We start from the raw sequence: 144,179 nt of genomic DNA, 5'->3' as shown, positions 1-144,179 counted from the left end.
ATTCCTTAACTTCTTTATACTGTTCTAAATGAAAATACAGCTCATGTAGACAAAGCACCAGAAAACACAGGTAAGCACAAAAAAGAAAATAAACAAAAAGGGCTCTGTTCATTCCTGCTATCATTCTATTGCCTTCAAAGGCATAATTTCACCCACAATGTATATAATTACCATAACTATATTGATATCTACATCAGGTATTTCTGGACATAAAGGACCAAATGTTGTGCTGGTTTAAATGGATGATGCTCCACTGAATTAAATGGGACTGTACCAATTTACACCAACAGAGAATTTGGTCCCAAGTGCTAAGCAAGAAAAGATGGTCTTTTCCAAAGCATTCAGCATTGACCTAACTCTCTTCCAACTGAAGTCAATGGGAAAACTCCTGTTGACTTCAGCACATGCAGAATTAGGCTAACAATGAGCCCTTTTCAAAAATCCCATCTTCAGGAAACAATTTTGGTGGGTTTTAATTAAGCATAAACTAATTATCAATATCATAAAGATTGATCAAATATCTCAGACCACTCCTCACTACATTGATATTTTATTGTTTGTGGTGGAGTCAGGCAAAGCAGGAAGTGGAACCTGGGTTCCCCATATTCCAGGTGAGTGCCAGTACCACTGGACCATAGTGTCATTCCTTCTCCATCTCTTGTGTTGAAATTGTTCCACTTTGTGTAAATAGTCCTTCAGCCACAGCAAGGGAGACTAACTTTAGAGCTTGGTGCTCTGCCTCAGAACCTGGATCTCCCCCCGTCCTAACTGAATGGCCTAATCACGGGGTTATTAGCTATTGTGGGTTGAGTCTCTCAGTGTGTCACTTTTTGAAAGGTCTCAATTTCATTCCAATGAGAAATGAAAATAAATGCCAAAACCCTGACACTTTTTATGAAATGGAATTCTTATTTTCTGGCTAGCCGTACTTGTGAGATCACTTACTTCATTCAGCCTCTTATCACTGCCAATTTTTCAGTGATCAGCTTAGAGAGGTCCTGCTGCTTCCTCAAATTAACTAGGAAGCTTTCTTCTCTCTCCTAAATCACTTCCTTCTCCCCTACCTCACTTTCTCCATCTCTGAGAACTCCACTTTTCTCCCAGGCAGTCAAGCCCAGAATCTCTAGTTTATTTTTAACTCTTCCCTGTCCTCATCTAGGTTCTTTCCAGATCATTTTGCTTCTCCGTTTGCAACACCTCCAAAATCCATCCCTTCCTTTCCATGTCTATTGCAAAAACTCTTTCCACACCCTTGTTATCTTCCACCTTGATTCCTGCAAACTCTGCTACTCTCTGACTCAATAGTTCATTCTTTGCTCATCATGATAATACACAAAAACTGCATAGTAGAACACCCCCAAATATCTGCTAAAATATCTTTATTCCAGTCCACATTACATTTTGTGGGACAAAGGTATGTTTGATGTACGTAGCCCTGTTCTTATTAGAATAATTGAGAAGCATGTTTAAATGGACAAGGATCTGTTTTTTCCCAATGTGTGCTATTGCCTCCTTTGTTAAGCTACTCTATATTACATAGAAGCCTTGGTATAAAGGCTTTATATGCTGTATAAAGAAATATTTACAGTGATTTAGCTGGTAAAAGTCTGTATGTGATTCAAACCTGGTATTAAGCACTGGATTTAAATTTGCTTAGAGCAATTTGATCTTTTCTGTCTCTCTGGCAAATTTAATTTAATGTAGGACTAGCTTAATGTCATTCATAGTTTCCCCAAGAGATGCCATGAGACATTCCAAACCCTGTTTAAAAACTTTGGACCAGATCCTGAGTTAATGTAAATCAGAGCTTCAGTGTAGCTATGCCACTTTACACCAGTCCATAACCTGGCCCATTATTTTTGTTTTGTAAGACAGTAGCAAAAATGGCACTTACCTTAGATATCCTGGTAAAAAATCTTTTATCTTTTCCTAGTCAATGGATCAATTAAAAACTGATACACAATGAAATACATTTTTCTATTCATCTTTTTGTGTGGGTGTGTGCAATAATGAAACTATTATAAGTGTTTCATTTTCAGTAGATGAGACCCATATGCAACTCCTACTTGTTGGGTTTTTGTCTGACACTGATTCAAGACTTGTGAATAAGATTGTGGCTAAACCAGCTGATGCGCGAGTGATGGTCCTTTATGCATTGAGACCATGTGTAGCTCAATATTGAGGAAGGGATTACAGTCTGTGCCCACTGAATCTGCCACTATTGATGACTCAGTCTCTAAGCCTTAAGATCCATATGGCAATTAATCTCAAACTTACTAACACTGTTGGTGACTGCAGCTCACCAGCATGATCTATCTGTTATTGACAACTCCCAGCCATCAATGTCAATGTTGCACTGCTTCAGTACATCCTGGAAGCATTTCTTCGGGCTGCCTTGTATGCAATTACCCACTTTCAGTTCGCCATACAGCAACTGCTGTATGCATTCTCGTGTCCTTGATCCTCAACACATGACCTGCTCAGTGTAATTGTGATGTGATGAACATGGCTTCAATCCCTGTAGAGTGGCTGCATTCCAAAACCTCATTATAGATAGTATCAGGAGGTAGCCATGTTAGTCTGTATCCACAAAAACTACAAGGAGTCTGGTGGCACCTTAAAGACTAACAGATTTATTTGGACATAAGCTTTCGTGGGTAAAAAACCACTTCCTCAGATGCATGGAGTGAAACTTACAGATGCAGGCATTATTATACTGACACATGAAGAGAAGGGAGTTACCTCACAAGTCAAGGGAGGTACTGACACATGAAGAGAAGGGAGTTACCTCCCTTGACTTGTGAGGTAGCTCCCTTCTCTTCATGTGTCAGTATAATAATGCCTGCATCTGTAATTTTCACTCCATGCATCTGAAGAAGTGGTTTTTTACCCACGAAAGCTTATGCCCAAATAAATCTGAAAGCTTATGCCCAAATAAATCTGTTAGCCTTTAAGGTGCCACCAGACTCCTTATTATTATTATAGATAGCTTTATCCTGCTATGTGGTGTGGAGTATGGCACACAGATGTCATAAATGGAACTTATCACATCAAGCTTCTAGATGCCTGTAACAGGTCCTGATGTCAAATCCATACCACAAATTGGACAGCACAACCCGTTTTAGCCTGTTTGAAGCCCAATATCATGTTGCTCCTCAACTCTACCTGATAGGCCGGCAAATAATGAACTGGCTTTGTTCATGGGACTTGTCAGCTGCTTGTCTATAGTAGCATGTATATTCTACCATATAAACTATTTAAAAACATGTGGCTATATTTCAAGGGAAAACAGACCCTACTGGGCTAGATTTTGTTAACTTTACTCATCCTGTTCAGCACTTACCCATCTAGTCCCTCTGGCTTCCATGGTATTACTTGTTGAAGTGCTATTCATTGTGAATAAGGATTGCAAAATAGGGCTCAGAATTGTTTGAGCTAAGCAGGTTCTTGAGGAGGGTCCTTCATTTTCAATTTTTCGGTCCCTTCAGCCTGAGCACCCAAGAACCCTCCCAAAACGATGTTTCCTTCTATTATTCCAAAGCTACACACTTGTTTTATTCCTGTTCTCTTATATTCCAGATTTCTTTGTGAACCACATTCCAGAGCCTTTTGTGCTCCATCAGGTAAAGCCCCAAAATATTGTATTGTACATACATTAATATTTAAAAGCAGGTACATACCTTCAAGGGGGAGGGATAGCTCAGTGGTTTGAGCATTGGCCTGCTAAACCAAGGGTTGTGAGTTCAATCCTTGAGGGTGCCATTTATGGATCTGGGCCAAAAACTGGGGATTGGTCCTGCTTTGAGCAGGGGGTGGACTAGATGACCTCCTGAGGTCCTTCCAACCCTAGTATTCTATGATTAATATATCTGATACTGGGTCAGACCAGTGGTTCCTCTAGACAAATACCGCTATCTGACAGTGGCCAGTATGAGAGCTTCAAGGGGAGCGTACAGAGCAGGGCTTCCCACAATGGCACAGCAACTTTAATTTCTTCTGGGAGGCTGCACCAGGAACGGCTGCCAACGGGGATGTACTGTACCAAGGTCCATGTAACCTAGATGACTTATACTGTATTATGGATTTAAAGAGGAGCTTGTGTAGCAGTACATGTCCAAAGTTAAGCTGGCTCTGGAATGCCCTCTGAACTTTGAGCGGCTAATTACAATCTTTTTGCACAAATGAATAGCAAATGTATATTTTTGAACTTGCATGTTTAACTACCTGGCTTGCCCCGCAATAATGAAGGTAGACAATTGACTGCTAAGTTGTGTGTCGACACTGTGGGCTGCACAGTAGCACAGCTGCAGCAGCACCACAGTGTATATGCTTTCTACATGGATGGAAAGGATTTTTCCCTCACTGTAGAAGAATTCTTCCATCCACCTAGTCATATCTACACTGGGGGATTAGGTTGGGTTAACTATAGCATTCAGGGGTGTGGATTTTTCACATTCCTGAATGATGTAGCTAGGGCAATCTAAACGTTAAGTGTAGACCAGGGCTAAGATTGGTGACAATCTGTGGGTGCATTTTTGACAGATAGAAATTATGCCTGCACAGGAACACATTGAACTTCTCAAGTATTTCACTGGTAGGCACTTTTTCTAGCCCTCAGATTATTTCTGTGGCTGTTCTGTGCATCATTTCCAATTTTTCAGCATCCTTTATAGTAAATGTGGTCACCAGACTTGGTCACAGAATTCCAGTAGTGGCCTCACAAATGCTGTACACAGAGGTAAAGTCACCTCCAATAATATTAGCAGGGTAAGACGTATTTATATATTACATAAAAATACTTGATAGAGTTCTTTTAACAAGTGTAAAGTTTTCTTTATATAAAAATCATACAAATGCTTTATGTGGATTTCACATTCTATAATACTATGGAAGTTTAATGATGTAATGCACCAAAAGTAAAGTTTAGGCCTAGTAAAATTTTAATCGTGTATTTTCTACTTATTAAAGAAATATGACTTTTACATTTGATTTAAAAGTGTGCTCTGAGAGGTCAATGATAAAAGCATAGACTAGCCTCCGACTTTCTTATTTGAATCAAAACTAGGTCCTCGTGCTTTGAAAAATAATTACCTCCTAAGGAAATATTATTTGCTGACTTCTTCTCATTATTTAAGATATAGAATCAAGTGAAAATTTTGCAAAGTCCTGTCTAAATTATCTGACCCTTGAAAGTAATAGAGGGTTTTGAATAATTTCCAAAGGAAGTAAAATGAACATCTTGTTTCATTCACATGAAGAGGATATGGTGTCTGCTTTACGTGTGGTCCAAATAATAAAATGCAGCTTGTGTTAAATGAATGTGCTAATGAAATATAAGCGACTGCACTGTGGGGAGATTAGAAGGAAGAAAGAGAAGTTAATGACATTAAATACTTTTTATCAATTCTTTTCTTGTTTTAGGCTAGGAGAAAAGAACCATAGAAAAGGGATAAAGTCCCTTGCCCAGGAGGCTCCTACTCCAGAGGCAGAGCTAGATCCACAATGGCTCAGATCAGTGTGTGTTCTGGAGTGGGCTTGAGATGGGCTAAAAAAGGAAAGGGTCATACCATGGCCAGGAGGGGGAATAGCCAAAGAAGACCTGTTCCCCGTCAGTTATGTGCTTGTAGGTTGGCTCATAGGAGCCATTGCAACAGGTACACAAGTTAGAACATCGCTGATGGGTTCCCTAGCCTGTGCTAGAGGACAAATCTGCCCCCGGCAGTCAATGAATAGGGAAGATACTAGCTACATCTTTTCTGTGCCTAAACCAGTCTCTGCTTTTGCATGGGGGTGAATCTTTCTCAGTCACTTAACAGCAGGTTTCACAAAACTTTATTGGTAACTAACTTGTCCATAGTAAGAACTTTATGAAGTGCCCTTTCTATCCATTAATAATATTAGCTAATGGAAACAATACCATACCATAACAGGAAAATGTTGATAACATTTGCAAGATATTTCTGAATAAATCCAGTGCGTGAAGTACCGACAATCACAGTGGCCTTTAAAATAAAGTGTTATCCCTCATTCACAGCTGCACTCTGTATTAAATCAGAAGGGAAAGTGCAGGATTTTGCTTATTAACTTGTTGCACATGTAAGGGGACTGTTGCCCCCTTACTAACATTCAGTGGGGGTGTTTTAGTTGCTAGCTCCCAGTACTAAAAAGGGGGAAGAGTAGATGGGGAATCAGGACCCTGAGACTGACAGCCCCCAGGAACAATGGGGAGAGGCCAATGATCCAGGTTAGCCTGAATGACAGGGCGGGCAGGCTAATCAGAGAGTCAGGAGGCCAGGGAGGTCCCGTCCTCCGTGTGAGCTGGACTTGCCTGGGTCAGACAGAGAGGGGCTGAGCTAAGGAGAAAGCCAGGGTCCAAGCTGAGCTGGGGAGCAGAGCTGGGCCAGATCCAGAGAGAGCAAACCCTGTCCTGGGAGCTGCAGCCTCAAAGCCAGAGGCACAGCCCAGAGAGAGCAGACCTGTCCTGGGAGCAGAGCTGCAGCAACCAGAGCCAGAGGGGCCAGAGAAGCAGCCCAGGGAGCTGGAGGCAGAGCAGCAGCAGCAGTGCTGAGACCGAGTGGTGGAGCTGGGGCTGGAGCGGGCTGGAGCAGTCTGGAGCTGGGTGCGGTGAGCAGCTGGGGAGATCGAGAGGGACCCTGGGCAGCAGGCCCAGCACAGGGAGACGCCTCAGCCAAGGGGCTCTGCAGGCCAGGCTTGGATCATAACCCCGACAGGGCGGGGCGACACTGGGAAGAAGGGTCCTACCACTTAGAGCCTGAGAGCATGTGGCCACCACCAGAGCAACTATCCGACCCACAGCATCCCTGCAGCACAGCCAGGGCCTGAGCAGGAGGCCTGGGACTTACAAGGAACAGACTGTGAACTGCCCTGACATTCCAGAGATACTGTTTGTGATGTTCCCTGCCACAGAGCGCGTTGATGTGTTTCCTTTAACCTTTCCCATTTTTCCTTACTCTTTTTAAAATTAATAGTTGATTAAATAACTTACATTTGCTTTAACTTGTATGTAATGGTCAGTGGGTCAGAGGAGTGCCCAGTGCAGAGAGAGTACCCTGGAGTGGGGACACCCTAGCCCCTGTCCTAGGTGACCACAGCAGGGTTGGAGGTTGAGGCCCCCAGGAATCCTGGGCCCAGCCTTGCTGGGGTTACGAGGACTCTGCCAGACAGGAGAGTGGAAGGGAGGCCACTGGGTAAAGGAAGTGGGAGCGAGGACTCAGATCCTTTCGCTAGCCCACTTCCCCAGGGTAGTGCAGAAGCCAGGAAAGTTCCCCACAATAGCGGGACTATTCCCCTGCTTACACACTGAAAATCTGTTTATGCTCATGCTTTATCTTCCCGGAACTGAGAGTAAGTCTGACGCACTTGGCAGAATTTTCATTTCTGTAACTGAATGCATGCGCTGCAGTGTTTTCCTCTTGAGCATGCACAACACACATTTGCTTGATTAATCCTGCTGCCTGACTATAGTGTTCCTGCTGCCTCTCTGTGATTGCTTTTGATAAACCACATAGACAAATACTTGAAAACGTGGGACGACTACTCTTTTGCTTCCGTGTGTATGTGTTTGTACAGTTTGAATTGAATCAGATCAGATGGATCAGAATGATTAGGTTTTATAAGAAGTTACTGAGACAAAAAGCCAGAATGAAATGAATACATCTCTGAGATAAGTTTGAATTGCTTGTGCTAATTTACCTTACAATAATTAGAATAAGAAACTAAGCAGAACTATTAGTCAAATCCTGCTCTGAAAGCTCTCATCAGGGTGCTGGAACAATTTTTATAGTGAGGGTGCTGAAAGTGGAAACCATGTATTTGGTTGTTACTACTTAAGCCAGGGGGTTCTGCTGCACCCCCAGCACTCCTAGTTCCAGCACCTCTGACTCCCATCGATATCACTGGCGTGTCCTTAGGCACAATCTTATGGCTGAGTAATTTGACCTTATATAATTACCCTTTTAAAGAAAAACATCGAGCCAAGTATCTCTAAAGGTGGTGTGATTAATAAATTTAATAATCTTGGACACTATGATCATAGTTAGAATATTGCCCTTTCCCCCCAGAGACAACTACATTTGCTTCCAGCAACTTTAGTCACTCTGAACTTTAATAAAGCAACCACAACCTCAAAAAGAAGCAACGGATAAATTTCAAGGAAGAAAAGAATATGATCCAGGAATAAGTGCAATACTGATCAGATTTCTACGGGGTAAGAACTAATTGCACCAAATAATTTATCTATTGAATTTATCCTATTTTCCATTCACAAATTGTCCAGGAACAAACTAGGATGTTGTGTTTTATTGTTCAGTTATGTGACAAATGTTTTATGGAAACACATACCAGCATATGGATTGCAAACTGAACACAGCTGTGAGTATTCTATGTACTTGGTCACGTATGCTAAGTCACAAGATATGGGTTCCGTTCCAAGACTGGATGACAGTGAGTGATAAACAGAGGGCTTGAAAAAGTCACTGTACAGGAGGACAGGAGTACTCTAGGGAGAATCAAGAGGAGACAAGTGGACCTCTAAGGGGATTTTAGAAAACCTTTTCCTTTTCCTCAAGACAGAACATTACATTCTGACTGTGCATGCAGACTCCAGACTTAGAAAATATTCAAGTTCCTTCATCACTAAAGGACAAAGACAAAAATGATTGGAGATGATCCCTGCAAAAGAACAAAGGCTATAAAACTGTCTTTCAATGTATTATGGCATGGGGAGATGACAAAAGAAACAGTTAAGGTGACTTTAAAAGCACTTCAGTGCTACAAAAGTTACAGGTCTCTTGAGGTACCTAGATGAGTAGGATGCAAAAGGTGTGGTTGGATGGAGGTAACCATTAGTTCATATTTCAGCCACTTTGGTACAGGGAAAGTAGAAAAGCAATAACTCCTGAGGATGGAGTTAGCTCCTGGGAACAGAAATGCATTCCCTCCATACAGCTGTAGTTAAGATTGCACTTGAAGGAGCAGTGGGGTGGGTGAAGCGAGGCCCAATATGTGACTCATTGTTTTTCAGCCTCCCACCCTCATCCCTTGACTGGTGTGAGGGATACCTTTCCTATTCCAGCAGGGTTTCTTTTCACAGCTACATGGTCTAAGCAAGGAAGAGCAGGAGCTTGCAGGGACAGTTACGCCTCCTGGGTATAAAGAATTCTCCCTATCTGAAATGACTTCCAGGATCCCCTGGTCAACAATGATATTGTGATGGATCTGCTAAGAGGGGACTATAGCTACCTTTTCGCTGCACATCCCCTTCCTCCTGACCAGGTAAAGGGAAAAGTCCTGAACCAGAAAGTGGCCAGCCTCTATTTGGAAAGTGGTGACTGCAAGGCTAGCCAGGAGCTGGAGAGAATCTAGATGCAGGGGCCATATTGCTAGCTAGCTAGCTTCAGAGAAGTATCCACAGCAACTGTGGACAGAGGTATGAAATAGACGGTGACAGCCAGACAGTACAGCTGAGTGCAGATCTATGTGGGACATCCAGGGGAGCAGCAGTGGCTGGGCGGAGAGGCAGTGCAGAAGGGCTCCAATGAGCAACACTAACTGAACCTGGCCTGAAAACCTTCAAGCCCCTATTTGTTGAATAGAGACTGGACTGGAGAGAGCACCCCAGGCATTAAGTGTAAAGAGCCCTCTCCACTGAACTGCCTTAGGGGCCCAGAATAAGAATGGTTACTGCTCACCTTGAACTGCTGTGGTTTAAGCATCGGTACCTAGGGTATTTACAACCTTTTCTGCCAACCCTAGTGAAATACCCTTTCCCTTAGTCACATGTCTGAGTGGTTACTGGATCCCACCAGGACTAGCGCCTACAAAGTGTAGCTGCTGAAGCACCTATAGGTCGTGATACACCTGGCATTCTACTGGCACCGTAGCAGTTTGGTGTACTACATGTGATGGGGTGTACCAGGCCCTTTGAGGCCCCCTGCTGGAGGCCTTGTGGTCCCACCACACCCTTCCCCTGTAAAGAAGCCATAAAGGTGGGTCCTCCAGGACTGCCTAGAAAAGCTGCAGGGAAGCAGCCAATCAGAGTATAGCAGGCTAAATTTAATGGAGCTGCAGGGGTTGAGCTACTCAGTTCCTGCCTGGGACCAGAAGAGTAAGGAAGGGTGCTTCTTGCTAGAGCTCAAGGGAGAACCAGAGGATGGGTGTGGTGTTATTGGCACTCAGTGAGGAAGAAGAGGAATTGAGAAATTCAGCTTTGAGGTAAGGGTGAAGAGGAAGAGGCTATGTGAGATGCATCCCAGTGAAGGCAGCAGCTGCAACTATTAAAGCAGCATGTGGCACTATATATAGGGTTCCTGGGCTAGAACCCAAAGTAGTGGGCAGGCCTGGGTTCCTCCCCACCCCCACTAGCTGCTGGGGAAGTGGCCTACGCCCCAAGAAGGGGATATGACTCAGTACCAAAAACCCAAGAAAGGGACAAATTCTCCAGGGAGAAAGCCATGGGGGTGGGGCAAAACTCCATACCAGGGCAGGTATACACTTAAAGCTAGCTCAGAAGGGGCTGAGGAGTAAGCCCAGAGACAGGGTGAAAGACATTAACAAGGGCATAGGGACAGGCCCTGTTGGGCCTTTTACCCTGAAAGTGGTTCATCCATCTTTTCCCCTATTAACTGAGTGACTTAGTTGGAGGGCTGAGCCCCTGAAGACCCACCTGACGAGGGCAACAGGGGGACACCACAAGCAGAAAGAGCAAATGCAGGTTTGCAGCCAGGAGGCACTCATGAGAGGTGAGTGTACCCTGTCACACTCCATTCTTGTGCAGCCCTGATATTTACAATTTCATCAGGCTATTTGCAGCTGTTTGGACGCTGTACTGTCTTTCCTGCCTGGATACATCTACGCAGCCTGCAGCAGTGAGCCTCTGAGCCTGGGCTGACAGACTTGGGCTCACAGGGCTTGTGCTACCGCATTAAAAATAGCTGTGCAGACATTGCAACTCAGGCTCTAAAGCCTAGGAAGGGGATAAACTTCTGAGCCCAAGGTCCAGCCTGAGCTGCAACATCTACACATTTCATTTTAGCCCAGTAGCATAAACCGGAGTCTTTTGACCCGGGATGGGAGACTTACGGCCCTGGGCTCCTGCTTGCTGTGTAGCTGCATCCTGTGTGAATTGATCACCTCTTATCCCCTTTCCCTGGACGTCCTTCCACTTACCTCTTCCCTCTCCCTGCCCCCCATGCTCCACCTTTTCCTCTCACTATCTCTCCTTTCCTTCCTTCGTTCCTGATGTCCAGACAGTTGCTGCAATGAATCTTAACTTTACAGATGAGCTTAATCTTGAGAATATTTACATTGTCCATGCAGATAATAAAGATAATAAGGGACTTAGAGCAGATGCTAAGAGGCATGCATGCTGACATCAGCCAGAATATACTTCCGCTCAAGATTATTTCAAGGTGTGTTCCCTGAGCTGTCTTCAGATAAGGGGGGAAAATTGTATCTCCTTCTGCAGCCGTGAAAGATCCACCTATTTCTAATGATGGAAGCACCCATGAGGATAATGCTATATAAAGGCTGTTCACTCAAATATATAGGCCACAGCTATTAGGAAATGCAATAGCAGACCTTGTACAGACCAGAGTGAGGGCTACTTTCTGAGGGCTAGATGGCACTCTTCCAGCACAAGCCTGCAGTCAGGCGCTGCAGAGCTGCACTGCATCTGCAAAGCACAATGCTTCCCCAGGCCGTCCCAGGAAGAAAGAAGTAACCACTCTTTAGGAGGCTAGAGTGCTCTCTTCCACCTACTCAGCACTGTTGGCTGGTGCTAAAGAGTAGCAGGGCAATGGGCTCATGCTCTCCACCAGGTGGCTAGTACTCCCAGGGACACTAACTGGGTGCAGTCCCTACGCTCGGTTCTTTATCTCAATAAATTAGAGAGAGGAGACGTGTTCGTTCCAGATAGCTAATAAAACATGAACTTCTTCAGGAAAATAAGACAGATGACTAGTATCGGTGATTCTTAGATGGTAGGACCCAAAAGGACCCCTGTGATCGTCTAGTCTGACTTGCTGCATAACACAGGCTGTAGAATTTCACCCAGTTAGCCCTGCATTGACTTCAATACATTGTAGCTGAGCTCCAGTGTACCTTTTAGGAAGACAGCAAGTCTTCCTTTAAAGGCCAAGTGATGGAATATTTAAGTAAGATCAGGATTGTTTTCATGCAGGAGCAGTGTATAATAAACTCTGCAAGAAATGCATTCTCTGTGCAAAAGACTTGGCCTCAAATCAGAGCTGTAAATGTACATGCTTCATGGAGTTTACCCAGAGGTGCATTCCCACAATGAAAGCTCCCAAAGACGCTGTGTCTGATACAGGTACACACACGGTGCTTAATGGGCTGCTATACTTACTGTGCCTGGCCAGCTCTACTGGCTGGTGCAGAGGAAGGAGAAGCATGGGCATATGTCTATACCATCCTTCCCTCCCTGTTTCTCAGTATCGGCTATGATTCTCCTTCCTTGCACCTTTTTATCATGTTTGCAATCCTCTCCAAAACACTTTGATAACACATTTTACCAGGTGACTTCAATATTCTAATATAGGCATTTAAATGATAACTCACTTTATATTAAGAGTGAGGGAGGAAGTAGGAAGCTATATAAGTATTACATAATTGCATTTAATTTAATTTCCTAGTTTAAAGTTTTTTTTAAAAAAAGTGTAGAAATATTGGTAGGAAAATGCTCACTGCAAAGGAGTAACAACCACATGAAATTAAAGGTAGGGAAGAATCAGGATCTTCACAACAAGGCAGAAACTAATAGCTTGATTTTGATCTCACTTGTTCTGGTGTAAACCAGAAAGAACTGAAGAGAAATCTGTGAGCTTACATGGGTATAAGTGATTCCAGACCCAAAAGAGAACTGTTTTTGTAAAGCTTTGAGTGGAAAATGATAATTATAACTGAAACTGTTTGGAAATGTTAACTCTAGTTCTTCTTAATAAGAAAACACTATAATACAGCTCCCTCACATGCTTTTAAGTATGCCAGAACCTATATCAATCTGACCTCAGACTTTCAATCTATTTGACATGAAATCATACCCCTGCTGCTGAGTCATTCTACTATAAGCTGAATTTGAGTTAAGATTGTTAGGGGTAAAGCCTGGAACTACTATTTAAAATGTGTTTCATTGCCATGGTAACAAAATATTACCAAACAGTCTCCCATATATCCCTTCTCTACACCTATCATGCCAAGTGTCTGTTGCCTTGATGGACAAAGTTCCATTTTCTATTTTACTGTCTATGACTCAGTGGTTCAGCGTTTCCAATGTAAACTAATGATCAACCAATTCAACTCTCTAGAACTGGGACATTTTCCCCCACCACTTCTAAAGCCTTAATTTCCCCCTATAATGCTGTAGCAAACACTTCCATATATTTGCACACTGTAGGGAACTTTGAACTGTAGGGACAGTCTTCATTTTGTATCTTGTACCACAGTGAGCACATTGTTGGTATCTATCAAATTAAAAACTTGTGAATTTTCTAGTAATTGCTGTAAACCTAACTTTCTGTTTTTACTGACAGTAGTAGATAATAACAAATCCATTATAGGATCATGCGCCACATAAACTCTTCCTTTACTCTTTATTTACTGTATTCTGGTAGCAGTCATGGACCATGACCTCATTGTGCTAGGTGCTGTACAAGACAGAACAGAAACACAGTCCCTACCCCAAAGAGCTTACAATCTAAATATTAGGCAAGAGACAAGTAGTGGATATAGGTGGCTGAGGGAATAAACTTCCCCTCCATCATCCTGCCCTATTGCAGAAAGGCATTCAAGCTCTAGTTTCTAAAGTCTCCAAGCCTCAGGTTGAACAGAACGCTTCAAGTTCTGTTAAGGAGTCAGAGCTATTTGTTGCTGAAGTTAATTCTTTTTACTCCAACAGAGAAGAGAAAATGGAACTGCCATTTAGAAGTAAATAAAGCAGCTAAATGTTTGTGGGGTTTTTTTCCTGACAGAAATATAGCATGTATTTAAAATACGATTTTAGCCAGCAGGCATCATAACACAATAATTGATCATAATGGATGCAGGGCATGCTGGTTGTTTGCTGACACTTTCAACAACTGTCAGGTTATTAGAATGGAATATTACCCTTTCTTTCAACACTGAGTTATTAACTCAGCTAGCAATGGCTAGGAGCAATACTGTATACATTCAATCTTTACTTATTCCCATCTGAATTCATGTGGCTGGTCATTATTTAGCACACTCTGAACCTTAAACATAAAAATTAAAATCATGTTGCTGAAGTGGCATCAGAATAAAATTGCAGAACAAACATGGACCCTTCTCTGACCTTGGATTTATAAATTTAGACTTATTTTCTGGGAGACAACCAGCACCCTTCCCTTCTCTAGCAGCCTCTTCTTCAGTGACCTTAATTATCCTCATTCTGTATCTTTTCTATCCTTAGACTGTGGGATTGCAGTCTCTTCACTGGGGCTTCCTGGACCACCACTAGTAGCACAATAGCCACAGCTGAAGGGGAGCAATTAAGCCAATAGCCAGTAGTGGCATTGGCCACATAGACCAAATTAATATCCGACTTTAACGGTATCCCTTAGAGCCCTAAGATGAGATGGGAGTTAAAGCTACATTATTTGTATGGTGAAAGGTATAGGCTCATACATGTAGGATTCATGGATGTTGAAGCACCCAGGATGGAGCTCCCCATAGAAAGAGTTAAAGATGCCGTGCGGTAACTGCATCCAGAAAGTCATGAAGAGCAGCGTGTGGGTTAAAGCACTCTCCTTTAGCTGGGGACTTTAGACCTCTCTGAGTTTCTTACTATTGCAGAGCAGTTGCACAAAAGGAGGGGTAATGGGCACCATTTTTGCAGACCATGTATTCCAAGGAAAAGCTCAGATTAGGAGTTTCTCAGGTGTAAAGGGCAGGGGCTGAAAAGTGAAAATGGGCACTCTGACCCTAAGAACTCCTCAATGCCAACTGGCAAAGGGTTCGTTGTTCTGTAACAGCACTTCCTGATAGGCCTGACAAACTCACTACACGTAACACACAGCTTTCATAGTCACCGTTGTCCGGCTTGTCCTCATCTGGCCCTCCACGAACACAAGTCGACGCCACACCAATCTGTTTTGTTGCAAACACATTCTTTCCATTTCTAGCCTGCAGACTACATGACCCACCCATCTTCACTTTGCGTCATACATTGCCTGCACTACATCGGTCACCTCTGTATGCCTTCTGATCTCATTCAGTATGTGATCACGGAGTGATATCTTACATATTTGCCTTTCCATCACTCTCTGCGTGACAGCGAATTTTTCTTCCTCCGCTTTTGTTGTTGACTAGCTTTCCATTCCATCTATCATTGCTGGCAGAACAGTGGAGTTCAACAGTTCTTTCCTTTTCCTCAGGGCAGTTCATCATCCATTGGAGACATTTTATTTTGTGGAAACTTGCCCACCCTGCCTTTCACGTCCTACAGCATTTCCCTTCAAATGAGTTGTCTCTGCTCAGCTGCTGACCCAGGTAAATATATTTGTCCATCTCCTCGACCTCCTTTCATAGTATTTATTGAAAAAGTGTCCTGTAAGGTATCAAATGAAAGCTAGTGACACTGGTCATTAATGTCATTGTGAAATGTATGTATTAACACTTTCTGAGAAATTATGTATACTGCTGATACTGTACTTTAAAGTCTGTAACCAAACAAAGCGAGAAACAGGTATCTGCAAGACCAGAGGGAAGATAGTTATCTTTCTGTGCTACATAAATTAACCATTGTGAGCTAAAACCAATGGGAGTTACAGTTGCACAGCATATAATCTGGAAAAGTAAGTTAACATAGGGATAGAAGGCAACCTAGCAGTAGTACACTAAAGAACAAACAACACCCTGCATTTTAAACGTCTTCTGGATTATAACAGGCTGTGCAAGGACAATACCTCATTATCCATTTCACTGAGGAACAACCTTGGTGGAGGCAGGTGATTTATGATCATTTGGATCCTGACTGAAAACCAGCAAGCTCTGCAGAAAGGCTTACAGGGTGAGAAGCTGCTCTGAGAGAAGGACGGTCATCTGTTAAAGTTAAGTTTTTAGTCTCTAAAATGGCCATAGGATCTTATGAGGTTTCTACAAAACCGCCTGTGTGCAGTTTGTTCCCAGTGTTCTCCAAGGAAACAGGACATGGGTACACTTAGTACATAAACTACCCTAAGAAAATCCTGGACTCCACATCCCAAATGGGAAACTAATTCACCAAGCCCCAAAATATGATTTTTGCTCAGTGCAGGGCACTATTATTTAAGTATTTGCTTTAAAGTGTTTTTCCTTAGCTTCCCAGGCTTTTCATAACATTTTAAAATACATCAGATCAAAGAAATACAAATCCAAAATAGAGAAAGATGCTGCAACTTAATCAACCCCTTTATATTGAATCAGCCTTCAAAGTGACTCCCTCCCCATCTATTGCACCCTGGCAGAGGGCCCTGAATAGTTTTGGGTGCTGAAAAAACAAAAACAACAACAACTGCAGAAACCCAACCATTCCCCAACCTCTGAAAAACTAAATGGGCCTTTCTTATTATTTATATTTCAGCAGCACCTTGTTCAAGACCCTGTACATACATTAGTAAGAGATGTTCCTTGCCATGGAGAGCTTACAACTAAGTAGACAAAACAAAAGGTCAGGAGGATAAAGAAGAGCACAGACAGGTGGAGTGACTTGCTTACAGACATACCGCAGGCCAGTGACCCAGCCAGGTCTCCTGAGACTCATGCACCCAGTGCCTAAGCCATTGAACCAAGCTGCCTTGCAGTGTGTCCAGGAAATCACCATATTTCTGGTTTGGACAGGATGTTGAGCTGGGGGTAGGGGGGAAGGTTTGAGTTACAGACCTATGTGGCAGATGCTCTGCTACCATCATTCTTTTAAACCGCTGTTAGGTCAGGAGCCTCTGATTACAACAATGAAGGTATTACACAGGAAGAGCTATGGTCTCTCATGTACCAGGTTCCATGTATATATTTTTTAACATAGTTGAAGCTTGCAACTATGTTACTTAATATTGAGGGTGGATTTGTTTTTCGTTTCCACTTTGCATGTTACAGGAAATGTGTTTAGTATCCCCATTCGGTGAGCACAGGTCACAGACTAGCATGTGTGGGTTAGGTCAAGAAATGCTGTAATGGTACAGCAATGTGACAACAAAGGTCCACTTTGTGCCACTTGTAGGTAGAAATGGATCCTGGAGAATTCCCCCCTGGTCAGGGGACCTCTTTGCTGGTGGAAGCAGGTAATCCACCTCCTCACAAACCACCCGCCTCCTATCACTGATCTATATGGCAGGAGAGGTGGGGTTGAAAAAATGACTTGCTCACACACAGCTGAGGCTGGTATTAGGCTTCTTTGGAAACTTGGCCCCAAAATAACAAATCTATTCAAAGAAAATAATTGAAAATCACCTCTGACTTTCAGTAATTTCCCTACAGGCTGCCAGGTTTCCCATGCAACCATTCTCTGTTCTGATTAAGGTGTTAGTAATGCCATCAACACCTTGAAGAGGAACACAAAACCCTGAACTTTGTTCTTTGTACTTCAGGATAAAAAGTTGAACAAAAACACCACTTACCAGCTCACCTTTAGCAGAAAGAGTTGGTATCATAACTCCCAGTGCATCATGCTTAAAACTTAAAAACCAAGAGTGAAATCAGTGTGTCAGCTAAGGGCCTATAAAATATAAACTATGTGCTGCTAAGATCATTCATGAAACTGCTATAGCACATCCTTACATTGGTGAGATAGAAAGCCAGTTATGATGTTTTTTAAAAAAAACAATCATTGTTTTCTGGCAAATAATAATAAATATCCAATATATGAGCCACAAGACAAAATAAATGGATAATAGCTGATTTCAGACCTCAAATCAGATAGTGTCTACAATTAGTAAGTGCAACAGTGCCCTCTACATCTCATGAATTCAAGCACATCTAACAACGTATTTTTAAAACTTTGATGAACTTGGAATAAAAATATTTATACAGGGTGGCAAAGTTTTTGATGCATTATCTACACCAAAAGAGAAATTTGGCTTATAAAATAGTTGTGCACTTCAATTACTGTATATTATATCATCTGAATCTTCATATTTAAATAAATCATCACATTTAGAATGAGTTATTTGAGAGTCACATCCTTAAATCTCTATTTTTTTTTTAATTAAGGTGATTCTCTCTTGATCTCATTGGGAGATTGCTCATGTAAAGAATGCGTAAAAGGAGTGTGGGGCTCTGGATTTAACCCTATAGCTTATGTGAGAAAACTAACACCACCATTAATCTCAGATCATAAGATTTAAATTTCTTACTCATTTAGGTACAATAGTCCAATACTTTTTGTATGTGTAGATTGGAGGACAGAACAGACTGCTGAGCCCAGGAGCCAAGCACCAGGGAGAGCAGGAAAAATCATGGAACTTTCAGTCTGCATCTCTGTCCTCACCAGAGGTGAAAGTAAGCTGGTACGGTACAGTGTACTGGTAAGAGCCGGTTCACAGCCGACCGTACCAGCAGCGGCCGGGGGCTCCGGTGGTGATTTAAAGGAACCGGGGCTCCCAGTTGCCCTTACCACGCCAGCAGCTGGAGCCCTGGCCCTTTAAATCACTGCCGGAGCCCCAGGGTAGCGCTAGCAGTGGCGGGGAGCCCTGGGCTCTTTAAATTGCCACCGGGCTGCACTGAAGGGCTGGCTGTGGGAGTCTGCCCCCAGCCCGCCCCTTCCTGTTGAGGCTCCGCCCCCACCTTCCTCAGGATCCTGGCTGCTCTGCATACCGGTAAGTCCTTTAAGTTACTTTCACCCCTGGTCCTCACCATCAGGTAACAGAAGGGGCTTTTGAGCAGAACAGCTGCACTGGTAACTGACATTCCCCAGGGAATAATCTGGACTGTTGAACAGCTGTGTCCTCTTAATTCTCCAACCTTTTACACCACTTTGCTGTGTGTGAGCAACCACTCCCAGTCTGCTCTCACACAGTCTCCAACATGTAAATCACTCCCAACTACACATTGAGTGCTATAGCCAGCCATTCTTGAATTACACTGCACATCAACACCAGCAAATTCCCAGTCCCAGAAATATGCCTCTTGTACTGCCCCAGCTCTCTCCTGGACACCACAAGCTCATATAAAATCTGTCATTTTATTAATAGAAAATGATTGTACAAATCCTTTTCTCTCAAATGGAGCTTCTCAAACACTTCAAACCAGGCACACTGGTTTAGATAAAACAAGTTTATTAACTACAGAAAGATGTAATCACTTACAATCTCAGTAAAAAGGCATAAAACTCAGAATTGGTTACAAAGAAATAAAAGGTAAAAAGCAACTAACACCTAACATAAGTAAGGTAGCTAACCTTAGCATAACTAAGCAAGCTAAGTGAATTCAAAGCAAAAGTGTCTCTCACCACCTGTTTCAGCAGTTTTACTGTCTGAATTCCTTTCAGACAGGATCCCTCTCTCAGTTCAAAGCTGTTTCTTTGTTCCTCAGGTACTGCTGTGGGTAGAGAAAAAGGGAGGAGTATCTTGCTGCATCTGTTTCCCATTCTTATTCCTTTTCCTCTTCTTTGAGGATCATCTCCAGCTGGGGTTCAGGAGACAGAAAGCCTGTAAGGACAGGAACCTCCAGCTATTTCCTTGCCATGATATAAATTTCTCGCTCACAACCTTTTTCCTGACAAAGAATGGCCACTTAACCATGGGATGGCCCATTTGATTTCATTGACACCTGGCAGAGGCGACAATTTGTCTTTTGTCTCCAAGGAACTGGTTTGTGGCGGCTTCTCCAGATTTGGAGTATTTCTTAGTAACATCATACAGTAGAATTTTGTAACTTTACAGTGTTGCCACATGTATTTTACCAAGGCAATAATGATCAGCAAATCATGAGTTTTCAGATGATACCTTACAAGATATAGTTTGTACAACACTTATCACAGTCTTGAAAAAGGAGTGGACATAGTCTGTATCCCTATCACAGTAACCACTCCCTCAACTCCTTTTTCTTCCTTTGGGAAAAGTTTTGCATTCAAGTACTAATATTATTGTCCCTTGTTTTGTGATACAATACATTCCGCTCCCGTTTAGCCAAATGGTGTGGGGACATCTGAACATTTTGGATAACTTGGTGTTTGGATAACTGGAAGTGTTATTAACTAACATAGGGCTACATTGGGGAGGACACTGGATTTGCATAATTAGGATGTTCAGATAAAGGGAATTTGGATAACTGGAATTACATTGTATTCTGATACTAAAATGGATAACAAAGGCAAAGAACATGTATATTATAAAGAGGTAATCCAACTATACAAGATTAACTGCTAGTTTGGCTTAAGTCTTTGATCTTAATGCCAGGGAGCATGATGGAGGCTCCCTCACAGTGAACATGAGGTGGTGGTAGGTAACTAAGTGTAGGCAGCCATGGCAGTGGAGTTGCATGTAAAATCCCAGTAACAATGCTCAGAGCTTTAAGTTCTACATCGACCTACCTCGTGTCAGTAGAGTGACACCAGGCAGGAGCACAATACTCTGCTGTTGAATAGCAGAGGGCAAGGGATGATGTTCTAAGCGTACAGCTGCTCGCACCCCAGGTTGAGCAGGACAGTTTTCCGAGGAAGTTGTTTTGAGTGATAACTTTGGCTGATCTGTTCTTCAAGTGGTTGTGGTATGTCAGTGATCTTTCCAATGTCATGCCGAGGTAAACTGTGTTTGGGTCATGCTGCAGGCATTGTCCATTTAAGAAAAAATTAACTTATGGCTTGCACTTGCATTATGACGATGCAATATACTAGAAACTGTCTTGGAGAAGCTCACCTGCAGGTGCCATCGACTACAGTAGTCTGCCATGAGCTTCATATCATTCAGGATCTTGTCAATTTGTTAGAAGGACTAAGCTTGGTAGCTGCAGCAGATGTTATTGGCATAGATAAACTTGTGCAAGAGTGTTGCTGGCAAGTCGTTGATGTACACATTGAACAGTATTGATGAAAGAACTGAACCTTGAGGAAGACTGTTAATCTGCCACTTCCAGGAACCACAGCGGTTGCCCATTTTGGAGGCAGAGCTCTACTACTTCGACCACCCAATATGGGGCAACTTGAGAGTTTGCACAGAAGGCCTTTGTGCCAAACCATGTCATAAGTGGTGGTCAAATCCAGGAAGACAGCTCCTGTCTTTAGATTTTGTTGAAAAAGGTGGTCAAGGCCAAGACTTGCTTACAGGTGCTACGTCCTTTCGTGGACCCTGTCTGCATTGAATAATCAACTAAAATGAAAACAAAGACCTTACATTCATGTGGTTTTAAGATTGCAAATTTGTAAAGTGGGGAAAAAAGAAAGAAATGCAAAAGCTAGAGGTAGTTTTGAAGATAAAGGGCCAGAAGGGAAATGAACTGTGGTGGGCCCAGTATAGAGGGAGAAGAGGAAGCAAAGGATTATGAGGAGCCTGGAGCACTTGCATACCTATCAGATTTCAAAATGAAAATGAGGGCAGTTGATCTAGTACAATACAATAAATTCATATGTTGCTGCATCCTTTCTTTACTCTTTCTCGCTGTCTGGTTTCCACACACCCTTCCCCCCCTCCCCTTCCCCCAGCTGAATTGCTATAATTTTGCATCTTTTCTCCCACAATACCCTTGATCTGCCTGGTCTTTGCTCCAACTATTTTCCCTTAGTGTTTTCTGAGTCCCACTCCCAAACCAGTGTCTGACCCACAAGAACACCCTTCCTCCTCTCTCATAACAATAGACTATTTTTAATCAAAGAGAAGTTGATCAATATTGGTAGATAGCGGACCCTGGTTCTCACTTTTTTTAATAAGTGAAGAAAAGGGTGGAAAGACAGACCAGTCATGCTTTAAAAGCTGGAGGAATCTTTTATTTGTATTTTGCTGAACTATCATAAGCTAGGAATTCACCCAGGTGGTGTAAATAAATAAATAGTATTGCTAATAATAATAAAACCCCTCACAAATTTGAATGTAAGTGTAGCTTATGTTATCTAAACACAGCAAGAGGAAAATTGTGCTTGGAATATTTTTAGAATGGCTCCTGGGTTCATTAATTTTGTTGGCAGATAAAAAATGAGAGAGCAGTTTTGAAGTAATGTATTAAAGAGCCCTGCAGTTACTGAAGAAACTAATGATGATGAACAAACCACCTTTTGGGACAGAAGCTTCTGTACATTCCCTGAGAGACATCCAGGTTGTACTTCATTAAAGTATTATCAGTGACTCTTTTTTTTTTTTTCTATTGATGAAGGGTAAATCCCTGGTTTTAAATTGAATCTCTTCTCAGAATATTTCCGGTCTGCCATATGTCTGTGCACTAAGAACACAAACTAAAAAAAAGAAGGACTGGGTTCCATTTTAATTTATTCATAATTTTTAAAAAATGCAGCTAATTATCCATCCTTTCCTAGAGTGATGTCAAGTAAACTTAACCTTTGCCGCCATTGAAGAAAGCACTTAAGGTTATTCCTATTCAGGAGCGATTGGCTTTGGTGGACTTAAGCACAAATGCTCTCCTGATTAGGTATGCTTTTCAGAACCAGGGCTCTATTGCAGAAAGCCCATAAAAGATTTCCTACACCAATGATTCCCCACAGTACCTCGGCATAGGGGAGTAGACAGTTAGATTAGTTGCATAGGAAGAACATATACACATCTGTGCACTGGGGAGACAATTTATGAGCTGGTTCTGAATATTGGTGTGGAAGGGAATGTTATGGGAAAATGAGGGAGAGATCAGTGGACGTCAAATAACCATAAACTCCCACACAGCTTGTATGGAAGGGTCAGGGCTGGTATTTCAGCTCAGGGGCTAAAAATGTGGGCATGGAGCCGTTGCAAAGCTTCCCCTTATCATGATTTTGAGTTACAGTTTTGCCCACCAAGTCCCACTCCGTTGCACCACCTCAGTGTCTACGTAGTTCCTCACTCAACCCTCTCCTCCCCCTGTGTCCTGTCATGGCCATTCAAGGGCCTGTCACAACTACAGTGCCTGTACTTGGGAACTGCTCCTGGGAACATAGGATTATCTTGAGGGGGACAAACAGGGAAGAGATGGGGCCATAGTAAAGTTCAATTGTGCTCTGCCTCTTACTTGGGCCAGTAGCCAAATACAACAATTTGGCTTTGAATGACTAGATGGAGTAATTAAGAAAACTAAAGAAGTGATCTTTACTTTAGGCTATGATAACTCACTCTTGATCTAATTTTGGTCATTGAAGGACGATGAAAGGTCTTAAAGGAACATTCTGTTCTCACCATGTTGTTATGCTTTTAGAAAAGCAAATATCTGATAACACTGGAGATTTGCAGAATAAAATATATGGATGCTTTTTGATCTGATACTGCTTAGAAAGATATCGTGCCAGCACAAAATACTGAATAAGAGTAACACATGAAGTCTTTGTAACAATTTGATAGGACTATGAGACATGATTTTTAAAGCCATGGAAAGTATACTGTATAAAGGTAGGTTTCAGAGTAACAGCCGTGTTAGTCTGTATTCGCAAAAAGAAAAGGAGTACTTGTGGCACCTTAGAGACTAACCAATTTATTTGAGCATGAGCTAAAGGTATACTTTCAAACACAAATTCAAGTATTAAAATAAAGGAAACTTTCACTGTGTGAACTGGAAGATAAACTGCTTATAATGAGACAAAGAAAACTGGCCTTACCAAAATAAGGTTGATGTTTAAGGTTCAGGACCCAGTTTTCAGTAGTGAATGCTTCTTGAAGGAATAACCATAGGATCCATGACTTAACCTGTCATTCAGGACAACACTTTATCTTCAGAAAAATCTCATTTAGAGTTGAGATATCTCATGAAATTCACCTCTTCAGACAGCTAAACAAATAGCCTTGTAATGTTCATTATTTCTTATGAACTGTGCACCACTGAAGACATATTGCCACCCCCCCCAGCCCACTTCTACAAAGGTTCTGGCACCCTTGGTTAGGACTTGCAGATGCAAGCTGGACTGAATAACTTGGAGGGGAGACTGCTGGGTGATGAAAGTGGTCAGTGGAAGCATGTGACTTGGAGAATCAGGCAAAGGAAAAGACTGGTTAATGAAGGAAAAACAAAGCTCTGGAACAGATTTGCTGAGTTGGAAAATGAAGAAGGGGCACAGCAGGCAGTAACAGAAGGTGGGAGGGCAAGAAAGAGAAGAGCGGCTAGTCCTGTATGAAGGGAAGAGCCAGTGGAGATGCCCAGAGTTCAGAACCCCAGGAGGATACAGGATGACTTGCAGATGATTGCAAGAGAGAATAAAAGACAAGAGGACGTGCAGCCAGAAAGAACAGGCAGGAGGCCAGAGAATCACACCATCACCTTGAAAAGCAGGTTTATGTGACTGGGGACTCCCTACTAAGAAGAACAGACAGGGCTGTCACCAGAGCTGATCTGGAGAACAGAAGAGTGTGCTGTCTTCTGGGAGCTAAGATACAGGATGTGGACCTAAGGCTGAAGAGGATCCTAATGGGAGCAGGAAAGACTCCACTGATTGTCCTTTATGTGGGAACAAATGACACAGCTAGATTCTCACTGGAGCATATCAAGGGAGACTACGTGAGGCTGGGGAAGATGCCAAATGAAATGGAGGCTCAGGTGTCTCCAGTGGGATTCTGCTGGAGGAGGAGGAGGAGAAGGAAGGCAAGACAAGATTTTGATGATTAACAGATGGTTCAAGCAGTGGTGCTATAAGGAGGACTTTGGGATGTTCGACCACTGGGAGGCATTCATGGGCAGAGGACTGTTCTCATGGGATGGACTCCTCCTGAGTCGGGAGGGAAATAGACTTCTGGGATGGAGGTTGGCACAACTCATTCAGAGCTGTAAACTAGGAACTCGGGGGAGACAGTAGGTAGGTGCTCATGTAATCTCCACACCTAATTTTAACATTCAGAGGGAAGAAAATCAAGTAAGAAAGGATACAGCAATGGAGAAAGGAACAGCAGTGGGTAGGAGAACGGACATTAAGGGGAAGGATATTGCTGATATAGGTCAGATATAGTCATATAGGTGGAACTGGCAGTAGAATAACTGTACCCAATCGGGTGGGGAATGTGCGAAAAGCCAAGCAGCAGCAATTAAGATGTGTGTACATGAATGCGAGGAGCCTGGGCAACAAAATGGAGGAACTAGAACTATCGGTGCAGGAAGTGAAACTAGATATTATAGGGATAACAGAAACATGGTGGAATAGTAGTCATGACTGTAATACAGGTATTCAAGGGTATGTGCTGTTCAGGAAAGATAGAAGTAAAGGCAAGGGTGGTGGAGTAGCATTGTATACTAATGAGGAGGTGGACTGTAAATAAATTAGGTGTGATGGAATGGATAAGACAGAGTCTGTTTGGGGTCAAAATCACTTTGGGGAAGAAAGCTAATAGAGTTTCCCCTGGGCTAGTGCTTGGGGTGTGCTACAGACCCCCCCCCAGAATCCAATTTGGCTATGGATAGAGACCTCTTTAACGTTTTAAATAAATACTACTGGGGAATTGTGATTATGGAAGACTTTTACTTCCCAGATATAGATTGGAGGATAAGTGCTACTACTAATATAGGGCCCAGATTTTCCTGGGTATGATAGCTGACAGATTTCTTCACCAAACAGTTGCTGAACCAAACCAACAAGAGGGGATGCTATTTTAAATTTGGTATTGGTGAGTAGTGAGGACCTCATAAGAGAACTGGTTGTAGGGGAACAACCGTGGTTTGAGTGATCATGAGCTCATTCAGTTTAGACTAAGTGGAAGGACCAAAAAAAAATCTGTAACAAAGGTCCTTGATTTCAAAAGAACTAACTTTAAAAAATTAAGGGAATTAGGGACATGGATAGAACTGAAGGATCTGAATGTGGAGGAGGCTTGGAATTACTTTGAAAGTTGCAAAAGCTATCTTTGAAACCTACATCCCAAGCAAGGGGGAAAAATTTGTAGGGAAGTGTTGCAGACCAAGCTGGATGAGCAAGCATCCCAAACGGGTGATTAAGAGAAAGCAGACAACCTACAAGAAATGGAAGATAGGAGGGATCAGCAAGGAAAACTACTTCTTTGAGGTCAAAGTGTAGGGATAAAGTGAGAACTTCCCAAAAGCCCAGCAGCATTGGACCTTGCAAAGGGAATGAAAACCAGTAGTAAAAGGTTTTATAGCCATATAAATAAGATGGAAAGATGAAGTGGGACTGCTAAACACTGAGGATGGGGTGGAGATTAAAGATAATCTAAGCATGGCCCAACACCTAAACAAATACTTTGCCTCCGTTTTTAATGGGGCTAACGGAATCACAGAAATATAGGACTGGAAGGGACCTCAAGAGGTCATCTAGTCCAGTCCCCTGCACTCATGGTAGGACTAAGTATTATCTAGACCATCCCTGACAGGTGTTTGTCTAATGAAGAGCTTAGGGGTAATGGCAGGGTGGGTAATGGGAATGAGGATATGGAGGTAGAAATAACCACATCCAAGATGGCAGTCAAACTCAAATAGCTTAATGTGCCTAAATCGGGGGGGCTTGGATAATCTCCATCCAGGGATTATTAAAGGAACTGGCACATGAAATTACTAGTCCAATAGCAAGGATTTTTAATGAATCTGTAAACTCAGGGGAATTGCTAATATAGTTCCTATTTTTAAGGAAGAGGGGGAAAAAGGTGATCCGTGAAACTACAGGCCTGTTACTTTGACCTCAGTTGTATGCAAGGTCTTGGAACCAGTTTTGAAAGAGAAAGTAATTAAGGACATAGAGGCAGGGGCGGCAGGTTTGTAGAAATTTTGGTGATGCCCAGAACACCCAGAACCTGCCCTCACCGCCCACCTGCAAGTTCCCCTCCCCCACCTGCCTAAGGCTCTGGGAGGGAGTTTGGGTGGGGGGAGGGGTTCTGGGGTACAGGCTCTGGGATGGAGTTTGGGTAGAGGCTCTGGGCTGGGGCAGGGGATTGGGATGCAGGGTGCAGGCTCTGGTAGGGAGTTTGGGAGCAGGGGGTGTGAGGGGTCGGGCTCTGGGAGGGAGTTCAGTGTGGGAGGGGGTCTGGGTTCAGGCTCTGGGATGGAGTTTGGGTACAGGTTCTGGGCTGGGGCAGGGGATTGGGGTGCAGGCTCTGGGAGGGAGTTTGGGTTGGGGAGGTAGTCTGGGATGTAGGCTCTGGGAGGGAGTTTGTGTGCTGGCTGCAGGCTCTGGGCTGGGGGTGGGGTGAGGGGTGCAGGCTCTTGGAGGGAGTTTGGGGTGACGGGGTGCAGGAGGAAATTTGGGGGCTGGAGGGTGTGTGTGGGGAGAGGGTGGGGGTGCAGGCTCTGGAAGTGGATGGGGGGCTCAGTGCTTACGTGGAGCACCCCCTCTGGCAGAGGCTCCTAGGCGAGGCAGGCCAGGGGGTCTTTGTGCGCTGCTGTTCCCAAGTACTGCCCCTGCAGCTTCCCATTGGTTGCAGGGGCATTCAGGGTGGGGGCCACGCGCAGTGGCACAGGCTCTCCCCCTCCCCCATGGGCTGAAAGGACATGCCGGCAGCCACATGGAACGAGTGCGCAGGAAGCCGCTCAGCCCCACTGCACTGCCAGGTGGCAGCAGGAGCCCCTGGGCTGTTTTAAATCGCCTGGGGGCAGCAGGCGGGGTCAGGGGACATGCCGTGGGGGAGGGGCGGAGGGTGTGCAGGCGGGAAACTTTGCTGGAGCCGGACCTCTGGGCCAGAAATATTCCTGATGCCCAGGCACCACGGGCCCATAGAACTCGCCACCCATGCATAGAGGTAACGGTAATTGGGATAAAATACAACATGGTTTTAAAAAATGTAGATTGTGCCATCCAGCCTGATCATCTTTGAGGAGATGTCTAAAAAATCAGCTAAAGGAAATGCCGGTAGATCTAACCTACCTGGATTTCCATAAGGCGTTTAATACAGTTACACAGGGGAAATTATTACTTAAATTGGAGAAGATGGGGATTAATATGAGAATTGAAAGGTGGATAAAGAACAGGTTAAAGGGGAGACTACACATGGGTCATACTGATTACTAGTAGCGTTCCTCAGGGGTCAGTCTTGGGACCAATCTTATTTAACATTTCTGTTAAAAAATGGGAATGTGCGCTCATTAAAATTTGCGGATGACACAAAGCTGGGAGGTATTGCCAATACAGAGGAGGACCAGAATATCACATGAAAAGATCTGGATATCTTTGTAAACTGGAGTAATAGAAATGGGATGAAATTTAATAGTGCAAAGTTCAAGGTCATGCATTTAGGGACTAACAAGAAGGATTTTTGCTATAAACTGGGAAGTGACAGAGGAGGAGAAAGACCTGGGTGTATTGGTTGATCACAGGATGACTACTGGTTGATTGATCACAGGATGACTGCCTGCGTGTGTTCTCTATGCATGCTGCACTGGCTCTGGCCAGATAGACCATACAGCAGGCTCCGATCGAACTGCCCAGTAAGACCACTGGACTTGGTTTAGTAGTGAAGGCATCCAGACAGATTTACTGCCGACAAAGCACAGCGCTAATGCCCCGGCTCAATGGTTGCAGGTACACTAAGACATGTACGCCCATGACAATGGACGCAGCTCAATCAGTGGCGGGACTTTCCACTGCCCCCTAGGCTGGACGAAGGGTTAAAGAGAGGTGTCATAAATATAAGGGGAAGGGTAAACACCTTTGAAATTCCTCCTGGCCAGGGGAAAGCTCCTCTCACCTGTAAAGGGTTAAGAAGCTAAAGGTAACCTCGCTGGCACCTGACCAAAATGACCAATGAGGAGACAAGATACTTTCAAAAGCTGGGAGGAGGGAGAGAAACAAAGGGTCTGTGTCTGTCTGTATGCTGCTTTTGCCAGGGACAGAACAGGAATGGAGTCTTAGAACTTTTAGTAAGTAATCTAGCTAGGTATGTGTTAGATTATGATTTCTTTAAATGGCTGAGAAAAGAATTGTGCTGAATAGAATAACTATTTCTGTCTGTGTATCTTTTTTGTAACTTAAGGTTTTGCCTAGAGGGGTTCTCTATGTTTTCTAATCTAATTACCCTGTAAGATATCTACCATCCTGATTTTACAGGGGGGATTTCTTTATTTCTATTTACTTCTATTTTCTATTAAAAGTTTTCTTGTAAAAAACTGAATGCTTTTTCATTGTTCTCAGATCCAAGGGTTTGGGTCTGTGGTCACCTATGCAAATTGGTGAGGCTTTTTATCCAACATTTCCCAGGAAAGGGGGGGTGCAAGTGTTGGGAGGATTGTTCATTGTTCTTAAGATCCAAGGGTCTGGGTCTGTAGTCACCTAGGTAAATTGGTGAGGCTTTTTACCAAACCTTGTCCAGGAAGTGGGGTGCAGGGTTTTGGGAAGTATTTTGGGGGGAAAGACGCGTCCAAACAGCTCTTCCCCAGTAACCAGTATTAGTTTGGTGGTGGTAGCGGCCATTCCAAGGACCACGGGGGGAATACTTTGTACCTTGGGGAAGTTTTGACCTAAGCTGGTAAAGATAAGCTTAGGAGGTTTTTCATGCAGGTCCCCACATCTGTACCCTAGAGTTCAGAGTGGGGGAGGAACCTTGACAAGAGGAATCCCAACATTTATAGACTGAGACAAACAATCTGGGTTAAACAACTTACTTATCATCTTACGCATTTCATGCCATGTTTGTTACTTCCTCTTGTACTTTCTTCCTGATGTTTCAGACAAAACATTCCTATTCACCACTTTTACTCCTGATGTGTCAGACAAAATATCACTATTCATCACTTTTGTCAAACCATTTTATCATGTGCTAGGTTGGGGGGTTCTTGTGCTGGCCTGCTGGAATGTGTTTACATATTCAGTGTGTTTTAGCCATACTGGTGCCAAGTCCATATTCCGGACATGGTTTGCAGGCAAGCATCTGCTTTTGACAGGGCCTGACTGTTGCTAGGAGCATAACTTCTGCTCATTTTGGTTCAGGCCTTGCAGCAGGACCATGCTTCAGACTCTTTCTACTACAACTATGAGCTGCCAATGTGATGTGGCCGTGAAAAAGGCTAGTGCAGTCCTAGGATACATCAGTCAAGATATTTCCAGTAGAGACAAGGAAGTGTTAATACTGTTATACAAGGCACTGATGCGACGTCATCTGCAATATTGTGTGCAGTTTTGGTCTCCCATGTTTAAGAAAGATGAATTCAAATTGGAACAGGTGCAGAGAAGGGCCACTAGGATTATCCAAGGAATGGAAAACTTACCTTATGAGAGGAGATTCAAAGAGCTTGGCTTTTCTTACCGAAAAGAAGGCTGAGGGGAGATACGACTGCTCTTTATAAATACATCAGAGGGATAAATACCAGGGAGAGGGAGGAGTTATTTATCTTAAACGCCAGTGTGGACACAAGAACAACAGGATATACTGGCCATCAACAAGTTTTGGCTTTAAATTAGGTGAAGGTTTCTAACCCTCAGAGGAGCGAAGTTCTGGAACAGCCTTCCAAGAGGAGCAGTGAGGGCAAAAAACCTAACTGGCTTCAAGGCTGAGCTTGATAAGTTTATGGAGGGGATGATATGATGAGACTGCCTACAACAACATGTGACCCATCACAACTGCCAGTAGCAAAAATCCCCAATGGCCAGTAATGGGACACTAGATTGGGAGAGCTCGGAGTTACTACAGACAATTTTTTCCCAGCTGTCTGCCTGGTGGGTCTTGCCCACATGCTCAGAGTCTAACTGATCACCGTATTTGGGGTCAGGAGGGAATTTTCTCCTGGGTCAGATTGGCAAAGATCTTGGGCGGGGGAGAGGTTCACCTTCCTCTGCAGCATGGGGCATGGGTCACTTGCAGGTTTAAACAAGTGTAAATGGTGAATTCTCTGTAATTTGAAGTTTTTAAACCATGATTTGAGGACTTCAGTAACTCAGCCAGAGGTTATGGCTCTATTACAGAAGTGGGTGGGTGAGGTTCCATGGCCTGCAATGTGCAGGAGGTCAGACTAGATGATTATGATGATCCCTTCTGACTGTAAAGTCTGTGAGTGTGCTCTAGCAAAGTCATAGTGTGTTAAATTGTATGACCGGGGAGGGGGGGGAACAACCTTTGTGCTACATCTGATACAGAACTTTCTATGGAAAAACAACTTCCAGATTGTTTGTTTTATGGTAAAACAAATTTCAAAAATGTTCCACAGCACTACTTTGGGCTTTTAAAAGAAGATTTGCTATCACATATATTGTGTCTGTATTTCAGTGATTGCAAAACAGAATGGATTATTACAACAAATAAGCATCCATGGACAGAAAGTAATTTATTCCTTCTAAAAAAACTAGTCAGGTTTTATTACGATATCTGAGAACTATAACTATAAGCAAAATCTAAAATGTGCAGAGTTGCCCCAGAAGACATGCTGTATTCACTTGTTCTGCTTCTTATTGCTGGCTGAGGTCATAGCTAATTTGTAATGGGTGTAAAATGAGCCAGCTTATTAATTTAAAATGCATATTTAGTTTTTTTGTTTTTTTTTTCCGCTAGCTGCTTGTAGGTATGTGCTGATGGAAGCATTTAATTATATCATAAACTGTGGCCTAGTCCACTTTCCACTTCTGAACATTGCCAGACTTCAGACTTTCTGTATTTAGCTGCAATACCCTCTGATGGGCTCCTGAAAGTGGGTTGCTTCTGTCACACTTAACTGAATGATATGAAAATGATTGGCTCATGTGATTTAAAATGTATACCTTTTGACAGTTCTGTGCATCAGAGAGAGAATGAGTACTCTTGTGTTTTTACTTCTCTTGAGGATTCATAGTGTACCGCATGCCATCAACTTCTCAGGCCAGATTCAGACATGGTGTAAGTGGGCTTCAGTGGGAGCTGCTTAAGGTTAGCTACCAAATTCAGGCTTGGCAAAATCTTTATAATGCATAAATATTTATCTTGGATATTCTCCTTTTCATATAATAGTCTCACCATTATTTACCTACTGGTACTTTGAAATACTTGTCATCTATTGAGCCTTTACAGATATTAGAATCATAGAATATCAGGGTTAGAAGGGACCTCAGGAGGTCATCTAGTCCAACCCCCTGCTCAAAAGCAGGACCCATACCCAATTAAATCATCCCAGCCAGGGCTTTGTCAAGCCTGACCTTAAAAACTTCTAAGGAAGGAGATTCCACTACCTCCCTAGGCAACGCATTCCAGTGTTTCACCACCCTCCTAGTGAAAAAGTTTTTCCTAATATCCAACCTAAACCTCCCCCACTGCAACTTGAGACCATTACTCCTTGTTCTGTCCTCTTCCACCACTGAGAATAGTCTAGAACCATCTTCTCTGGAACTACCTCTCAGGTAGTTGAAAGCAGCTATCAAATCCCCCCTCATTCTTCTCTTCTGCAGACTAAACAATCCCAGTTCCCTCAGCCTCTCCTCATAACTTATGTGTTCCAGACCCCTAATCATTTTTGTTGCCCTTCGCTGGACTCTCTCCAATTTATCCACATCCTTCTTGTAGTGTGGGGCCCAAAACTGGACACAGAACTCCAGATGAGGCCTCACCAATGTCGAATAGAGGGGGACGATCACTCGATCTGCTCGCTATGCCCCTACTTATACATCCCAAAATGCCATTGGCCTTCTTGGCAACAAGGGCACACTGCTGGCTCATATCCAGCTTCTCGTCCACTGTGACCCCTAGGTCCTTTTCCGCAGAACTGTTGCCTAGCCATTCGGTCCCTAGTCTGTAGCTGTGCATTGGGTTCTTCCGTCCTAAGTGCAGGACCCTGCACTTATCCTTACTGAACCTCATCAGATTTCTTTTGGCCCAATCCTCCAATTTGTCTAGGTCCCTCTGTATCCTATCCCTGCCCTCCAGCATATCTACCACTCCTCCCAGTTTAGTATTATCAGCAATTTTGCTGAGAGTGCAATCCACACCATCCTCCAGATCATTTATGAAGATATTGAACAAAACCGGCCCCAGGACCGACCCCTGGGGCACTCCACTTGACACCGGCTGCCAACTAGACATGGAGCCATTGATCACTACCCGTTGAGCCCGACAATCTATCCAACTTTCTACCCACCTTATAGTGCATTCATCCAGCCCATACTTCCTTAACTTGCTGACAAGAATACTGTGGGAGACCGTGTCAAAAGCTTTGCTAAAGTCAAGATACAATACATCCACTGCTTTCCCTTCATCCACAGAACCAGTAATCTCATCATAGAAGGCGATTAGATTAGTCAGGCATGACCTTCCCTTGGTGAATCCATGCTGACTGTTCCTGATCACTTTCCTCTCATGTAAGTGCTTCAGGATTGATTCTTTGAGGACCTGCTCCATGATTTTTCCGGGGACTGAAGTGAGGCTTACTGGCCTGTAGTTCCCAGGATCCTCCTTCTTCCCTTTTTTAAAGATTGGCACTACATTAGCCTTTTTCCAGTCATCCGGGACTTCCCGGATTAGTCCTCCTGTTTCTATAAAGACTATACTTTTACTTATTGTTTACTGTACTCTTGTTCCCTTATTATTCATTTCTATCTCCTATTACTCTACATTGTGTCCGGCTTTTTATCGCGCACTTTCTTATCCACTTTGATTGCTGTTGCTCATTTGTTGCTGTTGCTCCTGGGATGTGGAGCTTTGTCTAAAATTCTTTCTGAGTATAATGTTTCCATTAAAAATTGTATTTGTGTCTGAAGCATTATCTAATGATTATAACAAAAGCCATTTTAATGTTGGACTGAGATAAGTGGCTATCTTTTATAGGTTTGATCTGTCATGTAGAAAAGACAGGCAGTTGCCTAGGGCAGCAAAATATTAGGGCCTGCTAAATGTTCACTAGCTATTTCTGTTTGAGTGGCTACCAGATGATAAAAGGGAGTTGTCAAGGCATGAATAATTATAGCTGGCCCTGAACTTTCATTTCTTGCTTTTGATTACCTCATTTCAACCTTTGAACATTTGGTTTTTATTTGAAAAATAGGTTATCAGAATAAACAAGTAGGCGTTCACTTCTGGGATTGTTGTAATGGCATAGCCAGTATCAGCGCAAAATGCTGATTAAAAATTAGACTCATGCGGACTCACACGGAGAGGTTCTGGTGACTTCACAAAAGCTTGAGGGCCAGACTTTTTTAAAGGGGACGCCGTCTATTATCTACTTTTTTCATTGGCCATCAATTGTACAATATTCTAAGCACTAGTAAATGCAAGCTTAAATAGACCATAGTGAAGTGTCTCCTATTTGCAGATACAAATGGTGTTTGTGCCCACAATTCAGGTAGTTGTCTAAATTTTATTTCACTCCTAAATTATTGTGTCCACAAAATTGCATCTGTTCTGTGTTGGGAGAGCAAATATCACAAATTAGAGGGTTTGTTGTTGTGGTTTTTTATTTTTTTTTCCAAAAAAATTTGGCCCTGAATATTTCTTATCTATTAGTTGTTAAGTGATGACAGACTAGCCTTGGAAAAGAGACATAAAGGGTATCTGCCCCACAGAGCTAAAAACCTAAAAAGACAGAGGAGAGAATATTATGATATATTCTGTATTTATTTATAAACCGTCTTCTTGTGGGTCTTGAAGTAGATGTGAGTTTTTCAGAGCCATTTGAATGAGGATGGAATGCTGGCTTTGCCAATGTCATCACAATTTCAAAAGGTAATATTTTACCAAATGGAATTTTGATCAGACAATTAGTTTTCTGGAAAGTTGACCAGAATTCCCCAGTTAAAAATAAAGGCCCCGATCCTTGGCTAAGGAAGATGGATGGAGTCTCAGGATGATGTGCAGGTACGAGACTTCAGAAAACACTATTAATGAACACATATATGGGAGAAGAGACCAATGCAAGAACTACAACCACAACTGCCTGAGGGACAGACAGGCTATCCATGACCGTTGCAGACTGTTGTATCTTTGCTTTGTGCAGTTCATGTTTTTTGCATAAGGTGTTTGATGTGTGCCTTGCTTCAAAGCTGTTAATAGCAACAGGACAAATCTGCTGCCACCTTGCTCTGTCGTGGGCTGTTGCTTCCCAGATACTTGGATTGACCTGAAATGCTTTCAAGCTTGACTTCATTGTGTCTTTATATAAGTCTTACTGACCACCATGAGATTCGGTGCCTTGCTTTAACTGACGGTAAAATATGGTGCTGGATGGTCTCGAGTCCGCATATGAATGAGGTGACCAGACCAATGCAGCTGAAATTTTATGAGCATGCTTTGGATGCAGACATCCAACAAGTAAGGATTTTGACATTAGGAATCTTGTCCCCCATTTGACTGTACAAACTGCCAGGAAACCTCACATATGGAACTGATGATGTTTCCTGATATGGGGGCGATGTGGTGTTCATGTCTCACAACCACATAGAAGTGTTGTTACCATAGCTGCCCAATAGACGTTTAGCAGAGTGTTTTATTTTGAAACCCCTATCATTCCAGAGGCAGTGTGACAACATGCCAAATGCGGAGCTCGCCTGGGCATTCCGTGAGAGCATGGCTCCCTAGATAACAAAACTTCTCCACGGACTTGAGTGGAGCATTGTTGATCTTAATAATTAGGTGGATGTGTGCATCTTCTGGCAGAGGATGGTACAATTTTTCAATTTTCTTTAGGGTAATTGTGAAACCAAAGCTGTTAACTGCACAAGCAAAGTGATTAGTTATAAATTGGTTGAGTGAGCAACACCATGCACAGTTATCAGCAAATAGAAGCTCCTCAATAAGTAAATCAGCTGCTTTTGCGCAAGCACGGAACCATTGCAGAAAAAACAACTTCCTATGGATGTTGAACTGAATAAATACTACTCTGTCAGTGTTATGAAATGCATCCATAAGCTAAGGGTGAGTAGTGTATCATGCAAATCAGAATGGGTATGGAAGGATTTGCAAAGTCTGGTTTTAACTTTTAAGTGTTCTTTGCACTGTCCTGATCCTAGGAGAATTGTGTGTAAGCCAGTCCCCTCAGACAAGTATAAGGTACAACTTCCCCAAGAGGGTTAGGCTCTGATCCAAAGTCCGAAATGAATGGGAGTCTTTCTGTTGACTTCAATTGGCTTTGGATAAGGCCTTTATAGAGCATCTGGGAATCATCAAGGCACCTGGCAGAGCTGGTCACATAAATCTCTCTCACTCACACTCACACTCTGAAAGTGATAACTCAAATGCCAAGTTAGAAGGTCTAGTCTATAGGCCACAGCACACATTGTCAACATTCAGTTACTCTGACTTCCTCATGTCAGATCCAATTTTTTTCCCTTCTATTATTTTTGCTCTGTAAATCATAACTGCACTGTGTGTGTGCACACATCTATGTATGAACACACATATATCTTTTTATATGGCACTCTTTTTTTAACAGTCCCAGCCATGCTCCATTCTCTGTCTCCTCCCCCACTCTCCCACATGACCCCTACTTTCAGATCCAGGAAGGGGCTGTCATAAGTGCTCCAATGGCTGCCACACAACCAGAGGATTTTTCTGTGGGGGGTCCTCCTGCCATCAGCTATGTTAATTTTATGTCATCAATTCAGCTTATGGTACAGCACTAGATTGCTGCACTACAGTGGAGAAATTGAGACAGAGTGTCAACACATCATAAAATAACTTACCAATGACTGTTAAAGTAGATAAATACTTATCTCAGTTAGCCTCTCTGAGACAATCTGCTTTAAGAAATTGGGTACTATAATAAGGACAGAAGAGCACTTTTATTCATTTGCTACCTTCTGACTGGTTGCAGTTCAAGAGAGGCTGGATTCACCAGGTCACTGTCCTTAATCTATAAATACAGGTGACCAATTTAAAAGATGTGTAAGATTAATTTTGTCTTCAAATTTAAGAGACAAAACGCACAATGCTCAAAGAGCTGTTTGAAAGGCAAATGAAGCTTTTACATCTTCCAGAATTGTTGTGGCAGGCTTTATTATGGTCCTCATCTTGAATTCCCTCCATGAAAGGAGAGAATGCAAGCAGCTGCTTTAAGAACCTTTCTGACTTTTTCTATATCATAGTGCTATCATTAACAGTGTGTCAGTTTGTGCTTCAGGAATGATCTGTAATCACATCAAAAATGAACACTTTGGATACATTTCACCTCTTCAACCCCACTGACTTCAATGGGGTTGTATGGGTTTAAGTGAGGGCAAAATGTTACCTCTTGGCTTCACAGTTGCTTCATTTTTCTGCCAGAAGTATAACATGTTGTCTGAGCAAAATCTGACATACTACTAATGATTTTCCTCAAGAGTACTAAGCTTAACTGAGCCTTGAAGACACAGCCCTGTGATATAAAGTCATAAACCCACTGGAAACTTTGAGTAGTGCATAGTAGTAACACAACACCTTCTGGGGCCTACAGAAATGTGGCTGCTGCATCACCATTGCAGAGTGTGTAAGGAAGCGGGTGTGCAATGACATACACACTGATGCAGGGCTGGGCATCTTTTGTTCAGACTATATTGGCTATAGACTAGTAGAGGTACCTGGTTGAGGAAAAAGTTGATTAAAAATGCAAATCTAGGGAAAACTAACTTTACAAAGAGAGATGGCACAACTTTCAGCTCCTGGTGGTTTGGGATGTTCAAGCCTAATCTTTTGAAGTTGTTTATCAAATCTTAAAAGTGACAGATGAAGTGAGCTGTAGCTCACAAAAGCTTATGCTCAAATAAATTTGTTAGTCTCTAAGGTGCCACAAGTACTCCTTTTCTTTTTGCAGATAAAATCTTAGATTTATTGCAAATTTAGGGGAAAATTATTTGCCCTTCTGATGAGATAAGGCATAACCTTCAACTGCTAATAACCTATAAAGTAATTTAACTAATACATTCATAATTAACAAATTATAAGATATATGTATTTTGTCATTTAGCTGGCTAAAATCTGATACTATTTCAAAATGTGTCCAGGACCTCTTCTTGCTGATATTTGCCACTCAGCATCCATCCATTTTAAAACCAAAATTGGCAGCTGGCATCCAAATGCTAGTTTTTTTACTCAAGGAGAGCTGGCTTTTCACTTTGCCTTTTCACACAACAAATGTAAATGTGGGGTCCAGACTGACCTACCTGTACTTTCCTAATATAAAGCTAGCATTAGAAGGCGGAGTAGCTGTGAGTCAAGTTAGTGAAATAAGTGACTGACTGTTTAATTCTAGAAGTTAGTAAATGTTCATGTTTTTAGTTTCACGCATTTCATACAGACAATAAGGGCAAAATTCCATATTCAGATAAATAAGCATAACTCCTATGAGTGGTAATGGAAGTTGAAAAAACAATAAGTCTGTAAAAATCAGCATGTCTACAATATATAGGCTTGCAATTGCATGCACACTTCCTGCAAATGCACATACATTTACCACAGTACGTGCACAAGCAAGTATGTGGACATCTGAAAACTAATATCTATGTGCAACTGCGGTGTGTTGTCGTAATTGCAGTCACGTTTTGTACATGATGAAAACCTAGCCCTTTGAGTCAAATTATGGACAAATGGTGAAAAATATACACACACTTACATATCTTCATTTGAGGGTGAAATTGATGGAAATGCCTGTGAAAATGTATAATTAGAAGATGAAATAATTTATGTAACCATAGAAGTTTAATTCATGTGCATTTTTGTAGTGGTCCTCTCACTCAAATGTGCCACTAAATATATTAATCTAGTTAGCAGAGGGAGATCTAATACACCCATGGCTGTGTAATCGGTTCGTACAAAACCCAAACTCACCAAAAATTAAGATGGGTTCACTTTATATGGGAACCTTATTTCAGGTTTGGAACCTTTTTCCAAACTGGAGTTGATACATTTCACCAAATCTTAGCCCAAGAAACATATACAAACACCTTTCCAAAAGGTTCAGTGCCAACTTCTGTGAGCAGACCCTTACAGGTACAAACAACGCTGTATTCAGCAAATGCCATAGTCGCATAATCTATATCATCCTCAGTAGGGTTGGTCAAATATTTTTAATTTTTAAACTCTTTTTTTCATGCACTATTGGGTTTTCAACAAAATGGAAATTTGTGGGTGCTGTAGTTTGATTGCCTCATGTCCTCTTTTTCCTCTATGGGCCCCAGATGGATTAAGTGCATCATAGAAGACAATCTTCCATCTCCAAAATAAGCTATCTGTGAGCCCAATAGCCAGAATTTATTAACTTGGGTATCTAAACATTAGGCTCTGAAAGCCACATTTAGATATCTAAATAAAAGTGGCCCACTCTTCAGAAGTGGTGAGCGCCCACAAATCCCACTGAAATCAATGGGAGCTGTTCACAAACAAGCTTTAATTGCTAAGTGTATGTTCTACCTCTCATCTTTTGAGTAACAGTGCACTATTATTAGGAAGTTTACTGTACTGTTTGTCTGTTGCAAACCAGAAACAACTTGTGAAAAAGCTTATGGATTATTGGCAAGTATTCTTGTATTTCCTACACTTAAATATTAAATTGGAGACTTACAGTTCCTGCACACACCCCAAAATATCCCTCCCAGAGCCTTTCACAAGTAAATGATATGTTTCTCTTACAACAATGTATTACTTAGGGATCTTTGTTCTTTGTGTTTTTAATACTCTGGGTCAAAAGGGGGCAATGTTGTTATAACAGATTTAATGTGTCAGTAACAAATCTAAATTTTAAAAAGCCTTTTTAAAAAAAGTCTGTTCTTAAGCTGGTTGATATTAGAGCTCTGGAAAATGTTTTCACCAGGCGATGAGGGCCTGCAAAATTCACCCAGTTTCAGATTTCATTACAAATTTGGAATTCAGGTCACTTTAGTTGAAAAGTTAAAGAATATTTCTGGCAAACTTGGACTAACTGATAGCTTCGCTCCCAAGCCAAACAAGCTCTGCAGTTTTGCAGTTAGTGGACCAGTTTTGGCTAGATTTTGTTTTCAGTTTTCTGTTTAGTTTTCAATCATAACTTGAAGTGAAATTTGTTGTTGTTTAGAAAATGGGAAAGTAAAACCACATGGAACACACCCAAAAAGTTTTGATGGTGCTTGGTGATGATATCTATCTTAGGTACTTATGCAGCTCAGATTACCTGAGGGCCTAACAACCTCACAACACCCCATGAAGTATGGAATTATTATCCTTCACCTTTTACAGAGAGACTTAGGGAATGTGTACACTGGCAAAGTTGCTGTGCCGGGCAGTTACAGCACCACTCAGAGAGCACAGAAGGGAAATGGCTGTTGTGTGTTCACACTGACAGCTGCCTGCGCAATAGTGTGTTCACACTTGTGGCACTTGCAACAGTATTTGGAGCGGTGCACTCTGGGCAGCTATCCCACAGAGCACCTCTTTCTCTTTTGCCACTAAGACTTGTGGGAAGGCATGGGGGGGTGGGTTGCAGGGCATCCTGGGTCCTGTCCCAATGCCCCATGATGCATTGCTTCACATCCCAGCAATCCCTGTGTTGCCGTCCGTATTTGGCGCCATCTTTCAGCAGTTTGTCTACTGCACACCCTGCCTCTTTCGGGCAGCAGGAATGGATCCCGAACTGCTGACCAGTATGCTGCTTGCTCTGACCAACACGTCATGAGTGGCAGTGGAGTTATTCCGTAAACTACAAAGGCAAGAGGAGTGCGACATTGATTTTGCCATGTGTAGTAGCTATGACACAAGATTGCTTGTGGCATTCACGGAGGTGCTGACCACAGTGGAACGCCGCTTTTGGGCTTGGGAAACGAGCTCTGAGTGGTGGGATCACATTGTGGTGCACGTCTGGGATGACGAGCAGTGGCTTTCAGAACTTTTGCATGAGGAAAGCCATATTCATGGGACTGTGTGATGAGCTAACCCCAGCCCTGCAGCGCAAGGACATGAGAATGAGAGCTGCCCTGTTGCAGGAAAAGTGTGTGGTGATTGCACTGTGGAAGCTGGCTACTCCAGACTGCTACTCATCGGTAGCTAACCAGTTTGGAGTGGGAAAGTTGACTGTTGGAGTCGTGTTGATGGAAGTGTGCAGGGCCATTAATCTCATCCTGCTCCAGAAGACCATGACTCTGGGCAAAGTGCTTGACATTGTGGATGGCTTTGCACAAATGGGCTTCCCTAATCGCGGAGGGGCGATAGATGGCACACACATTGCAATTCTGGCACCAGACTACCTAACCACCAACTACATTTCTCAATGGCTCTCCAGGTGCTTGTGGATCACCATGGGCATTTCACAGATATTAATGCAGGCTGGTCTGGAAAGGTGCACGATGCACGCATCTTTCGGAACATTGGCCTGTTCAAGAAGTTGCAAGCAGGGACTTTCTTCCTGGACCAGAAGATCACCACGGAAAGTCGAAATGCCCATTGTGATCCTGGGAGACCCCACCTACCCCTTAATGCCGTGGCTCATTAAGCCATTAACCGGGCAACTTGACAGCAGCAAGGAGCAGTTCAACAACAGGCTGAGCAAGTGCAGAATGACTGTTGAGTGTGCATATGGCTGCTTAAAAGCCCAGTGGCAATGCCTGTATGGGAAGCTGGACCTTGCCGATGACAATTTTCCTATGCTTATAGCAGCGTGCTGTACGCTCCATAATATTTGTGATGGGAAGGGTGAAAGCTTCACTCAGGGCTGGACTGCAGAGCCTCAGTGCCTTGAGGCTGAGTTTGAACAGCCAGAGAGCAGGGCTATTAGAGGGGCACAGTGCAGCGCCATAAGGATCAGGGATGCCTTGAGGCAGCAATTTGAAGCTGAAAGTGACTAATATTTGTTGCTATGCTTGATATTGCAGTGCTTGTAATGCTAGGAGGTGATTGGTGCACATGATGCAAGAAGGGGCCTTAACATAATTGTATGTTGCTTTGCAGTGCTCCTTTTGCTTTCACTTAATAGAATAAAGATTGCTTTCAAACCACCACAATTCTTTTTATTAAAAGACGACAACTGGAGGAGAGAGTCAAATAAACAAACTCATCAGTAGGGAGGGGAAGAGGGAAGCGAAGGTCTCAAGAGGAGGAGGGGTCCAGGGACAGCTACAGATTTGTTTATGTCCAGGGATCATACCCAACCTTCTCCTTTGGCATACAGTGCAGCAGGTGCTGTACTTCAGCAGGGTCAAACTGCAGAGGGATGGGTCTTTGACTGCAGTGGGTAGTGGGAGTCTGCAGTGCTGGACTGTGAGGGGGGCAGAGTGGAATGATGCGGGTAGAGTCTGGAGCCAAGAGGTTGATACGAGTGTGTTGGCAGTGTGTGTATGTGCGGGGGGCACATGGGAAAGAGTTTTTTGCTTGGTTTGAAGAGCTAGTATCTCCTGGAGCGTGTCCACTTGGCACTCCATAATGTTTAAGAGCCGCTCTGTGACTTCTTTCTGGTGTGCCACACTCTCCTTTTGGTCCCTCTTCTCACTGTCCCGCCACTCCTTCAGTTGCTGTTTCTCGGCAGCGGAGTGCATCATAACCTCACAGAGAAAGTCCTCCTTAGTTCTCCTTGGCCGCTTTCTAATTCTCCGCAGCCGTTCCGCCACCGCTAGCAAAGAGGGAGGCTGGGCTCCCAAGGTCATCTCTGTGAAGTTTAAATGCAACATTTTATAGGAGCAGTATTGTTTGCAACACAGACAACACTGATTCAGTGCTTTAAAACACAGCCAGTACTCACACACCTGTCACTAATTGGCTAACCCCAGGCAAGCACACATGAGCCACAAGACCCCCAAAATGGTGAGTAGCTGCAGGGTCAGGGTAAATCACTCTTCCCGGACCCTGCTGTGCACTGGGCACACGGCTCTTGGGGAGAGCCATCACTGTAGGGGGGGCCTGATAATCATTCCTGTCCCCACACTTTCTACAGGATGTGATCATTATGGAAGATCTCACTGCAGAGGGTGAACAGGGAATCAAGGGAGGGTCTTCTCCAAGCCAGCGGCCTCCTCCCCAGCCCCTATGCAGCTCGCCTGTGTGCAGCAATGGTCTCCCCCTCCATGATAGCAAAGTGGCGTGGGAAAGTTACCATTAATGGGACAAGTAACAAAGCAGCTCTGCTGAGGAACCTGCAGGAGCAGATTGCCCAGTGTCTCCGCGAGAGTTTCCTGGAGATCTCTGAGGGAGATTCACGTGAAGTAAGGGAGTCTATCAACAGCCTCTTCTGTCGCTTAGACTAGGCATGTGGTGGGAGACAAGCCTGCTTTCTGCAACCCTCCTGCCCCCAACAACTTGCTTCAGGAATTCCACCCGCAGCTCCCATTGGCCGGGAATGGAGAATCGCAGCCACTGGGAGCTGCGGGCGGCCGTGCCTGCGGACAGTCAATGTAAACAAACTGTCTCGAGGCTTGCCAGCAGATTACCCTGACAGGCTGCTGGTTGCCCACCACTGTTCTAGATGCTGCCAAGGAAAAGAGTCTTTCCAATTTGTTTCTGAAGTGTCAATTGCAGTCTTGTTGTTTGGAGCATTAACTGCAGCTTGTGAGATTTCCTTTTCTTGTTTGGAAATAATTTTGCCTCACTAAAGGATGAGCATGAGCAATCAATTCAATGAAAGTAAGAGAAAACTAATTCTCCTGTCATACAAAAGTGACTTCACAACTGGACCTAGAAATCTTTGAAGAAGAATTCAGATATTGTTATCCAAGAAGACTTCAAGTTTCTATGAACAATCTTTACATAACAGCAATTTCATGTTAAGAGCTATACTTTTATATTTCTGAATGTTTGAATGTTTTGAATGCTTGTATAGGTTTATATTGAATGATCACAAATGTGTAACTTATTTTTCCTGATTTCACAACTATAAAGTTTTTAAAGAGGCTTCTGGCTGAGACTGTTTTTCACTAACTATATGAACTTCTGAAGGCAAGCACAACTGCCCCTCTTGTCATGCAGTCTAACCCATCCGTCCTGCCCCCATGTTGATGTCCTAGGTACAGGGCTTTCAGCAATATCTTTTAAAGGTTGCAATCCAAGAATATGCATTAGGGCAGAAAATATGAATTAGTAATCATCATTCATTTTATTCAGATCTACTGAGAAAGTGTGATTATTTTGACACATTCACAATTTGAGCTACACTGGCCTGTTAACCCTTTTAGACACTTTGTTAAGGTGCAGAAACAGAAGCAGAAAACTAATTATATTCATATACTGCAAAGTAGTTTTTTTCAGTATTTTTGTTTCCCACCAGATTTATTATTCATGTAGCCATAAGCACACAGGGTAGTCATTAATACTTATTCTGCAATACCTACATATCCTGCTTACTCAGAGATGTTCAGAATCAACCTGTCTCACTATGAAGAAATATCTAAAAAGCAGAATGTCATTTTCAGCTTCCCTTTGTCATCAACACTTGCATTTACAGACCTGAAAGTCCTGGATTCTGGACTCCAATTTTCATGTTACAGAAAGACTGTTTGCCTACCTCCCCATTCTTATGGTAGATTTCATGACAGTACTTGCGTAGCTTCTTTAGGTGGTCTCATATGTGATCTCAGAAACAAATCTTCCATCCAGTCATTCTTGCTCTCTTTCACTACTTTCAGAGACTGCCTCAACCTCATTAAACATATTCCTAAAAGCCAGTGAGATCAAACCATACTGGTCTGTCTACCTCTTTTTGCCACACTTTATCACATTTTTTTTCATTGGATCTTGCACAACCTGCCTCAATTAAGTTCAAAAGCATTCAAAATGACCTTGAGAAGCCTGTCTGGTAACCCACCCAGCAGGTCTATATAGTTGTGCAGAAAATCTAGCTAGTCATCTTCTCCTTTCCCAGAGCAATAAAAGGTGGAAAAGAACACACTGTGTGGCCCAGCAGCAATCAATTGAGCTAATTAAGAAATAGGCTTCCTCTTTCCCTGGCTCCTCTCTTGCTTTTATATGAAGTAACAAAAGGAAGTTGACAGGAAGGTGGCCAGGAAGTAAGAGACAAGGATTGCCACTTTTTATAAGTTACCTGTTCTATGTTGATCCTCTCCAGATTGCTGAACTTCACTCAAAAACAACTGACAAGAGGCCCACTCCCAAAGAATCCATCCACAATTTACACTAGCCACATTGTATGTTGAAACAGGATCTTGTAAACTTAGTTTGCACTATAGATTCCAGTGCAGTGTAGACATGTTCAATGAAGCTGATATTTAAATATGAAGACATGACTGAATGCAGCAACTAAAATTCTCGATAATCTGTACCCTTTATTGGAAACAAAAACAAAAACAGAACCTGTATCTTACCTAATTAAAATTAGGGTAAAGTGAGCAATAACAAAAAATCAACCAGAAACCCTTTTTTCCCCCAAGTGTAACAGGAACAGGTTGTAAAACAAAACCAGCACTAGGACAGAACACAGACAACAAGAGCAAAGCTTATGCCAGGTACTATACATTGATTTGACCTTACTTCCTCTCCTTCTACAGCATAGGAGTTAGAGTAGCTTTTTCTTCCAAGTGCAAGGAACATGAAAATTGAGGGTGCCACATACAAACCACTCAAATGTGGGTGCTCTTCATTCAAACAGTGTGAGAAGTGTGGCTGGACACCATGATTCTTCAAACACCATTTTGTAAAGTGGAAACTGCAGGGAACTTTTTCACATCACTTCTAAAAAAGATCTCTTCAGCATAGCAACAAACAAACAAACAAAAAACCCTGAAGACACTCTACTTTGAGCAGTCACCAAACCACAACCTCGCAAATGTTTTCTGCACGATTCCAACTCTATCCTTGGGCCAGCATTAGCTAGTATGATTAGTTAAACTTATCTGTAATGATGAAATAAAATGAACCCTGCCACAAGGGCATGCTATCCTTGTATCTTTTGTATACTACTGCATACAGTGGTGGATTAATGATTTTGCCACTCCTAAGCCCTGAAATAATTGCCGCCCCCCCCAGCAGCTCCCTGCCTCAGCTCACCTCCACTTCGCCTCCGCCTCCTCCCCTGAGCGCGCCTCCGGATCCTGCTTCTCCTCGCTCCCTGCCAGTGCTTGTGCATGAAACAGCTTCGCAAAGGAGAGGGGAAGTGGGGGAACGCAGTGTGCTCAGGAGAGGAGGAGGGGCCAGGGCAGGGATTTGGGGAAGGGGACCAATAGGGGCAGGGAGGAGGCAGAGAATGGGGGAGGGGGCAGAGGGCACAAACCTGCACCAGGGGAAGCAGCCTAAATTTGCTGCCCCTGCACATTTGTTGGCCTAGGCATTAATACACCACTGACTACATACAGTAGAACCTCAGAGCTGTGAACACCTTGGGAACGGAGGTTGTTCATAACTCTGAAATGTTGATAACTCAGAACACAACGTTATGGTTGTTCTTTCTAAAGTTTAGAGCTGAACATTGACTTAATACAGCTTTGAAACTTTACTATGCAGAAGAAAAATGCTGCTTTTAACCATTTTAATTTTAATTAAACAAAACACAGAAACAATTTCCTTACCTTGTCAATTTTTTTAAAAAAACTTTCCCTTTATTTTTTCAATAGTTTTTGTTTAACACAATACTGTACTGTATTTGCCTTTTTGTTTGTTTCTACTGCTGCCTGATTGCATAATTCCGGTTCCAAATAAGGTGTGTGGTTGACCAGTCAGTTCATAAATCTGGTTCATAAATTGTAACTCTGAGGTTCTACTGTGTTCAAGACATTGCCCAATACAGGAAACAGAAACTATGACAGAACAAAAGCACCTCTCAAAGACATCAAACCTAATAAATATGAACTTTGACCATGATATTGTCTGTGGAAGATATTTCAGCAAGAATGAAAAAATGTGGTATACCATTATACTGAACTAGAATGTCTAGCAGCTTCCTGTGAATTTGTGGATGTCCATTTGAGGCAATAGAAATTGCTGCCTGCCAGCCACCTTAGAAAATGGAATATATGAAACTCCCTTAATCCCACTTGTTATATTCTTACATATAACTGATATAAGCAAGTATAGCAGGTATACAGGCTCAACAGAATAGAGTTAAATAAAGCCAGTAATGAGACTGCCCTGGTCATTCATGCACAGCCCTTTAGCCTCGCTCACCAGTATCAAAACAAGCATTCGTAAGGTAATAACTGAAGAGGTCTATCATCATACATTAGTAGAGCCCTATCAAATTCATAGTATATTTTGGTCAATATCACAGTCATAGGATTTTAAAAATCATAAATTTCATGATTTCAGATATTAAAATCTGAAATTTCACAGTGTTGTAATTGTAGGGGTCCTGACCCAAAAAGGGGTTGGGGGAGGTTGCAAGGTTATTGTAGGGGGGGGTTGTGGTACGGCTACTCTTATTTCTATCCTGTTGCTGGCGGCAGCTCTGCCTTCAGAGCTGGGCAGCTGGAAAGCAGCGGCTGCTGGCCGGGAGCCCAGCTCTGAAGACAGAGCTGCCACCAGCAGCAGCGCAGAAGTAGGGATGACATGGCATGGTATGGCCACTTTCACTTCTGTGCTGCTGCCTTCTGAGCTGGGCCCTCGGTGGCATGGTATGGTATTGCCATGCTTACTTTGGCACTGCTGCTGGCGGGGTGCTGCCTTCAGATCTGGGTGCTTGGCAGAGAGTGGCGGCTGTTGGCTGGCTACCCAGCTCTGAAGGCAGCACAGAAGTAAGGGTGGCAATACTGTGACACCCCCCCCAAAATAACCTTGCAACCCCCCTGCAGATCCCTTTTGGGTCAGGACCCCCAATTTGAAAAACTCTGATTGCCCCTGTAGAATCTGTATAGTATAGGGTAAAAGCACAGAAAAGACCATATTTCATGGGAGGAGACCAGATTTCACTGTCCGTGACGTATTTTTTATGGCCGTGAATTTGGTAGGGCTCTGTATATTACTAATATCCACAATTGCCTGGACAATCCACCATGACAATAACAAGAGAGACACATGTAGAATCATGAGAGATAGTAGATGGGATCTGCTCTGGGATGGACAACGCCAGGATTTTTCATTTTTAAAAAAGTGTTTTTTTTAATTACTTAAACAGCCTGCCTGCAAGCTTTCAGTTAGGTGGAGCCTAGGTTGAGACCACTACCAGGAGCTGAGTCTCAATTTCCAATAAAGCAGAAAGTCAGGGGAGGAGACTTTGGCTCTGCAGCCCGAGCATGCATCAACTCTTCTCCCTCTGCATCAAATCTGTTGTCATTTTTGGAGCCTCCACACTTGGAGACCCGCTTACCTCCATCACCTGATGATAGAGTCCCTCTGCTGCAGGACTCGTTGTGGTACAAATCTCCACCAGCATTAAACGAGTTATACCCTACGAAAACCATCCCCCAGTCCCAATTAAGCACACAGCTTGTCCTCAGAGAAGTCCTAGCTTGGCAAGAAGAGAAAGCAGCTAGCCAGAGAGAAGACTGAGAGACACCCACCACAGTTTCATAAGCCTACAGGTAAGTAAAATGGGGTGGGGCTTGACTAGATTAATGCAAGATTTCAGCCCTCAATTATGTTAGATTAAAGACTTTTCAAAGCACCAAGAGCACTTTCAAATAAGATGAATAGTAACTCCTGTCTTTCTCTGCTTCGTTTTAAAAGAGAAACTCATGCTCTACGCTTTTGAGTTGAAGAAAGAGGAAACCACAAGGAAGAAGTGCAAACAGCTGGTGAGAATGGTCACATCTGAGTAACAGGTTAGCATTTTCAGGTGAAAATTAAAAAAACAAATTCCATCTTCAATGGCAGCTCTAATACTGGACTGCACACACATTGCTTCAGTTTCTCTTCCCCCCACACAGCAAAATCAACGAGAGAGTCCCATAAGTCCCGCAGAGCAAGGAATTGATCCTGCAAGTTCCTGAGTACCCTTGATTCCTATTGAAGTCAATGGAAGCTAAGGGTACTTAGCACCTTTCAAGATTGGGCCACAGATACACAAAGTAGTTGAAAATATTAAAGGGAAATTTTGGCAGGCATGCAAACTACTTTAATTATATTAGAGGTTTCTAAGGAAGTCTTGAAAAAGATGGTTATTGCTTTAAAAACAAACTGGTGCTAGCTACTTTAAAAAAAGAGAGAGAGGGGGAGAAAAATCATACCGCCCCTCCCATTTAGTTTAACTAGTAGGAACGCCCAGAAACTCTGAGCAATACATAGAATATAAACACCAGATAAATCTGTATCTGTGACAAATCAGTTCAGCTGCACATAGTTTGACGAATACACATATTTTGCTTTTGTTTTGTTGGGTTTTTTTTTTTTGCGAAATTGTACTTTTTATTGCTCCGTGTATTTTCTTGTGCTGTGCTGTTCTTCAGAGAAGCATAGACATGGATTTCAGGACAGGTGCTAACAAGACAAGTAAGTTCAAAGATGACTTTAAATAATCTCTTCGCTGAATGGCTGAGTATGAAATTATATATACATATAAATTTTAAAAATCAGAATAAAGTTTGTTTAGGTAACCAATTTAAAAAGTGAGACAGTCTTTGATATGACTTTAGCTATACACAGGGAAATGGAACTATCACTGCATAGCCTTCTCTGGGAAAGAATACAAATATGGATCTGTTTCATACCCCTTAGAGGTCAATGGAAAGACTCCAGCTGACTTCAGTGAGTTTAGAATCATGCCTTTAATTGTCTGATTTATAGCTGTCTGATGTGATACAATGAAATGATGAGGAAGAAGAGAATGTAGAAGAGGGATGACTACATTTCCGTGATAGAGTTTGATATATTATTTGTTCATGCCAAAAAGGGGGTGGGAGGGGGAAGCTGGTAACTAGCAGTGTTTTTGTGTCTCAAGAAAGGATAGTAAAAATTAGAGGTGTTTTTTGTAAAGTTATTACATGCTTGATATGTTGAGGCAAAACCAAACAATTTCTACCCCTCTTTCCCAAAGTAGTGTTCAGTTCATTAGGATGTTAAACTTTACTGCTTATAGAAGAGAACAAATAAGCATTAAGTCTCTACTTATACTCTGCATCTTTGCTTTCTCTCCTGACATTCATTCTCTTTAGTTGTCTAGTGGTTAATCATATTTAAAAGAAAAAATCAGGAGTGTTTCAGAAGATAATGCCGTACAGCAGCCCATTCCACACTAACGATCACATTCAAAATATGTACTGAGAAAATATCCCGTAAACTCGGAGGCATAATTTCTGCGGCTGATTCTGGTGGCATTTGCACCAGTGCAAATTGGGAGTAGCTTCTGTGAACTCAATGTAGTTGCACTGGTATAAAATGGGTATAAGAAGAAAGCTATCTTCTCAAAATACATCTAGAGTATATAGAGCTTAATCCTCTATTACCAAAACAAAAAGATAGTCCTTGCCCCAATATTGGTGTAAACGATGGAGAGATAACACAGAAAAGCAAATGGGTCAGACTTTTGAACTGCTTTGCTTTGACTTGTATCAAAAGGACAGTCATAGTTTAAGTGAATGGAATCCCATTAATATTTTCTTATTCATTAGAGAGAACAGTTAAGTTCTGTGGAGGATTCAGTAGCAGAACACAGTGATCTTTTATCATTTTACATTAGCATAAAGAAAAACAAGAGGGTGTTTTATTATTTAATTAAGTTACAATGAAGATTTGATTTTACCTGTGTTGAAACAGTTATTCCGACTGAAAGTACGCATGCTATTTTCTCATTATGTCTAATATTTGCTTTTTAAACACTGCAAATTCTGCAATTATTGGAGTCCTGGTATCACCTAAAATACTGTATGTATAGGAATTATCAAGGGAATACTACAGATATTGAAGTTATATAAATTGCTAATACTTATTTTAGTTAACTAGAACAATTGGTGCATTTCCATCATAAGTAAAATTGGCACGTTGTTAGACACCCACTGGAAAATATGTTATCTTTGTAGTTATTGGTAAGAAAAGGTGGGTGAAGTAATATCTGTCATTGGACCAGATTTTGTTGGTGAGAGAGAGAGCTTACACAGAGCTCTTCTTCAGGTCTTGGAAACTGAGGCTATGTCTACATTAGCACTTTTGTTGGTAAAATATTTATCAGTCAGGGATGTGAAAAAACCACACCCCTGACTGACATAAGCTTCACCAACAGAAGTGCTGGCGTGGAAAGCGCTATGTTGGTGGAAGACGCTCTCTCGCTGATATAGCTACCACTGCTTGTTGGGGGTGGTTAGTTATGCCAACTTCACCTTGAAATGTGCTAATTACTTACGCTAAACTATCTTTTCCAGCTTGTATTGAGCTGTGGCACTCTGAGTAAGTTTTCCAGACCTGAAGAGCTCTGTGTAAGCTGGAAAGCTGTGTTCTCTCACCAACAGAACTTGGTCCAATAAAAGATATTACCTCACCCACCTTGTCTCTCTAATATCCTGGGATCGACGGTGGCTAGAACACTGCATAGTTACTGAGCAGTCAATTGTACAAGTAAAATTATGTCTGCTACTTTTAGTCTTTAGGCTGTGGTTTAAGTGAAAAAATATTCGACAAAATACAGATAGGTTTATATTTTATGAGTCTTCACTCAGGTGAGCCTTATGAGCCTTTCACATCATAAGACATTGGTAGTAACGGAGTAAGGAGTACAGTACTGGGCACAACCTTAATAGAGGCCTCATCCCAGCCTTCAGTTTTGCAGGTGCATTTTGAACACTTAAATTGTTAGCTGTTTACCTGGTAATGTCTAATTTTAGGCACAATAGTGCAGTTAGACATGTGACTGTTGTTTGTGCATGCAAAACAGCACTGCAAAATTAGAAGTTGTTGTTCAAATATCAAGTCTTATAACTGTATTTGATGTAAGTACATTTTTTTGTTTAAATACGAAACATGGAATTAAAATAGTAACGAGAGTCTGCTTCTGAACTGAAAAGGAAAAACAAGAATTAAAAATTCCCTCCAGCATGACTGTAAATTACTGTCTGATGATTGTCCAGTCAGTGACTATGTGCAGTCCAGCTCATATTAATTTGTTCCCTGTATGACTAGTATGTATTGCCTTTGTGAGTGGAAGAAATTCCCATATCCATTTTAGGGACACTGTGTGTATGGGTCTCCAAGGACTTCACCTGTTGACCTCTTTTTGCATGTAAACAACAGCATTTCATAGTTGTATTTCTTGCCTTGGTTTTGCTGTTCTGGTTAAGCAAATGTCTGATTATTATTATTAATGTTGTCATTTGAAACACATAACCAGAGAACACTGAGAGCAAAGGCGATCCAACATGTGTGAGCAAGAGCTGTGGTGCCCATTATGCCTATTACCATACTGCACTAGGGCAATGAGAGAAAAGTGGTGTATTTGCTTCAATTATTTCTATCTTTAAAAAAACAAACAAACATGGATCCTTGTATTTTATGCTGCCCTCAATTATTAACCCCAAATCACATCAAAGAAAATTAATTTAATAAAAGCCTAGGTAAATCAGTCATTTCATTCCAACAACCAAAATAAGAAAGCACCTCTGTCATAAATATAAAGGGAAGGGTAAACACCTTTAAATCCTTTCTGGGCAGAGAAAAAACCCTTTCACCTGTAAAGGGTTAAGAAGCTAAGATAACCTCGCTGGTACCTGACCAAAATAACCAATGAGGAGACAAGGTACTTTCAAAGCTGGAGTGGGGGCGGGGGGAACAAAGGGTTCTCTCTGTCTGTGTGATGCTTTTGCCGGGACCAGAGCAGGAATGCAAGTCAGAACTCCTGTAAAGAGTTAGTTAGCAATCTAGTTAGATATGCGTTAGATTCTGTTTTGTTTAAATGGCTGATAAAATAAGTTGTGCTGAATGGAATGTATATTCCTGTTTTGGTGTCTTTTTGTAACTTAAGGTTTAGCTTAGAGGGATTCTCTATGTTTTGAATCTGATTACCCTGGAAGGTATTTACCATCCTGATTTTACAGAGGTGATTCTTTTATTTTTTCTTTAATTAAAATTCTTCTTTTAAGAACCTAATTGCTTTTTCATTGTTCTTAAGATCTAAGAGTTTGGGTCTGTGTTCACCTATGCAAATTGGTGAGGATTTTTATCAAGCCTTCCCCAGGAAAGGGGCTGTAGGGCTTGGGAGGATTTTGAGGGGAAAGATGTTTCCAAGTGGGTTCTTTCCCTGTTATTTTTCTTAGATGCTTGGTGGTGGCAGCAATAAGGTCCAGGGACAAAAGGTAAAATAGTTTGTACCTTGGGGAAGTTTTTAACCTAAGCTGGTAAATATAAGCTTAGGGGGTTTTTCATGCAGGTCCCCCCATCTGTACCCTAGAGTTCAGAGTGGGGAAGGAACCTTGACAACCTCCTTTTATTAAACTAAACAGATGGCTATTTGATTAATATAAGGTTTGTTCTAATTTAATTGCCTCTCTGGATCGCTGTTTTAAGCATTAGCTCAGTCTGATAATTAAACACAGTCTAGGACTTAGCTTTTGTACTTTAAAAAGAATTAAATAAGTGCCTTAGCGCAGTGACAATTGTTAATTATGCTACAGACAAAGTTGCAAAGCTATGGTGGCAGTTTACCTAAGTAAGATGTTAAATGTCAAATTAACTCCTGTGACACACCACATTGGCAATCAGAGATTTTTAAAATCCATCTCCAAGTCCAGATTCTTTCCAGAGTGTGTGCAGACAGAAGTCAAAAGAAAAGTTAGCTTTATAGTCAGATAGGTTAAATCATGTGGGCCTCCCTCCTTTTTTTCCCCCGGGCAAATTCCTTCATAAGTCAACTATTTTGTTTGGCTTGCACTGGCAAACTTTTGACATGAATCTTACCTTATGCACCATAAGGATTTTAGATACTTTGGAAATGCTTTTTAGAGGTTCTGTTAGGAAAACCTCAGGAATAGGGGAAATGTGCTAGGTAAGCATCTGTCAGAATTTGAAATTAGGGTGACCAGAAGTAATAGCTTGAAGGGCTGTATGAAGCATTTGTCAAAGGAAGTTAAATGTTTGTTAAATGTTTAAAAAAATAGTAGGTGAATAGCTAGAGGCCACATTTTGATCGTTTCTCACGTTGATTAGCACATTATCCCACAAGTCATCCCCTTGTATCAAAGTCGGCCCCAAAAGATAACCTGCCAGGATGATTTGGAAGGGTGTCCACCTCTATTCTATGTGTATTAGAAAGAGTAAATCTCTATGTTAATGTGCCATCCTTGACAGTAGTTAGGCAGAACAATATATTCATAGGGGGACAGATAAATCACACAGAAAGAGGGATTTAAAGAGACTTGTAAAGGGATCCATGGAACTCTTTGTCACCAGATATTATTGAACCCAACCCAAGTGGGGTTCAGAAAAGGATTAGATGTTTATAAGGATAATGAGAAAATCCAGTTTTATTAGATAGCATAAAATATAATGGATAAATGTTTCAGAGAATAATCCAGCCACTATATCATGGAGATTATTGTAGGAGGAAATTTCCTCTCTGGGCTTCTTGTACTTTCCTCTGATGCACCTGCTTATGACTGTGCCAGATACTGCAAGCCAATACAAGTTTATGAATGGTTTATATATCATTGTGGGCCAGGCATTTTATGTAACTCAGGTGGGGAAGGGTTATCACAACTCCTGCAGGAACCAAAAATAGTGTGTGGCGGTGAGGGAATTAAGGTGAATCACTCAATTTGCTAATACTTCAAAGTACCACCCCCCTGGGGAGGCTTGTGTATACTTGTTCAAACTGGGTTTTCCAGAGATCAACAGAGAAGGGTTTATGATACAAAAAGGCTGCATTTAAATTTACTTAGGGTCTTCTTTCTGATCCAGTAAATAGACAGGATATTCTGTCAAATGGAGGCCCTACGCCTTGCAGAAGAGTTGGGCCTACTAGGGCCCCTACTGGGCTATGATGACTGACTGGACACTCCTTGGGTGGACCTTGGAGTGGGGATACAGGTGCAGTTACTCTGAAACCCTGACTCTGGCAACTGTCACAGACTGAATACTAGACTAGTGGATGGACTATGGTCTGATCTGGTCTGGCAATTCCTATATTGCAAATAATCCTTTAAAGCCATTTTCTTTTTTAAATCTGATGTCATTTTCCCAGATGAACAGGTCCATCTTGAACCTTCTCAGCTGAGAGAGAAACATATCTCTAGCTTTCAGGAAGAAGGCAAAGAGAAGGAAAAGGACACTAAATCTGAGAGACTTGTGGATAATTTTTCAAATATTTATGCATCAGGTAAGTATAATATGAAAAACCAAAACAACAGAACAACCAACCCTTTCAATAATTGTTCCTTTTGCTGGCAACAAATCCTGTCTGGTGTTTCTCTTGGGGCAATTCCCTGTTTCTAAACAGCCTGTTGTGGAGATGTGTCACGTTTCAGCTTGATGACCACATTTTATATGACAAGTGGGGAAAGGTGGAGGACAATGAAGATGAAGTGTCTTCTCTTTTCTGTTCCCAATCTCTCCCTCTCTACTCCTCATTCTCTCTAATCTTCATAAATCTGGTAACATATCTCCTAAATAAAGCCAGCAGGCAAAACTGATAGTAGAAGTTCCCCCCCTTTTTTTCCTCCCTCCACCACATTGATAGGCCAAGAACCAGCAATTCCCCCTCACCCCACGGGTTGCCAACTTCCTAATTGCACAAAACTGAACACCCTAGCCCCACCCCTTCCCTGAGGCCCCCCACCTTTCCCCTAGGGCCCGCCCCCCACTCCCTCCCCCTCCCTGATGGCTTGCTCTCCCCCACCCTCACTCACTTTCACTGTGCTGGGGCAGGGGGTTGGAGTGTGGGAGGGGGTGAGGGCTCTAACTAGGGGTGCAGGCTCTGGGGTGGGGCCAGAAATGAGGGGTTCAGGGTGTGGGAGGGGGCTCCAGGCTGGGGCAGGGGGTTGGGGTTCAGGAGGGGCTATGTGCTCTGGGCTGCAGGTGCAGGCTCTGAGGTGGAGCCAGGGATGAGGGGTTGGGGGTGCAGGAGGGGGCTTTGAGTTTGGGGGGTGCTCAGGGCTGTGGCGGGGGGTGGGTGGACTTGGGGTTAGGGCACGGGTTTACTTCGGAAAGCTCCCAGTCAGCAGCACAGCAGGGCTAAGGCAGGTTCCCTGCCTATCCTGACCCCACGCTGGGCCCTGGAAGTGGCCAGCAGGTCTGGCTTCTAGGCGGTGGAGCCAGGACGCTCTGCACGCTGCTCTCACCCACAGGCACTGCCCCCTCGGCCGGTGCTCGGGCTGGGGGCAGCGTGTGGTGCTAGAAGACTTAGGAACTAGCCTGCCTTAGACCTGCAGCACCAGCAACTGGAGTTTTAACAGCCTGATCGGTGGTGCTGACCGGAGCTGCCAGGGTCCCTTTGTGACCAGGTGTTCCTGTTGAAAACTAGATGCCTGGCAACCCTACCACACACACATGCACCCTGAGGAGGAACCAAGGGTTCCTGTAGCCCCCACCCATAGATCAAAGGAGGGGTAGCTAAGCCACTAGGATTTTTGCCCATGCTCAATGAATCATAGAATATCAGGGTTGGAAGGGACCTCAGGAGGTCAGCTAGTCCAACCCCCTGCTCAAAGCAGGACCAATCCCCAATTTTTGCCCCATATCCCTAAATGGCCCCCTCAAGGATTGAACTCACAACCCTGGGTTTAGCAGGCTCCAAAGCTCAAACCACTGGGCTATCCCTCCCATGAAGACCTGGGAGTTTCTCTCTTCCTACTTCACAGGCCACTGAGTACAAGGGAATGGGTTCAAGGGGTATTTTCATCATGGTGGTGAGGCAGAGACCCAAGGATTTATGGATGATCTTGCCCCTGCTTTCCAGGGGGAAGAGAATGAGGGAAATGTTGATCCTATCAGTTGCATTGTCACTAGCAGACTGTGAGGGAGTTGTGGTCTTCTGGATCTGAGAATCAAACTGAAAACAGTAACATAGTAAATCTCCTTTCTGTACCAGTAGGAAGTCATCCCTGCCCTTCTAGCCTCTTCCAATCCAAATTGGCCCTTCAAGGTCTTGTTAGAGAGCTGGGTCACTGAGCAAAATGTCTGTTTTCCCACTATCTGCATCTATGTGCTGAGCTCCACACACGAAAGGTGCTATAGAAGTGCAACATACCGTGAATGCTACAAAAGGGTTAATGTGCTAAGCTCTTATATGATAATAGTAGGAATATGTAATGTGGTAATGGGGACTGTGCTGAGCTTCCTAGAAAAAGAGTCTGGGTGGGGCGCTCCCTAGAAGTTCATGTTGTTGTTGTTATGCACAGTCAGTTGGAAATGGTCACCGAATAAAGCAGAACTTTCCCAAGCACCTTATGCACTTAAGCTCACATCCTCAAAGGTATTTAAGAGCTTAACTTCTACTGATTTTCCAGTGCGGTGAGGATTCACTTCCTCAAAATAAACAATTAAGACTTCCGTAATTTCAGTGGCAATTAATCTCTTAAATACCTTGGAGGATCTGGGTCTGAATGCTCACTGAACACCACAATGTGTTACAACGATGGAAGCAACTAGATCTGAGCATGTTCAGTGGGAACTGGATATTCCCAGAAGCCTATGCAGGGTGAGGCTTAACAGAGCATTTGTGAAGTCAATAAAAGCAGTGTCTCCAACCAACCTGACTCCTGAGTACTTGTTAACATTACACTGATGTTCCCTTGATTTCTTCCTAGACTTGTTGCCTGCTAGGAATGGTGAGGAATTGACAGATCAGTTCCTGCTTGAAGTGGTAGAAATTCTCCTGAATTATATTAAAAAAACCTATGATGGGAACAGTAAAATTCTGGACTTTCATCACCCCCATCAGCTTCTGGAAGGCTTGGAAGGGTTCAGCTTGGAGCTGCGTGATCAGCCAGAGCCTTTGGAACAGATACTTGTTGACTGTAGGGATGCCTTAAAATACGGAGTTAAAACAGGTAACATAGTGTCCCCCACAGCAAAAATGTATCTGTCTCATATCTTTACAGGCATATAAAGCATTGTTTAGGGATCTGATATTTCTCCATACTGGAATCTATTTGTCCAGGACTCTTAGTTTTGCCGGATTCGTATAACTCCTTAAATATTTTTTTCCTTACCCTGCATTTCCAGTGGGGAGTGGGAGGGTGCGTATTGTTCTGTTCTCAACTTGTTTTGATACAGTAAGAAACAAGGGGGTGAGAATTCACTTCCTCAAGAGAACCAGTTAACACTTTCATGAATTATTCACTAATGTAATTCTTTATTTAAATAATTTAATGTAATTATTCATTAAAGAGGGTTATGTACAGGAACTGACAACATTTTAGACAGGGCTGAATATTTTTGTTTGTTTTTCTGTTCTCTTTCCCCTTTGCAGTGCATGACACTAGGGAGGTTTCTAAAATATTTAGACAATTTTTCCAACCATGTACATTTATTTTTAACACCTTTTTAGATGTGAATTGACTTGGCATGTACAGAGGTTTAAGGGATAGCACATTGAGTTCAAAAATATCCTCAGATTTAGAGACAGTTGGTTCAGAATAGTAAAAGGGTTTTGATCACAAATGGAAAAATGCTCTAAAGCACATAAATCTTATTGACCTACATGCTTTTGAAAATGTTACCCACATTCCAATATAAGGGACCAGTTGTCTTGAATTATTTGAATTCTGGTGTTAGTAGAAAGTAAGCTACTTAACTGGGAAATGTAGTTTATTTAATTTGCTCAATAAAGACTTGAATGTCCTATGTTTAACTTCAGACCCATTTTTAAGGAAGGCTTCTTTCCCCAACATTAACATAAAGAGACACTTATTCTCCATACTGATTTCACTGTTCTTGTCAGCACAAGTTAACTGGGGACTGAGCTGAAGAACAATGTATTTCTGTCTCTTACACAAATTCTGGTTTATTTTTATTTCATTTTAGGACATCCTCGCTACTTCAACCAGCTCTCCAGTGGCCTTGACATTGTTGGACTAGCTGGTGAATGGCTGTCAGCTACTGCAAATACAAACATGTATGTACTGTAAATCCCAGTCTTTGGTTACAAGTTAAATACTAACAAAAGCCAGCCACTTTTTTACTACTTTTCTGGAATGCAAAGTGCCTATTTGAAAACAAACAAGCACAAACTGCCCATTTTTGAAACAAGTGAGTGAACACCTGAATAAATAGTGTTGGCTATGTATCAGGGATCTATGCACTACAGACAACTGAGGTAGATATACCATGTTGCACAGCAAAGTGACAATGCCTGCACTGGATGTAAACTCACTGGTTGTTTTCAAGCAGAGCATACTGCAGACACCAGTCTTAAAACTATCAGCCAATTAATTTAACTTAAGAGCCCCTAATTATCCAGGCTTATTTTGGGATAAAACATCCACAGATGTACTGAGTAGAGGGAATAATATAGTTCACTTGCAAATGCAACTCCCCGGTTGCAAAACACATTAGCATTGAACAATGGGAACTCAAAATCACTAAATCCCTGTTAATGTTACAGAACTAGATTCAGTCCCAGGTTACAGCCACGTGACCAACAGTGCAAGGCCTCTGGTGTTGGAAAATTTCCGGAGCAGGACTTTAGGACACAGTCTGGACACATCCCCTGCTCCACTAGGGAGCTCATAGCTGACCAATATAGCCCCAAAATGACTGTTGAGGAGAGAACACGGCTAGGTCAACCAAAGGATGCACTGATTTTCTGCCACAGCCTCTACCAGAGGGGTTCCCAGGAAATCCCAACCGCAACTTAAAGCTGATTGATTCTATTAGAATTAAACAAAATATAACAAAATTTCAGAGCTGTCAGATTCTCACTAGAAGAATTTCTGAAATAAAACACAATGAAATTAAGTATATGCAGAATGTTCAGCATAACCATAACACAGCAAAATCTTCCTTTTTTTTGTGAAACTTGTTCATTTTGGCCATTCAGTCCTTCATTTTGGCACATGCTGCCATATTTTCAAAGGGACCTCAAACCAGACTTCTGGATTGGCATGTACAATTCTGTTCCCTCAAATATTTTTGGCACACCCAAGACATCTTAGTGAACACAAAACCTTAAATTGGCACTTGCATAATGGGTAATTAGATGCTCAACTCCCTGGTTTATAAATGTAAATACATGGATTGAGCATGCTAAATGTTGGGAGTGGAAAGCATGGACAAAGCTTTTAGTGCATCAAGTTGCAGCTGCACACTAAGAAGTGGTTTTTGGAAAATTTGATTCATATACTTCCAAGATTTTCAACCTGGACATTTGGCCACGTTTTCCAATAAAATAAGACTTTGTAACAATTATAGTGAACTTTTAAAACTCTAATTTGTTTTATTTTTGTTGTATCATTTAATAATCCTAGTAAGAATTTTGTATATTACTCTGCAAGGAGTGTAAATGATTAAGGGTGAGTGTTTGAGATAAAGGAAGGTAGAGAGAGAGAGAGAGAGAGAAACTTGGCTAAGAAAATGAATTTGAGAACTGGATACTTCCTGGAAGAGATAAAAGATCTAGTGGAGTTGACTGAAATATATATCTATTTGTCACAGTGAATTCTGAAAAATTCTACCCCCTACCCCCACCATCACAAATTTTCTGTGGGTGGAGAAAGGGGGGGAAGTTTAGGGTTTTTTTCAACAAAAATCAATACCCCCAAATAAAAATCTGTTAAAAAATGGTTTTGGTTTTAAAAAGCAACACCAGTTTTCAGCATATATATATAAAAAATCAGTTTCTATTTTTTTTACAATAATTTGGACCAAAATGAAAATTAATTTAGTCTGAAAAATCATTTTTGTGTAAAAAAAAAAAAAGTTTTGACAAAAAGGTTTTGTTCAGCTTTGGGACCTAGGGGACAGTTTTTGAGAATGAGAGGTGGAAGCAGAGGCCTTCAGGGGATTATTGAAGATGATTTATCTGTGGAGAATATGTGGAGTAGATTGTGTGGTCTTGATAGACAGGAGAGGTTGAAAAGCACTAGGTTTAAGCCATAAAGTGCATGTACTTACTGAAAAGACATCACAAAGCCAAAGGGGGAGCACCTCCTGGAGACTGACTGTAGGGAGGTTAGAAAGGAAGAATGGAGGTGGTAGAGTTAGCCAATGTACCTTTCATGTGCCTAAAACCAAGTGTCCTACACTCATAATTTCCTGACATACATTCTAAGGGATGCAGCTCAGTGCAGTTCATAATGTAATGAGGGAAAATAATCAAACTTTTCTTTTCTGAAAGGACAACATTATTAAAGACACTGGAACAGAGACTAGTGTCCACAGAGATGAACAATGCACCTAAACAGCTTTCAGTCACACTGTATTTCTGTCTCTATTTCCCAAATAAAATGTCCTAGCAGATTTTTACTATCCACAAGAACATTGGAACACATCTCTGTGGAGAAATTTCAGAAGAACATGCATTGTATAACTCCTTAGGAAAGATTAGCTGGAGACAGTGTGCAGAATGACAGTTTTCAGAGTAACAGCCGTGTTAGTCTGTATTCGCAAAAAGAAAAGGAGTATTTGTGGCACCTTAGAGACTAACCAATTTATTTGAGCGTGAGCTTTCGTGAGCTACAGCTCACTTCATTGGATGCATACCGTGGAAACTGCAGAAGACATTATATACACACAGAGATCATGAAACAATACCTCCTCCCACCCCACTGTCCTGCTGGTAATAGCTTATCTAAAGTGATCATCAAGTTGGGCCATTTCCAGCACGCTGAGTGTACAACATCCGATGAAGTGAGCTGTAGCTCACGAAAGCTCACGCTCAAATAAATTGGTTAGTCTCTAAGGTGCCACAAGTACTCCTTTTCTTTTTCAGAATGACAGTGTACAGTAACATCTTAACCCTTTGCAGCTTACAAATATATTTAATCACATATACTGGATCAGGTTCATTTTTTGTAGAATATCAGGGTTGGAAGGGACCTTAGGAGGTTATCTAGTCCAATCCCCAATTTCAAACCACTGAGCTATCCCAATTGGGGGTAATACAGTAGAAAGTATGTATCTGATAGTCTAAAAAATGGGGATGATAATGCTTACCCATCTTTGGAAAGTACTTTCAGATCTGCCTAGGAAAAACACTATGGATGCAATCCAGTAAAACACTTACATCTGCTTAACATTACCTATGTGAGTAGCCCCACTGGAATGGTACTACCTATGTGGTTAAATATGTGCTTACGTGTTTTGCTGGATCACGGTCTAGACAAGCACTAATTTATTATTAACTGGCTTGTCACTTTGATAGTCTGCTATGCAAATGTAGTTTACATTCATTAGCCTAAATTTGTGTACTTCAGTCAAACTTGTTCGTGCATGGAGCATTGCACATGTTAAAAGTAGGCATGTAGAACTCTGACTGCAGTTTTAGTTTTGTTTGTTTTTTTGGAAAGTGTAAGCCCAGTTTTCTTTCACCCAAAGTAAATTCCTGCTGTTGTTTTCTATTACAACAAAGCTGGGGTGTTTATGGAGATGCTTGAGTGGAAACTGCATAGACAGCTGTGAGTAGTTTGGTAAAATTATCCTGGCTGGTTACTGCAGATGATAGTCTTTCACTTGGACATTTTGAACTAAATTTAAGAGCTGTCAAAATTGGTTCAGTCAAAATTGTTTCTGTTTTAGCTGGAGGTCTAATAGGTCTATAGTGAATAGTGGAGCTACACCACCAGATTTTTTTTTGTTTTTTTTTGTTTAAGCTTGTTAGGTAATTCAGTTTTTCCAGATAAAAATTGTGCCACTCCAAAATTAAGTCAGTTATAGCTCTTCCTCCCTTCCTTTGTATTTTTAAGAGTCATATAAATGCTCACATGAGTGACTAGGAAGTTTTGGGAATGCACTTCTTTTAAATTGGTTTGAAGTCATATATAAATTGTGCATTCGGGTGAGAGTGCGTGAGTAATAAGCGGCCTTTGTGTCTCTCTCTCTAGTCCTTTGTCTGCTCTTGTAGCACTGGCTTCCTGACTGTCTGCACACGATCTGGTCGCTTTGGTTTGAGAGCCTTCTCCGACTCCATCTACAAATATTTTCCTTTAGCTCTCCACCACAGCAGCTTCCCAGTATCTAACAGGGCCGTGATTTGGCTCTACATCTATACATGGTTCTGGGGAATCTTCTAAATGCTTTGTCTCACTCTGTGCTCAGGACATGACATTAGAAAGCACCCCTGAGATGTGCTGTAATAATAAACAGACAGTGTAACATAGTCTCATGTTATAGTTTCAAGCAAAATTCACTTGAGGAATGACCCTGAAATGTTAGAATATTTTAATCAGCTGAGCTGTGATTTTTTGGGCCATCCCAGTGCAAACAACAGATAAATCCCATGAAGTCAACAGTTACAGAAATGTAAGTGAGACAGAATCTAGAACACTGTTTCTAGATTCAGTGGGCACAATTAAAGACTCTACTTTCATCACCTCAGGTATCTACAGTAATCACAGTATCCTTCTGTGTTTGGCTTAGCAGGAAAACACAATTGCTGCGGAATGGCACATGCTGAGTGTTTAGTAACAGACACTACATATTGCTTTCTAGAATTTGGGAACAAATTTAAATATGGCATTCCCCACTGATTTAAGGCAAATGTAGAAAAGATGGGTGTGTAAAATGATAGGTATTTCAGTTTCACACCACAGTAACATGCAAAATAACTTTATGAGAGACTTGAGGAGAACTGGCTCATGTATTTACTTTTTAAATATAATCTCAGGGTAGATAAAATATATCCTCTCTGAACATTTTCACATCCTAAATGTATAGTCAGATAATGGGTATTATGTGGAATGAGAAAGAAGAAGGTAATGGGGAAGAAAAAAGGAAAGGAGGCCGCTAGTCTAATCTCACCCTTTAGATCATTCCTAAATCAAGTTGTTGTCTCATTTCCTTTTGTGCCTCTTTTGTGTAATAGAAATACATTTCTGAAAACAGCCTGTTGCTATTATTTTTAAAACATATTTTAGGTTTACATATGAAATAGCTCCAGTGTTCGTTGTCATGGAGGAGATCCTTCTCAAGAAAATGCATGAAATGGTTGGATGGGGAGAAATGGAAACAGATGGTATATTTTCTCCTGGTAAGTAGACAGGAAAATACCCTTGCCATGGGCCTGATCTGAAGCCCAAGCAAATCAATGAGAGTCTTTCCATTAAGTTCACTCACTTTTGGATCAGGCTCCATATGAAAACTGCATTAGGTTTGTTTTAGGGATGAGCAAAGTAGCTCAGATAAAATAGGCAGCAACTTGAACCTTCCCTTTAATCTAAAAGCAATCTTGAACTGAACTTTTTTGCAGTTTGTAATAATATGGTTAAATTATTTAAAACACTATTTATAATTTCAAAATATTGTTAATAGCAATCATGTAAATAAAAAATGACAGGATAAAGAAGAAGAAGAAGGTTACTGCAATGTTATAGGACAGTGAAAACTTTCTCAGAATAAAAATCCACAAAGCTTCTCCGAATTCAATTTTACATCAAGCTAATTCTCAGAAAGCACCCTCTGGTACAGTGATGCAATAAGAATAGAGAAAGAAATGAACCTCTCAGAAATGAGAATTTGGACAATTCTGAATCAAGCTCCTTAATTCGATGAAGTGAGCTGTAGCTCACGAAAGCTTATGCTCAAATAAATTGGTTAGTCTCTAAGGTGCCACAAGTATTCCTTTTCTTTTTAATTCCCTCTGTTTCTGTTTGGGACTAGGACATGGTGGGTTGGGGGAAAGAAGAGGAGACTTGCAATCAAATTTGCCTGACAAGCATGAATCTTAAGAGGTCCATCAAACTGGGATGCCTAATGGTGAATCTCATCAAATCTGTGGAAGCCTGGAGAAGTGCACAAGGGATTAAATGGTGGGGAGAAAATTCTATGGCCAAGATTTGACTGGTATTCTATACACATATCCTGCAGTCAAAATGGGCAGTCAGCTGGTGAATTGCAAATTGCTGGGTCATTAAGGAATCAAAATTAAGCCAATGGAGGTATGCTAATTCATACTAGTTGAGTATCTGACCCTATGATGCAATGATGTAAAATTTAAATTCCCAGGAGGAATAAGCTATTCAATCCAAAGCAGAAATATTTGTTTCCTTTTCATGCTGTTAGGTGGGACCATATCAAACCTCTACAGTGTTCTTGTGGCTCGTTATAAGCGGTTTCCTGAGATTAAAACCAAAGGCATGGCAGCACTTCCACACATTGCACTGTTTGTTTCTGAACATGTAAGTACAGAATTATAGTATGTCTATGTAAAATAGCTTGGCTGTGCTAGATTCAGTACTGAATCTTGAAAATCAGTATTTAAATATTCAGACTACTGAAATATATGAGCTGGAAATGAAATGAAATACTTCTGGAGGAAGTTTGAGTGAGATTTCCAAAAGTGCCTATGTGATTTAGGAGCACCTGTCCCATTGCAAGTCATTAGTGCTTGTTTTTACAGTCTAAGTCACACAGGCTCTTTTGAAAATCCCCTCTTGTGACTTTAGGCACAGCTCTGAGGAAGTGGTGTGGTGTAAGCTGCACCAGGACTAGCCCTGGAAATCACTGGGTTTGTCTACACAGCAATTAAAAAGCTCATATGTGGTGGAAGGGTCCCAGAGTTCGAGCTGCAGCTCAAGCCCAAATTTAAAAATGTTGTTAAGATGATGTTTTAAAAAAAGTGAATGGTACAGAGTTTAAGCGTAGAAGTTTCTGGTTGTCAGGGAATAATGTACACATTATCAAGGGGTACTGTCAAGGTTCCTTCCCCACTCTGAAATCTAGGGTACAGATGTGGGGACCTGCATGAAAAACCCCCTAAGCTTATTTTTACCAGCTTAGGTTAAAACTTGCGCAAGGTACAAACTGTTTTACCTTTGTCCCTGGACCTTATTGCTGCCACCACCAAGCGTCTAACAAAAATAACAGGGAAAGAACTCACTTGGAAATGTCTTTCCCCCCAAAATCCCCCCAAGCCCTACACCCCCTTTCCTGGGGAAGGTTTGACAAAAATCCTCACCAATTGGCATAGGTGAACACAGACCCAAACCCTTGGATCTTAAGAACAATATAAAAACAATCAGGTTCTTAAAAGAAGAATTTTAATTAAAGAAAAAGTAAAAGAATCACCTCTGTAAAATCAGGATGGTAAATACCTTACAGGGTAATCAGATTCAAAACATAGAGAATCCCTCTAGGCAAAACCTTAAGTTACAAAAAGACACCAAAACAGGAATATACCTTCCATTCAGCACAACTTACTTTATCAGCCGTTTAAACAAAACAGAATCTAACACATATCTAACTAGATTGCTTACTAACTCTTTACAGGAGTTCTGACCTGCATTCCTGCTCTGGTTCCGGCAAAAGCAACACACAGACAGAGAGAACCCTTTGTTCCCCCCCTTCCAGCTTTGAAAGTATCTTCTCTCCTCATTGGTCATTTTGGTCAGGTGCCAGCGAGGTTATCTTAGCTTCTGAACCCTTTACAGGTGAAAAGGTTTTTCCTCTGGCCAGGAGGAATTTAAAGGTGTTTACCCTTCCATTTATATTTATGACAGGTGCGAAGTTCGGTTTAAGATCAGATGGCATAAGGAATACATGATCTGCAGTATCCCAGATTGGGGGTAAAAGGTTAACAGGTCAAAGTATAGACATTGAGATATGAGGGTATGTTGTTCATATAATGGCTATGTTCAGGTGTGGAGTATAATGAGTGGATATGATGATGAGGATGGATTGACCATCGTTTGGTGAGATTTAACGTTTAGCGAGTTTCTGGTTCCAGTTCATATAGTCCAACCGAAAAAGTCTCTTGGTCCCTTTCTCGTAGTCGATGCACAATGTCGCTCTGGCTCACGCCTCCTGGTACTGTCTGTGGCCGATGATGTGTTCGACGTAAATGTCCCTGGACCATCAGATGATGTCTGAGACCATGAGGTGCTGCATGAGCCGTGCGTAGCGTCAACTGATCCCACAGGTCCGCAGCACACGCTCATTGCAGGGGTCCCAGGCGCCCAGGGCTCTGACGATCAGGGCACCCATCTGCACCTCGTAGCCCTTCGCTCTCAGGGTATCAGTCAGGGGAGCATACTTTTCCAACTTACGAGCTCGGGCTTCACAAAAGGCCAGGGTCCTGTTCTCAAAGGAGACCGTGATGTCGATGAGGATGATCTTTTTCTGGGCCTCGTCAGTGACGATGACATCAGATCGCAGCTGGCTGTCAGTACCAGGGATGGTGCAGTTCATGGCGACCTCCCCCAGGCGTGGTTCGATGGCTTTCACCAGGCAGTTCTGGATGGCGTTGTGGCGCACTACAATTAAACAGCCCTTCAAGCCCTAGTCATTTGGTATGGGCCAGCTGGGGGTGTCTAAGTGTAGTGTGGACATAGACATTGTGACTCAGAAATGTATCTCTCAGTCACAGTTCCTCCCCTGTTATCCTCTAGCTTTAGAAGAAGGGATAGTAATTTCCTGCTGACCTGCACCAGCAGTAATTTATCACACTCCCTGCACTGGTACTTTGGGGTGATGGAGCCCGGCCTTACCTATTCCAACCCACTGCTTTTGGTGTGAGGATGGGCAAGTAACAGGACGAACACCACCCATTCACTGCTATGTGCATACACAAAGTTCAGATTTCATACCCAGGTGGTATCTGGAAGAAGTTCACTCCTTCCTACTCCCTTATGCAGGTGCATTGTACAAGTCACAATCTGGTCCTTGGAATTTTTTTCCCCATGTGTATAACTCAAAAACAGTGGCACTTTTCCAAGTGAAACTTTCTAGGGGTCTGATGATTGATATCAATGGAAGTGTTTCCATGGACCTCAGTGGGCTTTGGATCAGGCCTCGGGTGCCTACTCTTCCCTGATTAGTCTGCAGACAAATGTGCATATATACAATTTAAAAATAAGAGTTTGAATATTGTCATTGTACATGCACAGTATGAAACTTCAGCTACATTTATATTTACACTATTGTTATGGAATTGAGGCATAATGTAAATGCAGAATATTGATGTTGGTTGCTCAGGTGTGGCTTTGTGTTATTTAATTTGGAGTGTTCCACAGTTGCAAAAGTTGTTCACTCTGCTACTCTGGCAGTACAGAATGAAATCAGTAGAGCTTTCAGTGTTTTTTAAAATCTCATTCATTTTTCTCATAAAAATAATCTGTTACATGGATGTTAACAGAGGACAGTCTAGATTATTTTTAAACCTTTATTAACAATGCAGAAATATTATGCAAAAAATGGGACATGTGAAATTCCAAATGCTATTTATCATTGTAGCTGTATGTTGGTTCAGATTTGTGTTTCCTATTTAATTGTAAACTTGAGATCAGGCAGCAAAATAGTACAAAAATAACCCACTATTTACCCTGTAATTAAATATATTTACCATGCAGCCCATAACTTAAATAATCAATGATCATATAAGCACATGATTCTCCTAATGATTAACATAACTGCCATAAATCTAATAAATAATCTCAAGCATATTGTACACATTCCTAAAGCTTTGTTTGCCAGAAGCTGGGAATGAGCAACAGGGGATGGATCACTTGATGATTACCTGTTCTGTTCATTCCCTCTGCGGCACCTGGCATTGACCACTGTCAGAAGACAGGATACTGGGCTAGATGGACCTTTGGTCTGACCTAGTAGGGCCATTCTTCTGTCTAACAGAGAATAGTTGCTTAGTAAATTACTGAATATCATGTCTAATGACACTAGCTAGGAATTAAAAAAATGTACAGACTATCAGCAGTCAGGGCAAATAATTATCTCCACTCGGATCAGGAAGTAAACTCCCTATACAGCATAGCACAGTTAGGAGCATGATGGGAGGATTAGACAGGATTTGATGGACTCTTGGTAAATTTCAGCATGCCCATTCTTATATTCTTAAGTGTCATCACAACACCTGAGCCATAACATACTTTATATTTCCCTAGGGCAGAAAAAATAATGGTGCCACCCATAAATTGTATGTACTTCGTATTCACTGGTTTCGGAGTAGCAGCCGTGTTAGTCTGTATTCTCAAAAAGAAAAGGAGTACTTGTGGCACCTTAGAGAGTAACAGATTTATTAGAGCATAAGCTTTTGTGAGCTACAGCTCACTTCATCGGATCCATTCAGTGGAAAATACAATGGGGAGATTTATATACACAGAGAACATGAAACAATGGGTGTTACCATTCACACTGTAAGGAGAGTGATCACTTAAGGTGAGCTATAACCAGCAGGAGAGCTGGGGGGGGGCTTTTGTAGTGATAATCAAGGTGGGCCATTTCCAGTAGTTGACAAGAACGTCTGAGGAACAGTGGAGGGTGGAGGGGGGGAATAAACATGGGGAAATAGTTTTACTTTGTGTAATGACCCATCCACTCCCAGTCTCTATTCAAGCCTAAGTTAATTGTATCCAGTTTGCAAATTAATTCCAATTCAGCAGTCTCTTGTTGGAGTCTGTTTTTGAAGTTTTTTTGTTGGAGAATTGCAACTTTTAGGTCTGTAATCGAGTGACCAAAGAGATTGAAGTGTTCTCCAACTGGATTTTGAATGTTATAATTCTTGACGTCTGATTTGTGTCCATTTATTCTTTTACGTAGAGACTGTCCAGTTTGACCAATGTACATGGCAGAGGGGCATTGCTGGCACATGATGGCATATATCCCATTGGTAGATGTGCAGGTGAACGAGCCTCTGATAGTGTGGCTGATGTGATTAGGTCCTATGATGGTGTCTCCTGAATAGATATGTGGAAACAGTTGGCAACGGGCTTTGTTGCAAGGATAGGTTCCTGGGTTAGTGGTTCTGTTGTGTGGTGTGTGGTTGCTGGTGAGTATTTGCTTCAGGTTGGGGGGGCTGTCTGTAAGCAAGGACTGGCCTGTCTCCCAAGATCTGTGAGAGTGATGGGTCGTCCTTCAGGATAGGTTGTAGATCATTGATGATGCATTGGAGAGGTTTTAGTTGGGGGCTGAATGTGATGGCTAGTGGCGTTCTGTTATTTTCTTTGTTGGGCCTGTCCTGTAGTAGGTGACTTCTGGCTCTGTCAATCTGTTTCTTCACTTCAGCAGGTGGGTATTGTAGTTGTAAGAATGTTTGATAGAGATCTTGTAGTTGTTTGTCTCTGTCTGGGGGTTGGAGCAAATGCGGTTGTATCGTAGAGCTTGTCTGTAGACAATGGATCGTGTGGTGTGGTCTGGATGAAAGCTGGAGGCATGTAGGTAGGAATAACGGTCTGTTGGTAATAGCTCACCTCAGATGTTCTTGTCAACTGCTGGAAATGGCCCACCTTGATTATCACTCCAAAAGGTTTTTTTCCTCCCCGCTCTCCTGCTGGTAATAGCTCACCTTAAGCGATCACTCTGGTTACAGTGTGTATGGTAACACTCATTGTTTCATGTTCTCTATGTATATAAATCTCCCCACTGTATTTTCCACTGAATGCATCCGATGAAGTGAGCTGTAGCTTACAAAAGCTTATGTTCAAATAAATTTGTTAGTCTCTAAGGTGCCACAAGTCCTCCTTTTCTTTTTGTGTACACAGTATCCAACAAAACTCCCTTATAAACTTTTTCTTTTTTCTTTTTTAAGAGCCATTATTCAGTTAAGAAAGCTGCAGCAGTCCTTGGAATTGGGACAGATAATGTAATTGCAGTAAAGTGTGATGAAAGGTAAGCCCCTTAATGTCTTCCAGTAAATGTTTTTTTCTGAATTTAACCTTCTCTTGTGCCAATTGCTCTTGTGTCTATTGCTTAAGGGGAACTGTACTTTATAAAATGATCTTGAGCTACAGCTAAAGCAGAATTTATTAGATGCAAAATATGGGTCACTTACGAATACAGAGCCAAATTTGTAGGTCCTTATTCAGTATTTACTCGGTCTCTATTTAGACAAATAAATGATGTCAGTGGGAGTTGTGCCTGAGTAACCCAGGGAGTAAAACTAAAGGGCCAGTTCTACAAACTTCATTCCAATAGTAATACTACTTGACTAGTTGCCAAGTAACATACTATTTAACACGGGTAAAGGTGGCTGAACCTGTCTCTAAGTAAAAATTTCAAAATGGGCCCAGATGTAAGGTTAGACAGAGGTTTTACTACTAACCCTGTTTAAGGAGCAAGACATGCTGAGCCACCACCTTTCAGGGAAGGAAATTGGACCTCAGAGAGGCATAATTCCTTCCCTTATTTTACCTAACTTCATAAAAGTACAGTAATTTGCTACTGGCCCATGCCAGTAACAAATTAATGCCAGCTGAGCTATGCTGGCCAATGTACTGTGGGGTGGAACCAAGTGTCCACACATTCCTGCCTTCTCTGCCCATTTCCCACCTATCTGCTTGGGGGAAGTGGGGTAACAGGCTTTCCCCACATGCTTAGTACCAAGTGCAAGGACTTGTATATAGTGGCAGATAGATCCGACTCCCTTTCATACCTGTGTTGCCTCGACCAGCAGTTCTCAGCTGGGGGTTCCCCGCCCCCTAGGGGTCCATGATCCCTTTCAAGGTGGCCGTGGGGCCCGCAGTGGGGCTGAAGCCCCAAACCTGGCATCCCCCCACAGCGCTGAATCCTGGAGCCCTGAGCCCTGATGCTCCCTGTGGGGCAGAAGCCCTGAGCCCATGGGCAGAGTTGGGGACATGGAGGGCATTGCCACCCGCCGGCCAAATTGCAGCGCAAGATCATGGCAACCCCCGGCCCCCATCTCCCCTCCCTGGCTCCTGGCCAGGTCAGAGGTGGGAGCCGGAGCCTGGCAGTGCGGGGTAGGTGCTGCTCTGGCTGGTGCCATGGAGCAGTTAGCAGCAGCAGCGTTCCCTCCTCTCCTGCTGGTGCCCCAGATTGAAGCTGCTGCTCAGCCCCATTTGTTCTCGCAGAGGCAGCCGGTAAGAACCCCCCCTCTCCCTGCACTCTGAGCTACCCCCCGGCCTGCACACAGCCCCTAGCTATCCCCTGCCTGCACACAGCTCATAGTAGCCCTCTCCCTGCACCCTGAACTACCTCCCTCCCTACACACAGCCCCAATACCCCCTCCCTACAACCTGAGCTGCCCCCTGCCTGCACACAGCCCCTAGCCACCCCCTCCCTGCACCCTGAGCTACCCCACTGCCTGCACTCAGCTACCCCCTCCCTGCACATTGGGCTACCTCCTGTCTGAACACAGCCCCTAGCTATCCCCCTCCCTGCACACTGACCTGTTTTTAACTTTCTGAGCTAAGCCCCCCACCTTTGAGTTACTATTTTTGGTTGACCCCCCCCCTCCCCCGCCCCAACCCAGACAGTCTGGGTGGCCTGTTGAGGTGAGTTGGGATGGAGATGGCACTCCCTCCCTGGACCCCACCATGCAGACGTGGCTCAAGACCCGCTGGCCCCTATTCCCCCCCCCCGCCTCGGGGCAATAGAACTCAAACTACACCTATGCCAAAGGCCCCGCCCCAAGGCCCCTCTTCCCACACTGGGCTCTGGAGCTTTTATAGTATGTCAAGGGGGCCCCAGAGAGAAAAAGGTTGAGAAGCCCTAGCCTAGACCACAACTTGGTCCACCTTTAAACTTATTCTTTCTAATGCCATCGTCTCTTCACCTGAATAGCTTTCATTTTATTTGTTTACTTGGGGAGCAAGGCTGTTGAATTTTTTTTTTTTTTTTTTGCTAGTGTTTGGGAAGAGGACTATGTAGGAGTTTGTAGTTATGTTTCTTTTCCATATTTTGCTCTGGGACTAAATGAAGGCATGTATGAGGGCATTTCTGTAATTCTGTGTCTGATACATTCTTGTTAAGAGGCCTCTGGGCCTCAGGTATTGGTGTTGAGAAATTAAAATTGATTTCTTTATTACTTAGGAGTACTGTAACATTGTAGTATGGTGATGTGGAAGAGAAAACCCATTATCTTTACTGTGATAATGCTGTGTAATAATTGATGTACTATAGTATCAGATTGGTAATGGAGTTTTTAAAAGATATCTGTTACATAATGGATGCAAAGGGAGAGTTAAGTTTAAGCTTCAATGTTGTGGGGGGGGAGTTGTTGTTGTTTTCATGTTTCTTTTACTGGTTATTGCAGTGTCTCCTAAAAGCTACAGGCCCCCAAGCTGTAATCTTTCTTTTTATACAGCGGAAGATTATTCTACATAGTTTAAAGATTGAGAAATTTCAAACAGTAAACAATATACATGTGATAATGAGATGTTAAGTGAGTTCAAAGGAAATGTGTCAAGGCACATAAAAGTGCATGATTATATAATAGCATATCTCTAAAAGTACCTGATTTTCAGAAATCTATATGTTGTTCGTATGAGTCTTTAAAACACACCTGTTTTTGTTGTTGTTGTTACAGGCAATAGGTAACCCATGACAACTCCACAAAAATTACATCACTGCCTAAATTGGTTTGATGCCTTTCTCTGAAAATTGTTTGTCTGTTCAGAAAATCTGTAGAAGACCCATTTAAATGATGCTATAAATCCAGATGGATCCTTAGCTAAAACCACAGTTCCTACTGAAAAAAGAAAAGGAGGACTTGTGGCACCTTAGAGACTAACAAATTTATTTGAGCATAAGCTTTCGTGAGCTACAGCTCACTGAGTTCAGTGTGATTTGCACACGTATATCCGAATACAGATGTAGTCATAATTCAACGGCTGTGGCAGATTCAAAAATAGAAAAGTGTTTTTATTTCCCTGAACAAAAAGTATGTAAAGGCCAAGATTCTCAAATCGGGTTGCCTAAAGTTAGGAGTATACACAGAAATGTAAAAGCCTAAGTAAAAGTGGGCTGATTTCCAGAGATACTGAGTATTTGTCACTACTCCAGCTAAAATCACTGGGAGCTACAGGTTCTCACTACTAGAACCAAATGATATTTTTTTATAGACATTTTGAAGATATTTTCATGGGATCTGTCCTTTTTCAAGAACATTTTTTCCCTTTCATTTTTGGCAAAAACAAGAAAATTTTGACAAAAATGATTTTTTTTTTTTTGGTTTTAAATTTTTTTTTGGTATGCTTCTCGGGGTATCAAGGACTGTGAGTCACCTTGTTAACCTCCCTCCCCCCAGCCCTAATCCTACACCCCTCCAGTGAGAGGGAGAATTGCCTGTTTTCTCTGTCAGCTTCCTGACACCACCAGTCTGTTAGCCACCCAAACAGTCTTCTTTGCACTATGCCAGCCCTTACTGTGCCTTGCAGGTTAACAATCGGTGAGCCCCAGGCTCAAAGCCACTTTGAAGCATCCTCCTTTATAGCTTTTCATTGAACGCTCACAGGAATACCAGGTCTTCTGTTCTCCAGGGAACAGTGTACACTTCTGCTTGAGTATCAGGGGTAGCCGTGTTAGACTGGATCTGTAAAAGCGGCAAAGAGTCCTGTGGCACCATGTCATCATGCATCGGAAGACGTGGGTATTCACCCACAAATACCCATGGAAGCTTATGCCTATACCCACGAAAGCTTTCACCCACAAAAGCTTATGCTCCAATACATCTGTTAGTCTATAAGGTGCCACAGGACTCTTTGTCGCTTTTACTTCTGCTTGAATGATTCAACTCTGGGTCAGCTCCTTGTATAGTACCATGGCACTTAGATTTGTAGTGAAAACAACCTTTTTATTATCAAAGATTCAAGAGGTTAGGATATCCTCAAGAGAGAGGATAATGGAAACAACAGTATTACACATAAAAGCATAACATGATTTCTAGAGATTAAACATAACTTAACTGGCTAGCCTTCTGTCTAAAGAGGATCATCTCACCCCAAATGTCCTTTGCAGCATTTCAACCAGGGCAGGTTGTGATCCATTGTCATGAATGTAATCACACTGACCAGTCAATTCCTAGGTGCAGGATAAAGGAGTGTCTTCCTTGCCTTCTCCTTAATATCCCCAAGTACTTTGTTTGTACGCAGAGTCAGGATAACACTCCCTGCCCCTATAGTTTGTTCTCTTGTGGTTTGATGACTTCACATTCCCCACCCTGTTGACTATGTATGAAAATGAGGCTTCCATTGTGTTGGCTTACAATGTTTAATTATATGCTGGCAGAGATACAGGTGAATAAACATCATTCGTCTGACAAAAAACCTGTTTGCCAAGTCTGCCTTGATACAGACTTCAGATAGCTCTTTATGCAATCAATAGTATTAATGTTGTGACCCTAGCTCTTATGTAAAACCTCACGTGACAGTCTTTGGTGGACCAGAATGTACATACCAGGGTAAGGTTATTCTTGTAACTCCCTTGCCAGTTGGGTCACAATTTTGTAAGGGAAAAATCCCCATTTCGTGACCTGATCTACTCAATACTTCTGCATATTAGGCCACTTTTCTTTAGGAACATAAGTATGCATTTAAGAGCCTAACAGTGGGCACCCAAGTTTGAAAATTGGTCCTAATTCTTTCATGGAGTACCGTGTTACAAGGACTTCCTTCATTTCTGTAGCCTTGAAATGCAAAATCTGCAAGAGTAAAAGGAAATATTTTGCAGTACAGGAAGAGAAAAGCTTGCAACAATTCAGGTAGAAAAAGCCAGCATTTCAGTATATTAGTATGCAGTGCAATAAGATGGATATGAAAGAGGATAACACATTAGCAGCACAATAGAAATATGGTTAGTATGTGAGGGGGGAAAACTATTAACAGATTAAAATTGGCATGTATTATGCTCACATACAATATGTGTATTACCAAATTTTTCAAAATGTTATGGGCCAAATCCTGCCATCATACACATGGTGAGAAGTGGGTAGAAACTGCTATTGTCAGTTTTCTTACTCATGGCCCCATATCATAACATAACATTAATCTTCAATGAGTTTGTTTACATTAATGATCGCTTTATTTGGATGTGATAAGGGCCACAAATGCATCAGTTAGAGCATTGGGAGTGATCCACAACTGCCCTGCACCTTATGCTGCCATTTACTTTGTGCAAAGTAGGTCTAAAATGCTACCATTCTCATTTGCCAAGGCGTTACACCACTTTACACAAAGATGCAGGGTAGTGGGAAATAAGGCTCCTTGTCTTTTGGCCACTGTTTTATATAGGCTGAAAATATTTTGCAGCAAAATATAAGTAAACCTCACTGGAGAGAGTCAACTGAACAGTATGGTAAATGTCAAGGAAAGACCCCTCCCCCCAACTGGGCTTTGATCTACTGCATATTCTCAAGAGTAGCAGGACAAATAACTTAAATTTTCCCCTTTTTTTCCCTCCCAACATTCTACAATCATCTAGGGGGAAGATGATTCCATCAGATTTGGAGGCAAAAATACTCAAAGTCAAGAGACAGGTTTGTTTGTTTGTTTGTTTGTAGCCTTGTGATATTAATATTGAGCTAAGTCTGGCAGTCCTCACTCATGTGAAATTCCCAAGGAAGTTAATAGTAGGAACCATGTTTTCGAAAGTATTTAGCACCCAGAGCTCCAAATGCAATCTCATTTAAATTAATGGGAGTTTTGGCAGAGTGAGGACTGCAGTATTTGCCTGGATTATAGAGAAGACATCTTTTAAGTTACAAAATTGTCTTACAATTAAAAGTAGAGAGTCATAGTATCATGGACATGTAGGGCTGGAAGGAACCTTGAATGGTCATTAAATCCAGCCCCCTGCACTGAGGTGGAACCAAGTAAACCTAAACTATCCCTGACAGATGTTTGTCCAACCTGTTCTTACAGACCTCCAGTGATGGAAATGCCTCAACCTCCCTTGGAAGCCTATTCCAGAGTTTAACCAACCTTAGAGTTAGAAAGCATTTCCTACTATCTAAGCTAAATCTTCCTTGCTTCAGATTAAGCCCATTACTTCTTGTCCTACCTTCTGTGGACACGGAGAACAATGGATCCCTGTCTTCTTTATAACAGCCTTTCACATATCTGAAGATGGCTATCGGTCTTCTTTTCTTAAGCCTGAACGTGCCCAGTTCTTTTAACCTTTGCTCACAGGTCAGGTTTTCTACACCTTTTATCATTTTTGTTACTCTCCTCTGGACTCTCTCTAATTTATCCACCTCTTTCCTAAAGTACAGTGCTCACAGTTGGACATGATACTCCAGCTGAGGCCTCATCAGTACCAAATAGAACTGGACAATTACTTCCCATGTCTTACATACAACATTCCCATTAATAAACCCCAGAATGACATTAGCCTTTTTCCCCAACTGCATCACATTCATTCATATGCAATTTGTGATCCACTATAACCCACAGATCCTTTCCAACAGTATTTCCACCGAGCCAATTATTACCCCTTTTGTAGTTGTGCATTTGATTTTTTTCCCTAAGTGTAGTATTTTGCACTTGTCTTTATTGAATTTCATTTTGTTGATTTCAGACCAATTCTCTGATTTGTCAAGATTGTTATGAATTCTAATCCTGCCCTCCAAAATGATTGCAACTCTTCCCAACTTAGTGTCATCTACAGATTTTATAAGGATGCTCTCCACTCCATTATCCAAGCCATTAATGAAAATATTGAATAGTATCTGACCCAGGACTAGCCTGTGTGGGACCCCACAAATACACTCTCCCAGTTTGACAGTGAATCACTGATAATTACTTTGAGTGTGTTCTTTCAGTCAGTTGTGCACCTGCATTAGAGCAATTTCCTCTAGACCATGTTTCCCTAGTTTGTTTATGAGACTGTCATGTGAAAATGTATCAAAAGACTTACTAAAATCATGACATAGCACATCTACTGCTTCCCCACCATCCAGTAGGCCAGTAATCCTGTCAAAGAAAGAAATTAGGTTGGTTTCACATGACGATTTTCTTTTTTTTTTTTTGACAAGTACACACTGGCTATTCCTTACAACCTTAGTATCCTCTAGGTGCTTACAAACTGATTGTTTAATAATTTGTTCCAGTATCTTTCCAGATATCAAAGTTAGGCTGACTGGTTTATAAGTCCCTGTGACATCTTTGTTCCCCTTGTTAAAAATAGGTACTGTGTTTGCCCTTTTCCAGTCCTCTGGGACTTCACCTGTCCTCCATGAGTTCTTTGAGATCCAGCTAGTTTTCTGAGTACCGTAGGGTGAATTTCATCATGCCCTGCCAACTTGAATACATCTAAGTTTTTTAAATACTCTTGAACCTGTTCTTTCCCTGTTTTGGCTTGGCTTCCTTCCCCCTTATTGTTAATATTAATTGTATTGAATGTCTGGTCACTATTAACTGAAGCAAAATAGGTATTAAACACTTCAGCCTTCTAGATGTCATCAGTTATTAGCTCTCCTTCCCTCCTATGTAGTGGACCTATACTTTCCTTTGTCTTTCTCTTGCTCCTAATATATTTAGAGAACGTCTTCTTATTAACTTTTATGTCCCTTGTGAAGTGTAACTGATTTTGTGTCTTAGCCTTTCTGATTTTGTCCCTACATGCTTAGGCTAGTCCTTTGTGCTTGTGTAACCCACACACCTTCGGGGTGTAGTGTTGTGTCCCATCTAGTGGCACTCAGACCACTGAGAGAGAGAGAGAAAATGAGTCTGCTCTATAGCCTTAGCTAACAGCCAGTTAGCTTTTAGCTAATGCGGTAGAGGCTCATGCACTAAGCTCCAGAGGTCCCAGATTCAATCCCACCCACTGATGACCGGGGTCTGTTGGCATTACACTTGTCCTTAGCAACTTGTTTCCACTTTTTGTAGGATTCCTTTTTGACTCTCAGGTCATCAGAGAACTCTTGACGGAGCCGTATTGACCTCTTCCTATTTTTCCTATCTTTCCTTTGCATCGGGATAGCTTGCAGTCGTGCCTTTGATATTGCCTCCTTGAGAAACTTCAAGCACCTCTGAACTCCTTTTTGCCTTTGATTTTCTTCCCATGGACCTTATCTATCAGTTCTCTGAGATTGTTGAAGTCTGCATTTCTTGAAGTCCATTCTCCTTATTCTTCTATTCCCACTCTTTCCTTTTCTTAGACTTATGAAATCTATCATTTCTTGGTCACTTTCACTCAAATTGCCTTCCACTTTCAGATTTGCTATCAATTCCTCCCTATTAGTCAGAATCAGGTTTAAAATGGCTGTCCCCCTGGCTAAGTCCTCTACTTTCTGAAACAAGAAGTTGTTCCCATTACATTCCAAGAACTTATTGGAAATTTTGTGTTTTGCTGCATTACTTTTCCAACAGATGTCTGTGTAGCTAAAGTCCCCCATTACTACCAGCTCTTGTGTTTTGGATATTTCTCTTATATGTTCTAGAAATGCATCCTCCACCTCCTCTTACTGATTTGGTGGTCTATACTAGATCCTTACCATGACATTACCCCTTCTATTTTATCCGGAGGCTTTCAACTGGTCTGCTTTTCATCTCCTTCGGGACCTCAAAACAAGTATATATAATTTGATGTAGAATGCAACACCTCCTCTCTTTCTGCCCTGCCTGTTCTTCCTGAACAAGCTGTACCCCTCTATATCAATATTCCAGTGATAAGATTTATTCCATCAAGTCTCTGTGATGCCAATTAAGTCATAATTTATCTTATGTACTAATACTTTCAGTTCTTCCTGTTTATTCCCCATACTACTTGCATCTGAGTATAGACATGTTGAGCAAATTCCCCCACTGATTTTCTTCTTATTGTTCCTATGAATCTATTATAATTTTCCATGCTGTGCCCCTCCCCCATCCAACATTCAGCCTTCTGTTTAGATCACTTTTTTGATACTTACCTGTGGACTTATGTCACCTGCTCCTTTTGAACCTCGTTCAAATCACTTTTCACTAATTTGATGAGTCAGTGAACAAATATCTCTTCCTAAAGGTACATCTTTTCTGGGTTCATATGAAGATACTGACCAAACTTTCCATAACATTCACCACCTTCAGGCAAAAACTAAACATGAAAAATTTCAGTCTCAGATAGGGATTTGGGGAAAGTTGTTAATGGGAAGAAAAGGGGTGATGATGGAAATGTATTGCGACATTATAGAAATGGTGACTGATATGAGAAGAAAGAAGAACACGTTCTCTGAGTTATCCCTTCCGCTAATATGACCTGAATTATCTTGTATTATTTTCAGGATCATATCCCACTCTATGTCAGTGCCACAGCTGGTACGACAGTGTATGGAGCCTTTGATCCTCTTGACAACATTGCTGACATCTGCGAGAAGTATGGACTCTGGATGCATGTGGATGTAATGCTTTTCAGAAATATTGCTCACAATTATTTTTTTATAGGATTAAAATCTGGAACGTGTTTCTTTACCACAGAAAAGAGCACCTGTTTTGAAGGGTTCCAGTACAACTAATGTGTATGAATGGATTGTGATGAATAGACATACTCGAACAAGATACAATCTTGCAGTGAAGGGTGTGCCTGTTTAGAAAGGAAACTAAGTGAATGGCATTTGTTAGTGTTCATTCAAGTCTTGGAATAATACAACAAATACGGCTTCAAAATGCATTCGCTTTATGTCAGACTAGAGCAACTCAAAATACCATAATACACCTCTCTGGCATACAATGAATGATCGTTTTGAAGAATATTTTTCTTTTTATGACTAATCATTTCTTCTGCATATAATACCACCTTAGTAGTACAGAGTCACTGGGATAAGTACAGCTCCTGGCAAGATAAGCTGAATTTAAATCACTAGGCCAAATTCTTCTCTCTGATATAGTTGAATGAATAAGTAGCTAGTCATATTATTTTTTTTACTCTGAAGTAAAATGTGTGAATTTTAGCCCAAATTCTCAGTAGCGGTTGCCTAACTTTAGGTTGGCATCTAAGTGCATATTAAATTGGTGGCCTGATTTTCTGATTTTTAAATTGATCAGAGCTGTGATTTCTTAGCACTTCCTAAAATCAAACCAGTTCTATCAAGATGCCTAAATATTAATTTAGGCCTGACTTTAGGCAACCTTTGTTGGAAATTTTTGGTTAAAAATAAGTTGAATTTTGAAGTGTTTGCTTTTTCAGTAGGTACAATGGTGTGCCACTATAACCAGGTTAAATATAAATGCAGTTGTTTCAGTATATTGAACCTTACCCATGCAGTCTAATCTCTAGTGAACATAAAGAGGATTTTCATAGAAATTCTTCTTGCAGTTAGTATGCACTGTGGATCAAGCTAATTGCTGGCTTCAGTTTACTACTCTAAAGAAAGAAGATGGTCCAGGCATTTAAAAGAGCATGCAATGAATTAAATGTGATGGATCACAGACCTTGAACCTGAGCCCACAGGTAGTGCTCAGGTCCTGACTGCCACACAGCAGTTCGAATGGACTTCAGCATGACAGAAATTTACCCTTTGTCTTTATTAAATGCTGTGATTATTCTCTTATTCATGCATGAAATCACATTAAAGCCAATGGACTATTTGTTTAATAAGGCACAGTGAATATGGCTTATTTTTATCCATACTTCTTATTTGCAGAATGCTATATAAAACTACAGCTGCGGCACAGCACTTTACAATACTCTATTATACGCCAACCAATGAGCAGAAAACCTTCTTGAATATATGCACTTTGTTCCTCCATTGTCTGTGTGGTGTGGCTGGGTGTTGCTCTGTTTTTCCCTTTATAGATTAGATTTCTTGTAACATTTAATGCCTGAGTTCATTTAACAGCTTGTATCTTTTAGAAGAAAAATATTTTAGTAACTCTCTTATGCAGGATTGAACTTTTCTTCTCTTGTTTTTATTTTATAATGTCATTGTCTCATTTCTTACAGGCAGCATGGGGAGGTGGGCTGCTGATGTCTAGGAAACATTCCTTTAAACTTAATGGCATTGAAAGGTGAGCATAATGCATTCTGTGTTTTTATTCAGAGTAAGTCATCATCCTCCCCTCTCTGTTGTTCTTGCCATGTTACCCCTTACACACCTTGAATCCCTCCATTACCACACAACACACAGCCCCATCTACAAATCCCTAAATAATCTTGCCCCACCACCTCCATTTCTGATCTCCTCTCCTCCTTTACTTTATACACTCCCCATTTCTTTTTTGTCTTCCTCTTCCTGAATCTCCTTTTCTCACTCTGAGCTTCATTCCTTTATCACATGGCTCCCTTCACAAGGAACAGCCTTTCTTTCCTCCCCCCCGCAATCTACCTTCTCTTTCTTCCTCTAAATCTTTCCTTAAAAGCTCTCCTCTCCTTTTTATTAATAATTCTTTCACTTTCCCTACCCTGAACTATTATCTTAAGCCATTGTCCTGTAAGAATGTAAGCTCTTTTGAGCAGCAGAGGTAGACACACATATTATGTCTGGAAAGTGATATGTATGTGTGTGCAGGGGCCTTTGGGGAGACTTATACCTATTACATTTAACACCTGCCATGTTCCTTACCTTATAGTTTGGTTTATCACCTAGGGCCAATTCTGTCACCTGGAATCCACACAAATTGATGGGCGTTCCACTTCAGTGTTCTGCCTTCCTGGTCTGTGAAAAGGTACCGTAAATGATGTCTTTCATATGTCAAAACAGGCTTTAGGTAATGACTTAAAGTGCTAGCACGAAGGCCAACTGATGTGATTGTAAAAGTTGACAAAGGCAAAGAGCAGAAACCTCAGAGCACAGCAATCCTCAACGGTTGCTGTACCCCTCTTACCTTTGAATTTTCTGATGATCTGAAAATCCTGACTTGCCCTGTATTGTAGGGTCTGCGTTTCCCAGCTACCAGTCAGGTGGTTCTAGGTCACATCCTAAGACCGCAGGACCATGGAACCACCAGAAGAAGAGCTTTCCTATCCTGTTGGTGCTTAGTAAGGAAACAGACTCCCATAAAACCTCTTCAAGATCATATGGCAATATGACTTCCAGGCATATACACTCTAAAGAGGCAAGATGTGGGAAGAAAGTGGCCACACCACCACACCTAATGGTGTCAGGAGATGGCTAATGGTCATCCGGGCCCAAAGACAGCAGGCGATAGCAAGGACTTTTTTTTTTAATGATGCCCATTATCTTAAGTATTTATTTGGCTGATAGTCATGTAGGTGCCTTCACAAGTAAGAGAGTGTCTGGGCCAGCTTTGGAGAAGGATTTTCTGGGGTCCAGAAAAGAGTATATAGCCCTTTGGGAAGGGTAAGTCTGGCTGATATCCAGATCTGGATTTATAAATACATAGACACAGATTTTGGAGGCAGAAGGGGACATTCTTACCATCTCATTGGTACTCCTGCATAACATAGGTCATAGCATTTCACTCAGTCATTTCTTTGGTAAGCCCCAAACTTCTTGTTGAGCTAGAGCATAGCTTTTTAGAGAAAAAGTATTGAATTTAAAGACTTCAAGCAATGGAGAACCTATCATATCACATCCCTTGGTGAGCTGTTCCTCTGAACATCCTCTATCCGGATATTTGAATCAGAATAGCAGATAATTCACTCATTCCTGTTTCCCATAAAAATATCTTCTCTGGAGGCAACCCATCTTTTGATATCAAAGGTTATCTGTCACACTAATGACTGACAAGTGGAATTTATCTTTGCAAATAAATAGAATATTAATTACCATTTGTGTTAAATGTATACCCTAATTCAGCATACAATACTATGCGATGTGTCTGAATTGATGTTATTGTGGGAACCTTAACCATTGACAGGTTTCAGAGTAACAGCCGTGTTAGTCTGTATTCGCAAAAAGAAAAGGAGTACTTGTGGCACCTTAGAGACTAACCAATTTATTTGAGCATGAGCTTTCGTGACCTACAGCTCATACATCTGATGAAGTGAGCTGTAGCTCACGAAAGCTCATGCTCAAATAAATTGGTTAGTCTCTAAGGTGCCACAAGTACTCCTTTTCTTAACCATTGAGTTTTCTTGGTCTCGAGTTTTACCTTTTTGTAATCTTAACATTGTGTTGTTAAGGTTTTTCCATGGTATGTACATTCACAGACACACACTGGAAGCTTTATAAAAAAGTCAGCATTTACAAACTGGCAGTTAAATTTCCCATTTGCCTTATTTCCCATTCCATGGCAACTTAGGAAACCCCATGATTTCATCAGTAAAATCAAATACATTGAAAAAGTAAATGTTTAACATAGACCACTGTATAATTTACACACAGTTTTCTAAGCATTTATTTGGTTGGTATTTGGTAGGATACCTTCATTCTAAGACCTAAAGGCCCTTATTCTATTTTTCTTCATTATGTTGTTTCTTTTATCTCCTCACTCTGTAGTAGATTCTCTTTTCATAGCAGAAATAGCTTTCAGCGGCACCATGAGTTGTCTGCCTGCAAATTCAGGTTGAGAACAAAAAGTGTATTGCTTCGTCAGACGCACACAAATCAAATTCTGCCATGCTTTGTGCAGAGATCTTTACCACAAAGTCTGAAGAAACTGTCAAGTGCTTTAAAAAAAAATGGAAAAGGCGTTTTTTGAAGAAAAACAGGTGGAAAATGGGCTTGATGTCTTATGGAGAAATCACTATTATATGGGTGTCTATTACCAAGATGTAAACGACCTCTCCCCTTCAGATGAACGTAGTACTCTCAATATTCTTGCTCACTCCATAATCTATGAACAATGGTTGTAACCATTGGTAGCTCACACAGTATCCATAAAACACACAAATATTATGACTCTTGCATAATAAAGGAGGCAATTAGATGAAATTTTACATACTCAATTTTTCATTCTGTATTTTTTTGCATATGTGCAGGATATGGAGCTCAGTATCATATGCCTGATAAAGGACCTATTTAATAAATTGTATAGATCAAGACTAAGAATTTGTCTGTACACACAGTGCACGGCAAGCCGGGGTGTCAATCTACCTTGCACTATCCTGCTACACACTAGCTGTCTGTGTGGATCTTGCCACATTACACTAACAGTTCCCTAGGGCACTTTGATCTACCCCACTTTGACACAAGTGTGGATCAAAGTGATTATGAACTTTTAGTACTCAGCAGCAGGGTCCACATGGATGATTAATGCATGGCAGACTAGAGAGAGAGAGATTTACACTCCCGATTGCTCACTATGTGCTTGTTCATATAGACAAGCCCTAAATGTAGCATTATTTTCAATGGGACAGTGTTTGTATTTCAGTGTAATTATCCTAGTATTTGCTCATTTTTAGCCCAAGTTCAGTAGTTGAAGTGGATATTCCAAAATGAATCTTGTTCATAAATATAGCATGCATATTGATGGTTGTATTCCTGCTCTAGAATCTTCTGCAAGCCTGTAATCAGATGCGTGCTGGGTATCTGTTCCAACCAGACAAACAGTATGATACAACTTACGACACAGGGGACAAGACCATTCAGTGTGGCCGGCATGTTGATGTCTTCAAACTTTGGCTAATGTGGAAAGCTAAGGTAGGAAAGGTCTACAGAAATGCAGCTTTAACCAGAAAAATAAAAATGTTTTGCAACATCAACAACAAAGCACATAAACAATAGCTGTTCTTGCAAGCAAAGTAAATATTAAATGATAAATAGGAGCATCAGTGCCTAATGCTCAGTCTTTTTTGTGTAGAAGAGACATGAAACCATAGTGTGATGTGATATACAATTCTGATTTTATGATTTATAATTTACAAAAACAAGTTAGAATTGCAACAATAATGGAACAAAGATCAGGTCAAGAAATATAGCCAAATTCTGAAACCTTTGAAAAGGTGCTATGTTAGCAACTGGAGTAAACCCCATTATTGCCTAAATAGGAAATACGTTACCAATGGCAAGGTAAAGGGGAAAAAGGGCAGGGGGAGCATAATTTATCAACTAAACTGGTCTTAGAGATCTGTCAAAATGCAGTCCCTACCATGCATGCAAAAACTCAGACAAATGAGACTTCATTTGATGTGGTGTTGGTTTAAGCTCAATAGTTATGTAGATTCATACTTCTAAAAGCATACCTTTTTTAGAATGAGGTTCTGTATGTTATATAGAATGAGCATCGATAAGTTCTGTGCCCCAAAACAATAAAATACCGTTCCTCAGGACAGTACCCTAGATTCTCCCCTTCAAGCTCATTCCTGTACAATAAAGTTGTTGTTTGTTTTTTCTAAAGCACCTCAAGCACTCTTTAGCTCACTTTCTATATGTTTTGCATTGATATTCCACAGGGCACTCGAGGCTTTGAGATTCTTATCAACAAATTCCTTGAACTTGCAGAGTATCTTTACAAGGAACTGAATTCAAGAGAGAACTTTGAGCTTGTATTTGATGCCGAAGTAAGTATAAAAATATCCCTCTGTTCTCTTCCTCAGTATGTATTCCCTTCTATTTTACATTTAATTTGATGTTCCATATAAAAAGCTAACATATTGTCCTGTTGTCACTTTCCCTGTCGAATTGAAATGGGCACTTCACAGATCAGGTATATTCATATTGTACAGTAGAAATGAGTCTAGCCATGGTAGCCATTTCCTGAATGAACAGAGTATTTTTAAATCCTCTGTGGTGTTCATCCAGCCTCTGGGATAACAGACAAAGGTGGCAAACCAAATTTAGGTGATGGTTTTCTTTTGCGACAGCATGGACGGTTCTAAGCAATGAACTGGGCAATTAGGGACTTGATTCTGCAAGATGCAGAGTAGAGCTGGGTGTAAAATTTGTGACTCAATTGACTGAACATTTTTTTTCTACTGGAGGTTTTTTTTGGTCTCTCTCTTGAGTATTGCCCTCCCTCTGCCCACCCACAGTGTCCGTGACCAATTAGTGTTGCCTACTCTCCAAAATGTATTGGCTCCAAGAGTTCTCACCCCTACATCTGCCTATTGCCTGCCCAGCAATTGATCTTGTCCCCAATAGGTCCCATCAGCCCCACCTCCATCAGTTCCACTCCCCTCCCCCCAGCCTCACATCTGTCTCTCTCTCCCAAGCCTCAGAGGACTGCAGCAGGGATCTCCCCCTTTCCAGGATTGGGGTGGGAGATGCAGTTCCAGGAGTTCTTCACCCCTCACCCTCCTTTCCCAGGCCATCTAATGCAGGGGAAAGGGGAAGGAGCAGAGGTCCCATCCTGCTCCGTTGTGCACAGGAGGAAAATTGGGAGGAGGAAGTGGAGCTACAGTGATCTGCTGAGCTTTTTGCTCTGTCCTCTCCTGTCCTGTGAGGAAAAGCGATCAGAGGGGGAAACTCTGCTGGCTTAATTTCACGAGGGATCTGGACTTCTCATGTCATCGCGGTATGAGCTCCAGGCCCCCTGAAATCCTGGCACTCACGAAAAATTGTGGGAGTGGCAATACTGCACTTAATCATGGAACTATTCATGTACTTACTGTTAAGCTCATGAATAAGTGCTCTGCTAGATCAAGGCCAGGGTGCTCAACACCTTGCAGGAGTGAGCCCTAAATTATATTGCGTTGACTGCTGGACAGTCATCACAGAGTAACACCTTTTGTGATAATTATCAACCTGGGCCAGTTTTGAATAAGTGACCTAAAAGTAAAAGGTAGGATTTTCAAAAGTGACTTAAAAGCATTGGACTGATGTTCAATGGGCTTATGCCTAGGTCATTTAGATACTATTGGTATTAAACTCGTTGACCTCAGACCCAATAGCAGAATCATGATTATCGTTTACTGAGAAATAAATATCTTTGTTTTAAAGCCTGAACTCACCAATGTGTGTTTCTGGTACATTCCACCAAATCTTAGAAGAATACCAAATGGGCCAGAACGAGAGAAATTACTTCATCAGGTAAGATTTCTAGTATTGACATTCAGAGGCTGTTGTGACTAATAAGGTCTCTGTTGATAGTTCTCAGCCTTCATGTATTCCATATTTTCATACAACCTTGTTGTTTAATCAGGACTCAAATACTACAGTTTGTGTTCCATCCAAACAAGAAAAAACTTAATGTCATGGACATCTCCTTAGTGTCAGAATTAGAGAACAGCAAGCTCGTAAAATTATGAATATTCATTCAAATAAAAAGAGTCCTTTGAATGTGTTTGAGAAAAGTTTTCTCTGACCATTTGTAGGAGTGACTCACCACTCACAAGAATGAGTACAGACCATTATTCCAAGTGTATCTGCAGCCCCCTTAAATGTTCTCTTTGGGCTTGGAAATCACGCAATCAGGAAACAGAAACAATGACATGAGACTTAAGTGACCAGTCACAGAGCACTAATGTTAAATTATGGAACCTAAATCAATAGTCGTAGTGAATAGTTTTCAAAGAATCCCCAGTCCGAGACATGTCTGCAAAAACCATTCATCAGATCATTTCAAATATGCAAAAATAGAAGGCTGAGATTTTTTTAAAATGACTAATAATCTAGTGGACCTAAATCTTTTGGTGCCCAACTTGAGACAGTGTAAAGGGCCTAACTTTTCAGAGGGTGGGTTCTAAAGCACCGAAGTGACTTATCACTCTTCAAAATCTTGGCTCAAGTCCCTCTGTAAGCAGAGAAAAGGGCTACATTAATTGAATAACTTGTTCACTTTATCAGAGGGGTAGCCATGTTAGTCTGTATCCACAAAAACAACGAGGAGTCCGGTGGCCCGTTAAAGACTAACAAGTTTATTTGGGCATAAGCTTTCGAGGGTAAAAAAACACTTCTTCAGATGCATGAAGAAGTGTTCACTTTATATAGTTTACCTAGGTCTAGTCAGTCAGCCCTCCTCTGACTTTTCTTAGCTTACAGAATTCCTGGGAGTTGAGGCACTAGTATAGGAAGCGATTGACCTATTTTATGGTGTTTAATGACAGCAAAGCTAACTTTATTGCACCTAGATACACAGGACAACTTGCCCTAGGTGAACACTTAAAAGGGAAAAATATCTACTGTGCACAATCATTACATGCTTTTAAAAAGCTCATATCTTGGTCAAATCAAACAGTCATCCAAAACAAGGTTCTGCACTCTTCCTCAGTAAGGATTATTTTCCTACCAAATTCCAGTTTTCAAATCGCATTCATCTGGGCTGCAGGGCTGTTCAGAAATGTTGTCCAGGTAACAAGCATTTTTAATCCCAATGGGAGGATTCTGTATGTTTGCTTTCAATTCTGTAAATGTACAATCTACCAACAGAAAACCTCTTAATAAAAATGCACAATGTAGCATATACATGTATATTACACACAGCTAAAATAACGCCTGGCCCTGTGGCAACAGCAGGGAGCCATGCAAAACATGATTTGGAGTCAGAATTCCCACTCCCAGAGATCACATGTATTATAATAAGGAGGGGGCATGTTAGCATCCAGAGTTAGTGTGCAGGGCTCATCTTTCCTAGATGATCAGGATTTCCAGGAAGTGCCACTGATAGTGGCCTTGAAAAGTTGTTTTGCCTTCCCAATATTATGGTAGGAGTCCTGCAATGATGGCAAATAGAAGAAAGTTGGAACTCATAAATCAGACAGCCAACTATAATGAAGATGCAGAAAAAAAACCCACCTTGATTTTCTCATCGCAACATATTTAAAAAGTGATGAAAGTTGATAAGGAACAAAGGAGTAGGAGGCAACTTTAGTAAACTCCACTTAAGGTATTAAAAGTGATGTAGAAGAGCTCACGTGCAAAACTCACTATTTATTGCAAATTGAAACTTTGCTGAATGGGCCTGATTTTCAAAGTAATCTAACCTCTGATTTTGGGTTCCCACCATTTGGGTGCTGAGAATCTCTGATAACATCCACAAATCAAGCAAGTAACAAGTCAACACTGTGCTACATGTTTGCGTGCAAATCAAAATGTTTGTTCATCCATTATCTCAGAGATATTACCAACCAAAATCTACAAGCCCCAGAATAGAAGCACCTAAAATTTTAAGTGCACAAAATTAGGGATAACAAATGAACGAGCAGGATTGCAATTTTATAAGGATGTTGTCACAGAAATCAATGAGAGTTTTTCCTGTGTAGGGAGTGAGTAAAAGCTGAGTAAGGACTTCAGGATTTGTCCTACTGTATGTAATGTTAACATTCTATCTTATGTTAAAATTAAAAACAGAAGGACAAATCCTGAAATTCTGTCTTATTCAAGCAGAACTCTCACTGATGTCAATGACAACAGTCTTATGAAGTTTTAATCATGCTAGCTTTTTTGTTATACTGTGACTTGCAAAGACTGGCTGTAATGAGAGGGGTGTAAAGTTTCCAAATGTAAAAGGAAAATAATTGTGATGGCTGACTTTTTGTATACAGGTTGCTCCAAAAATAAAAGCACGGATGATAGAAGAAGGAATGACAATGGTTAGCTACCAGCCACATGGGGACAAAGTGAATTTTTTCAGAGTGGTCTTTTCTAACCCAGCTACTAGGAAATCAGACGTTGACTTCCTCCTTGAAGAAATTGAACGGCTTGGCAAGGACTTGTGATAACTGATGCTGCACTTTGAAATGGGATCAATTTTGTGCTGCCATAGTGGGCACCATTAAAAAATGTTACATTTGCTACTCCATGTTAGTTTAATGTATTATGGCACCTCCTGTCCTAAGGATAGGAAGATACTGCCGTTACTGGAGGTACCTAGATTAATGAAAGCTCAACCTTTTTTTTAATTAAAGCTCAACTCCCTTTAGACAAGAGATCTCATCGTTTCACAGGGCTTGAGAGTCACCGTATGCATCCTTCTTAACTGTATCTTTTTCGTCCTCCACCCCCTCCCCCCCGTTTGTTTTCTAGCAGAGTGGTATTGGGGCTTCATATGCCTTCTGGGCTGCAGCAGAGTGGACTAAGATTAAGGTTTACCTTTGCTTTCATAGGCTCCTTTGATGGGTCTTAGGCCCTATAAATATAGCATTCTTTTGTCATTAGTTAAAGAGAGCAGAATACAGAGGCAGGAGCTCCAGAAGAGCCTTTGGCTCCAAGCTTTCTTCATCACAGTGTGTGTGAAACTTCATAGCTACTTGTGGCAGTCAAAAATTATCCTAGAATACAGCTTTTTTTTGTTTTCTGTCAAGCCACATTAGTACTTAGTAGGAAGTGTTGTTTGGATGCTTGCACCTTTTATTGGTTTCTATCACTCACTTTGCTTTGGTTTAGTAAACACATCTGTGCAGCTTCCCTTCACTCTCCCCTTTTTACATTGCATTTGACATCTCGAGTTTAGAGTAATAGTGTAATTCATCCTATGTGTCCATGCAGTGGAGTAAAAGAACATGAAGGGCATTACTCTCTGGTACTGGTTACTGTTATAGTGTAGACTGTTCTGTGGAGCCCTTACTCTTCCTCTGGTGCAAATGGGTAGAGCCTTGGCCTGGACTCCCCCTTCCACCCTCTTGCTCCCCACTGTGCCAGCCAGCACAGCTGAGCTGGTGCAAAGAGGGAAGTATTCTGCACAGTGTATAGGACTGGCACAGATTACTCCCTGCTCACTGTCTAGAACAGGGGTGAGCAAACTTTTTGGCCTGAGGGCCGCATCGGGTTTCAGAAATTGTATGGAGGGCCGGTTAGGGGAGACTGTGCCGCCCCAAACAGCCAGCCGTGGCCCTATCCGACCCCCCCCGCTTCTCGACCCCTGACTGCCTCCACAGGACCCCTGCTCCATCCACCCCCCATGCTCCCTGACCACCCCCGGAACCTCCGCCCCTGACTGCCCCCCGCCTCCCCATCCAACCCCTCCTCTCCTTCCTGACTGCCCCCCTCTGGAACCTCTGCCCCCATTCAACCCCCCTGTTCCCCGTCCTCTGACCGCCCCACCCCCTATCCACACCCCTGGCCCCTGACTATGCCCCAAACTCCCCTGCCCTCTATCCAACCACCCCCCCTCCCCCCACACACACACTCCCTGTCCTTTTACCACACTGCCTGGAGCACTGGTGGCTGGCGGTGCGGCTGCACCAGGACAGGCAGCCACACACCACGCAGCACAGAGCACCAGGTCAGGCCGGACTCTGCAGCTGCTCTGCCCCAGGAGCTCACAGCCCCACCGCCCAGAGCATTGCACTGGTGGCACAGTGAGCTGAGGCTGCAGGGGAGGGGCCGGGGGCTAGCCTCCCAGGCCAGGAGCTTAGGGGGCGGGCAGAACGGTCCCGCGGGCCGGATGTGGCCCGCGGGCTGCAGTTTGCCCACCTCTGGTCTAGAACAAGGGGCAACTAGGGACCAGATAACTACACACTGCTAATAACTCAGGGCTTGTGGCAAAGTCATAGTGTAGCCCTTAGTGATTGTGATCTATTCAGCCATAGACTTTGACTCTGGCTCTGTCACAAGTGAATATAAAGGAATGCTATAGATTTATTTAATTCCTCCACTGTATGTATTCCTGAGAACCTTTGGGTGCATGGATCAACAAGTGGATTACTTAGTAATAACTGAACAAGGCTCTCTGGAGAATATACTGTAGAGAACTGTCCTGCACTATGTAGAATAAATGACCTAACAGGTTTTTTTTATTCCTATCTAATTTTTATTCTCATTTTACATTACAGATAACACTAAAGTTAACACAGTGTACGTTGTATTGGTAATAAGTTCAGTTATTTAGACAACTTTTCTAGAAGTTTTGTTATGAAGGATATAGTTTTAAAATTTTCTATTTTAAGGTCTGTGGCATTTGTTTTATATTTATTTACCTTTGTGCTGTATTGTTTTGTTTGTTTAGCCCTATGGTATTAGGCATTTCAAGTATGCACATGAACAGGGAATCCACTAAACCATGAAACATGATAGGAGATTAGATCTGTAGCTGAAATGTGTATATAATTTTGAGAATTGCTCCCTTTGGTAAGTAGAGAAAAAGGTGGGTTAAAACACTGGCCTGTGCATGTGTGCGAGAAAGGGAGATCTATGCTACATTGTAACAAAGCTACAGCAAAACTGCAACTGTCTAGACTAATGTTGAATAAAGCTCTAATTCACTGCACTTACGTTCAGCCTACTGTGTGAAAGTGTCCTTCATTTCAGTAGAGTCCACAATAGGAACCATACACAGTGCTTCCGTACGTTTAATCATGATATAAGTCTCTTTCTTTTGCTTTTTCAGTTACTAGAATCACAGTTTGCTACTTACTTCTTCAGTACTCTTGGGAACCCCTCCTTCCTGCAGTGTGCCAGACACCTGCCTTCCTTACTTCCAACTCTGTCTCGGAACTCAGGATATCTGCAAAGCCTACAATTGCTGACCTGTGCCATTAAAAATATAGACTTCCTCCCAAAACAAAGAAGATTTCTGATTTCATGCTGGTGTAACCCTACTGAAATAAGTCAGGCCCCCAGTGTTTATATGTCCCCTTAATAAGCTCCTCAGGGCCTAACTAAAAAATGCTCATATCCTGTCACATGGCAGGTACATCCCACATCTACCTGTGTGGCATAGGAACTGGCAGCTACTTGACTCCCTCTGCTGGTGCCAGCAATGCTGAGGCATATAGGCATTAGTGAAGGACCGAGGAGGTGAGCAGGGGCAATAACAGCCACCTTCTGCCTTTGCTGGGAAGACGCGTGTCTGGTAGGTAGACAGATCGCTGGTGAGCGTGAAAAGGAGTCTGTCTCTGCAGTTGGCACTGAGTTCAGGAAGCTGAGCAGCTGGCTCTCTGTAAAGAAGAATGTGTAAAGGAGAATGGCAGGAGGATATATTTCGCATTGGGGAGGGATGTTGATTTGATTTTTGTTGGGGGGGGGATCAGTGTTTAATTCATTATGGGGATTTGATTGGCTTATTTCGGGGGGTTAATTGGGAGGAGTCATTAGTGCTTGGTTGCGGGGAATTTGGGAGAGATCACTGTGTTGAGTGGGGCACTAAGAGGCACAGGCAAAGATAGTAAAATCTGGTCCTATTCAGACTGGGGACACTGTAGCAAAGATGTGTGTGAAAGGCAGGTTGAGTCCTGTGCACCCGTGACAGCTGTTGTCACTTCCTGAAACCCTCTGAAAAGCCCCCACTGCCTCTCTGCTGCCGTCTCACCTCAGGAAATGCTGTGGCAGCAAGTTGGGTATCCCCCGGCAATACTGACACCAACAAGGGGGGGCTGCAGCTGCCCGTTCCCATGACACACAGGTAGATGGGCGTGGTTATATGAGGTGTCAGAGAGAAATCTGTGGTCACCTTTTTAAAAAAATACGTAGAAATAAAGGATGAGGGTTTTTAGTGCTATGCCTCATTGTGTTTTAAATATCAGAAGGGATAGAGCTTCCACTATTTCCCTTGGAAAGCTGTTTCAGAGACAACTAGACCGTCCTTTTAGAAGAAGTATATTTTATAACCTAAACTAGGTGTGTATACGTGCAGTAAATGTGTTTGTTAAATCTTTTGAACGCTGATAATGAATAATAGACATTTGACCTGGAATTATCTGCTCCTGTCCCCAGGGGTTGTATAGCATTGTGTCCTACAGGCATACTTGCCAGTCTGTTTTGAATTTAGCGAATTGATGCATTTAGCAAATTGATGCATTTATATTCCTTCCCCTGGGACACTCTGCTAGCATCTAATAGGTCTCATTTATAGGATATTTCTCCTGATCTTGTTGTGCGATTGCTATGGCACCAAGGTAACTGTAAACTCAATATCCTTAAAACTGCCAGGCACTTTTTTTTTTTTTACTAACCTAGTTATTTGTGTTTGAACAACAAGAGAACAAATTAAATTCACTGAAATTAGCCAGAACAACAAAGTTGTGTTTTAAGGTTAATTACATTTAGTTTCCCAATAGAAAATGCCAGCTGGATAAAGGGAACAGATCACCCACAGCCTGGAGAAAACTGATCAAATCTTTAAAATGTTGAAACTTACAAACAGCACACGTTCCCTAAACTAGTTTCCCAGGAGTGTTTGGAGGGTTTTTCTGCACTATACTGGCCCTGGGCCCTATCCTGAATTCCTTACTCAGACAAAACTCCCATCAAAATTCTATTACAAAGGTGGGCAGGAACTTTACAAGTTTTCTTTGTCCCCAGAAAAAGCACTACCTAGTGAATATGGGTGATTGAATATAGAAAAGAAAATGAAAATATTGTGTTGTAACCTGAGTTAGAGGGGGGTGAGGAAGAGTGATATAGAATTACAAGACAACAGAGAAGAGGCTGCTGAATTCTTTAGCTGCTAATTTCCAAATGTTCCAAATTTTGTTTTTGTTTTGGGAGGTTGTTGGGTTTTTTTTGGTTTTGGGGTTTTTTTGGAAAATGTAGATATTTTGTAAAGAAATGTAATATGTTGTGGGAAAGAGGGATATTAGATGCATTTCTTTACAGCATACTTTCAGCCTTCCCTCTTGGTTAAAAAAGTGGTTATTTAAAGAACTTCCCTGTCTTTTGAATGAGCACCAACATTCTAAATCAAGGTGGTGTATACAGTCAACAGTAGGGTGGCCCTGCCCCGACTAATTTTATGAGGCCCACCAACAGAGAACTCCCTGAAGCTTTTAGAAATTCATAGCAGGTGTTAGATATGTGGCTTGGTGAATATTGAGGAGGAAAGCAGGGGAGACTTTCATCCACATGGCAAACTTTAAGTGCTTACAATTTAATATTGATAAAATTGTAAATATGTTCAAGTTTTCCCACTTTTTTTATCCCAGCCTGATCTCTGTCAGTACCCCATATTCTACGTCCTTATCTTTCGGGTACCTAGAACCTTCCCCTCCATACACACACCCACATGCTTCCACTTATTTCTTCCATCTTCCACCCATGTCTCTTCGTCCTTGCTATTCCACCCTCTGTGTCCAACCCTGGTCCCCTGCACAGCTCTTCCCGCACCATCTTCAATGTCCATTAGTTAGAGGGTGCACAGGTCTTCCAGTACCCCATGCCAGGGAGGTAAGGGGTGGTTAGCTACTCAAATTCAGAGTTTGCTCAGGATGAGTTGTTTGTAGTTATTTATTACTATTTGTATTACAGTGACACTCAGAGGATCCAACAAAGATTGGAGCTCCATTGCACTGTGCAAACACATGATGAATGACTGTCACTAGCCCAACGACTTTACGGTCTATATAAACAAAACAGTCAAAGGACAAGAGCAGAAACAGAGGCACAAAAGGGCAAAGTGTCTTAGACAAGACGGACAAATGGTGGGAGAGAAAACGGAGGCACTGAGAGGGGAAGCAACTGATTTAAGGTCAGAAGCCAAGCCAGGAAAACACCCTAATTTCAACTAACTGGACAGCCACACTCAGGATAGAATAGCAAATTATTTGTCTAGAATCCCAGCATTGTGATTCTATTAGTCTGGTTCTTTAATAATCCAACTTGCTAGCCACCCTAATTCTGAGTCTAACTATGTCAGTCAGCAGAATGTGGCATTGTAGCTTGATGTAACGTGTTGAGTGCTGATGGCTGAACTATAAAGAATGAAAAAAATCTTTATTATAATCACAACATCACCTTTACTCACCCATAGATCCTTGAAATACTATTAAAAAGGTGGGGCAGGAGCCTTTGAAGTTTTTCCATCATTCAGTTCGAGGCAAGATGTAAAGGTCTTTGGAGCCTCTGGCAAATGAAAAGGAATCTGAAAAAAACAAAACAGGTTATTCCCCAGGAAATATTTGGCATGTTGGCAAGTATGAAATATGTATCAATTGCCTCATTAAGAATGTACTAAATAGGTCTTTAAATCCCATAAATTCCTCCAGAAATATGATCTCTTCTGTCAGCAACATTGTAATCTCTATTTTTTTTTAAATGAATGTTTTTCTTCCCCCGACTACTCACAGCAGATCAGATTGACTTCTAAATTCTAGTTTTTTCTGGTTTTCAAAGATAGGCTCAGCTGTTTCTGTCTTCTTTTTCTACTTGCCTTCTCTCCTCCTCTTAGGGCTTGTCTACACTTAAAATGCTACAGCAGCACACAGATGCACCACTGCAGCTGTGCTGCTGTAAGGCTTCAGTGTAGACACTACCTACACTGAGGGGAAGGGTCTCCCATTGGTGTAACTAATCGACCTCCCTGAGTGGCGGTAGCTAGTGTTATCTCCATGGAGACTTAGGTCAGCTTAACTGCACTGCTCAGGGGTGTGGATTTTTCACACACCTGATGGAGGCAGTTAAACCAACCCAATTTTCTAGTGTAGACCAGGCCTTAGGCTATGTCTACACTACGCGCCTTTTAGCGACACAGCTGTGCTGCTAAAAAGTGCGCAGTGTAGCTGTTTTTTGTCGGCGGGAGAGAGCTCTCCCACTGACAAAATAAAGCCACCCCCAACGAGAGGCGGTAGCTTTGTCAGCAGGAGAGCTCTTCTGCCGACACAACGTTGTCCACATCGGCGCTTTTCTTCCATAAAACTTTTGTCGTTCAGGGAGGTGGTTTTTTCACACCCCTGAATGACCAAAGTTTTACTGAGGAAAGTGCAGTGTAGACAAGCTCTTAGTCTTCATCTGCAATTTCCTTTTGATCTGGACATCATCTTTCAGCAACTTTATTCACTGCTTCTTGAGGACCTGAAAGGCTCTAAACAGAACACCCTGTTTAAAAAATAAACTCACCTAATGCACTCATCATTTCCATGGTGCACATATCCTTAAATCACATATCCTTAAATCCTGGAGAAAGGCCGGCAGGCCATTATTTTATTTCTTGAAGTAGCATCAGAGGAGATTTTTTTCTGCTTGAACAGCAATTTGAAGGCAGCAAGTGGCTTCTCTCTTATCTAACCTGTGGCTAGACTCATTAATTTCAGTAGTGTAGTACCAAAAAAAGGGCCTGATCTGGGGCGAGCTACATGCTGTTGAAATTGTCTGAAAGGCTTTGTCTACCAGTCAGGAGTTTCAACATAATTCTTCTTTTTTTGTCATTTACATGAGAGGTTACAATGGGCAAATTAATTCTGTTCCTCTGATAGTTAATGTCTCAAACTGAGGGGAGAAAAAATTTGGACTGCTACGCTTTTAGAGGTAGCTTGATTTCACAGGAGGCTTCTCTGCTCATCTGATCTGTACCAGAAGGAAAAGTCTCCCAGCTGATTTACAATGAAAATTCTATGGAAACAAAAATGTGACATTGAGCTATTGAACTTTCCATATTCAGAGTCATGGAAATAGAGCCGCTGTCTCATTTAATGTTAGCAGTGGTGATCATTGTACTTACATTATGGTCAACATTTTTAAAAGTAACTTGTGATTTTTGGGTGCCCCAAGCGGAACTTGAGAAACCCTAAGATGGCCTGACTATGAGAGGGTGAGTACTCAGCCCTTTCTGAAAATAAGGCTCCTCTCAGGTGTCTCAGTTTAGGCACCTGGAATCACTAGTCTTTTTTGAAAATTTATGATTATACTACTAAGTGCAGGGAGCGTGAAACTCTCAGTGTCGGCTCATGGAATTTCCTCCCATTCATTCTATTGGAAGGGAGGAGATGGGTGTTTGCAGCCCAATGACAAGACAGGAATACACCCCCTAAACCAGCAGATCCACACAAACCTCAGGATATCCATGGAGACCCAATGCATCCTCAAAACTCCCCAGGCCCCTTTTCCCCATACCCAAACATCACTCTCAGGAGCCATGTTGCTACTTACATGGACAGGAGGACCCAGAAACCTTAAAGATATTTTGGTACCTAGGCCCAGATCCATAATGGTATTTAGGCTCCTAACTTCCATTGATTGCATACTAGGGAAGTAAGGATCTAAGTATGTTTATGTATCTGGGGGCCCCTAAATCCTATTGACTTCAAGTGGAAAACCTGAGGCGTTAGATGCCTAAATACCTTTCAGTATCTGGGCCAAAGTGCTTGATCCCATTCCAGTCTCTCCACTGACTTCAACAGGCATTGCATCCGTCCCTAATGGTATACCTACTGGGCACTATTGCTGCTTGGGTCCGTATTAATTCTTGTTCAGATATCCAGCAGGACATCTGGGGGGTCTATAGTGGAACAAAAAGAAAAGGAGGACTTGTGGCACCTTAGAGACTAACCAATTTATTTGAGCATGAGCTTTCGTGAGCTACAGCTCACTTCATCAGACGCATTCAGTGGAAAATACAGTGGGGAGATTTATATACACAGAGAACATGAAACAATGGGTATTACCATACACACTGTAATAAAAGTGATCACTTAAGGTGAGCTATTACCAGCGGGGGGGGGGGAACCTTTTGTAGCGATACTCAAGGTGGGCCATTTTCAGTAGTTGACAAGAACGTCTGAGGAATGGTGGAGGGGGGGAATAAACATGGGGAAATAGTTTTACTTTGTGTAATGACCCGTCCACTCCCAGTCTCTATTCAAGCCTAAGTTAATTGCATCCAGTTTGCAAATTAATTCCAATTCAGCAATTGGAGTCTGTTTTTGAAGTTGGAGTCTGTTTTTGAAGTCTTTTTGTTGGAGAATTGCAACTTTTAGGTCTGTAATCGAGTGACCAGAGAGACTGAAGTGTTCTCCAACTGGTTTTTGAATGTTATAATTCTTGACGTCTGATTTGTGTCCATTTATTCTTTTATGTAGAGACTGTCCAGTTTGACCAATGTACATGGCAGAGGGGCATTGCTGGCACATGATGGCATATATCACATTGGTAGATGTGCAGGTGAACGAGCCTCTGATAGTGTGGCTGATGTGATTAGGTCCTATGATGGTGCCCCCTGAATAGATATGTGGACACAGTTGGCAACGGGCTTTGTTGCAAGGATAGGTTCCTGGGTTAGTGGTTCTGTTGTGTGGTGTGTGGTTGCTGGTGAGTATTTGCTTCAGGTTGGGGAGCTGTCTGTAAGCAAGGACTGGCTTGTCTCCCAAGATCTGTGAGAGTGATGGGTCGTCCTTCAGGATAGGTTGTAGATCCTTGATGATGCATTGGAGAGGTTTTAGTTGGGGGCTGAAGGTGATGGCTAGTACCGTTCTGTTTTCTTTGTTGGGCCTGTCCTGTAGTAGGTGACTTCTGGGTACTCTTCTGGCTCTGTCAATCTGTTTCTTCACTTCAGCAGGTGGGTATTGTAGTTGTAGGAATGCTTGATAGAGAACTTGTAGGTGTTTGTCTCAGTCTGAGGGGTTTGAGCAAATGCGGTTGTATTGTAGAGCTTGGCTGTAGACAATTGATCTTGTGGTGTGGTCTGGATGAAAGCTGGAGGCATGTAGGTAGGAATAGCGGTCAGGAGGTTTCCGGTATAGGGGGTGTTTATATGACCATCGCTTATTAGCACGGTAGTGTCCAGGAAGTGGATCTCTTGTGTGGATTGGTCTAGGCTGCGGTTGATGGTGGGCTGGAAATTGTTGAAATCATGGTGGAATTCCTCAAGGGCTTCTTTTCCATGATGATGAAGATGTCATCAATGTAGCACAAGTAGAGTAGGGGCATTAGGGGATGAGAGATGAGGAAGCATTCTTCTAAGTCAGCCATGAAAATGTTGGCATACTATGGGGCCATGTGGGTACCCATAGCAGTGCTGCTGATTTGAAGGTATACATTGTCCCCAAATGTGAAATAGTTATGGGTGAGGACAAAGTCACAAAGTTCAGCCACCAGGTTTGCCGTGACATAATCGGGGATACTGTTCCTGATGGTTTGTAGTCCATCTTTGTGTGGAATGTTGGTGTAGAGGGCTTCTACATCCATAGTGACCAGAATGGTGTTTTCAGGAAGATCACGGATGGATTGTGGGTAGCAGACAGAATACCTGATTTACCCTGTAGCCTTCCATAATATCCACAGGGCACTGAGTCGCCTTGTTCACATTCCTCACCTTAAGAAGCTTCTGCTGGGCATCAGGGAAGAAGTCAGAAATTGTGTGAACTTTGTGTTTTGTATCTGTTTAGAGGTACTGGCCCATGCAATTGTTGAATATGTGGGAGGAAACATGAAGAAAAGCTAAACATGGATATTTTTGCTTGTGCTGATAACTGATTGCCTTTAACCAAGTGAAGTTTATATTTCTGTAGGTCCCATTGACTTCAATAGGAATGGCTGGATACTTACAAAAATCAGGCCATTGGTGAAAAATTATATCAAATAAAATTACGTTGGAGTATAACAGTGATGGAAAGATGGCCAAGGAAATCAATAAGGGAATCAGTCTCTTCCCTTCTATGTCATTGGTTCCATACTGGCCTAGAACAATAACAACAGCCCATGGTCTGTGTGAAGGGATCTGCTGGTCTTGGTCTTTTTCTTTCTGAAAAGTTGCAACTGTTGGAAAACTTGTTTGCAGTTCTTTCCCTTCACCTGTGCTGAAATAGTTAGGGATATTGTAGCAGGTCTTTTCTCACCTAAAGATGGTCTCTTTCATGGTTCACGATCAGAGCTGAGGCACAGAACTGTGGAGAAGTTTGAACTGACATTACATCCTCCAGATGAATAGAAGACTTTCGTTTCTAGAACTGTGCTTTAGCACCTTTCATGAGCACCAAAGCCCAACTTGAGATGAATGGGGCCCGACCTTTAATCTTTTAGAAATAATCAGTTCCTGTAGCTCCCACTGACTTTACAAGAAGAAGTTGCAAGTGTTCAGCACTTCTAGAAATCAAGCCCTGTGTGGCTCAAGTTTGTCACTCAAAATCAGTGGCCGCATGTGGAAAATGAGGCCCAAATGTTTTTAGACAAAATTTTCAAAATGACCTACATTACTTAGAAGCCTAAATCCCACTGAAATGCATGGGGACTTAGGCTCCTAAGTCACCTAGGTGTATAGAAATTTTACCCATCCCTGATGAAAAAGTAATAAAATTTAATAGAGCGTAATAAACTTTCCCTAATTTTTTTAAATCAGCATTTAGAATGCTAAGGCTATAATGCTCAGTTAATTTCCATAGGTTTTCAAGAGTGATTTCTAGAGAGCTATATTTAATTTCTGTAGTTAGCTGCAGTTGTTCATGAGCAATAAAGTCTGATGCAGTCATACTGTTCTGGTGTAATGTGATGTAAACATTTGACAATTATTAAAATACTTTAGAAAGCATAGCCTGTTTAGTGCTAGAGTATGGCACTCAAGCTTAAATAACGTAACTGTAAAGCAGTAAATATTATTGAAACATTAATGGAGACAGAAAGCTCCTCCTGTTCAAGTCACTAGTTTTGTATATGCATCCTACCAGCTGGGAAGGGGACCTAAAAGTGGAGTTATTTAGTAAGATTTTTTTATTTCCGTGGAGCCTGTTTTCTCAATTGTGATGATTTAAAAAAATTTCCATATATTTTGTACTATTTGCAAAACACTATTTACTGAATTTTATCTTTAGTACAATTATTATTTATTAGTTATATTACCATAGAGTCTAGGAGCCATAGAGCATGACCCCATTGTGCTGGATGCTGTAAAAACAGGGAAAAAAGCCAGGTCACTGTCCTCAAGAGTTTATAATCTAAGTGGAAGAGACACAAAGTGGATCCAGACAGACCAGACACAGAGTACAAAGAAACAATGAGATAATACAATTCTTACTGTAAAATACTCTGTGCACGTGCTTCATTCCATTATCAGTCTCCTTAGCCACATTTCCAGTATTATACCATAAAGTAACTTTATTTGACATAATTTTTTCAACCTCTCTTTCTCTCTGTGTATGTGTGTGTCTATACATATATACACAGTAGAACCCCATTTTTCTGACCCTCCGTTATCCGGCTCTCCATATCAACCGAACAACCAGTGCACACAGGTCCAGAAGCAGGTGATATTCTCATGTGACCACTAGATGGCGATGCAACCTTGCACTTTCCCATTCTCCACCTTATCTAAATTTTTAACTACTGGATCTGGCCCTAGTCCCAACTAGATCAAATAAACAGGGTGTGTGTGTGTGTACGTGTGTGTGTGTGTACACATAATAAACAATGAACTCTCCCCTGCCATCTAGTGATTAATTGGGGAAAAGTCTTCAGGAGCAGTGTGCCTATTTGCAGAGACACACCTATTCTGCCCAGGTGTTCAGCAGACAAAGCTGCATGCCATAGTAATCAAATTTGGCTTTCAGTGTTGAATGCTGGGGTAATGAAATATTGTTTTTCTTATTGTATGAGTAAAGGGCAGCAGAACTGTACTTAGCTTGCCTTGATTGAGGGGGACACAACTGGAACCTCACTTGCTAAGCAGGGGGTAAGGTGTCAGGAGACTAGGTTGTCAGGGGTCAGGCCTTGTGGTTGGAGTTCAAATGCTAGAGCCAGAGGTCAAGACGGCCAGAACCAGAAAACAGAATCAAAGGTCAGATGTGGAGTCAGAGTCTAAATGCCAGAGCCAAGGGTTGAGACAGAGACAAAGTCAGAGTCAGGAATCAGAACCACATTACCAGGAGTCAGGGAATTTTAGGAGCAGGGCTGGTTCTGAGGCAGGAGCAAGGCTGGGTGCAGGGCAGGATCTAGGCTGGCGCTGTGAGGAATAGAGCAGGAGCAGTGTTTGTCAAGAGATATGACAGACTCCATGAGCACATGCATTGAGCAGCCAGTGAGCTACAGCTACTGCTGAGCTTAAGAACTGGCCAGCTAGCTTCTTCAGGAATCAGGCACGGTGGTCTGTCAGGCAGCCTAGCTGGCTCATTAGGGTGCCAGGAGCTTTACTTCTGACATAGTGATACCAAATGCAACTTAAAATCAGAGGCAGTGTGGGTAGTGTCCTACCTGGTGGTGGTCACCTGTTTAAAGGGTCCCAGGTGCTATTTGATGCTTTCCTCTAGTGTTTAAAGACTGAGATGGCTAGACTCATTCGAGAGTCCAAGTTTTCGTCAGTGTAGAGTTGAACTGGCTGAGAAGCTGCTCTGAGGAGGATGAACACTGAACATAGTATGGAAACAGTGTTGCAATGAAAAGACAACACAGAAGAGGCAGCAGTAGAGGTTCCCCACTATGGAGTGAAATCACTAGATAGCTGACAGCATTGAGACCTGGCTAAGTGGTAGAACCTCAGAACATAGTGTTGCAGCCAGAAGCAGTCAGCAACAAGCAATGGCAGAGACTGCAGCAACATTGATGAGCAGAGGCATCACTGAACTATCCTCTCCTCTCAGGGGTGTGAGGCAAACCCACCCAAATCTATCCCTGAACTCCCGGGACGTTGCTGACAACAAACTGTGAGCGGGATGCAGTGGAGAGAAAGAGTGGGAAGGTGGTAAACTGAGAAAAAGGACCTTGCCCAATATGCTGTGGGACAGGTGCTTTACTGATTGATTGCATACTTTCAAGTCATTGCTGCAATGTTTCTTCAAATTAATGCTTTGATTACTTCTTTTAATAATGGTTTTCTTTGTTATACACAGACTAGGTGCTTGTGAGTGGGGAAGTATTGTCCCTTACAGGAGCCCAAGGCTGCTGTTTAGTTTTCCCAGATTACTGGTTGGGGGTTTGAGGCGGTTCTGTTTTGTATTGTTAAGAGGAATCCTAAATATTGAACCTGGCCCTTGTTGCTGCTTACGCCACCTAGTAGAAGGATTACATATACAGGAAAGAAATATACAGATGCAAAGCATTCCCTCTCCTGCAAAGCTTGGAAATATACAAGAAAATAACTACAGGAGCAAGGGGGTTTATGTAACCTGCGTACCTTCAGCTGGAAGGTACTTACTGAGCCATAAGGATAATGCTTCTAAAAGAAGCAGAGACACGGAAGCAGTAAGCATACTCTTTACTGGATGCTGCACCACCGAGTAGCTATGCAGCAAATGAGACAAGGCTGTTTACGAGTTCTGCCCAGTGTACCTATCCAAAGTATATTAGTAAGAGCATACAGTTAGGAGGACTGTTGAGAAGTAAAAACAACATTTTTTCCATGTGCAAATTTGGGAGCCTTTGTGACTGACCAGCCTGGGTAAAATCCTGGCCCCACTGTGGTCTACAGTAAAACTTCCATTGACTCCATGGGGCAAGGATTTTATCCTCTCTGTACAGGACACATACAACATGATCTCCTGCAAACCCGGTTTTGCTTTTGCAATTCTGATGTGGTGTAGGCAAATATTGGAGATACTTGTAATTTTTGGATTTAGTTTCCTCTTTTCAGAATCACAATTGAAAAAAAACCCACAAGGAAACAGAATAGAAGACCCAACATCAACAGAAACTTAAGGTTGCAAAGTAAAGCATTCCAAAGCCATGTACCCATTTGTTCATAGGCATTGCGTTCCTGACTTTCATCAGAGGCTACTATTGCTGCAGGACCCTAACCACACTGTTGGTTACATTGAGCCTTTAAGGCATTGCTCACCCCAAAGGAGGCGTTGTCTCTCCCTGAAATCCCTAGTTTGGGGGTGGCTTTCAGTGTACTTTACAGGCTAGGGCAGAAGGGAAGCAGGACTACATCCCAACTGTACCTTCCCACCTCCTGTGGAGTGAAGTGCACCCTCCAGGGCACACAGAGGTAGCAGCCCCAGTTCCCAGAACAAAGGGACTGTGCTTGATTAGCCTATTTGCAATATGCATAAGGGGAGGCTCTTCACACACGCAGGCTCCACTGCACATGGGCAGAGGCCAGTCACAATGAGTGTACAGATTGGTCCCTGAACAATGAAAAAGGCAGGGCTCTTTCTATCTCTCTGGGCCAAATTCTCTTTTCACTTTTAACAGCAGAAATGCAGCTTTACCCATCATTCTGAATTTACACTGCTATCATGGAGAAAAAAATGCCTCTTTGTGAGCAGCTTGAACGGTGGGCAGTGAATGAGGCCGGGTGCACTTATTAAGCAGTGAGGATAAAAAAGGGAGACAGAGAGCAATTGTTTTGTGTGTAACCGTTTTTCACTTATTATAGCATCAGCCATTTGTGCGAAGCGTTATACAAACACATAGCAGAGACAGGCCCTGCCTGAAGGAGCTTGCAATCTAAATAGCCAGGACAAAGGGAGGGAGAGGAAAGAGAGGAGAGAATGACTTATTTCGGGGCACAGACCAGAGCTAGGAGTGGAACGCAGGTCTCCTGACTCCTAGCCCAGTGCCCTGTCCATTAGACTGCACTGTCCTTCCAAAGTGTCTCTTCTAATAAATTATTTAAAAAGCAGCACTGCACACCCACCTCACTCAGGGACTGATTCTGCTCCTATTGTAGCCAGTGCTAAAACTCCCATTAACTTCAGGGGTGCAGGGTCAGGCCATCACTACACACGGTGGATGTTGTGCTTTGAGGTCTCAATCCTGTATGGCGCTGACTGCACACTGCCAACTGCTCGCAAGTCCCGTTGCATTTTTTTTAAAACTCTGTATAAAAGGGGAAAGCTTTAATCTGGAATACTGGCACTTATTTTAATTACTAGCTCTGTGTATATATGGAGATGATCAGACACCTCGTATACTGAACAGAAAATCCCAGCTAGGAAATAAAGGTCAGTCAGATAAAGATAAGCTACCACATAAAGAGTCAGCTTTAGCGGAAGGTTAACAATATTATTTAAATGTCATCTAGGTTAACTAAGACATAATTATGGCTCAAACGTATTGGTATTCATGCATCTCTCAGCTTTTGGAAAATACATATAATTCAAGTGGGAAAGAGCCCATTATTTCAGTAATAACCATACTAATCATACTGCCAGGCTCTGATTGTTGCCTGGTTGAGGCGGAGTCCCCTAAGCTGTTGCTGTTGTGAGAGCTGGGGACACTGAGTTCTCTCAAGAAGCGCTATCACCCTTCATTTCACTTTTCTTTCACCTCCCCGGGCCTGCATTTACAGCTCCCTTGGGAGCTAGCCAGGGTCAGGCATCACAGGCAAGACTCTTCAATTCTCAATCTCTCTAGAAACCAGCCCCATCAGCAGGGTGGTGACAAAAAATAATTACCATGATAACCACAGGCTTTTGTTCTCCCCCACTCACCCTTGGGAGAAGTGCCAAGAGGGGAGTATTTGCCCCTTCTCAGGGTGGTAAGGAGCGGACAAGAAGGAAGACAAGGCCACAAAGGTGGCTTTTTCTGCCATGCCTACAAGGGCCTACAAGAAGTCGAGCACCAGGGTGTTTTTTTTTATTTTACCTGGCTCCCTCATTATGTGGCCTGTTGGCCAGCCAGGCAGAGCCAGAAGCCCTAATTAGTCCCGCTGATCAAAATTGTTCACATTTTTTAATTATGACATTTGACATTTACACAATTTAGTATTTTTTTTATTAGAGCTGGCGGGAGCATTTTTAACTCTCCCCCCACCCCCAATATGCTATTTCCTTGAAACCAGAATGTTTTGTGAAGACATTTTGGTTTCAACAGAGATTTCAACAGGAAGATTTCTGGGGTGACCTTTCTGGTCGCTTCTGACCAGAGACAGCTGAATTGAAAACCTGTCCTTTTCAGTCTGAAAATGGCCATTTTGACACCTCATAAATTGTTGTGAAAAATAATTGTCATCCTCTGGCCAGCTCTAGTTTTGATGATTTTTTCCCTCCTGTTTGGTTAAAATATGGACCTGGTGGATGTTTTGAAAACTTTAAATTGGGGGATGGGTCGGGAACCACACAGACTTCTTTTTATCATAAATGTCCACCTTTTCTTAATCCAACTCTTTTCATTAGAACTGCTAGTTTTACTCTGTTGCATATAGCAGCACTCCACAGCTGCTAGTAGCAGACTTACAGCTGGATTAAAAAACTATCCAGCAGCCTAACATTTTCAGAGTGATAGTCAACAATAGTCAGCAGGCAACTCTAGGGCCAGAATTGTATTCAGCAAATGTGTTACGGTAGTCAGCTGTCCCCAATAATTAGCATTAGAAATGGGCTGAAATCCTGACAGGAAACCTGAGCTTACCATGGTTGTAGTTTGTATAGGGGAGGGTGGGTCTGTTCCTTTAGCATGGTGGTTATAAGCCCTATCACCATCTGAACTATTTCTGCCTCTGCTGTACCTCTGACTGAACCTGTTATTGAACTAATTTCAAAATGTAAAGCTACAGATAAGTTCCAGCCCTGAGATGGTCAGTACCTGTCTGTACCTGGGCAGAGAATGTTTTCTAGCAGCAAAATTGCCTCTTATTAATGCATTTGAGCACTGAATCCTCCCAACTACTCCAAAAAGAGAAGGATCTGGCTCTTTGTGCCATTTGTTTGTAATTTACACAAAATGGATTCAGTGGTGATGCTCAAGATTTGTATGGATGCGACACGGTTGTAAAATGCAGATCTGGATCCAGATGACAAACATCGCAGAGTCCAGGGTACTCGGATTCGGGGATTTGTTTTGGTCCATTGCAAAATCAGCTCTGGGTTTGGATTTCTAATCGTTTTGAAGTTGGAGGTTGAACAGCCATGGTTTCAGTTTGGCCCCATCTCTAAAAATGCGCAGTTTCAAAGGGTTTGTGGAATAGTGGGGTAATCATATGTGGGAAGAATCACTTGCCCTCAACTGATTCCAGCCAACTCTACCTATTAAATCTATCTAATCATATAGGACTACTTCACTGAAATGTCTAAGCACCCACTCTGGCTGATCAAGAGCATGTGTGGTGGGGGAGAGGGGACAGGGGGAAATGGGTAGTAGGGGGGATAGTAAGTGCTTATATATGAAATCCTGGCACCTTTGAAGTCAATGGGAATATTGCCCTGACTTTAAAGGGGCCAGTATTTCCCCTTTGGTCTTTTCCCTTTCTCCTTTGCCACTGCTGCATTGAAATCAATAATCATAACATTATTCTCCATTTAAAAATAAAATAAAATCTAGCAACCTCCACAGCCTGTGAAAACTGTGATTGTTGTAAGTTCACAAATTTCTAACTTTGGTCACCATGGAATCTATCAGGACCTTTTCCAAATCAGCCCGAAACAAAAACATTGCCATTTCTATGGGAAAAATCTTCTACAAAAACAGATTTTCCCCTCCCCCCCTGAAAAAATTAACAAGCATAAAGGGGAAGGCGGACAAAGTTGCAAGATGTTTTGGGGTCTTTTTCACCACACTTGTGAGATTGGGAATTCCCCCTCTCTCCCCAGCTCTAACAGTTGAGGAGATCTGTGTAAATAAAATTTGTACAATGGGTAGATCAAAGAATATTTCCAGTAGATCTGGAGAGTAAGATGAGAGCAAGCTACCTCTCTAATTAGTGTGTGTGTGCTTGTGTTGTAATTATCCTGGCACGTAGCCAGACTCTCCAAGTGTTTGAACAAGAGCCCATCTCTTTCAAAGTGGAAAAGGATGTTGTGATAGACAATGCTGTAGCATGCAAACACATTCCTGTATTTTTTCCAGGCTACCACAAGATGGCACAGTTAGTTCACAGTAACAAACTTTTTAAAAGGACTGTAGGCAGTAGTAAAACATGACTGGTCAAGGTACTAAAAACATCATCATAACTAGATGTGCGATTCAAAGATTGCATAGTGAGCTAAGTCCCAGTCTACAGAGAAGGCAATAGACATTCCAGTTCCTCCATACATAGGAAAAGGCCTTATATTTTAATAACCCCTAGGTTATTAAAAAATGGTTCCTTAAGTCAGTGCTCCTGACTTTAATGGGGCCAGGATTTCACCCCTAATTTTTAACCAATTTAAAATAATAGTTGCTTCCACCCAGTCTTGCCTTCTTGATCTATGTGCATTCATCCCCTCTGCCAGAATAGCCCATCCATCCCTCAAGCAACCAGGAACAGAAGCTTTAGGAACAGAGATTCACACTTCTATAAACAGCCAGGAGAGGGAGAAGAAGAAAGGTTGGGGGGCAAGGGGAAGGAAATTCCTGTTCTTCTAGGAGCCAATGGGGAGAGAAAGAAGAGAAGAATGTATAACGAATGGAGTCTGTGACAGCCCATCAAGGGCCACCAAATAATGAGGATACATCATCCTGACAGTGCTTTGTGTTCACCTTATGATGATTTATCAATAGGAGATGGCACTGTGTCCAACTGCAGCAATGTCATAGTGTATCCACACTACATCATGAAGCAAATATCATATGTTATAATGTGCACCATAATTGTTTTGTTTTGTGAGTCTCATTCTGGTGGTTATGCTTGGGAAGGGAGTGGTTGGGTGATGTGTAGTGGCCTGTGATATGCAGGAGGTCAGACTAAATAATCTGGTGGTCCCTCTGGTCTTAAACTGCATGTCTCTCCAAAGTTGCTCTTCAAGGTAAATAGTCCCACTTTTGCAGCTCTAACTTCCTCAGCAACAATATAGAGGGACTGATGTGTAGAAAGATCACTGAGAAAAGAAACTGGATAGGCTAAGATAGTTCTCTTCAGACTGTTGCTTCCTTGTGACTCAGACCTGGTTTCCTTTTTTCCTCTAAAGTACTTAGTGGCACACTTTGGGCTAGATCAGGGCATTTATGCCACTGACCCCTGTGGTGTATTGAAAACTGTAAAAATTACAAGCTGTCAGTTTAAATCCTAAAAGGTTTCACAGTCCTGCGGATTAGGGGGCTCTGCTGGGAAGTGTGCACAGTGCAGTCAGTCAATTTGCAGAAAGCCAGTATGGTGGGGTGAGTTGTGCCTCTGTTTTTTTATTTGCTCTTGGGTCTTCTGTGTTATAATTCTGAATTCTAAGAAATAAAGTAGTGTTCTGTTGCAACCTTTCGGCAAGAGTATGTTTGAATCTAACTTCTCTGTTTGTATAGCATCAGTGGGAGCAGAAGGGAGACAGAGTTTGCCTCTAAACCTTCCCCTTCCTCTCTCAGGTACTTACCAATCTCCCTGAAGTTCTTTTTCCTTGGGGAAATAAATCATGGCATTGTAGCCTCATTGTGTGCTAAAGAGAAAGGGGTCTCTGCACCTTCCCTCACCACCTCCTCTGTATACCATGTAAGGAGGAACACAAACTGTTCCTTACATTCTGCTCTGTTACATCAAGAGAGTCACACGAGTCACATGCATCTCAAAGCAGAATTTCTGTATGTATTATTACTTTTTTGTTTCCCCTTATTTGATACCTATCTGTCCCTACGCATTCAGCCTTCTTTTCACCACTATAAGCATTAGCTCTCCTGTGTTCTTTATTCTTGCTTTGTGGTTCTCAAGCATGGATAGGAAAACAAGTTTCCATAATATTGATCCTTCTGGAACATTGTGAATTTGAATGCTTGACTCAAAGATCATTGAGCCAATGTTCTACTTAGCAGAGACTGGGAGGGAGAAGGAAAATGGAGGGGAAAGGGAAGGTCAAAAACGTGAGCAAAAAATGGAACAAAGTGGAAAAAGTAGAGACGCTGTGAAAAGAGGGGTAGAGAAAAAAAATCCATATTTTGGAGATTCTCTAGTTGATGATATCCTGCATCTAGGGCTATGTCTATACTACACAGCTTTTGGCAATATGGCTGCATCACCACAGCCGTACTGCTAATAGTTGCGCAGTGTAGCCACTGTTCGTCAGCTCTCCTGCTGACAGAAACATTCTACCCCCAACGAGTGGCGTTCACATTGTCGGCAGGAGAGTGCTTCTGCCCACAACGCACTGCTCACACTAGCGCTTGCTGCGGCAAAACTTTTGTCTTTCGGGGGAGGGGGTTAACAAAAGTTTTGTCGTTCAATTGCCATTGTAGAATTGGCCTCAAATAATGAAATCTGCATGTGCTTAATGCATAATGTCTAATTTTACCATATGGCCAACTTCAGCTTTTACTTTATTTCTTGGTGCCAATGAGACTTTATGAGGCACTTGTATATTTGCCAGCTTACTGGGATCTATATCAACATGATGTATTACACCTTTAATGCACCCCAGTCTGTTAAACATCTCATCAAACTGTTAGGGATATATTTTGCATCCTGTTTTGTTGGCAAGTTATACATCCATTTAATTGTTTTGTATATGTTTATTGTGATTAGGTATCTTGACAAATGTGAAGTGTCCACCAGGTCCAGCAGCTACTGTTACCGGATGACACAGATGTTACTGAGGGTGAAATTTGGGCTGCAGAGCTTTCTCACTGGTGATGAAGTGCAACCCAGAAACAACCCAGTTTGATTCATATCCAGGTTCAGTGACCATGGCTAATAATTTAAGAAAGCATCACTTTTCTAATAATGAGAGCCCATTTTATAAAGAGACATTGGGATTCAGGAAACATGGAACTTCATGGTACAATTTAAACAGTGTAGCTGCATGTTAACATCCATGGTGGTTTAAAATAACATTAGGCAGGTTGGCTTAATAACACCGTTATTAGACTCAGAGAAGTTAATAAATGGTCACCAGATGACAAAATATTGCATATTTTTTGTTATGTCTCAGGCTTGTAATTTCCTCCAGGACAAGGGTACTCCAGATTTGTTGAACTAGCATCCCCCAAGTGGATCCATAGGGAGTTTCCAACCTTCCACAATGGAAAAGTGGGCTGCTACCAGGAGAAACCCAGAGGGGGAGAGCTACCTTTTTTTTGTTTGTTTTGTTAATCTGGAGAGTCATTGTTAACTTGTAGTAAGGAGTTGAAAACATTCATCTGATGGTTAAGACGTATTTTTAAATATTTGTTTTATCTTCTCCCAGAAGACACTTTTATTCTGCTGTGATCCCACTGTATCCAGTGGGCTAGACTGGTCTTGGACCAAGCATGAGCACATAGGGAGGAAGACAGGGTAAGTGCTCCATCACTGCACTCGGATTTTGAATCTAATGCTAGGACCAGGGAAAACTATAGTCCCTGAGATGTGGTGGGGGACACATTTGTCCCCAGAGGGAGCAGAGGGGAAATGGAACCGTGGCCTATTCCTCCCTCTGCACTGGATTGTCAAGCATAGCAATTGCACTGGGGAGCACAGGACGGACTATCCTAAAGCATTCTATGCAAACTCCTCTCTCTGACTAAAGCCTTCACTATATGACTTCTCTTTCTCTCTCATGTGTGCACAATGAACACAAAGAAACTAAACAAACAGTGAATTGAGCTATTTCTCCCACAGGCTGGGGGAGACATGAGAGATCATTGTCGTTAGTAGTTTTAAATACTTGGAGTGCGCTGATGCTACATGGATAGCGTCCATATAAATGCATAAAGAGATATAGTTAAGATATATACACTTATTAATCTCAATACCAATGTAAAATATAATTAACATGGATAAAAGAGAGGGTGAAAACACAGCAGTATAACCCCTAACCAGCAGGGAGTAAAGACAGAGAAAATTAAATCTGATTGAAGCTGGAGCAGCATGAAGTGATATAGCAAGAAGTCATGCTTGACAGGTAAAAGCTTACGGGCTCAAATTTTTGAAATTGCTAAAGAGACAGGCTCCTAGGCCAGATTGTTAAAGCTATTCAGGCACCTAAAGATGCAGATAGGCATCTAGTAGGATTTTCGAAAGCACCTTGGCACCTAACTCCCATTGAAATCAACAGTTCAGGACAAGATTTTTAAAGGTATTTTGATGCTTAACTCCCAATGAATCATATAATCATAGAATATTAGGGTAGGAAGAGACCTCAAGAGATCATCTAGTCCAATCCACTTCTCAAAGCAGGACCAACACCAACTAAATCATCCCAGGCAGGGCTTTGTCAAGCTGGGCCTTAAAAACCTCTAAGGATGGAGATTCCACCACCTCCCTAGGTAACCCATTCCAGTGCTTCCCCACCTTCTTAGTGAAATAGCATTTCCTAATATCCAATGGGAGTTAAGTGCCTAAAATCCTTTTCAAAATCTGACCCTACATGCCTAGGCTCCTTTGAAATGCCAACTAGGCACATATCTGCATCTTTAGGTGCCTGAATACCTTTAAGAATCTAGTCCTTAGGAATCTGTCTATAAGCTCACTGTGGTGGGGCAGTGCCCCACCCCCAGGCCAGATTGGGCTACAGCAGACCAGAGAGGCTGTGCAGACAGACAGCCAATCAGAGAGGGCCTGTGGGCAGCCAATCAGGGCTGAGCTAGAGGCAGCCAATCAGGGCCAGGCAAAGCCCATATAAAGGCTGTCCAGGTGAGAGGCAGGTAGTCTGTCCCAGGCCTTCAGAGGGTGAAGGTCCCTCTCCTGTGTGAGGAGACTAGCACCAGGGACAGCGCAGTACTGCACAGGCCGGGGAAGCAGAAGGGCACTCCAGCCTGGTAGCTGGTGCGAAGGGGAAATGGCCCAGGGAGAGAAATGGACAAAGGGAGAGAAGGCGGACAGGAAGGAAGGCAGCCGCCAAAGGAAACCTGGGTCCCCCCTTGCACTAACACCTGGCTGTTAGGACTGGCCATCACGGACTGCACCAGACCCCTACCAAAAGGTGTCACACTTTAGGGGTGTGGTTGGCCACTGGGGCGAAGCAGAAGAACTGCTGATAGCATGCACCTGGAAGGAGGTGAGCATGGAGTAGGGGGCACTGCCGGAGGGCAGTGTCCTGAAGAAAATGCCGTGAGAGAAGGGAGCAACGCGGGTCCAGATGCCAACAGAGGGTGAAAGATTGTTGGTGGTTTCCCATCCGAGGGCGCTCCACATGGACTGAGCTAACTTCCAGGCATGCCAGTGGGAGGCGTGGTGGTGAGTCCCAATCCTGTCACACTCACTCTTATACATAAATTTGCCTGTTTTGTTGGTTATACCTTATTGTCAAGGATGCATAGAGTATAGGCTAGGTATCGTGTGTGTGGATATATTGAAAAATTGTTTCTTTTTATTTCATTTTTTAAAATCTTGATCTTAAATCAAGAATACGGACTATGCTGCTGGGAAAAAAAATCACTCCATATAGTGATGGGGTGGTTTTTTATTATTATTTCAGTTATTTGTAAATAGCTTGTGTGTGTTTTGTATTTCAGCCTGAAATTGATGAGCAAAAATTTATTAAGCTTTTCAGCCTTTCATTGTAAGCCTGCTTTGTTAGCTTAAGCATATGTATTGGTCTCTCAGTCAATAGCTGGATTAGCTTCTTCTTGATTCTCTCAGGTAGTAGATTTTATTTGGAAAAGTGATCTTGTTTCTATATTCAAATTCTTTTCTATGGACTACAGAATAGAAGGCCTTATATCACAACTTTCAGGGTATCCTACCTTGTATGAGAAATTTTAAGAGCTGTTCTAACAGCTCTTGGTAACTTTTAATTCAACTGTTTGTTAGGGTTCTAATTAAGAGATTATTAAATCTGCATTGTTTAGTGATTTTTAGTTTGGATTAAGCTTTCACCATGAGGTCATGCTCAGACTACATAATAGATCTGATGCCAGTTTCTAGGGCTATGTTGTGGCTTCTGAAAAATTTAATCAGTTCTTAAATAGGCTTTATGAGGATGAGAATAAAAACAATAGTCATGTTCCCCAGAGTGTCTGTGTCTCCAGATGTCTATTAAATGGAAATTCTTGTATTGCATTTTGATTGAATTTAGTAATGGGGGGCTAATGAATCAGAATTTGGTTTGGAGCTGTCAAGAGAAGAATGTAGATAAAATCACCCACTCTATTCATATTGCTGGCCATGTAATCAGTCAGCCATGTGACCAAGCACACTTGAAAAAAATGAACTTGCCTGTTGCTGACTGTGTGGATATTAATTGGTTTATCGTTTTAGATTTTCTTGGCATTTTCTGCTTGTTTATCCTTCAGAGTATCAAGAACTAAAGAGGTAGGTTTTCAGATTAACACTGTACACAAATTGCAGCAGCATTTGATATACAAAAGAATAAATACACTTCAAGCTTAATTCTCTACTGTCCTGTACCTTGCATAGTAATATGCGCAAAGTGGTTTTAAAGTGCTACCATAGGATAATTTAGTAGGAAATTGATTTGGTAACCTTCTGGACAAATGTAAATGACTCTGCAACATGCAAGGTGGTAGAGAATCAGGTCCGGATTCTCTCCATCCTCCTTATAGTTACAGAGCAAACGCCACATTGCAGTTACTTGCATAAAAAGCAATGTTGTCCCAGATTTTAAAATTCTACCTTTTTGAGAGGTCTTGGGATTGTCATAAGAAAGTAGCAGCTAAAAAGGAAATGGAAACAGCAACAACAAAAAGAATTTAAAATCTTTAGCTGTGGATGAAGTACAAAGGCCCCATTTCAGCAAAACATTTACACAGACTTAAATCTAAGAGTATAGTTAAAGGCTCCGCTGAATCAAAGCCAAAGCTGATAACATAGTAACGCATGATTTGGCTATTGCAAAACCATGATCTAAGTTGTGCTGTTAGGGAATTGGTAAGCTCCAAAAGGTAAAGTACCAAATTTTTTTTTTAAATAAAAATAGAAGCAGAGGTAATGGCTTTCGCTGCTATGGGAATTAGCCTCTACTCTGGTTCAATTTAGAGCAAAAATTAAAAGCTGAAAGCAGGAAGGGGTCTGAATGAATGAAAAGGATCAAAAGGAAATTGTTAGCCAGTTTGGGCTTGTGAGTCATTGTTACTATTGTGTGTGTATATGTATGTATGTATAACACTGTGGTAGCACCTAAAGGCTTTATTGTGTATGAAGGCTGCATTGTGCTAAGCATCAGTCTCTGCTGAGAGGAACATGCAAGCTTCCATATGATGAGACAGAAGGTGGATAAAGGAAATAGTGAAATGGCTCTGGTCAGTATAATAGCAGTCTTAGCGCATCAGTTGCCTCGCCACTGTCAAGGGTTTTGTAGAAATCAAAGGAGAGATGACTAAAGAGGAATGTGAAAGAGATATTGGCTTTACAAATGTTAATGAAGAGCTCCTCCCACTAAGAAGCAGCATGGCTGAAAGCATGGAGCTTGAGAGAAAATTTGACTAATTGGCAAAGAAGGCTGACATCCTTGGCAGGGTGGAGGTTCATATTGATGGCACTCTAATGTATTAGAGATGATAGGCAGGTCAGGAGTAAGCTGTGAAGGGCCTTAAAAGGCCCTTGAATTAGACAAGTCCTTTAATATAAAAAAAAATCAGATCTTTTATCATTTGCAAGCTTACGATGAAAACAGCAGGAAAAACTTATAGCCAAAACATGTATAGTCACTAATCTCTCCACAGCATTCCATTGCAGTTCTGGTAGGTGTAGGCAAATCAAGGCCAGGAGTCTGGTTCAGGGATGTAGTCTAAAGATGTTCCCTTTACCAAGAGCACTGATAGATTCTTCCAAGTCAATAAGTCCTGTACAATCTCCTGGAAGACCATTGTACACTGTAGCCTCCATTTTCAAAAACGTATGCAAAATTTGCAGGTACAAAATCATGGATGCAGTTATTTGCATCTGCATATCTCTTTAGATGCTTGACTATGTAATTTCACCCACCAATCAAACAGGTATCTAAATGGGTGGAAGGGAGGGAGAAAATAATGGTTCCTGCCACTTTCTGCTTACAATTCAGGCCTACAGTTAAATGTATCTACAATACATGAGGCAAGTTAAGGTCTAGCTAAGTTATGGATTACATAATTACACACCCTCATACAATCCCATCATTTAACTTCCATACAGACTATTCTCTAGAAAAGTATTTATCATTTCTATTGCAGTGGTTCTCTAGCAGCCTCAGTTATGGATGAGGACTATGTTTCCTTGTAGTGCCCGGTCTAAGTATAAGACAAAAAACAGATGGCTATAGATTGTAAGCTCTTTGGGGCAGGGATCGTCTTTGTACAGTATCTAGCACAACAATGAGACAATATTGGTCAGGGTGATAAACTGTGGTGGTTAGCCACACTTTTGTGTAATTTTCATTTCCGCCCTATTGCCAAAGTGTTGCCACTAAAGTTCAAGAAACGGTGATTGGCTCAGACATGGGTATTTGATTTGGGTCCAACTTTAAGGCTTGGGCCACCTGTATGAAGAAAGCAGTAACACAGAACTTTTAAATTCTCACAAGCTAAAAATAAACATTTTAAAGCTCTGTAACCTGCTCTTGTGTTGTGTGTACAACAGAAATAATGTTTGAGGCAGAAGATTATGCTTGCGAAAACCATTTGTTGAAGTTCTCAAGCATCTCAGCTTTGCTTCAGCATTAAATCTCCCACAAAAGCCACTTATTGCCTTGTTATACTCATCTCTTAGTTATACAAAAAAATCAGCACTTTGTTTAGTCTTTAATTAGCATAATCAAGTAGAGAGTTCAGTCTGGGCAAGGACAAAGATATAGATTATCCATGCTCTACAGCACAGGGTCAAAATTACTTCTGCGGTATGTTTGTTAATATATGTTCATAGCAATGGCAATGAAATCTATCATTATTATTGATTCTTCTTTTGAAGCAGTCAGTACTCATTGACCCCTGCAAACAAATTTACTGGTGTGGATTTTGCTATTGCTTGCTAAGCCTGTCGTATCAATAGCTGACCTATTGAACAGTTCTCTCTCTCTCACATACACACACTAGCAGATGCATAACTGGGAAATGGTTCACAAACCACTTGCTCAGGAATGTGCGGTACCTTTCTAAACATCTCTGAAAGATGATACGAGATATTTACGAGATATTTATTTCTACCAGTTAGTGGCAGCAAAATGCCCACTTTTACCAACCTCTTAACATGAGAGAGAGTGAGCGAGCAGTGTTTTAAATTGCTGGCACTTCATGTTATGAGTGTGTCATGCTGGGACTATAAAGGAGCTAATCAGAAGTGTGAAGCATCATTCTTATCTGTAGGTACCACTAAAGTCCTCCTGAGGGATTAGAAAACCACCTATATTAGGAAGTTTTGATCCAAAATGGGATGCAACCACTCCCTAAATTCAGGAGTAGTACTACCTGGGGTTTCCACATTTCCCTTTGTAGACCTAGGGATATGTTTACACTGCAATTAACACCCCTGGCTGGCCTGTGTCAGGTGACTCAGGCTCCAGCTACCTGGCTGCTTAATTGTATTGTAGACGTTCAGGCTCCCATGAGGAGGGAGGGCCCCAGAGCACAGGCTCCAGCCATGGTTTCTACACCACAATTAAAGAGCCCCATAGCCCAAACCCTACAAGCCCATGGGGCTCTTTAATTGTGGTGTAGAAACCATGGCTGGAGCCTGTGCTCTGGGGCCCTCCCTCCTCATGGGAGCCTGAATGTCTACAATACAATTAAGCAGCTGGGTAGCTGGAGCCCGAGTCACCTGACACAGGCCAGCCAGGGGTGTTAATTGCAGTGTAAATCTATCCCTAGAAGCCTGCTACAAATTTTGGATTTGGATCTGGCCTTTCCCTAGTTTGGAAGGGTTCAAAGCAAAAATTTTGGTTTATGGGCCCAACTCTAGTATTAAAAACAACCTAATTTGCCTGGTAAATTAAAGCCTGTTTGGCTTCACATTTCCCTCTCTTTATTATAATGAAGTGAAAAAACAGGAATATAGTGTACTTTCCACATTTAGCTTAAAACAAAACCTCATTTTCAGCCATCAAAACCATCCTCTATTTTTGTCTCTAGTATACAGCACACACAGGGATTTGCCTACATAAAGAAGGAAGTGATTGTGCAGCTGAGTCAAGGCATGAGGACCTCTGCACCCACATAATTCAGATAACCCGCAGATTCTGCTACAGGATCCAAATCTTAAATACCTGATTTTCAAATTATCTATAGGTATATTTAGGTACATAAAGCCCCAACAGGTGCTCATTCTATGTTCTGGACATCCAATCCACAAATCAAAACACTCAGTATGAAATAGGGAACTGTTTACCACACCTTGACACAAAAATGGATACCCACCAGCTAATAAGACTATATAATAACACAAACATAATCCCCTCCAAATTTACCACTTCCCCAAAAAGGCTCTGAAGTGTGCCTAGAAAGTTAGCAGATCTTTGTTCCTGAAGGCCAATGAGGCTGTGAATTTCAAAATCAAGGATTCCTCCCAGGGAACACCTTGAAAGCAACTCCCTCCTGTGTATAACAACCCTTGGGAGTCACCACTGAACAAGGCAGAGGAGATTTCTCTAGTAATTTAGATCTCAAAATATTTGACATAAACCTACAAATCTCTAATAAACCTTGAATTCCACTGGAAACTCACTGGAAGCCAGGGCAGATCTCCGCATATTGTGTGCTTCTGGTGTGACATACCACTTAGTGCAGTTTTCAGTTATGTTCTTCTTTTCAGACTGTGGAATGCAAGGCTACAAGCTACTGGGCAGCATCTTATGGTAAAGAGTATTCTGCTACCTTTTTAAGATTGCAGTAGGGGGAAATCCTGGGATTCACATGTAAGGGGTTATTTTTATAGGGATGGAGAAATGGTAGAACTGAACTCAAGGATTTACCTATCACTTCAGTATTGGATTTCTTGAACTTGAAAATCTCCCAAAGTCAAATATTAAACTGTTCACCTAATTTTACTGTTGGGAGTTATGCATGGGTTCAGCAGATAGGGCAGTTTATGAAACAGGATATTCAGCTAGAGAGACGTAAGGGTTAATAGCTTTTGTTTTCTGCCCAACTCACTTGAGAGAGATGGAGTAATGTTTCTGTCAGAGCTGCAAGGCAGATGGCTGATTCTGCTATTCTGCCCCCATGTGCACAGATCTCCCACTGATATCTAGGGGTGCTCTCCAAAATGTATAGAGAACAGAATATTGGAGTTAAGATTTACCATGTGGATCTGAGAGACTTTTGCCTTTAATAAGGGAGAGGCAGAGCACAAAATTTAAAATTCCAACAGTCTATTCACAAGGTAAAGAGGAAAGAAGCAGTGACTAAATATCTTTAATCATCACTTACTGATCACTATGACTACAGCTAACAATTCCATCCTTCCTAATGTCCCAGACTGTAACCTGGATCTTCAGTGAACATCAGCAAGATAGGGGAAATGCACACAGAGAACAGTGCACATGCTGGGAAAATGTAGGAAGTGAAGATTGAGAGGGTGTCAAAGTGGGCAGAGACTACCAGAATAGTTAGAGAAATGTCAAGTGGTGCTGCCGGTACACAGTAACACTATGCAACAGTTTAGAGATGGATAAGACCATATCAGACTGGAGTACCACATCCAGTAAGAATTTTAGTCAGGAAGAATGTACTTACTAGAAATGAGTAAATGAATAACAACAAACGTATCTATATTTGGGTTTTATATTGCTACTCATTACTAGAATATCTTCCATGCAACAGCAAAGTCTCTAGTGGACTTCATGAAGTCTCTGGCACATCTCTATTTTGGGGGTTAAAACTTTGCTTGTGGGTCACCCACCCCCAGCTGCCCCATAAGAGTTAAGGGTTAGAAATGGCTGTCAGTGTCTGAGTTTCTTACATATTTTCTCTTCGAAAAAAGCATATTTCACAATTTCTCTGGCTTCTGTATATCCATGAACAGATCACAAAATACTCTTATTTATTATTTAAAGTACACACGTGTCTAATGAATAACTCTTGGCCTGCAGCTCATTCACTATTTGCAAATTGTAAACATTCATAATTCACAATTCATGTTTTGGTAAGTTACATGAGTCACATGATATATTTATCTTCCTCTGTTAATTCCTTTCCTTAACTAATCAGACTATCACAAATTTTACAACTGAATAAAATCAAAATTTGCCCTTGGCAAAGCTCAAGCTTAAATATCACTTTTTTTCAGAAGATTTTCACTTTTCAGGAGTATTTGAGCTAGTGAACCTTACTCACATAAATATTTGTGGAAAGCAAACCTGATGGGATTGTGTTCACAATCCCGTCTCAATTTGTTTTAGAATTCAAGAAAACATTTGTGAAAATAACAAGGAGTCCTTGTGGCACCTTAGACTAACACATTTATTTGGGCATAAGCTTTCATAGGCTAGAACCCACTTCATCAGATGCATAGAGTGAGAATACAGGAGCAGGTATAAATACATGAAAGGATGGGGGGGGTTGCTTTACCAAGTGTGAGATCAATCTGACGAGATAAATCAATTAACAGCAGGATACCAAGGGAGGAAAAATAACCTTTTTTTTAAGTGGTGCCACAAGGACTCCTAGTTTTTGCTGATACAGACTAACACAGTGACCACTCTGAAATTTGTGAATGTTTCTATCATTTATTCTGCTAGAACTTTGTCAGAATATGACGCTAAGGGAACACTGGAGATAGTGAGTGATCAGAACCTTGGTTTTACAACTCATCTGAAAGCTAGTGCTTCCAGCAGTACTATGCATCCTAATACCATTCTGGCACATTGGCTCAAATTATTTAAAAGCCAGAGAAGAAGAGTGATTTAGAGGAAGAGTGTATCTTACTAATTGACTGACTTACCAATTCACTTTCTGCAGTACTGGGTTTTCCTTGGAGGTTTCTCACAGAAGAAATAAGCCAGATTCAATTCTGTCATTAACTTAGTACAATGTAAGATACTTCCCTACAAAGACTATAAAGTACAATTGGGTGTTTTAAACATTGTAAGGACTGTATAATTAGTCTTCCAAATGGTTGTTTCTACTCATCTAAATAACTTGTTGAGTAAAATTCGTAATTTACATAACTAAAAGCCAACAAAGGCTTCATCTTCCCTTCATTTGATTTTACTTTGTTGGCCACCTGCCATTCTCTAAAGGATATGAGGTAATTAGAACCATTGATAGTATGCTGTTATGCTTCAATTGCATGTGTGCCATAAAAAGTATCATATCTGGTGCAATTTTATGAATAATATCATTATATCTCTGCTGCCCATAAATTTAATTGAAAATGCTAATCAATTGAATATACATTTTAATCTGAGCTATAGCATACTTTGCTTAATACAACAGACCTTACAGGTTTTTTAGCAAACTGTATTGCACTGTGTAAAGTCTCCTCTGCCCTTGTGCACCAATGCACGTGCTTCTCACATGCACTCACATGTGCGTGCTCACACAATCTCCTCTTGTAAAGCCACAGCAAAAAAGGCTCTAGAGCCTTATCTATTGAAATTTAGAATTAATATTACAGACAAAGTGTTACTTTTATGCACTGATTTTTATATATAGGCCACTTCACAAGGACCATTGCTCAGGACTGTGTAGTGTAATAATTAAAACATCATAACGTGTGACTATTAAGTGACATAGGGTATACCCTACAGCTCCAGAAGATGTATGTGCTAGCTCTCATTGATCTGCTAAAAATAGTGCAGCCATTGTGGGGTATGGCACATGAGGCTAACTACCCCAAGCACATACCTGTCTGAGGTGCAAGGCACTCATTATTTGTACTTCCATTTCATTTTACAGTCATTTGTTTCACAATATTTGAATGAGAAATAATATGCCACTGATATTAATCTTACTAGAAAGACAATCATTTCTGCAGAAATACCCATATGAGCCCGTTAGTGGGGACATGAAGGTTCTGGGAAGCTGCTTTCTTTCTGCCTTGCCAGAATTAGGATGAGAAATCTCTGATGTACCAGTCTGGCAATATCATGCATCTAAGGCCGAAACTAATTTAACAGAGCTCACAGGGCAAGAGACATAGGGCTTGATCCTGTGTCACATAAATGATGGACTTCAATGGGAGTTCAAGACAGTTGACTGTCATAAGCATATTGATGAAGCTCTAGCCCATGTTGATAGATTATCTTGCTAGAAGGTCTCATATACATTGAACAAGGGTGACTAAGATACTGTATGCCAAATGTCTCATGAATTACACAAATTATCAGTCATCAGACTCCAACCTACTAAGTATGATTAGAACCACTCAAAACAGTTCTAGGAACTCTTTTTTTTTTTCCCCTTCCTTTCAACTGTTCTTTTCTTGCAGAAGCAACACTCTCTATTCCCATATACAAAGTTTCTGAGGCCCCACGTGACCAAAATGGTTAATATGACACCCCCACCCTAATCAAATGTTAGTAGGAGATCATTCATTACCCTTTTTGGCTTTCTTCACTAGAAAAAAAAGGTGCATTCTTGTGTGTAGCTAACATGAGGTGAAATCCTAGTGAAGAAAAGGCAGTTTGTCTTTTTCTCACACATTAGCAGAGAGACTGAGTCCATAGCCCAGTGATCAAGGCCCACATGTGGATCATGTGAGACTCAGGTTCATATCACTGCTCCTATAAATATTCTCATTCATACAAATTGTAACCGCTGTAGCAGCAGAGACTGAGAGAAACTCGCCCCAGAATAGCCAATAGGCTGGTGGGGCAGGGGCACTCACCTGGAATGTGGGATAGCCAACTTCACATCCCTGGTCTGCCTGATTCAGACCAGGGACATGACCTGGATCTGCCAGGTCACTGTCCTAACAGCCAGGCTCTCTTGGGGTTGACTTGCCATAGTTTTGACCAATAATTGCATCCTGGACCTGGGAAACAGTCAGAGGGACTGAAACCTTTCCCTATGGAAGTTTTTAGTCAAAGCCAATACGTTTCTACTAAATTCGGTTTTGACAAATTAGCATTTTCCAATAAAAATCTATGTTGTCCAAATTTCCTGATTGGCAATAGCCTGGACTCACTCCATTGTTTCATAAAGAATGAAACAGATCAAAAGAAGAAACTATTAATGGAGCGAGGAAGTTTGGATTAATCAGACTGTGCATTACCAGGGGAAATAGAGTTGCATGTTTCCTTTTTTCCACTCGATGGCCCAGGGTAAGAAACAACTCTTGTCTTCAACCTCAGCATAAAGTCTTTGTTCAGAAGACATATGGACTCCAGCCACCATGTCTCCAATATATGCCCACTGCTGCTTTTATTCAGAGACTACTCTTAAAGCACAATAGCCTTCAGACAGAAGAAATAACCCAGATACACTGATTGGCCAGTGATTAGAAAACACCCTCTAACCGCTGAGAGTAGCTGTTAGTGAGTTGATCAGCTGAGTGCTGGTACTACTTGTAGGTACGGGGACAGGTGCATCTAGCCTGCCCAAAGCTAAAGGCCTGATGCCTCAACTGAATGGGAGGAACCATTGGACCCCAGAAACAAGTATTGAAGACAACAAATGGAAAATGCAGGGATGGGAGTGAAGGTTAAAAATCAACGATCCAGATCCCTACTCCATGAGATGATGGAGGGCTTTCTTGGTGAGCACCAGGAGGAGGTTGATGAGGAGGTCTCACTAATTTGTGGTGCCATGGATGGGATGTGAAGTGAATGAATTAGGAGGTGTAGGGGAAACGGTAGCCAGGATGTCAGTAAGAGGCTATCAAGAAGCCCGAAGCGGGGCTGCATTCTGACAAACTCTACATTTGTGCATGTCACAGTCTCCCTCTCATCACAGAAGGGACAGGTGTCACAGGAGTTTGTACTCACAGCTCCATGGAAGAGCTGCCATTAAAATTCCTGTGGAGCCAGAGTGGAGTACAGACTGGCCCACTGGGGTTCTCTTCCCTCTGCAGATGGTAATAGGTCCCACCATTTTGGTGCTGGGGTGGAACACAAGGGTGAGGAAGCGGATGGTATGAGGCACAGCTATATACAGCTGTTCTCTGGATGTGGGTTGTAGATGGCCCAGATGTCATTCAGCTGATTCAGGTGGCTGGGGAGGCTTGCAGGGCAAGGTCTCAATGATGAGTTCCAGAGCGCTAGGAGTAAGCAGGAAGTACCCTCCCACAGGACCTGCTTGAGGGAAGCAGTGCCCTCACCACTTGGAGCATGTGACAGGGGAGAAACAGGGTGGGCAGCTCTCTGTGTTGGCTGAGTGCCTCAGGATCCACTCAGTCCCTCTCCCCATTGTCCAGCAGTTACCTCTTCTGGTAATACCACCCTCCAGTGCCGCAACTGGGACTCCACCACCTTCAACAAAGGTGTGGATTGTGTAGCCAGGTTATTGTGAGGAGATCATCCCCCTTTGTGGCCGCAATGGACCTGGTCACTGAAACTAGATTCCAGGTCCCAAGGAGGTTGTGGTAAAAGCCTGGCAGCTCAGAGAGGTTTTAGGGAAGACTTCTTGGGTAGATATAGAAAAACTGCTGGTTGTATTGGAGCTCCCAGAGATGGCAGAGGAAGATGTGCACCAACATGCTCCATGCCAGACTACATGTACCATAAAGGAGACTCTGAAGGCAGAAGGTGTGGACTGGGCTGTGGATGCAGACCAGCTCTGTCTACCTCCCATGGAAGGCTCAATAGTGATGGTCTATAATGCACCAGACAGCCCTGAGATTATCAAAGATAGTCAAGCCCAGGACAGTTTAGGTCTGACTAGGCTGGACCATGTCTGCCAGTATGGACTTCAGCCATAGGGAGATGGTTTTCACTACCACTTTGGGGTCCATGTGGAGGAGTAATACTGGGCATCAGTTCCATAGATTATGGAGGTCCCCCTTCTTAGGTAGAAGGGTGAGCACAGTCTGCCTGCATGACAGGGGAAATACCCTGCTTCCCAAGGACTCAGTCCAGAGGGTTGCAAGATCCAGGCTGAGGCTGTCCTAGAATGCATGGTAGAACTCCACAGTCAGACCATTGATGCCAAGAGATTTGTTGATGGGCATCAGACCACAGACTTCTGACAACTTAGCCAAAATGGGAAGTTGCTCCAGACATCCATGCTGACTGCAGGAAGTTCATGCCACAGGACCCTATAGGCATCAGCATTGGTCATATCAGGACAGAAGAGGCTGGTGTAAAAAGACCTGGCCCTTTCCCCCATCTCCCAACAGATCTGTCAGAGGGGTGCCATCTTCTGGCAGGTGATGTGATTTTTGGGAGTCTCTTCCCTCCCTCCCCCACAAGGTCATAGAAGCAGGAGCTGTGATCCATTTCCTGAGGAGCTTTATGTGGGATCGAACAAAACCACTCCAGGCCTCATGGCTGTCAAGGACCTAGTTTGTCCTGCTTCTCTTGACATCCTCTGCAGAAGGATGGATTCCCCAGAGTGAACTGCCAGGCACCTCTCCAGCTCCATCTGCTCTATCACTGTTTCCCTTCTCCTGCTGTCCTCTCCTCCCCTCACCCCACCCCATCCCAAGTGCTGGAAAGGACAATGCAAAAAATCAAAATGGGAGACAGTCTTTGAAGCAAATATTCTGATATAGCACTGTTCTGTGGGTTGAAAAGCTCAAGCGTGCAAATACACAATGTGATGGTTGGTCAAGTCATCCAGAGGAGTGACCTGAGGATCCAAGATATCTAAGCAAGATCCAAAAAGAAGGCCAACCAGAGGCTTAGCCATGTGGAGGATCTGCTCTAACTTCAGGATAAATTCCTGCAAATCTGCTGCTTACAGGGTGATGCAAGTTAGCCAGCCTGAACTGAAGTTTGAAGTCTCTGAGGAAAATAATCCACAAGGATTCCAGTGTCATTACCACCAGAGCTGGTTACTCAGGTGTGAACTCACTTACAAAAGCAGGTAGTTCATCCACCAACAGGGTGATATATTTTGGTCTTGTTTTTACAGGTACATGAAACAGCTAAGTACTAAACTAAACTCTTTAGTCACCTCATGTGTTTAAAGCAGGATGACTTCCCCCATATTAATAAATAACTTGCCAATATTGGCAGATACACCTATGCAGAGTGAAGAGGTGAAAAGTAGCTATGATATAAACACCCCTTGTAACTCGATTGAAATACTCAGGCAATCTATGCACAGCATAAGGATTGTCCCTCCAAAATAGAGGCATTGACATGGGTCAATGATTGGTGGATTACCCTAAAACAGGGCCTGTGTGTAGTTCAGCCAGGTTTGTGGTCAAATGCCAAATATGGATGGCATTCTGTGATTGAATAATGGAGATCTTATTCACAACAGCTACAGCATTCACCAACCAAAGCCTACTGTAGGAGGAACCTTGGGGAATAAGGGGAGAGTGCAGGACTTAAGACTGCTACACAAGGGTTTTGAAACTTTTACATGGACCACCATGTGTTTTCATTCGGCTAATAGTGTTGTGTAACTCACCCTCCCTGTTAGCAATAACTTTGAAGCTATTAAAGGGTTAGTTGAATAAATGTTAGTCATTACTGTAGATTTGTTAACCCAGCTGGTTTAAAGGAAGTAGGAGTAGCCCTTAGAGAAAGCTGAGTGTTGACCTGATTAGGTTAAAGTTGCAGTGGCAGAGAATCTGGGTGGGAAGATTTCCTGTTATAGCATGGTGAGCCTTGCCCACATGCTCAGTCTTGCCATATTTGGGGTCAGGAAGGAATTTTCCTCCAGGGCAGATTGGCAGAGGCCTTGGGGGTTTTTCACCTTGCTCTGTAGCATGGGGCACAGGTCACTTGCTGGAGGATTCTCTGCACTTTGAAGTCTTTACACCATGATTTGAGGATTTCAATAGCTCAGACATAGGTTAGAGGTTTGTTACAGGAGTGGGTGGGAGAGATTCTGTGGCCTGCGTTGTGCAGGAGGTAAGACTAGACTATCATAATGGTCTCCTCTGACCTTAGAGTCTATCATTCTTCTACTGTAGCTAGCCAAGAACCCTGAGGAGGGGTGACTGTGAGTAGAATGCTGTGGAAGTGATTTGGAAGAACAGACTAGAAACCAGGAGCATGTGTCTGAGGTGGTGGTGGTTTGTGTAAATAAAGTAAACTCCAGGTTCTTGGTTGGGATTTAAATGTGCATGGGTCCTTGTTTTGTGCCCTCTTCAAAGTTGCCTGTGAGGGAGAGCTGGACAGATTTCTTAACATACTTTCTCCACACATGTGAGAGGCTTCAGTCCATGTAAGCTTGTGTGGCCATTAGGCTGGAACATTTCCTGCAGTATCCTTTGGAGACTTTACTGAATTTAAATTCAGTAATCTTTGGGGTCTGTTGTAGTAAATGAAAAGTTTTGTTTTACTGTGTACTGGGATTGTATGTAACCTCTCAGGGTGGAGAAGGAGACATGACAGATGTGAAACCTGTGGGTTCAAAGGATTCTGTTGAACAATGTGCCAGACAAGAGTAGACTCTTGTAACAAGAAGCATTAAGTGGTTTTCCTGGGGAATATCTATGGGGAGGTGAATGTAAATTCCTCACTTCTGGTTATACAAATACCCAGCCTTTGGAAGCTGTGCCCAGAGGAGTGGGCCGTTATCTGCCATTCACATGTTACATGAAGCCAAGATCAAATGCCCAAGCTGTATAAAGGAAAAGCTTTACTATTCATGGTGAGTCTGCCTCTGAATCTGAGGTGGTTATGAATCTGTAACTATAGGAAAGCAAAATCCACAACTGGGAAAGATTGACACCTATCAGAACCTGAAATGGGAGGCTGGGGAGGACCTCTGGTCAGTTTTTTAGCAAGCATGTAGGTTCTCTTATTGTTTGTAATATGTCTTCTCTAACATTTTCTCCTCAAAAATAAATGTGTTTGCTTATAAAGAGTTGTGTGGTAACTTGAAACTGCTTCCAATTACCTAGTTTGTAGCCTTTGGGGAGAAAGCAAAGCACAGCTTGGAAAACCCCCAGTCAGGAGGGATAGAGGCCCAAGGAAGGTGATGACCAAAGAGTTGGTAGCCTAAAAGCAGGTGCCCTGGAGGGATCACAGAGGTAGAATACAGATGCAGGTGATCTGAACTGTGACAACATCCACTGAATGGCGACTACCAATCCATGGCCTAGGGGAGGATTACTCTTTGCAATGTAGAGCCTGTGGGAAGGACTTCCCTCTTAATATTTCTGATCACTAATATTTTGATCTTTCTCTGCTTATCTTAAAGCACATTCCTCCAGTATGTGTCATTAGGCACCATGGCTACTGAGCTGTTTCTCCTTTGAACATATTTCAGGGTTTGTTGTGATGGCTCATCATACTGGCAGCTCCTTATTTCCCTGCCTTCCCCTTGCCCCCCCTTCTTAATTTGTCTTCAGCAATATTGTCATTTTGCCTCTTCCTTACCTTTACATTCTGTGTTTTGTCTCATTTTTTGTTCTCCATCTATTTTTTTGTAGAAATCAAAATATTAAGTTCTCTCCTATCAACATTCACTTGCTTAACACTCTCTCATTGCATACACTCTTCTTTTAGAAAGCACTGATATGTTTTGTTTAAGTGAATCCTGGCATAAAGAACCTCTTCTGATATCTCTTCCCTTTATGTAATTACAGTATTCCTCCAGGTTAGTTCTTTCTTTCTGTAGTCCCACACCACACGTTGTGGCTCTGCAGTTGCTGTTCTTTATATTTCTATATTTTAATTGTCTGTCTCTTTGAACACTTAATTCCTTTTCTTCCTTCACATAGTAATCTTACGAGCTCTATTATTTATCACTCACACAAATCTAGTTAACTTTTTTCCTTGCAGATTTGTCTCTAACTCTTTACAGTTGGATTTTCCACATCTGATAATGTTCAAAATCTGTGTAGCCAGATTTTAAAAGTTTAGACATACTTTTTAGTTGCATGTCTAATTTGTGCATGAAATTACTGTTGTGGAAAAAAAAGCAGCTGTGTTTGTGCCTGCAAACAGCAAAGTCTGATTATTTTGTGCATAGATACGCAATTTGTTGTTACACTTAGTTTTCACAGTTGTATCACTTTGGGCATATTTTGGCCCTAGTTTTCCCTGTGCTCAGCTGAGAGATGTGACCATCTTTGCACTCGTCTGGAAGCGCAAAGAAGCATTAAAATGGAATTAACCAGCCACTTGAGTATTTTTTCCCACCAATATAGGGAAAATTGTTGGGTGATGTAAAGACTTGTATTTACCCTGTCTCTTTGTTCCAAGAGTGACCATGTTTAAGGGAAAGGGGTACAGGCAAGAAGTTCCTTTGCTGGAATAACTCTGAGGGGCCATACACCACTGGAACAATTTAGAGCAGCTGTGCAGATCAGAGTACTGCAAAGGTGGCTTAAGTGCACCATTCCCTTTTAAATTTCATGAACTTCTTGTTGTTCAAGGGTGGGATTTTCAAAAGAGTAAGTACCTTAAAAGCACAAATACCATTGACTTTCAGTGGAATTTGTACTCCTAAGTAACTTATGCACTTTTGAAAATTTCATCCAAGACCAGCAGTGCAGACAACTACATACCTACCTCTTTTTTTTTTGGAGTGGGGGGGCAGGAGGAAATCCCTTACTGTTAAATCTTCTGATCCTTTAAGTATCTCTCTTCTGGATTTCTTCAGCTTCCCCTTTATGTATCATTTTTCAATCTATTATGACTAAAGTCACAAGGTGCTTTTGTTACAAGTAGTCTTCTATGGTTTTTTGTTTTTGTTTTCTCTCTTTTTTTTTTTTTTAATTTAGCAGGCCAGCAAATCTTCAGCCTTGGGAAGATAGGAGAGCTGTGCAAGCAGCAGGAGAGTTGGTTCTTTGCCTTGGTCTCTGATGGGAGTCTGTTCCAGGGACAGAGTTACTCCCTGGGAACTGGGCATTGGTGTTGGGCAGATTGCCTGGACTGCTGTTAATGACCCCCTCTGTTCCAGGATCAGAGTATTGGTGTAAATAAAATTAAGTTACACTTGGAACATACCAAGACCCTGAATCAGTGATTTCCGTTCCACTAAGATGTTGACCTACCAGGCTCCAATATCAGCAGGGGAGGGGGGGACTATATCGATATAGTCATGGCACCATCCTCACCCTATCTATATAATTGTCCTCCTCTTCCATATCAGTTGGCTGTATGGTTTAACTTTTATCTTTAATGCCCTGTCATTAACCCATGTCACTATAAAAAAAATCAGTTAATGGCTTAAATTGATATTAGTGCATATTAAAACTAAAGAGACACCTGTATTAAAGAACCACTGGGGCAAGGGGGAGGGGGGCAAGCAATGTCTTATGGTTGGTGGATTTTGAAAAGGTGGTTCAGAATTATGTCAAACTGATTTAAAAAAAAACACAAGATTTAAAAAGTTGTGATTAACTGCAGGTTTGATCACACTGTTAAATACAATACCATTTATTGAAATTTTCTTGGTTATTTTCTACATTTTCAAATATATTCAATTACTACACAGAATACAAAGTATACAGTGCTCACTTTATTTTTATTACAAATATCTGCACTTTATTAAAGAATTTTTCAATTCTCCTCAGACAAGTACTGTCGTGTAATCTCCTTATGTAAGTGCATTACAGGGTGGGGAATTAAAGGTAGGATTCAGTAAATGTAAACAAACTTAGTGATTGGCTGAACAAGAAGTAGGACTGAGTGCACTTTGTTTTGTTTTTGAGTGCAGTTATGTAAAACAAATCTACATTTGGACAGTTGTTTAGGGATACCCTGAATTGCTCTCATACGGTAAATCTATTCTCTGTAGTTTGTATGCCAAACATGGACATTTTTAATAACCATGCCCTCATAGAATTTGGTGAACTTGCAGCATTTTAAAAACATACTGAATGGGATCAATTATGCTTTTTGTATACAAGGTGGCAGGGTGGGGGGGAGGAAATCTTTCCTGTACCCTGTAGCAATTGTCTGTCTGATACCTTTTTAAGCATGAGATTTGATTTCTTGTAGTTATGCAAGCTAAGATATAAGTAATGTTTAAGAATAGCTGGTAACTTTAATAAGTCAGGCTGTGGTACTTGATAAAGAAATAAGGAGGAGGGTATTTTGGGGGAGGGGGGTCTTAAAAATACTTACAAGAAACTTAAGACTGACAGTTTAGCTTTGAAATCTGAGGCAATATAAAAGAAAGGGGTCAGTCTTTTTTTATACCCTCATTTTAAACATGCTGCCTCCCATTTCTCTTCCAAGCACAATCCTAGTTTTGGCATTCTCTTAGGATCTGTATATCCTGCTGTGACTGACCATTTGACTATCTTTCCACTTTTCTAATAAGTGGACTTTGGACTTTTCAATAAGTGTCCAAAACTGGACCCAGGACTGTGAGAATGCCCTTACTGAGAACACATTTTCTATCCCTTTTTATTAATGAAGCAAAGCACTAAAGTGAATCTTGAAATGAAGGACTTTGAGTGTGCAATATGAACAGGAGTTTTCAGTGAGAGCCATTGTGACAAAGCCAATTTTCTTTGAGTATTGTAAGTTTCAGTATATATTCTCATATATAGACTTTTTTTAATCAATTTAAATTTTCAAGGTTGAAGAAATTTATGGGGGAGTTGGACAATGGGGGGACATCAGACAATTTTTTTAATGACCGATGTTGAGATTCAAAAATTTAAAGCTTCATAACAACTAAAACACAAATTGTCAACATCTTGTGTCAAAATATATAACGTAAATTGCCTTAAATCAAATTCTAATAAATTCTAAAGCAGTATTTTTCTTTGCCTACCGTACATTTTGATTATCGATGAAAATATTTTTTCAAAGGTTTGTATATGGATGGTGAAATCTGTTTAACATTTACCAATAAGTCTAATTCTTCCAAGCCTACTCATATGAATGTAGTCTAGGATTTTCAATGGAGTGTAAGGGAGTTAGGCACCCAAATCCCATTGAATTTCCCCACAATTATCCAGTTTACATGTGCTCTGGCATTATGCAGTCCAACAACCCATAGCATTTAATTCCATAGACTATTTTGAGAAATATTATCTTGCTGTCCATTTTCTTTCAAGTCAATAATATATTAAATAGCACTAGTTAAAAATTCCCCAGCACCACAGTATGAGATTCATTGTGGAGGTGGAGAATGCAAGCTAAAATATCTAATCCAACAAAGATCTGCTTTGAGAGATATTGAGCATCTTCAATGCCTATTTTCTTCTTTGAAAATTGTGGGCTCTGTTTCTTGGCTTTTGCTTCCTACAGGGTCATTCTTCTCAGTCTGCCATGGGTCAAATGTGAGACAAAAATGTTAGACCCAAAATGAAGGGTACAGGAAAAATCAGTCAGGCAGAAAACTTAGAAGTAATGGGATTCATGCCTTTGATGTAAATTCTGTTTGAGTGAGCAAGGGCCTTGGTTCCATCCCTACCAAAATACAGGAATATGTCTTGTGCAGCTTACTTCCTCCCATGGAATAAAGGAGAAGAGAGACTGTACTGTGTCCTGGAGCAGTGTCAAGTATGCACAGCCTCTTACTCAGGCTAGACGGCAAGAGTACAAAGTAGCCATAATAATTTGTATTACTGGATGTCTGGTGGCCATAGCACAGAAATTGATCATCTTGGTATGCTCAGAAGCCATTTATTTTTGAAGACCAGGGTTCATTCTCTGCTTGTGGTGAATTTTAGGTGTCACTGGAAAATCTGACACCTTTTGATAAAAGACCAAAAAACCCTTAGGGATTTATTTTTTCCCTCTGTTCTTACGGGTTTTGTTTTGTTTAAACATGAAACAATACAGGCATTTTGTCTTTTGTGAATAACATGTAAATTGTGTGGCTCACACAGCTTCTTTTCAGCTTGATCACTCATTTTTGTCTCTGGGCAAGTCACTTCTTCATTTAGGCTGAGGTTTTTCAAAGCTGCCTAAGGGATTTGGATGCTCAATTCCAATAAAGTTAACAGGCCTTGGGCCTCTAAATCCCTGAGGTGATGCTGAGAATTTCAGCCTCAGTCTTTCTACCCTTCCACTTTTCCTATGTGGAAAATAGGGCTAATATCTACCTCACTGGAGACTTGTGACACTTATTGATTGTAGAACTAAATCCCTTCCTCCATATAAACCCTTAGAAACTGCATTTGGCACAAGGAATTGTGGGGCTGGGGGAGAAAAATCCTCATGTCAATCTTCTGTGTCCCCAAACCCATCTGTGTAAAGAGCCCCACAGAGCTGAGCTCTGTTCCCCTCTGAGCAGTGGAACCATGCTGGGACCCTCCATGACAGCTGAGAAAAGAGTAGGATTTTCCTCTGAACATTGAGATCCTCAGAATACTATACCAAAGGCCAAATGTAGCATTCACTCTGATTATATATACATAATTAGGATGGGAAATGGCAAACTCTCTCTGTTTCTTGGAAATCTAATCCTGCAGTAGCAACTACATTTGCTTTGCAATATTCAGTACACATGGAAAACAAATTATGCATTTACTCAGTATAGTATCAGTGGAGCCATTTTAAATCCCTCTGATAAACATGATTATTCATTGGCTGGCTGAATAGTGTCTAAAACCCCTTGTACCTAGGTAATATAGCTCTGAAAATACTCTAATCTGGATAAATTTAACTGCCCAAAAATGCTGGACATGCAAGTATCAGACACACAGACTTTAAGGTCAGAAGGGACCACTGTGATCATCTAGTCTGACAACCTGCACATTGCAGGCCACAGAACCTCACCCACACACTCCTGAAATAAACCCCCTAACCTCTGGCTGAATAATGAAATCCTCAAATCATGGTTTAAAGGGTTCACCATTTACACTAATTTAAACCATCGCACCAGTCTGTCTAAGAGTATATTTAAACTTTAATTGTGCAGTGTGATTGCAGCTCAAGCTGACATACCTGAGCATGACTGCAGTCCAGGCAGACCCTAAAACTGACTCTTGAATCAATTTAGTTAAACTAGTGAAGACCCCTGTGTGGACACAGTTTATATTAGGCCCTTGGTTCACAATAGTCTGAATTTGATGACCTCCTGGACATGCTGCTAAAGTCATCTGTGCCACCAGAATTTTGGAGAAGGCTGTGGGTTTACTTCTGACACTATCAAGAAGCACAAAGGAGTTTTTTTGTAAGTGGCTGGCTAAATTCCTGTTGAATTAATTATTTAATGTGCTGAAACTTAATTGTATTGTTAAAGGTGAGTAAGGTTGCTAGAACCTTAGATGAATGTCTTCAGTCATTTAAATCAAAATAAACTATTGGTTTAGCTTTACTTGGTAACTAACTGAATTAAGCTAAATTGATATGATGCAATTAAACAGTGTGTACACACAGGAGTTTGAACTAAATTGGTTTTAACAATTCTCCAGTTTAACTAAAACTGGTGCAATCTGTGTAGAAACTCTCATGTATCCAGTAACCTAACTAAGGAGTTGATGATTGATGATCCATCACATCAGAACTTTTGCCTTTCCCTGAGCAACCCAATGGCTCTCCATAACTGTGGCCAGGCCAGTGCTTGGGAGGGAGGCAAGATGGCCCCATCTTTCTCTTCCCCATCCCTCCCTTGTTTCTTGGTATAATGCATCCCAAGGAGACCCAAAAGAATCAATCCTGGTGCTGAGTATGGTTGACATGTGGGCCATCCAAATTCAGTGAAGCATTTGAGTACTGGCTCATCAGCATGCAAGCAAAAACCGGTCACAATCTGGCTTTGTAAATTAACACAACTGGAAACACTATGAAGGGTGAAATTCTTCTTTGATATCCACTCAGGTAATTACCTACTGATGCAGAATTTCTGCTGACATCCATAGGAGTTCCATGCAACTCTGTAGGACACTACCTATGCTATGGTCTCCCCCTATGGATGGGAAATAAACTTTCCCCTGAGGTTGTCAGTTTGCAAACTTCAAGTAGTTTGTCCATGTTCTACCCCAATGTCTGGAACATGCTTACACCCTGAACATTCACTTCTTTATATGGTACAGCACCTTTTACTGATGTGATGTATATCCAATTAGTAACTTATTGGATGATGGAATAGTATTCCTGTCTTCAATTTACTATGACTGTATTTTTCATATTCACTTCAATTAAACCAGGTTGATATTAGCTCTATTTTAAGTTTCAGTGAAATATGTTAAATCATAGACTTTAAGGTCAGAAGGGACCATTATGATTGTCTAGTCTGACCTCTTGCACAACGTAGGCCACAGAATCTCACCCACCCACTCCTGTAATAAACCTCTAACCTATGTCTGAGCAATTGAAGTCCTCAAATCATGGTTTAAAGACTTCAAGGTGCAGAGAATCCTCCGGCAAGTGACCTGTGCCCCACACTGCAGAGGAAGGCCATCGAGGTTCCTTCCCCAGTCTGAACTCTAGGGTACAGATGTGGGGACCTGCATGAAAACCTCCTAAGATTACTTTTACCAGCTTAGGTTAAAACTTCCCCAAGGTACAAACTATTTTGCCCTTTGCCCTTTGACTTCCACTGCCACCACCAAACATCTGACCAGGTTTATTTTATTAGGAAAGAGCCCGTTTGGAAACATCTTTCTCCCCAAAATCCTCCCAACCCTTGCCCCCCACTTCCTGGGAAAGGTTTGGTAAAAATCCTCACCAATTTGCATAGGTGACCACAGACCCAAACCCTTGGATCTTAAGAACAATGAAGAAAGCATTCAGTTCTTACAAGAAGAATTTTAATAGAAGAAACAGTAAAAAAGAATCACCTCTGTAAAAATCAGGATGGTAAATACATTTACAGGGTAATTAGATTCAAAACATAGAGAATCCCTCTAGGCAAAACCTTAAGTTACAAAAAGACACAAAGACAGGAATATCCATTATATTCAGCACATCTTATTTTCTCAGTCATTTAAAGAAATCATAATCTAATGCATATCTAGCTAGATTACTTACTAAATTCTAAGACTCCATTCCTGTTCTGTCCCCGGCAAAAGCATCACACGGACAGAGAACCCTTTGTTTCTCCCTCCCTCCAGCTTTTGAAAGTATCTTGTCTCCTCATTTGGTCATTTTGGTCAGGTGCCAGCGAGGTTATCCTAGCTTCTTAACCCTTTACAGGTGAAAGGGTTTTTCCTCTGGCCAGGAGGGATTTAAAGGTGTTTACCCTTCCCTTTATATTTATGACACAGGCTGAAAACCCCCCAGGGCCTCTGCCAATCTGCCCTGGAGAAAAAGTCCCTCCCGACCCCAAATATGGTGATCAGTTAAACCCTGAGCATGTGGGCAAAACTCACCAGCCACACACCCCAGGAAAGAATTCTCTGTAGTAACTCAGATCCCACCGCATCCAACATCCTATCAGGCATATCTACCACTAATAGCATGTCATAAATATGAAGGGAAGGGTAAACACCTTTAAAATCCCTCCTGGCCAGAGGAAAAATCCTCTCACCTGTAAAAGGGTTAAGAAGCTAAAGGTAACCTCGCTGGCACCTGACCAAAATGATCAATGAGGAGACAAGATACTTTCAAAAGCTGGGAGGAGGGAGAGAAACAAAGGGTCTGTTGGTATGCTGCTTTTGCCAGGGATAGACCAGGAATGGAGTCTTAGAACTTTTAGTAAGTAATCTAGCTAGGTATGTGTTAGATTATGATTTCTTTAAATGGCTGAGAAAAGAATTGTGCTGAATAGAATGACTATTTCTGTCTGTCTTTTTTGTAACTTAAGGTTTTGCCTAGAGGGATTCTCTATGTTTTGAATCTAATTACCCTGTAAGGTATCTACCATCCTGATTTTACAGAGGTGATTTCTTTACTTCTATTTCTATTGTAAGAAAACTGAATGCTTTTTCATTATTCTCAGATCCAAGGGTTTGGGTTTGTGGTCACCTATGCAAATTAGTGAGGATTTTTACCAAACCTTTCCCAGGAAGTGGGGGGCAGGGTGCAAGGGTTGGGAGGATTTTGAGGGGAAAGACATGTCCAAACTGCATTTCCCAGTAAACCCCAGTTAGTTTGGTGGTGGCAGTGGATATTCCAAGGACAAAGGATAAAATTTAATTTGTACCTTGGGAAGTTCTAACCTTACTTTTACCAGCTTAGGTTAAGAGGTTTTCATGCAGGTCCCCACATCTGTACCCTAGAGTTCAGAGCGGGGGAGGAACCTTGACATAGCTGAAGATCGATCAATTGCCAAAATTAAACTATTCCATCATATCCCTTCCATAAACTTATCAAGCTTAGTCTTGAAGACAGATGTCTTTTGCCACCACTGCTTCCCTTGGAAGGCTGTTCCAGAACTTCACTCCTCTAATGGTTAGAAACCTGCATCTAATTTCAAGTCTAAACTTCCTGATGGCCAGTTTATATCCATTTGTTCTTGTGTCCACATTGGTACTGAGCTCAAATAATTCTTCTCCCTCTGTGGTATTTATCCCTCTGATTATAGTGAGCAATCATATCTCCCCTTAGCCTTCTTTTGGTTAGACTAAACAAGCCAAGCTCTTTGAGTCTCTTTTCATAAGACAGGTTTTCCATTCCTCAGATCATCCTATAGCCCTTCTCTGTACCTGTTCCAGTTTCAATCATCCTTCTTAAACATGGGAGACCAGAACTGCACACAATATTCCAGATGAGGTCTCACTAGTGCCTTGTATAACAGTACTAACAACTCCTTATCTCTACTGGAAATACCTCGCCTGATGCATCCCAAGACCGCATTAGCTTTTTTCACGGCCATATCACATTGGCGGCTCATAGTCATCCTGTGATCAACCAATACTCAGAGGTCCTTCTCCTCCTCTGTTAATTCTAAATGATGCATCCCCAGTTTATAACAGATTCTTGTTGTTAATCCCTAAATGCATGACCTTACACTTCTCACTATTAAATTTCATCCTATTCCTATTACTCCAGTTTACAAGGTCATCTAGATCTTCCTGTATGATATCCCAGTCCTTCTCTGTTTTGGCAATACCTCCCAGCTTTGTCATCTGCAAATTTTATTAGCACATTCCCACTTTTTGTGCCAACGTCCATAATAAAAAGATTGGTCCCAAAACCAATCCCTGAGGAACTCCACTAGTAACCTCCTTCCAGCCTGACAGGTCAACTTTCAATGTGACCCATTGTAGTCTCCCCTTTAACCAGTTCCTTATTCACCTTTCAGTTTTCATATTGATCCCCATCTTTTCCAGTTTGGCTAATTCCCCATGTGGAACCATATCAAATGCCTTACTGAAATCGAGGTAAATTAGATCCACTGTTTCCCTCGTCTAAAAAATCTGTTTTTCTCCAAGAAAGAGATCAGTTTGGTTTGGCATGATCTACCTTTTGTAAAACCGTGTTGTATTTGGTCCCAATTACCATTGACCTCAATGTCCTTAGCTACTTTCTCCTTTAAATTTTTTTCCAAGACCTTGCATACTACAGATGTCAAACTAATAGGCCTGTAGTTACCTGGATCACGATTTTTCCTTTCTTAAAAATAGGAACTATATTAGCAATTCTCCAGTCAAACGGTACAACCCCTGAGTTTACAGATTCATTAAAATTTTTTAATGAATGGGCTTGCAATTTCATGTGCCAGCTCCTTTAATATTCTTGGATGAAGATTATCTGGGCCCCCCGATTTAGTCCCATTAAACTGTTCAGGTTTGGCTTCTACCTCGGATGTGGTAATATCTACCTCCATATCCTCATTCTCATTTGTCATGCTACCATTATCCCTAAGATCCTCATTAGCCTTATTAGACTGAGGCAAAGTATTTGTTTAGATATTGGGCCATGCCTAGATTATCCTTAACCTCCACTCCATCCTCTGTTTAGCAGTCCCTCTTTCTTTTCTTCTCCTTCTCTTCTTTTCTTTATACAGCTTTCACTATTGGTCTTAATTCCCTTTGCAAGGTCCAACTCTACATGGCTTTTGGCCTTTCTCACTTTATCCCTACATGTTCTGACCTCAAAGTAGCTTTCCTCGCTAATCCCTCCCATCTTCCACTCCTTGTAGGTTTTCTGCTTTTTCTTAATCACCTCTTAGGTTCTTCCTCATCCAGCTTGGTCTACAACTCCTGTCTATGAATTTTTTCCCCTTTCTTGGGATGCAGGCTTCTAATGGTTTCTGCAACTTTGACTTGAAGTAATTCCAGGCCACCTTCTGCCTTCAGAGCCACAAGTTCTTCAGTTCAATCCACTTCCCTAACTAATTAGCTCTTTCAAAATCAAAAACGCTAGTCACAGATCTATTTTTGTTTATCCTTCCATTTTGTTTGAATTGAATTAGCTCATGATCGCTCGAACCAAGGTTGTCCCCTGCAACCATTTCTTCTGAGGTCCTAACTACTCACCAAATCTAAAATGGCATCCCCTTTTGGTTCAGCAACTACTTGGTGAAGGAATCCATCAGCTATCACATCTAGGAAAATCTGAGCTCTATTACTAGCACTTTTCCTCCAGTCTATATCTGGGAAGTTAGTCTCCCATGATCACACAATTCCCATTAGTATTTACTTCATTAAAAACATTAAAGAGGTCTCTATCCATATCCAGATCCCAGCGGTCTATAGCACACCCCAAGCACTATCCCAGGGGACACTTTAGTAGCTTTCTTCCCCTAATGTGTTTTTACCCAGACAAACTGTCTTAACCATTCAATCACTTCTTATTTCTTTAGTCTACTTCATCACTTATGTACAATGCTACTCCACCACCTCTGCCTTTATTTCTCTTTCCTAAACAGCACTGTAGTGGGGTGGTCACCCACTACAGCGCTGACAAGGTTAAAATAGCCCAGGAGGGCTGTCCTGGGGAGACAAAGGCTAGGCTGATGGGGAAGGCGGCCACAGCTGGCCTTATAAAGGCTGTGATCCAGGAGCTCAAGCAGTCTCTCTCTAGCTGTGGAGAGAGATGAGCCTGGCTGCTTGGGAGCTCACCAGGGTACCTAGAGTGAAGCAGGGCTAGGGAAAGGCCAGAGGAGCTGCAGAGCTCTAGGCTGGAAAACCCCCAGCCTGCAGGCCTTTCTGAAGACCTAAAGCAGGTACTGGGGTTGCAGAGGGTCATCCCAAAGTTAGGCAAAGGCAGCCGGTCCAAACCTTCCTTGCCGATGAGTGGTACAGATTGCCCCCGCACACTGGGGCAGACTAGATGAGGACTGGCAGTAGCCGCTGAGGTAAGGTGGGGATTCCCCAGGGTGGGGAGACCCAGACTGCAGGGGGACTGCAGAGGGCAGAACCCCGAGGGAAGGGGCACCATGGTCCAGGAGGGACACGGGGGGCCTGAGGCAAGTGGGACACTGGCCTGCAGAGGGTGCTCCAGAGGCTGGAGAGCTAATTCCCAGGACTACCAGTGGGAGGCATCACATCGGTGAGTCTTGGCCTTGCTACAAGCACATACCCTTCAATACCTGTAGTCCAGGCATGACTACTATTCCACCATGTTTCTGTTATCCCTGTAATATCTGGTTTCACTTCCTGCACCAGTAGCTCTAGTTCCTCCATTTTGTTACCTAGGCTCCTCACATTAGTGTACGAACATCTTAATTTTTGCTGTTTTCACCTTGCTCACATTCTTTACCCAATTAGGCACAGACATTCTACCACCAGTATTCACTATTAGACTGGTATGTACGCTACCCTTCTTCCTTATGTCCATTCTCCTACCCACAGCCATATCCTTTCTTACTTCGTTTTCTTCACTCTCAATGTTAAAATCTGGCACAGAGATTACCTGGACATCTTCCCCCAGATTCCTAGTTTAAAGCTCTCGATCAGTTGTTCCATCCTAGAAATCTATTTCCCACCTTACTCAGGTGAAGTCCATCCCAAGAGAACAGTCCTCTGCCCATGAATGCTTCCCAGTGGCCATACATCCCAAAGCCCTCGTAGCACCAGTGCCTGAGCCACCTGTTGAGCATCATAATCTTGTCACACCTTTGTTGCCCTTCTCTAGGAACAGGCAGAATCCCACTGAAGATCACCTGAGCCTCTGTTTCTTTAAGCATCTTCCCCAGCCTGGCATAATCTCCCTTGATGATAAGTTCCAGCAAGAATCTAGCCATATCATTTGTTTCCACATGAAGGACAATCGGTGAATTCTTTCCCGCTCCCATTAGGATCCTCTTCAGCCCCAGGTCCACATCCCATTATCTTAGCACCCAACAGACAGCACACCCTTCTGTTCTCTGGATCAGCTCTTGTTACAGGCCTGTCTATTCTTCTCAGTAAGGAGTCCCCAATCACATAGACCCGCCTTTTCCTGTCGATGGTGCAATTCTCCAATCTATCCCCTGTTCCCTGTGGCTGCAAGTCCTCTCAATTCCCATTGTCCCTTGTAATCCTTTGAAACCCATCCTATATCCTCCTGGGGCTCATATTTGGTGTTATCTCCATTGACTCTTGCCTTCTTCCTATAGAACTAGCTGCTCTTCTCTTCTTCCTTACCCTCTCCCCTTCAGTGACCACCTGCTGTGCCCCTCCTTCTTTTTCCAGTTCCACAAACCTGTTCCTGAGCTCTGTTTCTCCTTCACTAGCCTGTCTTTTCCTCTGCCTGGTTCTTAGTCACATGTTTCCACTGTCCACTTTCCTCACCCAGCAGTATCCCCCTCAGAGTTCTTCAGTCCTGCTTCCATCTGTAAGTCTGAGCTTTTCTCTTCAGCCTCCTCATGTCTTTGCTCCATCTGCTTGAACATCCTTCTAAACTCAACCAGACTTTCCACCTGCATCTCCAATCCTCTGATCTTCTATCAGGCAGCACTTCATGCAGACTAAACTCTTTTCAGGTACCCCCTCCAGGATCATGCCGCAACTTCTACATCCAGTCATCTTCATTGTGTCTTCCACTGCTCCCTCTGCATCTGTCATAGCCTTCCCACCTAAATCCTGCTGGTTTGGTTTTAGTTTCCCAAACTAACACCCCCCCCAGCAAAACAAACCTCCAACAAGCACCAAAACACTGCCCGAACACCACATACTCCCTTCACTAGCCTGTCTGTTCCTCTGCCTGCCTCTCTTAGTCTTCCCCCGCCCCTTGCAACTCCCCTGTTTACAGCTCTGTTTGCTGGCTCCTGTGCCGCTTACCTGTGGGGGGGGTAACTTTTTGTTTTTACCTCTTCTGATTTGTCTGGTCATGTATGAAGTATTGATGTGCCAAAACTGCAAACTTCAACTCAAGATCTGAACCTTATCAAAGTTTCATGGGGGGGGAGGGGGCAGTGTTCACATCCAGAATTTTTATTTGGCCCATAAAGATGGGACCAGCTGTGAAATTGAGATCTGAATTTTGAAGTTCAGGGTTCTTTAGATGGAGGATTTTAACTTGGGTACAGCTCTTGATCTGGAGTACTTCTTTACTGGAGAAAAGCATTTCAAAATGTGTCTAGTTTAAAGGAGGTTTGTTCAGTACAGTACTGCATAGAAGTGAAAGAAATTAAGAGGTGGGTCCATTAAGACACAGGCTTGAGTTTGGGACACTATATGGCTTCATAGCTTTTAAGACCAGAAGGAACCATTTTGGTTATCCAGTCTGATCTCCTGTATAACATAGGCCAAGGAACCTCAGCCAATAACTTCTGCATAAAGCCCATACCTGCTGTTTGAACTACAGCATATCTTTTATTAAAAAAACCCACCAAAGCTAAACTAGTACATTTAAAAAAAAAAAAGTCACAATCTAAAGACTTCAAGTGATGGAGAATCTACCACATCCTGGGGTAAGTTGTTCCAATGATGATGACTCTCTGTTAAATCTTTTGCCTTAGTTCTAGTCTGAATTTGTCTAACTTTGGCTTCTAACCCTTGGAGCTTTTGTCTGCTAGATTAAAGAGACATCCACTATTAGAAATCTCTTCCTATTCACAATACCCCCAAGTAGAGATTTATAAGACATTGCGTCCCAGAACTCCCCAGGGCCCAGAAAATGTGTCCACTGCACTTTGCCTTAGGACTAGTCTATGTGCACTCCAACTTTTTCTGCCTCCTCTGAGACCTCCAACGCTTGGAGTGATAACAGAGTAGTTCCTGTGCTCTCAAGTCAAATTTTGCTCTACCACCCTGTGGACCACATATGAGCCAGTCACAATCTGGCCCACAGTAGATTGTCTTTGTAAGTAATTTTGTATTTCTGAGTTGAATCAGAGTGCATGGAAGCTATTTTTGCCTCTTATTTGAAATGAATGAAGCTGACAGCAACAGTTTCTATGCCTGAAAGATGCTGTTTCTAACCTTAATCACTGGGGATATCTTTCCTCTTTAAAATTAAAACATGTGATTAAAATGCAAAACAATGCCATAAAGATATAATAATGTACAAGTTAGTTTGAACTGGGCTGCTTAAATGGTGGGGTGGAGGTGTATATAATCTATAAATAGCAAGTAGTGCATTCCAATTACAGAAGAATGTCAATTCCACTCCTACTGCAGTAGTTTACAACTCAGTGTGGAAATATATAGTTCATCTTCTGGTGTTTCTGTTTGTGTGTAAATGGCCATTCTGGGGGCAGATGACTTGGGATGAAAGAAAAAGGGAGTCCTAAAAATTTTATAAAAAGCAGCAACTCAGACAAAACAAAGAATTCCTAATGGAAAGGGGGTAAATAAAATGCCACCAGTAGTCTACTCCTTAGTGGGGTTTCACCAGGAAAGAAGTGTC

The 144,179-nt window shown here is 42.0% G+C and overlaps 1 protein-coding gene across 1 annotated transcript; it reads left to right on the top strand.

Annotated features, from left to right (window-relative positions):
* The first annotated feature begins 42,949 nt into the window (after positions 1-42,949).
* Positions 42,950-90,011, top strand: LOC144260144 (glutamate decarboxylase 1-like). Its single transcript, XM_077808704.1, has 16 exons — positions 42,950-43,102; positions 49,226-49,268; positions 54,940-55,074; positions 57,503-57,745; positions 58,722-58,812; positions 63,770-63,882; positions 64,914-65,029; positions 70,390-70,469; positions 76,017-76,071; positions 79,798-79,914; positions 81,456-81,520; positions 82,099-82,177; positions 84,907-85,056; positions 85,809-85,916; positions 87,295-87,384; positions 89,838-90,011. Exons 1-16 carry the CDS (start codon positions 42,950-42,952, stop codon positions 90,009-90,011), a joined length of 1,812 nt encoding a protein of 603 aa, XP_077664830.1.
* Positions 90,012-144,179: the final 54,168 nt, after the last annotated feature.

Source organism: Eretmochelys imbricata, chromosome 2 (assembly GCF_965152235.1).
Source record: "Eretmochelys imbricata isolate rEreImb1 chromosome 2, rEreImb1.hap1, whole genome shotgun sequence".
NCBI classification, from domain to species: domain Eukaryota; kingdom Metazoa; phylum Chordata; order Testudines; family Cheloniidae; genus Eretmochelys; species Eretmochelys imbricata.
Note: the sequence above shows the minus strand (reverse complement) of the source record. Positions and strands in the feature narration are given on the sequence as shown.

Coding starts and splice junctions, on each gene's coding strand:
- LOC144260144 (XM_077808704.1), top strand. CDS start 42,950: ATGGTCTCCCCCTCCATGATAGCAAAGTGGCGTGGGAAAGTTACCATT. Junction 81,521..82,098: donor AAACTTAATGGCATTGAAAG/GTGAGCATAATG, acceptor TTTATCACCTAG/GGCCAATTCTGTCACCTGGA. Junction 87,385..89,837: donor GAGAGAAATTACTTCATCAG/GTAAGATTTCTA, acceptor TTTTGTATACAG/GTTGCTCCAAAAATAAAAGC.